This window comes from Oncorhynchus keta, chromosome 31, assembly GCF_023373465.1.
Source record: "Oncorhynchus keta strain PuntledgeMale-10-30-2019 chromosome 31, Oket_V2, whole genome shotgun sequence".
NCBI lineage: Eukaryota > Metazoa > Chordata > Actinopteri > Salmoniformes > Salmonidae > Oncorhynchus > Oncorhynchus keta.
Window position 1 is genome coordinate 22160075 of NC_068451.1, and position 121417 is coordinate 22281491.

At 42.4% G+C, this 121417-nt stretch overlaps 5 protein-coding genes and 1 long non-coding RNA gene across 19 annotated transcripts; 1 reads left to right on the top strand and 5 right to left on the bottom strand.

Moving 5' to 3' along the window:
- Nucleotides 1–484: 484 nt before the first annotated feature.
- Nucleotides 485–2745, bottom strand: LOC118373821 (urokinase plasminogen activator surface receptor-like). The gene is made up of 5 exons (XM_035760071.2): nucleotides 2599–2745; nucleotides 2030–2140; nucleotides 1777–1923; nucleotides 1318–1428; nucleotides 485–727 (listed from the first exon to the last, which is right to left on the bottom strand). Exons 1-5 carry the CDS (start codon nucleotides 2711–2713, stop codon nucleotides 525–527), a joined length of 687 nt encoding a protein of 228 aa, XP_035615964.2. The 5' UTR covers nucleotides 2714–2745; the 3' UTR covers nucleotides 485–524.
- Nucleotides 2746–18557: 15812 nt separating this feature from the next.
- On the bottom strand, nucleotides 18558–26468 carry LOC118373835 (nonsense-mediated mRNA decay factor SMG9). Of its 2 annotated transcripts, none has more exons than XM_035760100.2 (14): nucleotides 26301–26468; nucleotides 25291–25452; nucleotides 25126–25200; nucleotides 24779–25013; nucleotides 24593–24690; nucleotides 21370–21482; nucleotides 21105–21216; nucleotides 20878–20973; nucleotides 20563–20648; nucleotides 20132–20238; nucleotides 19938–20045; nucleotides 19606–19731; nucleotides 19341–19485; nucleotides 18558–19216 (listed from the first exon to the last, which is right to left on the bottom strand). In XM_035760100.2, exons 2-14 carry the CDS (start codon nucleotides 25432–25434, stop codon nucleotides 19138–19140), a joined length of 1524 nt encoding a protein of 507 aa, XP_035615993.1. In that variant the 5' UTR covers nucleotides 25435–25452; nucleotides 26301–26468; the 3' UTR covers nucleotides 18558–19137. The 2 variants fall into 2 exon arrangements, with proteins under 2 accessions (XP_035615993.1, XP_035615992.1); XM_035760099.2 differs by having other exon boundaries at nucleotides 26167–26307.
- Nucleotides 25495–35462, top strand: LOC118373833 (uncharacterized). 11 transcript variants are annotated; one of them, XM_035760088.2, is made up of 4 exons: nucleotides 25495–26091; nucleotides 28762–28880; nucleotides 29408–29458; nucleotides 31473–35462. In XM_035760088.2, the coding sequence occupies exons 2-4, from the start codon at nucleotides 28773–28775 to the stop codon at nucleotides 35193–35195; spliced, it is 3882 nt and encodes a 1293-aa protein (XP_035615981.2). In that variant the 5' UTR covers nucleotides 25495–26091; nucleotides 28762–28772; the 3' UTR covers nucleotides 35196–35462. The 11 variants fall into 11 exon arrangements, with proteins under 11 accessions (XP_035615981.2, XP_035615985.2, XP_035615984.2 ...); XM_035760092.2 differs by having other exon boundaries at nucleotides 25495–26052; XM_035760091.2 differs by having other exon boundaries at nucleotides 25495–26044.
- Nucleotides 35463–35601: 139 nt separating this feature from the next.
- Nucleotides 35602–85943, bottom strand: LOC118373820 (intermediate conductance calcium-activated potassium channel protein 4-like). Of its 2 annotated transcripts, XM_052489966.1 has the most exons (9): nucleotides 85308–85937; nucleotides 79667–79762; nucleotides 70993–71456; nucleotides 69098–69233; nucleotides 60026–60136; nucleotides 54529–54650; nucleotides 49395–49464; nucleotides 46850–47016; nucleotides 35602–37641 (listed from the first exon to the last, which is right to left on the bottom strand). In XM_052489966.1, the coding sequence occupies exons 1-9, from the start codon at nucleotides 85587–85589 to the stop codon at nucleotides 37638–37640; spliced, it is 1452 nt and encodes a 483-aa protein (XP_052345926.1). In that variant the 5' UTR covers nucleotides 85590–85937; the 3' UTR covers nucleotides 35602–37637. The 2 variants fall into 2 exon arrangements, with proteins under 2 accessions (XP_052345926.1, XP_052345927.1); XM_052489967.1 differs by lacking the exon at nucleotides 35602–37641 and having other exon boundaries at nucleotides 46867–47016; nucleotides 69079–69233; nucleotides 85308–85943.
- On the bottom strand, nucleotides 71463–79660 carry LOC127914328 (uncharacterized). Its single transcript, XR_008088028.1, has 3 exons — nucleotides 75989–79660; nucleotides 75665–75718; nucleotides 71463–75610 (listed from the first exon to the last, which is right to left on the bottom strand). It is a non-coding gene; the product is annotated as an uncharacterized LOC127914328 (long non-coding RNA).
- Nucleotides 85944–96085: 10142 nt separating the features above from the next.
- On the bottom strand, nucleotides 96086–107702 carry LOC118373818 (maternal B9.15 protein-like). Of its 2 annotated transcripts, none has more exons than XM_035760068.2 (5): nucleotides 107538–107702; nucleotides 100537–100714; nucleotides 100258–100395; nucleotides 99281–99596; nucleotides 96086–98071 (listed from the first exon to the last, which is right to left on the bottom strand). In XM_035760068.2, the coding sequence occupies exons 2-5, from the start codon at nucleotides 100707–100709 to the stop codon at nucleotides 97868–97870; spliced, it is 831 nt and encodes a 276-aa protein (XP_035615961.1). In that variant the 5' UTR covers nucleotides 100710–100714; nucleotides 107538–107702; the 3' UTR covers nucleotides 96086–97867. The 2 variants fall into 2 exon arrangements, with proteins under 2 accessions (XP_035615961.1, XP_052345930.1); XM_052489970.1 differs by having other exon boundaries at nucleotides 107504–107691.
- Between the last annotated feature and the right edge of the window lie 13715 nt (nucleotides 107703–121417).

The following is a 121417-nucleotide window of genomic DNA, read 5'->3' on the forward strand; positions in this document are numbered from 1 at the left end:
CCTTTTTATGTTGTACAGAATGTTAAAATAATGTGAAAGCTAACAATGCTAATGATTTGAAGCAATGTACAACACTTGCTTAGATTGGCAGATGCCTCACCAAACATCCATGTCTCACTGACACAGGGCCTTGAAGAGAGAAGAGGGTGGGTATGTGTAGGGATTATGGGATGGGTGTTGGTTGTGGGTGTGTTTTTTTAATGAGAGCTGTCCCTAAAATAAAATGGCTATAGTGCATTCCACAGGTGGCTGCAGCATTACGCTAGTGGGGGTGGAGGGGTTGGGTTAAACCTACACAATGTGAAGCCCCAAGGGAGTGTCTAACGAAAGGGGCTATTCCAACAAATCCATTATTAATACACACAACAGGTAGTTGTGGAGACTGGGGAGATGGGGGGGGTGGGGGGTGGACAATGACAGGGAGGCTCCTGTTACGATGGAACTACTAAATAGAATGAGGCAATGCCCAGAAGAGGAAAGGGGGGGAGAGAAGGGGAGGCAAGGAGGTGAAGGGACGGTGTCTCTCAGTGGAACAGGACCACAGAGACCATGGATGTCACCAGGAGCAGGAGGCTCAGTCCGATGCTCTGGGCGTTATTACACAGGTTTCCCTCGCAGCACTTCATGTCAATGCCCATGGTGGGTCCCAGCGCTCCTGACATGTCTCCCACACAGATGCTCTTGGAGGCACATCCCTTCATTGTCATCTTCTCGCCACCCATGTTCACTAGCAGCACACATAAGACAATGTTACTGATATTCTCAAGACTCAATGCTTCAAAGGTGTGTACATTGGATAAAACTTTCAGCCCATTCCGTTATGGAATACACCAGGAGGTGCCGATTCTGTAGGTACCAGATTACATTTGGACCTGGGAAATATGAAGCTATACAGTCCACTAGGGGCAAAGTGAGTGCCTACTACCATCTAGCACTAGGGGTTAGGGTTAGGAGTTAGGGCAAAGGTTATCTAAAAGGATTAGGGGAAGGGTTAGTTAACATGCTAAGTAGTTGCTAACTAGCTAAAATGCTAAAGTTGTCAGTGATGAGATACAAACACCCTTTGGGTTGCTAGATGTTCGCATTATATGCCCACCCATCCACTCTGACCAACCACCCTCCTTACGTGTTTGCCTTAAGTAACATTCTATCTGATGTAATTATACCAAACATATCATATTATCCTAATTATGGGTGTCCCGGATTTACGTTTACTATGTTATGTCTAGTCTATGAGATCAGTCAGAGACTAAAGGAAGAGGTTTAGGAATGTAAAGAATGTGCTGATAACGGCGCGCCATTAATCTGACACACTACCTATTGTTGAGATACAGCGGTCCTCGTCTCCCTCACAGCTCAGCGCGCTCGTGCAGTCCGTTCCGGTACAGGTGAAGCACTTCTTGCCATTAGGGGTGGTTTTAGTAGATTCTACAGGATAGGTGATTCCACGTTTTACTCCCAGCTCACCACAAACCAAAATAGCTTCATTCTATTCCTTATAACAGCCTAATTCAATTATTCCTCTATGTTGAAAACACTTGGCAGCTGTTAAATCATTTCGCTAAATAAATCGTTTGCTTGTATTTCATTTTTAGGTAGACATGTCAATTTAAGAATTGAGTTAAAGTCTAATTCAGAAACTCAAACTTTCCTCATAGAACTGTCAATTAAAACAATTAATTTCAACTCAACCTTTCAACATGCTATCAAATCGAATGTTTTAATAGTAGCATTTACTGACGCTACCAGACAATAGATTCTCATTGAGATAGTTACCAGGGATGCTTTTGGAGTTGCAGAGGTCTGTATTGCAGCATGTGCTGGCTATCATAGTGCGCATCATTCCAAAATTCACCGATGCAGTGAGACACTGTGCAGGCACTGAGCAAGACTTCAGGTTCACATCGGATAATGTTGTACCACCTGGAAATAGAAAGAATAGGTCGGGACAAGCAAATACAGGTAAAAAAAAAAAAGTTTTGTCGTCAGGCTAAAACTTGTGAGCTAAATGAACCTGCCTTTAATTTACCCATATAGGATGTAATCCGCGTGTTTCCACATTGGGTTGGACAGTCAGTCTCCTTGTCCGTGCATGCTCCCGATTCTCCTGGTGTGCACTCAAAGCACTTGAGTGAATATGCTGAGAAGGTGAAAAGTTACAGCATCCCATTACTTGAAATTCCGTTCATAAATGACCAGGGATATAATAGACTAAAATGTGGACACTGTTCTTTGGCTGAAATGCATTTGTCATTCAAAAGGTAAGTTGATCAATGCTGTTGAAGTTAAATATATTACAGCTTCATTATAGTTCCAAACTGTTGGCTATAAGGCTAAACTGAAATTGCAAAAACGTATAATAATTGCTGAACTTGATCTTCAAAGCAGTAATAAGTAATAAAAAAAGATATGGGTTATAGCTATATATATATATATATATATATATATATATATATATATATATATATATATATATATATATATATAGATAGATAGATAGATAGATAGATAGATAGATAGATAGATAGATAGATAGATAGATAGATAGATAGATAGATAGATATTTAAAATAAATGATCATCAACATGCAATTCTTACCTTTGGGGAGTATCAAGCTCACAAGGATGGGTACAATAAGGTACATTTTGACTTGGAGCTGAAGGAGGTGAAATGATTTAGTGTGTGCCAAGTTACCGCATTTATCTGTTATCATTTAGAGGTGTGGTATATGTTTGTCGAGATGCATCCACACTCAGAGCTATCGAAATCCAATGTGTTCAATAATTGAGCTTTAAATACAGTATTCTGTTGCAAAACATACCATTTGTACAATGTGGCAATGTTTTGAATTTTCACATTTAGTTTTCTGTGTTTTTACAGCCTGGAATTAAACCGCATTCCCTTTTTACTTTTTTCACTGCTCAGAGCTCTGTAAAAACCTTCACAATTTCAAAATAAAAAATACATGTAAAAAAATATAATTTTATTTTTGGATAGGCCTCCACCAACTTTGCACACATCTTTCAAAGTTTCTCAAAGTCAATCAAGTTGTTTTGCAGATCATTGCAGTCAAAAATATGACAGCACCATTGTGAATATGATTTTATTCCCTTTTATTTATGCTGTTGTGTTTACTGTTGTTAAATCTATCTTTTGTCATTTGCAATGAGAAAACACTGATTTAATAACAGTAAATAAAACAAGTTAAATTATAGTCACAATGGCGTTATAGGTGACTCAGGTGTTTCCACTGTCTTGTCTGGGTAAGAGACAGTTTTCTTTCAATAAGAAAGTGTGGTTTTGGACTTGTGTTTTGTGTTATAGTCCTGCTAAAAGGAGAAAGTCTCTCCCAGTGTCAGGTCTCAAGCAGACTGGATCAGGCCTAAAGGCGTCAGCATGCTTCAGGTTGTCTGGCGGCTAGCCAAAGTCGGCTAGGTGAACCAAATGAGTGTGCTTGCATACTCCAAGACCTTCACTTGAAAAAACAAGAAAAATCAATCAATCAATCAATCAAATCAGCTGATGACATCAGCTGATGTCACAAAGTGCTGTACAGAAACCCAGCCTAAATCCCCAAGCAGCAAGCAATGCAGGTGTAAAAGCACAGTTGCTAGGAAAAACTCCCTAGAAAGGCCAGAACCTAGGAAGAAACCTAGAGAGTAACCAGGCTATGAGGGGTGGCCAGTCCTCTTCTGGCTGTGCTGGGTGGAGATTGTAACAGAACATGGTCAAGATGTTCAAATGTTCATAGATGACCAGCAGGGTCAAATAATAATAATCACAGTGGTTGTAGAGGGTACAACAGGTCAGCACCTCAGGAGTAAATGTCAGTTGGCTTTTCATAGCCGATCATTCAGAGTATCTCTACCGGTCCTGCTGTCTCTAGAGATTTGAAAACAGCAAGCCTGGGATAGGTAGCACGTCCAGTGAACAGGTCAGGGTTCCATAGCCGCAGGCAGAAGAGTTGATACTGGAGCAGCAGCACGACCAGGTGGACAGGGGACAGAAAAGAGTCATCAGGCCAGCTAGTCTTGAGGCATGGTCCTAGGGCTCAGGTCCTCCGAGAGAGAGAGAAAAAAGAAAGAAAGAAAGAAAGAAGGAGAGAAAGAGAGAAAGAAAGAAAGAGAAAGAGAGAGAAAAACAGAGACTTGAGAGAGCATACTTAAATTCACACAGGACACCGGATAAGACAGGAGAAATACTCCAGATATAACAGACTGACCCTAGCCCCCCGACACATAAACTATTGCAGCATAAATAATGGAGGTTGAGACAGGAGGGGTCGGGAGACACTGTGGCCCGCCCGACAATACCCCCGGACAGGGCCAAACATGCAGGATATAACCCCACCCACTTTGCCAAAGCACAGCCCCCACACCACTAGAGGGATATCTTCAACCACCAACTAACCATCCTGAGACAAGGCAGAGTATAGCCCATGAAGATCTCCCCCACGGCACAAACCCAAGGGGGGACGCCAACCCAGACAGGGATACCACGTCAGTGACTCAACCCACTCAAGTGACGCACCCCTTAGGGAAGGCATGGAAGAGCACCAGTAAGCCAGTGACTTAGCCCCTGTAATAGGGTTTGAGGCAGAGAATCCCAGTGGAGACCGTAGCGTACGTGTAGGTATGTACGGCAGGACCAAATCGGAAAGATAAGTAGGAGGAAGGCCATGTAATGCTTAGCAGTAAAACCTTGAAATCAGCCCTTGCCTTGACAGGAAGCCAGTGTAGAGAGGCTAGCACTGGAGTAATATGATCAAATATTTTGGTTCTAGTCAAGATTCTAGCTGCCGGGGCCTCCCGGGTGGCGCAGTGGTCTAAGGCTGAGTTCAAGCTCAGGCTCTGTCGCAGCTGGCCGTGACCGGGAGGTACATGGGGCAGCGCACAATTGGGAGGGTTTGGCTGGCAGGGATATCCTTGTCTCATCGCGCACTAGCGACTCCTGTGGCGGGCCGGGCACAGTGCGCGCTGACCAGGTCACTAGGTGTACGGTGTTCCCTCTGACACATTGGTGCGGCTGGCTTCCGGGTTGGATGCGCGCTGTGTTAAGAAGCAGTGCGGCTTAGTGGGGTTGTGTTTCGGAGGACGCATGGCTCTCGACCTTCGCCTCTCCCGAGTCCGTACGGGAGTTGTAGCGATGAGACAAGATAGTAACTACTAATAATTGGATGCCACAAAATTGGGGAGAAAAAAAGGGGGTCAAAATATATTTTTTTTTCTTTGAAAAAAAGATTCTAGCTGCCGTGTTTAGCACTAACTGAAGTATATTTAGTGCTTTACCCGGGTAGCCGGAAAGTAGAGCATTGGAGTAGTCTAACCTAGAAGTGACAAAAGCATGGATACATTTTTTGCAAAAAAGGGGCAATAGTACCGTTTGTCCATTTTGAAACGCCGTAGTCAGAATTAATCTAACATAACTCAAGAAATCTGTCATTAAGGTAAATTATTTCAGAAACTAGGTGTATGTCACACATCACTACTTCACATGAGAGGCATTTGAAGTAAAAAAAATTTAAAAAAATCATCAAAATGCATTTTTTGGAAGAAATGCCTTCTGGAACATCATACACAAACATGTATGCCATCTGTATATACAAGTTAAATTACGAGCGTAGTTGGTTTAGCCATGGGAAAAGACAGGAACCTTCCCACTAGCCATGATTGGCTGAAATAATGGATGGGCTGGACATGCCAAGAGATGAGTTCAGATTGGTCTAAAGCGAAAGAGAACACTGTTGTATAAAACACATGTCTGGATTACATCTTCAAATTAAGGGCAACCATGGCATCTGTGACAGAGAGGGAGAAGTGTTCATCCATGTAACGTTATATGGGTAAGACAGTCTAACTAGCTACATTTTGAGATATTATACATTTCCAATTTTGTCAGAAAGTTGTTTTCATTGCAAATTAAAGAGTACCATTAGCTAGCTAGCTATCATTAGCTGGGAGGCCTGCTTACTAGCTAAAGTTATGTGCATGATCTGTGTAGTAATGGTATTCGCATTGCTATGTATTTGCATTGCTAGTTATAGCCTAATGTTAGCTAGCTAACTAACATTGAACCATTGGCATTATGGTTAATTGTTTAGCTAGCTATCTGCATGTCTAAACAAAAGACTATGCAATAAACCATTTCACTGTACCGTTTACACCTTCTAACAAGCTAGAAACTAACCAAAACATTGTTTAGAAAGTTGCTTTTAGTTGCCTGGTTTGCTAGATTGACATACACTGAATTCATTTTTAAATGGATGGATGTATTCGTGTTTGCACCAGTTATTCTATTTTAGACCCCCAGGCTGCTGATGTCATGCAGCCTGTCAATTTTGTAATTATACAATAATTACAACGACAAGTTTGATGTTGGACGACAATAGAATGTTCATGATGTCTCTGTGATAACTGTATACAGACATGTTGATAGAAGTAGTACAAACCATTCTTGATATTAAAATCTTTGGTTGTACACTAACATACTCACTGTTTGGTGCAGTATTTCTCAATAAAAAAAATAGCATGAAAAGTGTTGTGTTGGCTTTGCCCCAAATGTAACACTTTGTATTTTGGCTTTTTTGCAGTACTAAGTGCCTTGCTGCAAACATGATTTGGAATGGGTTTCTCAGCACAGGCTTTCACTCTGTCATACAGGCCAGTGTGAAGCGACTGCGATATTGTTGATTCATCCAAATGCAGTTTGACGTTTTTTGTCACGAATCCTGTTCTGGAGACAGCTCTGCAGAGTGGTCACTTGCTGGCACCCTAACATTAACCCTAACCACACAACTAACCCTAATGCCTAACCACATGTATTACCTCGACTAACCCGTACCCCCACACATTGACTCGGCACAGGTGCTGTCACAGGATTCTTCTGTTGAAGGAGAGGTGGACCAAAATGCAGCGTGGTTATTGTGATACATCTTTAATGAAGATGATAAATTAATAATATACTAAACAAGAAATGTGTGTGTGTGTGTGTGTGTGTGTGTGTGTGTGTGTGTGTGTGTGTGTGTGTGTGTGTGTGTGTGTGTGTGTGTGTGTGTGTGTGTGTGTGTGTGTGTGTGTGTGTGTGTGTGTGTGTGGGGGGGGTGGGGGGGGACAGCCCTATCTGGTGTAACAAAGACAGGAACAATCACCCACAAAACCCAACACCAAACAGGCTACCTAAATATGGCTCCCAATCAGAGACAATGACTACCACCTGCCTCTGATTGAGAACCATATCAGGCCCAAACACAGAAACAGACAAACAAGACATCCAACATAGAATGCCCACTCAGATCACACCCTGACCAAACAAAACATAGAACATACAAAGCAAACTATGGTCAGGGTGTGACAGGTGCCCATTGTATATATAGCCTCGTTATTGTTATTTTTATTGTTTTACTTTTTTTTGTACCTCAGTTTATTTAGTAAATATTTTCTTAACTCTTATTTTTCTTAAAAATGCATTGTTGGTTTAAGGGCTTGTAGGTAAGCATTTCACGGTAAGGTCTACCTGTTGTATTCAGCGCATGTGACAAACAGCATTTGATTTGACTACTAACTACTACTAAATTAAGACCAACAAGCAAGTTATTTACAATATAAGACATTTTGACAGAACACAGACTTGAATTGTATGAATATGCATGGCATGAGACTGATGGATTTGTTTACTGTGTTCTACTGTTTTCTTAGTTATTTGCTTCTGGATACACAGTCTCTGATAAGAGAGACATTTGGACAGGAGTTCATGTTGACCTTACGAGCAATTAGGAGGATGGCCTGCAAAACGGCAAACCAGTGTGGCTTTGTCAAGAAATACAGAGCTGCTCATAGAGGGACCATAGCTAATTGGCGAGCCACACCACACAGAGCATGTCTGGGGACTTTTCGTCAAGGCAACATAGATCCCATGGGCCCCTCCACACTATAGCAGCCCTTTAACCCTAATTGAGATTTGCCATGGGCAAAGCTGGATGACTCATGTCATCTCTCCCCCTTAACCCATTTATGCAGGTAAGAACCACATTCAAAGATTAATTAAAGTATTTTTTTTTTAAAACAAGCAGAGTACATGCAGGAGTCATCCAGCTTGGCCCAGGTTGCCTCCATGGGGGTTACTTTAGTTTCAGGCCCTGCTTAGACTAAATTAAACCACATTTTTTTATACCTTGGAATGTTTACTTAAGCCCTTGACCAACAATGCAGTTCAAGAAATAGAGTTAAGAAAATATTTACTAAATAAACAAGTCATTTTTTCACTAAAAAGTAACACAATAAAATAACATGTAGGTAGGGGTAAAGTTTTTTATATTTTTATTTATTTATTTAACTAGGCAAGTCAGTTAAGAACAAATTCTTATTTTCAATGACGGCCTAGGAACAGTGGGTTAACTGCCTGTTCAGGGGCAGAACGACAGATTTGTACCTTGTCAGCTTGGGGTTTTGAACTTGCAACCTTCCGGTTACTAGTCCAATGCTCTAAAAACAAAAGGGGGGTGTCAATGTCAATAGGCCGGGTGACCATTTGATTCATTGTTCAGCAGTCTTATGGCTTGGGGGTAGAAGCTGTTAAGGAGCCTTTTGGACTTAGACGTGGCGCTCCGGTACCGCTTGCCGTGCGGTAGCAGAAAGAACTGTCTATGACTTGGGTGACTGGAGTCTTTGACTATTTTTTGGGTCTTCCTCTGACACCGCCTAGTATATAGGCCCTGGACGGCAGGAAGCTCGGCCCCAGTGATGTACTGGGCCGTACTACCGTCTGTAGCACCTTGTGGTCGGATGCCATACCAAAATTGAATCAAATTTTATTGGTTAGCAGATGTTAATGAGAGTGTAGCGAAATGCTTGTGCTTCTAGTTCCGACAGTGCAGTAATATTGTTGAAGAAAAGGCAATATTTTTACATCCGTTCTCAGAACATTTTAAAAACTGAACGGTCAGGAAACATATGGCTTCATTCCCAGAACCAATTGGAAACAAAAAACGTACATCCCCACAACTTCCAAGGAACCAAATGTGCTAGCTGGGAAGTGCCTGGCCGCAAACAGCATGCATGCTTTAGAATGGGTTTTTCAGTACATGCTTTCACTGTTTTCACTCTGTCTTACAGGCCAGTGTGAAGCAACTTAAAGTTAAAGTTGCTGATCCATCCCAACGCAGGAAAGCGTTTTCCGTCATGAATCTTGTTCTCGAGGCATCCCCTCGCTCCCTCCTTCCCTCTCTCCCCTCCCTCCCTCCCTCTCTCCCTCCCTCCCCCTTCCCTCTCTCCCCTCCCTATTGGTCACTTGCTGGCACCCCAACTTTAACCCTAACCACACTACTAACCCTAATGCCTTAACCTTAAATTAAGGCCAAAAAGCACATTTTGGTTTTCATGAATGTTTACAATACAGCCAATTTTTTTTTTAACCAATTTTGTGGTATCCAATTGTTTTTAGTAGCTACTATCTTGTCTCATCGCTACAACTCCCGTACGGGCTCAGGAGAGACGAAGGTTGAATGTCATGTGTCCTCTGATACACAACCCAACCAAGCCGCACTGCTTCTTAACACAGCGCGCATCTAACCCGGAAGCCAGCCGCACCAATGTGTCGGAGAAAACACTGTGCACCTGGCAACCTTGGTTAGCGCACACTGCGCCCGGCAACAGGAGTTGCTGGTGCACGATGAGACAAGGATTTCCCTACCGGCCAAACCCTCCCTAACGACGCTAGGCCAATCGTGCATCGCCCCACGGACCTCCCAGTCGTGGCCAGTTACGGCAGAGCCTGGGCGCGAACCCAGAGTCTCTGGTGGCGCAGCTGGCGCTGCAGTACAGCGCTCTTAACCACTGCGCCGCCCGGGAGGCACTCAATATAGCCAATTTTGACTGTGTAGCTTGCCCATGTTGCCAAAATAGCTCAGTTCTGCCTCAAGGAGAAGACTCATGATATAAAATACAGTATATACCTGCTATCCAGACACAGTTTAGTTTCTCCAACCTCAGCCATAGTAGCTGTGACAAAATGAGCATATGTGTTTAATTACATCTTTTTAGATGATACTGTACTAGAAAGCCAAAGAATGGGTTTGAGAAGGAAATGATCAGGGCTGGATACAACCCAAAATAATTATTGAATGTCAATCTTATGGAGGAAGTCAGTAAGGCTGTTGAGAATGCAAGAGTTGCAGCAAGCAAAGCAACATGAAATGAGGGGCTTCCTAATGAGGCACTAGTTTCCTAATTTACTGACAGTTCTGTTGTCAAAATGGTATCCCCATAATCACTGCTTTCGGTGTACGCACCCAAAATGTCCTCTCCCTCTACAGTGTATACATTCTCTTTCTCTACTTTGAGTGCTGACATCTTGTCTTTGTCTGGTGGCCAGGTGTGTGTTATTTCTGCCTCATATTGACCCAATCATAGCCATTTCCTTTGTCTCCATGCGTCAGACCTGCTGTTTACAGTATCTCTCGCTCTGGTTTGTGGTCTGCACATCTATGCCAACCTACATCTGGTTCTTGTAACTGTTTGTGCCCGTGGTCTGCATACCCGTCTCCCTGAGCATGAATAAGCCCATGTATGGACACCAAGCCCCCATAGGGTGTTTGCCTTGTGCCTAGAGGCTGACAGCTGTTCATCATCCAGACAGGAAACACAGTGGCAAGTCTAGTGATGACTGCAGAAGGAAATATGTCCAACAGATCAACAGTGACATTGAAACCAATGTAAATTGATATTTCAAAGTATTTAAAGGTCCAATGCAGCCATTTTCTCTCAATATCAAATCATTTCTGGATTGTTTACAATTAAAATGGTTAAAAATACATTTGTATTTATTTTAATTTTTTTATTTAACCTTTATTTAACCAGGCAGGCCAGTTGAGAACAAGTTCTTATTTATAACTGCGACCTGGCCAAGATAAAGCAAAGCAGTGCGACAAAAAACAACAACAGAGTTACACATGGGATTAACAAACATACAGTCAATAACACAATAGAAAATCTGTATACAGTGTGTGCAAATGAAGCAAGGAGGTAAGGCAATAAATAGGCCATAGTGGCGAAATAATTACAACTTAACAATTTACACTGGAGTGCTAGAAGTGCAGATGAGGATGTGCAAGTAGAAATACTGGTGCGCAAAAGAGCAGAAAAATAATAATAATAAAAAATATGGGGATGAGGTAGGTAGTTGGTTGGATGGACTATTTACATGCTTGAAGTTAGTGAGGGAGATATGAGTCTCCAACTTCAGTAATTTTTGCAATTCGTTCCAGCAATTGGCAGCAGAGAACTGGAATATACCTGCTGGAGCGTTTTCTATGGGTGGGTGTTGCTATGGTGACCAGTGAGCTGAGATAAGGTGGAGCTTTACCTAGCAAAGACTTATAGATGACCTGGAGCCAGTGGGTTTGGCGATGAATATGTGGTGAGGACCAGCCAATGAGTGCATACAGGTCGCAATGGTGGGTAGTATATGGGGCTTTGGTGACAAAACGGATGACACTGATAGTAGCGTAGAGAAGAGTGTTGGAGGCTATTTTCTAAATGACATTGCCGAAGTCAAGGATCGGCAGGATAGTCAGTTTTACGAGGGTATGTTTGGCAGCATGAGTGAAGGAGGCTTTGTTGCGAAATAGGAAGCTGAATCTAGATTTAATTTAGGAATGGAGATGCTTAATATGAGTCTGGAAGGAGAGTTTACAGTCTAATTAGACACCTAGGTATTTATAGTTGTCCACATATTCACAAGTCAGAACCGTCCAGAGTAGAACATAGCTTCTTAACAAAGATCAATTTCTTTCTTATTGGTCTATTACCACCTGGTGATGTCACCAGGCAAGCCAAAACTCAATCCCACCAAAGTAGGTGGGATCTTTTCAAACAGCTCTTACACAAAAAAACAGCAACATTGTTTCAACCTCACTGTGTGGAAATATATTTAAGACATAGAAAAAATACTGCACTGGGCCTTTAACATCTGCATCTGACTTAGGTTTGTTAGACGCAAAATAGTCATCTCTCCACTGTAGTAGCTGATGTGTGATGAGCTCCACATCCCCCTGTCATACAATGCAATATACACTGAGTCTACAAAACATTAAGATCACCTTCCTAATATTGTACAAAACATTAAAAACACCTTCCTAATATTCAGTTGTGCCCCCTTTTTCCGTCAGAAATGCCTCAATTTGTCAGGGAATGGAGTCTACAAGGTGTCAAGCGTTCCACAGGAAGGCTGGCCCATGTTGACTCAAGTGCGTCCCACAATTGTGTCAAGTTGGCTGGATGTCCTTTGGGTGGTGGACCATTCTTGATACACACAGGAAACTGTTGAGTGTGAAAAACCCAGCAGGATTGCAGTTCTTCACACACTCAAACCGGTGCACCTTGCACCTAATATCATACCCTGTTCAAAAGGCACTTAAATATTTTGTTTTGCCCATTCAACCTTTGAATGGCACATATACATAATCCATGTCTCAATTGTCTCAAGGCTTAAACCTCTTAAGGATCTGCCCCTTTTTTTAAATTTTCACCTAAAATGACATACCCAAATCTAACTGTCTGTAGCTCAGGACCTGAAGCAAGGATATGCATATTCTTGATACCATTTGAAAGGAAACAGAAAGGCCATAATGTGTTCTTCCAGCCCAGGAGCAATTTAGATTTTGGCCATTAGATGGCAGCAGTGTATGTGCAGTTTAAGACTGATCCAGTGAACCATTGAATTTCTGTTCAAAATGTTGTATCAAGACTGCCCAAATGTGCCTAATTGGTTTATTAATACATTTTCAACTTCATAGCTGTGCACTCACTTAAAAGAATAACATGGTATTATTTCACTGTAATAGCTACTGTAAATTGCATTTACATTTACATTTAAGTCATTTAGCAGACGCTCTTATCCAGAGCGACTTACAAATTGGTGCATTCACCTTATGACATCCAGTAGAACAGCCACTTTACAATAGTGCATCTAAATATTTTAAGGGGGGGGGGGGGTGAGAAGGATTACTTTATCCTATCCTAGGTATTCCTTAAAGAGGTGGGGTTTCAGGTGTCTCCGGAAGGTGGTGATTGACTCCGCTGTCCTGGCGTCGTGAGGGAGTTTGTTCCACCATTGGGGGGCCAGAGCAGCGAACAGTTTTGACTGGGCTGAGCGGGAACTTCCTCAGTGGTAGGGAGGCGAGCAGGCCAGAGGTGGATGAACGCAGTGCCCTTGTTTGGGTGTAGGGCCTGATCAGAGCCTGGAGGTACTGAGGTGCCGTTCCCCTCACAGCTCCGTAGGCAAGCACCATGGTCTTGTAGCGGATGCGAGCTTCAACTGGAAGCCAGTGGAGAGAGCGGAGGAGCGGGGTGACGTGAGAGAACTTGGGAAGGTTGAACACCAGACGGGCTGCGGCGTTCTGGATGAGTTGTAGGGGTTTAATGGCACAGGCAGGGAGCCCAGCCAACAGCGAGTTGCAGTAATCCAGACGGGAGATGACAAGTGCCTGGATTAGGACCTGCGCCGCTTCCTGTGTGAGGCAGGGTCGTACTCTGCGGATGTTGTAGAGCATGAACCTACAGGAACGGGCCACCGCCTTGATGTTAGTTGAGAACGACAGGGTGTTGTCCAGGATCACGCCAAGGTTCTTAGCGCTCTGGGAGGAGGACACAATGGAGTTGTCAACCGTGATGGCGAGATCATGGAACGGGCAAGTCCTTCCCCGGGAGGAAGAGCAGCTTCCAGGTGCGATTCGCCACCTGGTCATCAGAAGGGGGAAAGGAGAAGATTCATTGTGTGTCGTCTGCATAGCAATGATAGGAGAGACCATGTGAGGTTATGACAGAGCCAAGTGACTTGGTGTATAGCGAGAATAGGAGAGGGCCTAGAACAGAGCCCTGGGGGACACCAGTGGTGAGAGCGCGTGGTGAGGAGACAGATTCTCGCCACGCCACCTGGTAGGAACGACCTGTCAGGTAGGACGCAATCCAAGCGTGGGCCACGCCGGAGATGCCCAACTCGGAGAGGGTGGAGAGGAGGATCTGATGGTTCACAGTATCGAAGGCAGCCGATAGGTCTAGAAGGATGAGAGCAGAGGAGAGAGAGTTAGCTTTAGCAGTGCGGTTAGATTAACAAGAATTTAAGCTTTCTGCCAGTATCTGATATTTCTATGTCCTGGGAAATGTTCTTGTTACTTACAACCTCATGCTGATCACATTAGCCTATGTTAGCGCAACAGTCCCGCGGGGGACTCACCGATCCCAAAAATCCTTCTTTAACCTGTCTCCTCCACTTCATCTACACTGATTGAAGTGACATCAATAAGGGATCATATCTTTCACCATAGCTTTCATGGAAAGAGCAGGTGTTCCTAATGTTTTGTATACTCAGTGTCTATAATATGTAATTTAGCAGACACTTCTATTCAAAGTGACTAACAGTCATGCATGCATACATAAATGTCAAATATTTATTTAATCAAACCCATTATCCTGGCGTTGCAAGCACCATGCTCTACCAACAGAGGACCAAAATGCTTCAAGCACCTGGTGGAAAGGTGCTATATAAATCCAATCCAATGTTGTTATTATCAACTACCTGTTAGGGCACGTCAGGAATGTGTTGTTCCATGTTCTGATTGGGAGCTAATCCATGAGAAGATGCACCTGACAATCTCAATCCTCTCCCTCCACTTCAGCGAGCCTAAACCATGCCCTGTTTCAGAAGTATCAACGTGCGATGTCCGTTTATTTATCTTTATAAAAAGAAAGTCTGCTCATGTCATATTCTGCTCCCAAGTGCTTCAATTTGACCTGCACCTGGTACAAGATGCTCCTCCAGAACGTTAAGGACCTTCTTTCTCTATTCATATCATTTATTGTTTGCAACAGGGTGTGCCTATTGCTCACACTGACTTCTTGTATTGGTACATGACACATGATCCAATCCCTGCTGACTAACGGGTGCTGGTCTTTATACTTTTCAATAACTTACACTAAAAGTGTGGTCTCCATGTTCCTAAGACTTATAGCTAAAAGTATTGAACTTGTCTCAAATATATCTGTTCTGACACAAACCTGTCTTCTCTAATGTGGGAAGAGTTCTGCAGTTTCACAAACATTTGAGTTTTCCATTTTGTTCTTGATCCAACAAGGATCATTGAGGTTTAGAATATTCTAATAATATTTCTCCCAGAGATGGTATGAGGACTCAGGAAATCTGACGGCCCATGTAATCAAACAACAATAATGTTATTTGTCTGGACAAAAAGTGAAGTGAATTTAAACACTTAACCCTAGTTGTTCCTGTAAGTCACTCTGGATAAGAGTGTCAGCTAAATGACTGAAATATACATTTAATTTGTCCAATAGAACAGAATTGAACAGACTGATACAATGTTTTTCCTATGATTGCAACAATGTCATTGCACAGCCTTGCATCCTAATGAGTGATGAGGGGACAAAGAAATGGGCCAGGAAGCCAAATAACACAAAGAACACTTTGCCCTTGAACTGAAGCTAATATGTCAAATATTTACAAATGATTTACATTTGATTTGGTTGGTGATATTAGTTTGTCACACTCCTGTTTTTACTTTCATTTACTCTGCAAATGAGTTGTTAAGTTTCTATTCCTTCAGTTACATTTTCAGTCAACCTCAAACCTCATGTGATTGGCCCTACTTTTTGAATTGATAAACCCTGACCACTTTCCTTTCTTTCATTGTGTGGTCTATAACCCACATGTTATTAAGATTCGGTTTCTCTCAGTTATGTTTTGTGTCATGAGCCTGTTTCACAACTTCTCGCAAAAAAAAGCGGGCTTTGTCTGTGCTGCTCCTATTTGTTATTGTTTGAATCCGGGAAAACAATCTGGATCCCAGTCGGAGGAACTCACCGCCGATGCCTGAGGGCGTTTTACAGTTTTTTCCTCGTGTAATAGACACCTTAGGGAAATTGGCTGCTCTGTGGTTGCGTGAGAATGAAAAGCTTTTTCAAAGCCCATTACCCTGACAGTGCTAACTTCACCTTTTCAACTCTTCATAATCATTCCAAGTTCATTAACCCACATTTAATACTACCCTGTCGTTATTACAGCATATTTACATTTATCAAAAAAGAAGATAGACTAGGGATCTTGTTTTTGAATAGAAATTAAAGTAAAAAATATTGACTGAACAATAAATCAAATTAAATGTTATCGGTCACATACACGTGATTAGCAGATGTTAATGTGAGTGTAGCGTAATGCTTGTGCTTCTAGTTCCGACAGCGCAGTAATAGCTAACAAGCAATCTAACAATTCCACAACTACCACCTACTGTGATACACACAAATATAAGTATAGGGATGGAATAAGAATATATACATATAAATGTATGGATAAGCGATGACCGAGCAGCATATGCAATAGATGGTATTAAATACAGTATATACATATGAGATGAGTAATGCAAGATATGTAAAAATTATTAAAGTGGCATTATTAAAGTGACTAGTGAACCATTTATTAAAGTAGCCAATGATTTAAAGTCTGTATGAAGGCAGTAGCCTCTCTGTGTTAGTGATGGCTGTTTAACAGTCTGACGGCCCTGAGATAGATGTTAACAATACTGTTCTTAAGGTTAAAAATAACCACTGAAATGATTGGGGTCTTATGTCCATAGCCACAGTAAGTAGGGGTGCTGCTGCATCCCCTGAAAAATATTTTTTTCTGAAAAGTAGTGTACTGGGACTTTAGTAGTCCTGTATTAGCGGACCAATATAGCCGTCTGCAGCGCAGGCAACATTTCCAGAAAATTCAAATTAAAGGTACACTAAATTCAAATTGATGGCTTTAGATAAATGTACCAAAACTCTATTGAATGTAAACTCCATGAGCAACTCTGATGGCCAGCAAGTGGGAGGGTTTTCAGGTGTTTAATTACATTTATTCAGTACACACAAGGGAACCACACCTGCAAAGCTCATTATGCATAAAGTAAGTCTGAATACTAACTACTGAGAAGTGCGTAGGGCCGATTGAAGTGGATTTAACAAGTGACATCAATAAGGGATCATAGCTTTCACCTAGCTAGATTCACCTGGTCAGTCTGTCGGGGAAAGAGCAGATGTTCCCTACAGTGTATGTAGACACTGGTGTGGTGCTGTTATAGAATAAAGCCTAATGTTAAAAAGTATCTCTTTAAAGACAAAGAAAAATATATTTTTAGGGGTGATGTCATTATGTCCAGCTGTTTTCATCAAAACGATAGTTCAATGGAAACTCACCCTAGCAGACAATTGTCACATCTATTTTCAATGGAAACTCACCCTAGCAGACAATTGTCACATCTATTTTCAATGGAAACTCACCCTAGCAGACAATTGTCATCTATTTTCAATGGAAACTCACCCTAGCAGACAATTGTCACATCTATTTTCAATGGAAACTCACCCTAGCAGACAATTGTCACATCTATTTTCAATGGAAACTCACCCTAGCAGACAATTGTCACATCTATTTTCAATGGAAACTCACCCTAGCAGACAATTGTCACATCTATTTTCAATGCAAACTTTCTAAATGTCGACTCCAAAAAATAAATCACTGGACAAGTTAATGGAAACATAGTTACGGTTGTGGTTGTACATGTATTGATTTTATTTGTTTGAGTATCATGGTGTGGAGTCTCCTCAGGTGTTACTCATCTCCATTTACAGTACCTCGCTATGATTTCCCCAAGCTGGAGGAGACGATGGAGAAGAAACTTCCATTCCCAACATGAAAATCAACCAGAGGAAGAAAGAGGCTCTCCAAGCCAACATATGGAGATCAGCTCTTGTATCTGTTGCAGCAATACAGTACAAATTTCAGGTCTCTCCTTTAGTGTAGATATAACCATCTTGGTAAGGGAGATCAGAATGTATCATCAGGCTTTTGGTCTTAATAATGAGTCTCTGCAGAGCATTGCTGATGAGCATGTGTGCCAGTGGAGGAGCTGAAAGCAGTCCTGAAGTCCCCTCTGAACAAGGAGATAAGACAATACGCATCAAGATTCTGACCAAGGCATATGGGTCAACATCGATGGTGGATGAGTACTTCTTGAGTACCATTCCAGTCTTGGGCTCCATGAGGTATGTCTTATGGCACCACCTACTACATGCTGAAGATCTGTCTGAAGATGCACAAAATTTACTGAAGAAGGCTCTGAAGGCCGATGAGTGAGAATGTCAGAGACTGTTTTGATTGTGTTTATCAAGATCGAGGGATGTTTTTTCTTAAGTGCCATTTATTATATAAGGAAAATGTATATTGCCCAAAAATATACATGAAATTCCTTTTGCATATCCATACCAATTTAATCTCTATAACCTACAGCATGAAATCTATTCTTTTTAAAAAAGGATTCTATCACCACCATGACAGTCAGATGATTGCATAATCCCAAAATGTTTTTTTTTGCTTATGGATTTGAAAAGAATCCTAGTTAATACTTAATATTACTTACCTGAAATGTAAAGGAGGTGGTTTACAAAGGATTTATACTCTTTCAGAATGTTCTTACAATATTCATATGTTATTACATCAGAAGAAGGGAGAAATAACAGAGGATATCGGTTTAATGTTAATGATTACATCATATTTTTTATAAATTATTGTCAAGTTGCAGAAGTGTCTAGTCCTGAATCTCAGCTCCATCTTTACATAATAAACAAATCACAACATTTCAGGTGAACAGGTAACAAATACTTTAGACAATCACACATTTTGAAATAAAAATGAAGCACCGCTGTATGCTTCAAGTAAATATTACTTTCACCATTTGCATCATGTTTGTCAGAATGTATCTTTCAAAGTCAGTCATTTTCTGTACCATCTGAATCTTCTAACACTAAGCAGGGTTATTTACAGTCACATTGACACCTGAATCTTATCAGCTGTCCCCTTTTCTCCCTCTGTTACAAAGACACCAAAGTTGAACTATCTGTAACTCCATGAGATGAGATGGACCTCTCCTCAACATCAAGCACCTCATATCACCACTGACTGAACCTGTGAGCCCAATAGTACTGGCACTGTCCATCTCCAGACCCACCTCTCTCTCTGTCTCTTCTGGTCCTGATGTAGGACAGGGACATCCATTTTCTCCAGTATATTCACAACAACAGGTTGACATTGTTGCTAGGCCTGTAGACGGCTGTATTCAGACAGGGCTGAGGACTTCTTCACCCCGTCCCAGATGCGAGCTGCATAGTGAAACCTGTCACAACATAACAGTCAAACATATTTTCGAGTACAGTTTTGCCTAATTTCCAGCCAATCACAAAATGTATACAGTGAGTGACAGACACGCCAACACTTGTGTCCCTCTGTGCTTCCCTTACCAGTTCTTCTCTGTGAGGATGGTGTGTGACAGCTGACAGCGGGACATGGCCAGGATTTGGTTGCGGAGCTTGGAGACCTGAGAGGAGAAGGTAGGGTGTCCTCTGTAGCCCGGGAGGAGAGAGAAGAGAGGGGCGGACCCAGACCCTAGAACAAAACACCAAGACACAGACATGGGGAATCAGTATCACAAAGGAATGAGAGAGGAGAACATCCACAAATATAGACAGAAGTGTGTGAAAACTAAGACATGGTATTTGCTCTGACCTGCTTTGGTTAGAGCGTCCTCCCCCTCATTCTCCATGAGGGGCAGCAGGAACATGTTGACCTCTGTTTCCAGGTAGTCGCGGTCCAGGCCAGGGAAAATATTACAGTCCAGCATGGACAAAATGCCTGCATACAGAAATCAATACATGCTAACTAACCCCATGTCTGCACACTTTATGGGGCTTTTTAATGACATTTGTCACTGCTTTGCACTTCTCACCCGTCAAAAAGATGCACGTGCAGGAATCCTAATATAGAAACAACACAATAGTATAGTGTTTAAATATGTGAATGTTGTGATAAGCCTGTTGGTACATCCTCTCCAGTCTAACCTTTGTATTTCAGATGGGAGTGGGCCATTAGCTTGTCCACTGCCATATGCATCTTCTTCAGGTTTCTGGGACAGAACTCATCACGACTAGACTTGTTCTGCAGGAACACTAGACAACAGAACAACACATTATTGAGCGTTCAGTACACTGAGCCGGAACTAGAGTGTGTGTGCGTCTGTTTCTGCATCTGTCACCTATGTGAGGGTAGTACTCTGATCCTTCTTCGTTGCCAGAAGAACCAGTGCTGTCATGGCTGGCTGAGGGGGTGGAGGGCTTCAACATCTCTGCTGTCTGGAGGAACCTGGTCAGAGACAATATCATCATCACCACAGAGACACTTCGTACAACCTGGTCAGAATATTCACACAGCATAACAAACATGAATATGATATCAGAACATTCCCAATGGTGTGACAGTGGAATGGACGAGAGGTTGTAAAACATTTCCCCAAAAATATTTCCATGGTGATAAGTGGAAAAGGTAATGCCACAGCCAAAATACACTCAGACACGGAACAACACCCTCCAATAATGATCCTACCCGCCCTGATTTGAAAACCCCATGATAAGCATCAGTGAATCAGTGCGAATGGGCTCTTTTTTTCCAGACAGGTGGGGTGGTTACCTGTAGAGGTTGATGTCAGTGAACCAGTCTTGAATCACAATGACCACATGGCACACTGTGAACAGGAAGGCAGTGATCTGAAGAGACTGATTCAAAAAGAGCAGAGGTGAAAGAGTGAGTTTATTATATTATTATTATAACACCTTAAGAGAACAGTATAACTTACAAGCCAACTTCAATATACAGTATGGGAACACGTTATGCAAACAGACAGATGTTTTAAGACTCAATCCTAAAACTGGATCAGATAAGACAGGAAGTAGCTCTCCTTTAGAGCCTCTGTTGCCCAGTGCCCCCTGCTGGCCCCTCACTGACTTGCATCTCCACATAGGTGTGAGGGAGGTTGTACTCTGGAGGCAGCTTGCGGTCGTTGTTGATGAGGTGATCCAAAATGGAGGGGCTGAGAATGGGCTGGAGAAACACACAGGGAAGAGGAACACATTGGTATAGAAAATAATGTTGGAGCAAGAAGAATGGTACATGAATAAATACCAAATTAGAGATACATCAAATTGCCTTAACCGCTGATGCTTTAATCTGACCTGTGTGTCCAAGAAGATGACTCTTTCCTGGGTAATGTAGAAGTCAATACCAGTGCTCTGGTTCCCTCCTCTCTCTTTGATCTCCTGAGTCTGAGCCCTGAACACATAGCCCCTACACAAACACACAGATACAATACAACCATCTGTTACCGTTTACTTTCAAATTGAATTACATTCATTTAGACTATAACAATATACAACACAATATTCCCTGTCTTTATAGATGGAAAGAGCTCCATGTAAGGAGGTGCCAATAGAACAATACCTTTGGTCTTCTTCAGGTGCGTTGGCAGACAGGAGAGACATGATGGTGGATTTCCCTGTTCCCTGCAGGCCAATGACTCCCACTACCAACATGTCTGTCTGGTCCCTTAGGTACTGTAACACAGGACAACACAACATGTCTGTCTGGCTCAGTGTTCCTCTGGAAAAATGTGTAGCAGTGGGGAAAACGGTCGCAGTGGAGGGGGTTAAGAGGTGGGTCCGGATCTTCCCGGAAAATGTTTATGTTGAAGGACTGAGAAGCACGTGATTTTTTTTAAAGCCCATTCTTCTCCGAAATGAATGAAAATAACATTATGCTGACACCATCTAAATGATCATTTCCACCTTCAGAAGTGAGCCCAATAATATATTGGTAAAATTATTTTAATATATTGGACCATGCATGGTCAATATTATCAGGTATGGTATTAGCGATAAGCATTATCACCTGTAGCCCAACCAAAAAAAGGCATAGTGTCTAGAAATAAATTGGCTGAAGCATGGTGTCACGACCTGCATTTACCCTATTGAGCTAATCATTAGCTAGATCCCAAATGGGATCTTTTAATTAAAACTTCTTTAGGCTAGGGGGTGTTATTTTCACGTCCGGATGAAAAGCGCGCCCAAAGTAAACTACCTATACTCAGGCCCAGAAGCTAGGATATGCATATTATTAGTAGATTTGGATGGAAAACACTCTGAAGTTTCTAAAACTGATTTAATGATGTCTGTGAGTATAACATAACTTATTTGGCAGGCGAAACCCCAAGGACAAACCATCCAGGATTTTTTTTTTTTTTTAGGTCACTCTTTTCAATGGGTTTTCTATGGTGATCTGGATTTCTAAGGAACTTGCTTGCAGTTCCTATCGCTTCCACTGGATGTCAACAGTCTTTAGAAATTGGTTGATGTTTTTACTTTGTGTAATGAAGAAGTAAGGCAGTTCAGAATGAGGGTCAAATGAAGTGAACTGTTAGTGTACACTGTTTTTGTCCGGTATTGAACACAGTTTATCCAGTCTTAGATTTTATTGATTATTTACATAAGAAAATACCTAAAGTTGTATTAGGAAAGTTGTTTGAAATGTTTGGACAAAGATTACAGGTAACTTATGAGAGATTTTGTAGTCATTTTGCGCGACTTGGAACCGGTGTTTTTCTGGATCAAACGCGCCAAATAAATGGACATTTTGGATATATAACAACGGAATTAATCGAACAAAAGGACCATTTGTGATGTTTATGGGCCATATTGGAGTGCCAACAGAAGAAGCTCGTCAAAGGTAAGGCATTAATTATATCTTTATTTCTGAGTTTCGTGTCGTGCCTGGCGGGTTGAATTATGATTGTCTGTGTTTGTTTGGTGGGGTGCTATCCTCAGATAATCGCATGGTTTCCTTCGCCATAGAGCTCTTTTGAAATCTGACATGTTGGCTGGATTAACAAGTGTAGCTATAATTTGGTGTATTGCATGTGTGATTTCATTTAAGTTTAATATTTCTAATAATTTAATTTGAATTTGGCGCTCTGCCATTTCACCGGATGTTGTCAAATCGATCCCGTTAATGGGATTTGATCCCTAAGATAGTTAGCATCATATTCATGAATTTGTCCCAAAACAAACTGTGCATTATGAATTGATGTGCATTGACTGCTTGTCAGAATGGATGTTTACATCCTTAATGCACTTGCAACTTAGATCTTCCCTGAGAGGAATATTTCTCTCACATAGAAAGCACAACAACAAACCGATTAGGTAAACTGTTATACTATGGGGTTTTGAGGTCGGCCGATTATGATTTTTCAACGCCGATACCGATTATTGGAGGACCAAAAAAAGCTGATACCGATTAGTCGGACGATTTTTATTTATATATATTTGTAATAATGACAATTACAACAATACTGAATGAACACTTATTTTAACTTAATATAATGCATCAATAAAATCAATTTAGTCTCAAACAAAGTGTTGGAGAAGTAAAAGTGCAATAAGAAGTTAAGAAGGGTAAGAAGTTTTAGTTATAGGTCTATTTCTCTCTATAACATTTGTATTTCATATACCTTTGACTATTGGATGTTCTTATAGGCACTATAGTATTGCCAGCCTAATCTCGGGAGTTGATAGGCTTGAAGTAATAAACAGCGCAATGCTTGAAGCACAGTGAAGAGCTGCAGGCAAAAGTAGGAAAGTGCGTTTTGAATTAATGCTTATGAGCCTGCTGCTGCCTACCACCGCTCAGTCAGACTGCTCTGTCAAATCATAGACAATTAAAATAACACACAGAAATACAAGCCTTAGGTCATTAATATGATCAAATCCAGAAACGATCATTTCGAAAATGTTTATTCTTTCAGTGAAATACGGAACCGTTCAGTATTTTATCTAACGGATGGCATCCCTAAGTCTAAATATTGCTGTTACATTGCACAACCTTCAATGTCATGTCATAATTATGTACAATTCTGGCAAATTAATTACAGTCTTTGTTAGGAAGAAATGGTCTTCACAGAGTTCGAACGAGCCAGGCGGCCCAAACTGCTGCATATACCCTGACTCTGCTTACATAGAACGCAAGATAAGTGACACAATTTCCTTAGTTAAAATAATATAAATATTCTTATGCAGGTTTAAAAATATATACTTGTGTATTGATTTTAAAGAAAGGCATTGATGTTTATGGTTAGGTACACCTTGGTGCAACAACAGTGCTTTTTCGCGAATGGCTTGTTAAATCGTCACCCATTTGGCAAAGTAGTAAATTAACAGGCACCGCATCGATTATATGCAACGTTTTTTATAAGTTAAGTTTAATGCTAGCTAGCAACTTACCTTGGCTCCTTACTGCACTCGCGTAACAGGTAGTCAGCCTGCCATGCAGTCTCCTCGCGGAGTGCAATGTAATCGGCCATAATTGGTGTCCAAAAATGTTGATTACCAATTGTTATGAAAACTTGATATCGGCCATTCCGATTAATCGGTCGACCTCTAATGGTGTTGTCTGGTTTTTCTATTCATTTATTATGCAAAGGAAAAGTTCATGTGGACTGTCCTAGCATCTTCAAAGTGCCACAGCTAAATGACTGCAGCAGAAACACTGATCTGGTCCCTTAGATACTGTAATGCAGGACAATAAATCTGTTACACAACATGGAACATGTTGCCTGGCTACAGATCTGTTACACATGTGTATGGCATGACAACAATAATCGGAAGAGCTTTACCTCCATGGCGCTGTCACACCAGTTCATCTGATCGTCCACCAGCTTGATGCTGTGCTTCATCTTCTCAGGTGGGACGAGCTTGGTCTGGCCAATCACAGCTGTAAGTAATGTGCATGTGTTAGAGATTGTATTCACAATAAACACTTATGATGGCTAGGGTAATGCTGATGACCAGTATTGACTCACGGTCGACAGCACCGCTGGAAGCAGCTGCTCCCATGCCTCTGTTTTGGATCTGGTAGACAGGTTGGGTAGGGCGCTGGCCCTCCCTCTCTAGCTTTGAGGCCCCAGAGCCAGAGGCCGGAGAAGCCACCTCAGGAGGGGTCCCTGGTTTCCCCCCGTCCTCCCTGGACTTGATGAGCATGATGGGCTTCTCCAGGGCCTGGCCTCCACTGGTGGGTACACTCTGGGAAGGCTTGGACTGAAACAAAACAAGAGCCAATGCATTATACTTGTTGTATTTACTGCCAAGAACCATGCATCTGAATTCATCAGCTTACAGACAACAACCTTCAGTAAGAGCATCTGTTTACCCGTTCTCCAGGGGGTTTGGCCAGGATGATGGGGGTCTTCTGAAGGAGTGGTCCTGGTGGCTCCTCACTGCCATCCTTCATAGACCAGATGAGAACTACAATAAACTAAGGTAGCCCATATAGATCATTTTCCCACATAGGAAAGCCTTGCACTCTTGTCCTTACCCTGCGTTCTCTGGGGACATATTCCCGATCTCGACTGGGACCAGAGAGGTTTTGCCCCGGGGGACCCACATCCCTGTCTCGGCGTCGCCTTCTCCTCCTTCCCTGTCCGTACATGCCAGGTTGACTGTGGCCAGATTCTGACATGTTGCACACTGTGGTCAACTGTCAAAATAACACAGGAACAGATAGCTACAACATCAGTTCAAATGTAATGCATTCTGATCTAATGAAATGCAGTGGCTAGCTACAGTAACATATTTGGGTGGAATGGATCTGAGGAGTGGCTCTTTTCACACTTCAGGGTTCTTAAAAGCGGATGTAGCTGCAGGTGGGTAGGCGCACTTCCGGCAACAGAAATGCCAATGGCGGAATCGCGAAACATACGTTTTTGTAGTGTCCCGCAGTGCTCAAATTCCAAACACAAACAGACATATTTCCCCGAACAATGATGAACTGAAGTAGTAGTGTGGGCAGGAAATTAAGATACGTCGAGGAAGAACATACGGTATATTTGCAGCTTACATTTCAACCCTAGCGAATATCTTCCTACGTCAGACCGCAAGGGTCTGAAGCCGGGGGCTGTTCCTAGACATTTTCAATGGAAGGACTATCATCCCGCAACTACCTGAATATAAAAGTGCAAATGCTCGTCTTGGAGTTGATGTTCGAGAAACCGAGAACCAGGAGCCGGACACTTAACTGCTCTTGTGTTGCTGGCGACCACGACTTCGCGAAACCTCCTCCTCTTGTTAACGTTAAGTGGTGAATGTCTATTATTAGCTAGATCAACTCGCTGCCCAGGTAAAGTGTACGGGAACATTTAAAATATATATATATATATATATATATACTACATGAACAAACCATAGAAATTACCATAGTTTTAGCCGGGGAAATTGCAATGATTGAATGAACGCCACTAGTCTTTCCAGGCCAACGACGCATATATTTAAAACACGTTCACTCGTCTTTCATTTTACAATACATATAGCTATTTCGTTAACACTTACATTGTGCGATTAATTTGGTTTTCAAGAAGGATTAGCTAATTGCTTTCCAGATAGAATCCACAAAACGGAAACAAAATCAGATGGTAACGCTGAAGTACAGCTCTCAAATTCTTTCGTTGGGAAACGAAGCCAGCTGCATAGGTTCCGGGCAGTTCAACATGGGTTTGCTGCACGACAGGGGTCTTATTCATTACGCAAATTCTGTTGTAAAATGGAAAACGTTTTGCAACGAATACGATAGTTTTTATTTGATATATTCAAGTAGGTAAGTGCTAGGTCCCGCCCCGTTTCGTTTGCTCTGTTTTCTTCCCTTTGGGTTTCAAACGGTAAACGCTTTCCGTTGCAAGACGTAATGAATACACACACACCATAATTCCATGTTTTGTACACTAATTGGAGTTCCAATATTTTGTAAATGCAGTGTAAAATGTAGCACCGTTCATGTAGTTCAGGCATACTTTTAGCTAATCATGTTATATATATATATATATATAACAGACCTGGCATGCAGGAGAAACATGGTGTCACGATAATTTCAGATGGATTTTGAAATGTCCTCTAAATGAACCTAGAATTAATCGTGTGAATAGGCTTCAGTGCACATATTTCAAACCATACATGCATGTGTAATGAGCCAGTGCCATAAAAACATGTTATTTTGTTGTAAAGGGTTAATATACAATATTTAGTCTTATTTACATATACAATATTTAGTCTTATTTAAATATAAATATTTAGTCTTACACCCTGGTGAAAATATCAAAACTGTATTCCTCCGACTCGTCAGGGAAGCATGTAGTTTATTAGGCTACAGATTACATGAATTGTGATGAACTTCAGAGTGGTGAAGTGCATCTGTAAAGTTGAAAATTAGATGGAAACCCATTTAACTTTTATTTTTTTATTAAAAAAATTGGAATTTAACAGCAAATTGTATTTTTACGCACAGTATTTTATCTGCAACAAATCAATTTGGTGGGAAAATGCGCACATTGTATGATAATCTGTCACCAATTGGATGGAAACCTAGCTAGTGTTGCAAAACTGAAGAAATAATAATCAAATAGAACCACGTGCATTTTTGTAGGCCTATATGGTATGATATCATGATCTAGTGCAGGAAGGTTTTATGACTATGTTACTGTCATTAGATTGTGCCATTAGGTTGTAGAGAAGATAAGTGTCCTACGGTAATAGTCATTTAGCTACTTAACAACAATATCGTCCTATTGTTACTAATTTAAATTCCTCACTTAGCAAATTAAATAGTCCTAATAATATAATAAATTGAAATGGCATCACATTTAAATCCTCAATTATTGTATGCCCTTATGGACAGAGGTTACATTATGGTAAACAAAGGTACAGTGTGTAGTTTCTACAGCAGTCTTTCAACTTGCAATAGAAGTATGTGTAGCCTAATTATGAATGTGTTTGTTTATTTGTTCCACACATTTTATGTAACATTTTTTGTAAATGTGTGGAATTCGTTTAAATCAAATATGAATACTGGGAGTTGTAGTATAGCGTTGAGAAAGATGGCCACTGGTGCATACTGGGAGCTGTAGGCTTCACACTGACTCCACCCATTCCTGTTAAAACAGGAAATAGAGAATAAATGATGGAAGCCAAAGCAGGGATCATTAACGTTTTAAAAATGACTTAATAAAAGGTAATGTTTTTTTGAAATGTTGCTACAGTTATGTACAATTTGTAGTAGGTGTTAGCTAGGTAATTTAAGTAAAAAATGAATGAATCATTGTCAATTTCGCACGTGCACCAAACCAACGACATTATCGAATGGGGGAACGCGTTCTCTATTGATAACAACAACGTTGAGCGCGTCATTGCTTTGGAGAAAAATTGTTACGTCATCCTCACATTTGAGAATTAGCTTGTACGTTAGTGAGCGATGTAGCTACACACCTGTGTAGTTTAGAGTACATCATTGGAATAACTTCTTGTCTCATATCTTGTTATGGGTGTATTCTTGACGCTATTCTGTTGCAAAACGTTTCGTAAACGGAAGCAAACGAAACGGGTGGGACTTACCTGCATGTGTCCAATTTGCAATCGTTTGGACTAGTGATGACACCCTTGGTTGTCTGAATAAAAACATTTGATGATAACTTGTGAAGTAGCAATCTGCGTTGCCCAGCTAACGGTAACGTTAGTACCAGCAGATAGGAATAGGCGACAGTTCCAAGTAGCTAGTAACGTTAGTGGTTAGCTGTACAATATAATGGAAGTTAGCAACCCGCTTGGTCAATATTAGCAACGTTTTGCAGAAACTGACATTAGTACTAATATTTTGCCTTTGAGAGTTGAACTATCACAGTAATACCGAAGATACTGGTAACTAACCCTTCTATCTGTGATACAGTAGTAGCAAGTTATCCATGTCACTATATCATCTGTGTGTGGATTTCTCTTTGCTTACTTTGTGTCACTCAAAATGTAGGGAGCCAGTATATGGTTGCTATGGAGATGGCTGCTGAAGACATAGTGATTCAGGAGACCTTGGGGGCAGAGGTGGAGCTACTGGAGGATATGATCAAAGCCCACAAGCAGAGTCCATCGGTGAGTTGTTTTTTTATTTTATTTTTTTATTTACTGGTTTACTGGTTAAATTGACTACTAAATTTCTTATTTTCAATGACGGCCTGGGAACTGCCTGTTCAGGGGCAGAACGACAGATTTGTACCTTGTCAGCTCGGGGGTTTGAACTCGCAACCTTCCGGTTACTAGTCCAACGCTCTAACCACTAGGCTACGCTGCCGCCCTAAACAGAGTTGATACAGGCCAGAGACATTAGTTATCAATGATATCCTATCAGTGTTCACAGTGGTATGTCATCCATCCCAAATTATGTACAGTGGGAGAGTACATATAATTTTGATAGGTGTCAATTTAGATACTGATTAGTTGGATGAATTTTTCATTATTTACATTTTTAAACCAAATTCCCTTTTGGTCAATTCAGTCTGGCATGGAAATGGAATTGGCTCTGTATCCCTCTTGAATGTATCCCTATCTATACTTCTCTCTTTCCTCTCTCAATGCCCTCTCCATCAGCTGCCTTGTTATTTTTTCTTTCTCCTCTGCAGGACAGGGAACACTCTGAAAATCCCAACTTTATTTCTACTCCTGTACACTTGGTACTTTTGATATGTTTTTCTTTATGTAGACTATTAAAGGAGACGTTCACTCTTTTGAAATAAATCTGTATTTTGGATGTAAATGGCATGTTATTGAAGTACCCAGACATTTCTTTTTGCGATTTCACTTGTTTTTGGGAAGTGTACCCCAACAGCGATATACTTCCTCATACTCGTTTAGCAGTTACAAGGGCATTATAAAACGTCAACAAAGGCTCCAAAAACACTCAAGTACATATTTTTTATAAACAGCAACTCTATCAGTATAGTGATGCAGGTCTTTAGATATTGTACACATGAAATTGTGTGATCCAAACTTTATCCGCACCGTTATATTCCATTTTGTGTGACTCCAGTGATACTTCTCCGTGTAACCCATGATACTTTTCCATGTGTGTATGTGCAGGCTACATGGAGAAGTGGCACAGATGGATAGGGTAAACTGCTCGAGTCGCACGAAACGTTGGTAGCCATGAAGTGCTTTTAAAGGCTGGTCATGGCTCACATCAACATTATGCTCCCGGATACCCTAGACCCACTCCAATTTGCATAGCGCCCCAACAGATCCACAGATGACACAATCTCAATCACACTCCACACTGCCCTTTCTCACCTGGACAAAAGGAACATCTATGTGAGAATGCTGTTCATTGACTACAGCTCGGCGTTCAACACCATAGTGCCCACGAAGCTCATCACTAAGCTAAGGACCCTGGGACTAAACACCTTCCTCTGCAACTGGATCCTGGACTTCCTGACGGGCCGCCCCCAGGTGGTAAGGGTAGGCAACAACACATCTTCCACGCTGATCCTCAACACAGGGGACCCTCCGGTGTGTGTACTTAGTCCCCTCCTGTACTCCCTGTTCACCCACGACTGCGTGGCTCAACACAACTCCAACACCATCATTACATTTGCAGACGACAAAACAGTGGTAGGCCTGATCACCGACAATGATGAGACGGCCTATGGGGAGGAGGTCAGAGAACTGGCAGTGTGGTGCCAGGACAACAACCTCTCCCTCAGTGTGAGCAAGACAAAGGAGCTGATCATGGACTACATACAGGAAAAGCCGGGCCGAACATGCCCCCATTAACATCAACAAGGCTGTAGTGGAGTGGGTCAAGAGTTTCAAGTTCCTTGGTGGTGTCCACATCACCAACAAACTATAATGGTCCAAACATACCAAGACAATCATGAAGAGGGAACAACAAAACATTTCCCCTCAGGAGACTGAAAAGATTTGGCATCGGTCCCCAGATCTTCAAAAGGTTCAACAGCTGCACCATTGAGAGTATCTTGACTAGGTGCATCACCGCCTGGTATGGCAACTGCTCAACATCTGACCGTAAGGCGCTACAGAGGGTAGTGCGTAAGCCCCAGTACATCACTGGGGCCAAGCTTCCTGCCATCCAGGACCTATATAATCGGTGGTGTCAGAGGAAAGCCCATAAAATTGTCAGACTCCAGTCACCCAAGTTATAGACTGTTTTCACTGCTAACGCACGGCAAGCAGTGCCGGAGCGCCAAGTCTAGAACCAAAACGCTCCTCAACAGCTGCTACCCCCAAGCCATAAGACTGCTGAACAATTAATCAAATGGCCACCGGACTATTTACATTGTTGTGTTCAGCGATTGTGACAGATAAAGTTTGATTTGATAAAGGTGTGATTAAAGTTCGGAATGACAGAATATCATGTGTATTGCTGGTGGGGTACGTTTCTCCAAAACAAGTGAAATCTCAGTGTCTGCATACTTCAATAAAATGCCATTTACATCCAAAATACAGAACTTATCCTTTTAATAAAATGATTAAGAAAAACTACTCTGACTGTTAGGCTTTGAATATGCTGTTTCCAATGCTCTATTGACATTCACTAGTCCCTGCATCATATGTAAGCAATTGGCAAACAATAATATATTTGTGGTCAGTCAGTAGTCATCACTTTGTAAACTATTGATTGATTAATTTACTCACTTTGTCTCTAATAAGTAATTTTGCTGTGAATTGCAGGAGATCCCCAGGTTTTCTGTGCCACGTCCGTTTTCCATGCCAGAGGACTCGAGTGACGATGACTGTGACCTATCAGGGGACAGCATCTCTGCTTACGGCATGCATTCCATGGAGCTGGGGGGAAAGTGCTGGGAATGTGGTGTGCAATTCATGTCTGGCCAGGAGTTGATCGAACACTTTGAGAGCCACAGGTCCAAGGTCTCAACGTCCTGCAACATATGTCAGGTGACTTTCAGTCGCACAGTATCACTGGCTATGCACCTAGTCAACGCACACCCAAACTTAGTCCTCCATTGCAGTAACTGCCAGATGCATTTCAGCAACTTGTGGGATCTCAACAAGCACATTGGAATACACTTTTTGTTAAATACACCCCTTGAGGACATCTCAAATAAGGACTTGAATAGCAGTGAAGAGACTTTAAAGGGACAGTATACTCTACCTTCAGCCTTGGCCGTCAAACATGAGGACAACTCAAATGATGGCTTGAATGGCAGTGAGGAAACTTTAAAGGGACATTATACTGTACCTTCAGTGGTGGCTCTTGACCATGAGGACACCTCAAATGATGGCTTAAATGACAGTGAGGAGACTTTAAATGCACAGTGTACTCTACCTTCAGCAGTGACCCTAGACCATACGTATAGCATGGAAAGCAATGGGAGAATGACAAAGACCAGACATAGGCTGGAGGAGGAGGAAGATGTCAAACCAGACCCTTCCACTCTGACCCTAGGCCCCTCCATTTTGACTCCCTCACTGAGGATCCGTGTCAAACTGGAGAGAGGGGTTGAGGTTGATGGCGCCCCCCTCCAGTCGGATGAGGGTATCAGCGATGGAGAGGGGAGTGAACATAGCGAAGACACTGAGAGTGCAGGAGGAACAGACAACGACAGGTTAACAGAGAGCAGCGGAGAAACTGATATCGATGAGGAGGACATCATGCTGAGTGAAGAAGAGCAGGAGGAAGTTAAAAGCAAATGGGAGGATAGGAAGAATGACATCCAGAGCGAAAAAGAGGACGAGGATGCTGAGATGCTTATTGACCAAGAGGGTGAGCCCTCCTCGTCTGAGCGGGAGTCAGAATTTGACCCAGAAGAGTTATCAGATTCTGACTCGGGGTCCAGCAGCACTGGGGAATCCAGTGGGTCTTCTTACACTCCTGTACGCACACGGAAAGCCAAGACCCGGCCATCCCGGACTAAGCAGCCCCAGACCAAGTTGTCCCAGGTCAAGCCTTATTATTGCATCTATTGCACCAAAGGACCATATCATAATATGAACTTTCATGTGAAGACCTGCAAAATGAAGGACTTTCAATGCTCTTTATGCCAAGCCGTCTTCCCTACCGAGATGGCCATGTTGGACCATGAGGTTCGGACTCACTCTGAAGCCATATCGGGCCAAATGTACACCTGTGAGTTCTGCCATCAGGTCTTCCCCGATCTGGCCATCTACAAAAACCACAACTGTCCCAAAAAAACCACATCCCCCCCATATGTCCCTGATCCCACTACGTGTATCTATTGTGGAACAGGGCCATTCACTAATATGGACGTCCATTTGAGAGGCTGCAGTTGGAAAGGTCTTACATGCACTGAGTGCAGGGTACTCTTCCATAATAGGAAGGCCCTGCAGAACCATAACGTTTCAGTTCACGGACAGCTTTCCACTATGTGTGCTGTTTGCGGCAGAGGGCCATTCACTGATATGGACTTCCATTTGAGGAGCTGCTCTAGGGATTGGTCCTTCCAATGCTCTGAGTGCAAAGTCCAATTTCCTTCTGAGAAATCCCTGGTGGACCATAATCTTCAAAATCACAGTGCCACATCAAAGACCTCTGACCAAGGTGTCTGTGTTTATTGCGGCAGTGGACCATTCACTAGTCTGGACATCCACATGAGGACCTGCTCTAAGCAGAAGGGCTTAAAATGCTCTGTGTGCAAAGTTTTTTTTCCTACTGAATCGGTCCTGGCTGATCATATGGTTTGCTATCATAGCACCCCATACCATGTCCATAGCACCCCATACCAAGTCCAGAGCATCCCATACCAAGTCCATAGCATGGACTCCGAGACCGCTGAAGGTACCTGTCTCTATTGTGGCAGAGGTCCATTCACTAGTCTGGATATCCACTTGAGGACCTGCTCTGGGAAGAAGGGCTTCAAATGCTTTGTTTGCAACGTTTTCTTTCCTACAGAGACAGCCCTGGCCGACCATAAGGTTCTCTTTCACAGTATCCCATCAGAGACCCCTGACAAAGGTACCTGTGACCATTGTGGCAAAGGGCCATTCACTAATCTGGACAACCACATGAAGACCTGCTCTAAGAGGAAGTGCATCCAATGTTCTGTGTGCAAGTTTTTCTTTCCTAGTGATGTTCTGGCCAACCATATGATTTCCTATCACAGTACCAAATCCCGAGTTCAGAGCCCAGTCACAGAGACGCCTGACAAAGGTGCCTGTGTCCATTGCGGCAGAGGGCCCTTCACTAGTCTGGAACATCACATGAAGTACTGCAATAAGCAGAAGGGTATCCAATGCATTATGTGTAAAGCTTACTTTCTTACTGAGGGCAGTCTGGTGGACCATATTGTTTTAGCTCACGCTGACAAGCTGGTCACCCAAGCTGGTGGGTCCTCCGCTACGACTTTCTCCTTCGTACCCATGGCTATCTCTACCACCTCAGGCCGGCAGAGCCCCAGTAGCTCCACCCTGATGTGTTGCAGTAGTGGAAATAAGGAGCTGAAACGACTGGCCCCAGTCCCTGTGGCTGATCAGGGCCCCAATGCAGTTGGACCGCTAACAGCTGCTGGACAGTCTACTGTGTCTCTGCCTAGAGTAATGCTGTCTACCACCTCCTCTTTCCAGCCAGCTGTTCCTGTGGTGGCCACCTTGCTCTTTGACAACACTGGTGGTAGTCCAGCGAAAATGGCCAGGCTGGTCCCAGTGGCCCCACAGACCAACCCTCCCAAACCTCAGGTCACGACACCCACGCAGACTAACACAGCAAAGCCCCTTGGGCAGTTCTCTAACCTTCTGCAACAGACTGTCCATCAGGCAAAATCTGTCCAACAGCAGACACCCAGGCCCATTGCCCTAGCCATGGACCCTATCAGATCCCCCACCACCCCATCCCCTAGACCTGTCTCAGCCTCTGCCCCGGGGAAAATCACCATGATCCACCTCTCACCTGTCCACACCCCCCCTCTAGCGCAGTCTTCCCCCCTTACCCTTGCCTTTGCCCCAGCCCCTCTAAGCATCATGTGTATGTTTGTGAATAGAAGTAAGGAGCTGGCCCTGGAGAAACGCATGAAGATGAGCTGGCGCTCTAAGTGCACCTACACCTGCCGCCAGTGCGGCGCCGTCTCGCAGCAGCCCTCGCTCAGTGTGAAGCACCGCTACCTCCACCGGGGCTCCCGGCAGTACCGCTGCCACTGTGGTAGGACGTTCCTGCGGCGGTTGCACCTCCTGCGCCACTACCTCCAGCACGCCCAGGCCACCCGCTACATATGCACTGCCTGCGGGGAGACCTTCGACGGAGCAAAGTGCCTCGCACAGCACATGGTTGGAACTTCCAACACGACTCGATGTCTAGGTGACAGCATAACTTTGAAGCTGAGGAAAGAGTGCCGGATGCCCTTCTCCTGTCACTGTGGGCAGGTGTTTTGTAGGCCCGCTGCTTTTCTCTGGCACAAACTGAAAAACACCCAAAGGACTTAACACTGAAATGGACCCAAAGCAGGGCCCTATTCAAAGCAGTGGTTTTTCCATGGCTCACACAGACAGGCAAGCCTATCATTTACTATGCTTAGGGATAGAAGAGGACAATGCAGTTTGTGGACTTGTTTAACTTTTTTCACTGTGAATGAAAGATGATTCCTTATGAAATAATCTATGTATGTATTGGTTTAAAATGTGTTTTCACTTCCACTAAAACATTGTTTTTACCAAAAATACAATCATATTAAAATGATATATTTGACTTGAGTTGTCTTTAAGAGGTCATAGGTTATTTGTACATTAGAAGACTAAAGCATTATCATTAATTCGGTTCCATGAGATGGCAATATTATTATAAGTAGGTTATGATTTAGCTGGTGGAACAATACTCATTCAAAAACTTCCATTCACCAATGGCTTTTAATTGTCAGGAAGACCAGAAAATGTATTTACAATGCATGGTTTTATCATGGGCAAAAGAACCTATAAACGTTTCACTTCACATTGTTTTTGCAGAATCTTTAAAAAACTAAATATATATTTTTAAGAATTACATATCTTAAAACTCCAGTTTATGAAAATGCAGAAGTCCAGTTTAAATACAACCATGGGAATAGTTGTCCTCACAGGGTGCTTGATTTGGTAATGCCCCAGATTACCAGCCTTACCATTGGGGCTGGAGAACAAGTACAATTTGTGGATTCACAAAGTGAATAACATAAATTATGCAAATAAGACAATGCAGTGCCCCTGACCCATATTTCCCCATTCACACTTGAGTGTAACATTTATTGATAGCTGTGTTCTAAAAATGCACCCTCATTTAAAGACTGGCCACTTTTAATACTACCTGTGTAGTAAGTATAATTTGGCTGTTACTAGTCCAAAACAATCCATGTCACGCAAGTATTGTTTGGTAAAAGATTTCAAAAGTATTTAGACTGATGATGTATTACCCAAAGGCTGCCACAGAGACCCAAGAATATGATGTCGTTTGACATTCATTCATGTCTATGACTGGTGTGTGATTGTCATGCATGTACATATCCTCTGGGGGGAGCTGTCACATCAGAATTAGAATAACAGTGAGCAATGTCTCCATGTACTTTATGCAGGTTGACGTTTATTGTCGTGAGTCTTGCCCTGGAGGCAGAACTGAGCGATTTTCCGCTAGATGGGCCAGCTGCAAAGTCAAAATTGCTATATTGTAAAAATTCATGAAAACAAACATTTGGTTAGGCATTATGTTTAGCAGTGTGGTTAGGTTTCAAATCAGATGTTATGACTGTGGCTGTGCCAGATAGTGACCACTCTGCAGAGCTGCCTCCAGTACACGAGTCGTCCCAATAAATATCAGCCTGCGTACTTTATTAGGCTATGCCACTTGTCTCTTGATCTTTATGAGAACAGCTTAACTATGTAAACTGACTGCTTCCCCATACAATCATCCTTAAGACAACAATATATGTCAGGCCTTAACAGTCTAGATTAGTTCTTTATGCCAAAGAGTCTCTGTTAAATTCAGTCTACTTTGGTAACTCCACAGTACCTTAGGGAATGTTTGAATGTTGAGTCATGGCAACTGACTAGCAGTTTATCCCTCTGACTGAGGCCGTGTGAAGAGAAATTGTTTTATTTCCTAATCTAACAAAATGGAGAGGATTAGAACAGTTAGAGAACAGAGATGTGTATTTTATAAGAGACCAGCAGCTCTCTCTAGTAATAAGGCAGTTGTCTCATACACTGGTGCCTCTGAGGATGTCACCGCTTTATACTTCCTGTTAGGAAAAATGTGTGGAATAACCATTGTGTTTTACTTGTGGAAAAAGGTATAATTGAAAGATGCTTTGAGGGAGGCTGTCAATACTGAGTGGCATTCAAAGACATTTCCCTCACATTTAAAAACGCTGTTTAAACCTCTTGTTCCATAGGAACCAGTCATTATGTTTAGGAGCCTCCAATGTAACTTGTAACACTAATAGCAGGAGTTAGGGGACATACTTTACAGAGCCATCAGTGGGTGAACCCATAGAGCCCCTCCCTCTGAGATGATACAAGCTACAGAACCAGAGGCCGTGTTACTGGAGTTCTTGAGATTGTTAACGCAATACTTTGTACATTAAACACATCTGATAAAAATACACCACTCATCTATATCAGACCCCGCTGTAGTAAAATGAAGTCCTTTTTCTTTTTTGTCTTTACAAGTACGAGTCTTTGTGTAGGGTCCATTCAGCCGCTGGGTCAGAAGACGATGCCAGCCTTGGTCCTGGCAGTAGTCCAAGTGGTGCCGCAGGTCAAATGTTAAATGCAGCTTTGGGGGGGAAGAGGATTCCCAGAAGGCTGGTAAGCATCCATCTTACAGAAGGCTGGTAGCATCCATCTTTAGTCTTTGGCAAAGGCCTGCAGCGAGTGTGGTTCACCCAACCACACAGCCACGAGTCACCTGTAGAGAGAGAGAGAATAATTAGAATCTACAGTACAGGTTATTCTCAAGCATGTTCATATCAAGTTTTGTTGTGAAAGTTAAAGGTGCTAGACTTTTTTTTTTTGCATTGTAATGTCAGAAAATGTCCATGATATTTCTGTCACTAATAGTGAAATGATAGTGTTTCACACTATTACTTACCCACCAGTGTTGTGATTGGCAGGGATATTCGCCTATTGATTTCTACTGCCGGGGCAGCATCTGTTGTCACACTGTGAAAGCTGTTCTGACTTTGTGGATGTGTTATCGAGTTGACACTTCAGTTTATGTGAGAAAACAAGCACTGAATAGTGTAGAGAGTCATTGTACCATCTAAACGCTGTGAAATATTTTTTCAATAATAAAAAAAAAATCATTTTTATAGCTGTTTAAAGCTGGTGGACCAAAACCGAAAGTAACAGCTGTAAAAACAATCATTTTTTTGTTATTGAAAATATATTTCTCCGCGATTTCACAGCAATTTAGTACAATGATTCCTTACACTATTAAGTGCTTGTTTTCTCACATAAACGGAAAATGCAACCAGGAAATGACAGAGCGATTTCCACTAGATAACAGCCAGCCACAAAGTCAGAACAGCTTTGACAACAGATGCCGCTCTGGCTGGAGAAATCAATAGGTGAATATCACAGCCAATCACAACACTGGCGGATAAATAATACTGTGAAACTCTATCATTCCACAATTAGCGCCAGATACGGTATATTATGGACATTTTCAGAAATTACATTGGGAAAAATATATTTAAAAAAAAAACATGTGTTGCACCTTTAAGGCCTACTGTAAAAACTGCTTAGGCTGTGAAATGGTCTAATCTCAGGGTTGTGTTTGAATTGTGGTCGTCTTACCTATACCTGATATACAGTAACGGTTGTGTGAGCTGTAGCTGATAGGAGTTCTGTATTTGTATTTATTAAGGATCCCCATTACGCTTCTTGGGGTCCAAACAAGATTAATGCGATTACATCGGGAAAAAATAAAACAGTACATCATACAACACATTATTACACCACTACTCTACCACTACATACAGTATCTACAATACAAAATGTATAATACCACAATACAACAACATTACAATGTATGTGTGTCTGTGTGTGCATCTCTTTACAGTCCAGGTTGTTCCATAAGGTGTAGTTTTATCTGTTTTTCAAATCAGATTTTTACTGCTTACATGAGTTACTTGATGTGGAATAGAGTTCCATGTAGTCATGGCTTTATCGGTGTCTGTTCTGGACATGGGGACTGTGAAGAGACCACTAGTGGTATGTCTTGTGGGGTATGCATGGGTGTCTGAGCTGTGTGCTAGTCGTTTGAACAAACTGCTTGGCGCTTTCATCATGTCAATACCTCGCACAAAGACTAGTACTAGTGATGCACTCAATGTCTCCTCTACTTTGAGCCAGGAGAGATTGGCATGCATGGTATTGATGTTAGCTGTCTGTGTACATTTAAGGACCAGCCGTGCTGCTCTGTTCTGGGGAAACTAATTTGCCAATGTCCCTCTTTGTGGCACTTTACCATCTGACTGTGCAGTAATCCAGCTGCAACAAAACTAGGGCCTGTAGGACTTGTTTTGTTGGTAGCGATGTCAAGAAAGCCGAGCAGAGTGTTATTACGCACATACCTCTCCCCATTTTAGCTATCGTTGCATCAATATGTTTTTACTATGACAGTTTATAATCCAGGATTACACAAAGCAGTTTAGTCTCCTCAAAATGCTCAATTTCCACATTATTCATTACAATATTAAGTTGAAGTTCGGGTTTAGTGAATGGTTAGTCCCATATACAATGCTTTAAGTTTTTGAAATATTTACTAGCTTAATACTTGTCACCCATTCTAAAACTGACAGCAAGTCTTTGTTATGTGTTGCAGTGATTTCACTTGCTGTGGTAGCTGATTTGTATGATGTTGAGTCATCAGCACACATAGACACATAGGCTTTACTCAGGGCCAGTGGCAGGTCATTAGTAAAGATTGAAAAAAGCAAGGGGCCTAGACAGCTGCCCTGGGGAATGCCTGACTCTACCTGGATTATGTAGGAGAGGCTTCCATTAAAGAACACCCTCTGTGTTCTGCTAGACAAGTAATAGTAAATCCACAATATAGCAGAGAATGTAAAGCCATAACACATACATTTCAGCCACAGATTATGATTGATAATGTCAAAAGCTGCACTGAAGTCAAACAAAACAGCTCCCACAGTTGTCTTATTATCAGCCAATTGTCAGTCATTTGCTGTACATGCTAAATGCCCTTCCCCATAAGCGTGATGAAAGTCAGTTGTTAATATGTTTACTGTGAAATAGCATGTATCTGGTCAAACATCATTTTTTCCAAAAGTTTACTAAGGGTTGGTAGCAGGTTGACTGGTTGGCTGTTTGAACCAGTAAAGGGAGCTTTGCTATTCTTGGATATCATAATTACTTTTGCTTCCCTCCTGGCCTGAGGGCACACACTTTCCTGTAGGCTTAGATTGAAGAGATGGCAAATAGGAGTGGCAATATAGTCCGCCATCATCCTCAGTAATTTTTCATCCAAGTTTCAGTCCCAGGTGGTTTGTCATTGTTGATAGACAACAATACTTTTTTCACCTCATCCACACTCACTTTACATAATTCAAAATTAAATTGTTTGTCCTTCATAATTTAGTCAGTTATGCGTGGATGTGTAGAGGTGCAGAGTTTGTTGTTGGCATGTCATGCCTACAATTGCTAATCTTGCCATGAAAAATCCATTAAAGTAGTTGGCAATATCAGTGGGTTTTGTGATGAATTGATTCAATGAAGGATGGAGCTGAGTTCAGCTTTTTGCCCAAAATGTAATTTATGGTGCTCCAAAGCCTTTTACCATCATCCTTTATATCATTTATCTTTGTTTCATAGTACATTTTTTTGTGTTTTTGTTTCGTTAAGTATAATTTTGTATTTTATTTAATTAGGCAAGTCAGTTAAGAACAAATGACAGCCTCGCCAAAGGCCTCCTGCTGGGATGTAGGCTGGGATTAAAAATAAAAATATAGGACAAAACACACATCACGACAAGAGAGACAACACAACACCACATAAAGAGAGACCGAAGACAACAACACATCATGGCAGAAACACTGGACAACAACACTCAATTTACAGTAAGTTTGCCAATCGGCTGTGCAGCCAAACTTATTTGCCATTCCTTTTGCCTCATCCCTCTCAACCGGGGATTTAACAGTTTTTACATTAATTTTCCTAATGGGTGCATGCTTATTAGTACAGTGCCTTGCAAAAGTATTCATATTTTGTTGCATTACAACCTGTAAATTAAATTGATTTTTATTTGAATTTCATGTAATGGGCATACACAAAATAGTCCAAATTGGTGAAGTGAAATTTAAAAATGTACTTGTTTCAAAACGTTCTAAAAAATAAAAAACGGAAAAGTGGTGCGTGCATATGTATTCACCCCCTTTGCTATGAAGCCCATAAATATGATCTGGTGCAACCAATTACCTTCAGAAGTCACATAATTAGTTAAATAAAGTCCACCTATGTGCAATCTAAGTGTCACATGATCTGCCATATGATCTCAGTATATCTACACTTGTTCTGGAAAGGGGCACCACCAAGCAAGCGGCACCATGAAGCCCAGGGATCTCTCCAAACAGGTCAGGGACAAAGTTGTGACGTACAGATCAGGGTTGGGTTATAAAAAAATATCAGAAACTTTGAACATCCCACAGAGCACCATTAAATCCATTATTTAAAAAATGGAAAGAATATGGCACCACAACAAACCCTGCCAAGAGAGGGCCGCCCGCCAAAACTTCCAGACCAGGCAAGGAGGGCATTAATCAGAGAGGCAACAAAGATACCAAATATAACCCGGAAGGAGTTGCAAAACTCCACAGCAGAGATTGGAGTATCTGTCCATGGGACCACCTTAAGCCACACACTCCACAGAACTGGGCTTTACAGAAGAGTGGCCAGAAAAAGCCATTGCTTAAAAAAAAAATGGGTGTTCGCCAAAAGGCATGTGGGAGGCTCCCCAAACATATGGAAGAAGGTACTCTGGTCAGATGAGACTCAAATTGAGCTTTTTGGACATCAAGGAAAATGCTATGTCGGGCGCAAAACCAACACTTATCATCACCCCGAGAACCACATCCCCACAGGGAAGCATGGTGGTGGCAGCATCATGCAGTGGGGATGTTTTTCATCGGCAGGGAGTGGGAAATGATGGATGGTGCTAAATACAGGGAAATTCTTGAGGGAAACCTGTTTCAGTCTTCCAGAGATTTGAGACTGGGATGCAGGTTCACCTTCCAGCAGGACAATGACCCTAAGCATACTGCTAAAGCAACACTCGAGTGGTTTAAAGGGAAACATTTAAATGTCTTGGAATCACCTAGTCAAAGCCCAGACCTCAATCCAATTGAGAATCTGTGGTATGACTTAAAGTGCTCAAGTTTTCTGTTGTTTTTGTCTTATTTCTTGTTTGTTTCACGGTAAAAAATATTTTGCATCTTCAAAGATGTAGGCATGTTGTGTAAATCAAATGATACAAACCCCCCAAGAATACATTTTAATTCCAGGTTGTAAGGCAACTTGGCAATAGGAAAAATGCCAAGGGGGGGTGAAAACTTTCGCAAGCCACTGTAAGTGGAATAAGCAATTTCAGAAATTCATCAAGTGCAACATCAGGTTGCTCCTCATTGCACACGACAAACCAGCAAATATTATTTACATCTTCATCATAGGAGTCACTACAAAACCTTGGTATGATCTCTTATGCACTATATTAGGCCCAGCCTTTGGAATTTTGGTTTTCCTACATGTAGCTTCTATATTACGATCACTATATCTGATGGATGTGTAGATTTCTGCAGCATTAGTAAAGATGTGATCAATACATGTGGATAATATCATTCCTATGCTGTTTGTAAATACAGTGTTAGGTTGATTGATAACCTGAACCAGCTTGCATGCACTTGTTATAGTTTGAGGCTTTTTCTTGAGTGGACAGCTTGGTGAAAGCCTGTCAATATTTAGTTCAGCTAGAAAATATACCTCTCTGTTGATATCATATACAGTGCCTTGCGAAAGTATTCGGCCCCCTTGAACTTTGCGACCTTTTGCCACATTTCAGGCTTCAAACATAAAGATATAAAACTGTATTTTTTTGTTATGAATCAACAACAAGTGGGACACAATCATGAAGTGGAACGACATTTATTGGATATTTCAAACTTCTTTAACAAATCAAAAATTGGGCGTGCAAAATTATTCAGCCCCTTTACTTTCAGTGCAGCAAACTCTCTCCAGAAGTTCAGTGAGGATCTCTGAATGATCCAATGTTGACCTAAATGACTAATGATGATAAATACAATCCACCTGTGTGTAATCAAGTCTCCGTATAAATGCACCTGCACTGTGATACTCTCAGAGGTCCGTTAAAAGTGCAGACCTGAGCATCATGAAGAACAAGGAACACACCAGGCAGGTCCAGGAGATACTGTTGTGAAGATGTTTAAACCTGATTTGGATACAAAAGATTTCCCAAGCTTTAAACATCCCAGGGTTGGCACTGTGTTAGCGATAATATTGAAATGGAAGGAGTTATCAGACCACTGCAAATCTACCAAGACCTGGGCCCCTCTAAACTTTCAGCTCATACTGAAGGAGAAGACTGATCAGAGATGCAGCCAAGAGGCCCATGATCACTCTGGATGAACTGCAGAGATCTACAGCTGAGGTGGGAGACTCTGTCCATAGGACAACAATCTTGGGGTTATATTGCACAAACCTGGCCTTTATGGAAGAGTGGCAAGAAGAAAGGCATTTCTTAAAGATATCCATAAATCGTGTCGTTTAAAGTTTGCCACAAGCCACCTGGGAGACACAACAAACATGTGGAAGAAGGTGCTCTGGTCAGATGAAACCAAAATTGGGGTTTTTGGCAACAATGCAAAACGTTATGTTTGGCATAAAAGCAACACAGCTCATCACCCTGAACACACCATCCCCACTGTCAAACATGGTGGTGGCAGCATCATGGTTTGGGCATGCTTGTCTTCAGCAGGGATAGGGAAGATGGTTAAAATTGATGAGAAGATGGATGGAGCCAAATACCTGACCATTCTGGAAGAAAACCTGATGGAGTCTGCAAAAGACCTGAGACTGGGACGGAGATTTGTCCTCCAACAAGACAATGATCAAAACATAAAGCAAAATCTACAATATCTCAAGGTTGGGGTTGTGTTAGCTATTATGGGGTTTGAAGCCAGAAATGTGGCAAAAGGTCGCAAAGTTCAAGGGGGCCGAATACCTGATCGCAAGGCACTGTACATTATCAAGCATTTCACACATATTGTCCAGATACTGACTGTTAGCACTTGGTTAGATTGTGGTTGTGTTAACTGTACCTGATCTACAGTATGTGATGTGGTTGTGTTAGCTAAACCTGATCTCAGGGTTGGGGTTGTGTTAGCTATACCTGATCTCAGGGTTGGGGTTGTGTTAACTATACCTGATCTTGGGGTTGTGTTAGCTGTACCTTGTCTAAGGGTTGGGGTTATGTTAGCAGTACCTGATCACAGTGTTGGGTTGTGTTAGCTATACCTGATCTCAGGGTTGGGGTTGTGTTAGCTGTACCTGATCACAGTGTTGGGTTGTGTTAGCTATACCTGATCTCAGGGTTGGGGTTGTGTTATCTATACCTGATCTCAGGGTTGGGGTTGTGTTAGCTATACCCGATCTCAGGGTTGGGGTTGTGTTAACTATACCTGATCTTGGGGTTGTGTTAGCTGTACCTGATCTCAGGGTTGGGGTTGTGTTAGCTGTACCTGATCTCGGGGTTGGGGTTGTGTTAGCTGTACCTGATCTCAGGGTTTGGGTTGTGTTAGCTGTACCTGATCTCGGGGTTGGGGTTGTGTTAGCTGTACCTGATCTCAGGGTTGGGGTTGTGTTAGCTATACCTGATCTCAGGGTTGGGGTTGTGTTAACTATACCTGATCTTGGGGTTGTGTTAGCTATACCTGATCTCAGGGTTGGGGTTGTGTTAGCTATACCTGATCTCAGGGTTGGGGTTGTGTTAGCTATACCTGATCTCAGGGTTGGGGTTGTGTTAGCTATACCTGATCTCAGGGTTGGGGTTGTGTTAGCTATACCTGATCTCAGGGTTGGGGTTGTGTTAACTATACCTGATCTCAGGGTTGGGGTTGTGTTAGCTATACCTGATCTCAGGGTTGTGTTATCTGTACCTGATTTTGGGGTTGTGTTAGCTATACCTTTTCTCAGGGTTGGGGTTGTGTTAGCTATACCTGATCTCAGGGTTGAGGATGTGTTAGCTGTACCTGATCTCAGGGTTGTGGTTGTGTTAGCTATACCTGATCTTGGGGTTGTGTTATCTGTACCTGATCTCAGGGTTGTGGTTGTGTTAGCTGTACCTGATCTCAGGGTTGGGGTTGTGTTAGCTGTACCTGATCTTGGGGTTGTGTTATCTTTACCTGATCTCAGGGTTGGGGTTGTGCTAGCTGTACCTGATCTCAGGGTTAGGGTTGTGTTAGGTATACCTGATCTTGGGGTTGTGTTAGCTATACCTTTTCTCAGGGTTGGGGTTGTGTTAGCTATACCTGATCTCAGGGTTGGGGATGTGTTAGCTGTACCTGATCTCAGGGTTGTGGTTGTGTTAGCTGTACCTGATCTCAGGGTTGGGGTTGTGTTAGCTTTACCTGATATCAGGGTTGGGGTTGTGTTAGCTATACCTGATCTTGGGGTTGTGTTATCTGTACCTGATCTTGGGGTGGGGGTTGTGTTAGCTATACCTGATCTTGGGGTTGGGGATGTGTTAGCTGTACCTGATCTCAGGGTTGGGGTTGTGTTAGCTATACCTGATCTTGGGGTTGTGTTAGCTATACCTGATCTTGGGGTTGTGTTAGCTATACCTGATCTTGGGGTTTGTGTTACCTGATCTATACCTGATCTTGGGGTTGTGTTAGCTATACCTGATCTCAAGGTTGTGTTAGCTATACCTGATCTTGGGGTTGTGTTAGCTATACCTGATCTCAGGGTTGGGGTTGTGTTAGCTATACCTGATCTTGGGGTTGTGTTAGCTATACCTGATCTCAGGGTTGGGGTTGTGTTAGCAATACCTGATCTTGGGGTTGTGTTAGCTGTACCTGATCTCAGGGTTGGGGTTGTGTTAGCTATACCTGATCTCAGGGTTGGGGTTGTGTTAGCAATACCTGATCTTGGGGTTGTGTTAGCTGTACCTGATCTCAGGGTTGGGGTTGTGTTAGCTATACCTGATCTCAAGGTTGGGGTTGTGTTAGCTATACCTGATCTTGGGGTTGTGTTAGCTATACCTGATCTCAGGGTTGGGGTTGTGTTAGCAATACCTGATCTTGGGGTTGTGTTAGCTGTACCTGATCTCAGGGTTGGGGTTGTGTTAGCTATACCTGATCTCAAGGTTGGGGTTGTGTTAGCTATACCTGATCTTGGGGTTGTGTTAGCTATACCTGATCTCAGGGTTGGGGTTGTGTTAGCTATACCTGATCTTGGGGTTGTGTTAGCTATACCTGATCTCAGGGTTGGGGTTGTGTTAGCAATACCTGATCTTGGGGTTGTGTTAGCTGTACCTGATCTCAGGGTTGGGGTTGTGTTAGCTATACCTGATCTCAGGGTTGGGGTTGTGTTAGCTATACCTGATCTCAGGGTTGTGGTTGTGTTAGCTGTACCTGATCTCAGGGTTGGGGTTGTGTTAGCTATACCTGATCTCAGGGTTGGGGTTGTGTTAGCTGTACCTGATCTCAGGGTTGGGGTTGTGTTAGCTATACCTGATCTCAGGGTTGTGGTTGTGTTAGCTGTACCTGATCTCAGGGTTCGGGTTGTGTTAGCTATACCTGATCTTGGGGTTGTGTTATCTGTACCTGATCTCAGGGTTGGGGTTGTGCTAGCTGTACCTGATCTCAGGGTTAGGGTTGTGTTAGCTATACCTGATCTTGGGGTTGTGTTAGCTATACCTTTTCTCAGGGTTGGGGTTGTGTTAGCTATACCTGATCTCAGGGTTGGGGATGTGTTAGCTGTACCTGATCTCAGGGTTGTGGTTGTGTTAGCTGTACCTGATCTCAGGGTTGGGGTTGTGTTAGCTGTACCTGATCTCAGGGTTGGGGTTGTGTTAGCTGTACCTGATCTCAGGGTTGCGGTAGCGCAGGGCCTGTACCAGCAGCTCAGAGGTCTGTTGGAAGCAGTGGCCCAGCTCATCTAACTTCTGCTCCATGGAGATGATGCGCTGCTCCAGCTCCCGGTAAGAGTTGTTCCAGTTGGCACTCAAGTCGCACATAATCATCTGCATCTGTTCACCATCAATCAACCAACCAAACAAACAAACAAACATGATCATCTGCATCTGTTCACCATCAATTAACCAACCAACCAACCAAATAAACTAACATGATCATCTGCATCTGTTCACCATCAATCAACCAACCAACCAACCAACCAACCAAACAACCAGACATGATCATCTGCATCTGTTCACCATCAATCAACCAACCAAACAAACAAACATGATCATCTGCATCTGTTCACCATCAACCAAACAAACAACCAAACATGATCATCTGTTCACCATCAATCAACCAACCAAACAAACAACCAAACATGATCATCTGCATCTGTTCACCATCAATCAACCAACCAAACAAACAACCAAACATGATCATCTGCATATGTTCACCATCAATCAACCAAACAAACAAACAACCAAACATGATCATCTGCATATGTTCACCATCAATCAACCAAACAAACAAACAACCAGACATGATCATCTGCATCTGTTCACCATCAATCAACCAACCAAACAAACAAACATGATCATCTGCATCTGTTCACCATCAACCAAACATGATCATCTGTTCACCATCAATCAACCAACCAACCAAACAACCAGACATGATCATCTGCATCTGTTCACCATCAATCAACCAACCAAACAAACAAACATGATCATCTGCATCTGTTCACCATCAACCAAACAAACAAACAAACAACCAAACATGATCATCTGTTCACCATCAATCAACCAACCAAACAAACAACCAAACATGATCATCTGCATCTGTTCACCATCAATCAACCAACCAAACAAACAACCAAACATGATCATCTGCATCTGTTCACCATCAATCAACCAAACAAACAAACAACCAAACATGATCATCTGCATATGTTCACCATCAATCAACCAAACAAACAAACAACCAAACATGATCATCTGCATATGTTCACCATCAATCAACCAAACAAACAAACAACCAAACATGATCATCTGCATATGTTCACCATCAATCAACCAAACAAACAAACAACCAAACATGATCATCTGCATATGTTCACCATCAATCAACCAAACAAACAAACAACCAAACATGATCATCTGCATATGTTCACCATCAATCAACCAAACAAACAAACAACCAAACATGATCATCTGCATATGTTCACCATCAATCAACCAAACAAACAAACAACCAAACATGATCATCTGCATATGTTCACCATCAATCAACCAAACAAACAAACAACCAAACATGATCATCTGCATCTGTTCACCATCAATCAACCAAACAAACAAACAACCAAACATGATCATCTGCATATGTTCACCATCAATCAACCAAACAAACAAACAACCAAACATGATCATCTGCATATGTTCACCATCAATCAACCAAACAAACAAACAACCAAACATGATCATCTGCATATGTTCACCATCAATCAACCAAACAAACAAACAACCAAACATGATCATCTGCATCTGTTCACCATCAATCAACCAAACAAACAAACAACCAAACATGATCATCTGCATATGTTCACCATCAATCAACCAAACAAACAAACAACCAAACATGATCATCTGCATATGTTCACCATCAATCAACCAAACAAACAAACAACCAAACATGATCATCTGCATATGTTCACCATCAATCAACCAAACAAACAATCATACAGACAATTAATCAATTCATCCAATGCTTGTTGTTTTGTGCTTCTTATAGTTATTTGTCATGACAACACAAGCATGCCTAACAAAATCCAGACATGGAATTCAGATAAACCCAGACTTAACCCCGGATGAGCTGAGGGTGACTGTGGCAACTATCTTGGGGGAAACCACTCCCTAGGGTAGTTAAAACATTGAGGGGAACCACATACGTCACATGTACATATCTCCCTCCTAAAAACGGTCTCCTGTGCCCGTTTCTTTCTCATAAATTGGCTCCTGTGTTTGATATACATATGAGCTGGACTTGCACAAATATATCAATCAATTTCATTAATAAAAACGCTCACAACCCATTAACTACAGCCACTTTCTTTAATTGTGCGTTCTTTGCCAGGTATACTGCCCATTAGGTAAAAAGCTCTGTGTCTAGGATTACATCACAGAGTGACTTGAACCTTCTGCTGAACCTCATGGTCGTTTTATAGAGTTTTATGTGTCTTTTACAGACATTTTATGTGTCTCAACACCTATTAATAAATTACACAGCAACTTTAATATACTGGATAATAGTCTGTGTAAGAGTGTGGTTATTACCTGGATCTGGGTTATCCTGCGCGTGGTGTGTGTGTGTGTGTGTGCGTGTGTGTGTCAAACATGTCGACACAGCTCTGCCGTGAGTTGTTCTAGCCTACTGTATGGTGTGGTTGGTTTACCTTGGGCAGGTCGACCATCTCACTGGCGTAATCTCTCAGCTTCCTTTGTTTAAGGCGCAGGTGCCGGAATCTGTCCAAAACAGACAAAGGACATAGCAACATCTTAGTATGATAACAGTGTGATAGAGACCTTAAAAAATGCCTGGGCCTGAAGTAAAAAACAGTCTTCACTGCCACTAGTACACATTACAGTATGTATATATATCTGACTGGGTAGTGTGTGCACTGTAGAGGGTCCCCTTCACTGAACATACACAACACCCCTTACACTAACAATTACACAATCCCTTGGCTTTGAGAATAGCTGAGGTACATAATAAACAGTTGCTTCAGGCTTAAAGCGGCAATCAGCAATAGAAACAATAGCATAACATCCTCCCTGCCCCTGTTTCTGTAAAAAACTAAGGGATGGGGCTGGAGAAATGAAACCACTCACATTCATAGACAGAGCTATGGATGCAAGAACTGACCATCCATGCTATCAAAATTATAGTTTTAACTATGTTTTGAGGCTATATAGTGTTTGTTTACATTTACATTGTTTAAAAACATTGGAGTAGAACAAGCTTATATTTTGGGTTCTGATGAGGCACAACAGTTGAACTAAACTGATGAGTATTTCTAATTCATACTCTTCAAGAATCAATGGGTAGGGGAGACCAGGGTTGGTTGTCACACTTTGTACTCTTGTGTGTATTTCTCAGCACTAGTATATCTTACAAGATTATTGTTTAATGTTCAGAGAAAGACCAAGGTCTTCGGTTGAAATGGGGACCCTTTTTATCCTCATATTTATTCTAACATGGAGTTCTAAGCCATCAAACACACTCTGTCCACTTGTGACAACCAGCCCCATCGCGGGGTTGGATACAATGTTTGCTAGTAGTTTATTCATTTTCTAACAGGAAATTAAGCAGTATAGCATACAGTCTTACAAATAGCCTTTCCTTGATTGAACGATATTCCTGTCAAAATTCAGAATTTTATGTCGTGAGAATAACATATGACATTCTGAGTAAATGTGTACGTAAGTGTTTAGTTTAGTTCATTAGGATCCCCATTAGCTACTGCACATGCAGCAGCTACTCTTCCTGAGGTCCACATAAAACTTACAAATACATGACAAAGTACAGAACAGTTGCCCTCAGGACCACCTCAATTTGTCCGTGCATGGACTCTACAAGGTATCGAAAGCGTTCCACAGGGATTCTGGCCCATGTTGACTCCAGTACTTCCCACACTTGTGTCAAGTTGGCTGGATGTCCTTTGGGTGGTGGACCATTCTTGATACCCAAGGGAAACTGTTGAGCGTGAAAAACCCAGCAGCGCTGCAGTTCTTGACACAAACTGATGTGTCTGGCACCTACTACCATACCCTGTTCAAAGGCACTTAACCTTTTATCTTGCCCATTCACCTTCTGAATGGCACACATCCATGTCTTAATTCTATCAAGGTTAAAAATCCTTCTTTAACCTGTCTCCTCCCCTTCATCTATACTGATTGAAGTGGATTAAACAATTGACATCAATAAGGGATCATAGCTTTCAACTGGATTCACCTGGTCAGTCTATGCCATGGAAAGAGCAGGTGTTCTTAATGTTTGTATACTCAGTGTATATTCATATTCTTATATACAGTACAGTTAAATCAGATCTTTAGAAAGAGGAGAGGCGCTGTGACACAGTACTGTATGTTTATTATTAATGTTGGCAGAGCATTCCATGATGACATGGCGCTATACATAACTAAGCAACGCATAAAATCTGTTTTTGGTTTGGGTACCGTGAAGAAAACCCATAATGGCGTGTCTGGTGGGGAATGTGTCTTTTTTAAATGTATGCAAAGAGATTATACAAGTGGTTAGGCATATTGTAACACACACCTTTCTTTAAAAAACTTAAAGAGAAGTAGTCAATTTCCTGACCATATCACCGGACAGTAATCAAGACTGGACAAGATCAGAGCCTGAACAACTAGTACAGTTGATCTTTGTGTCAAAAACGCAGAACATCTTTTTATAACAACTTTGTCAATATGACTTGACCCTGATAACAGACCATCCAATGTTACTCCTAGGAGTTTAGCTTCTTCAACTTGTTCAATGGTCACATCCTTTACACACAAATCCATTTGAGGTTTAGGTCTAAGAGAATGTTTTAACCAAATATAATGCTTTTTGCTTTAGATGCATTTAAGGCCAGTTTATTATTAATGACCCATTCTGACTGTAACTCCTTGCTAAGAGTCTCAGTGAGCTCACTGGTTGTAGGTGTTGATGTGTAGAGTGTGCATTCTTGTAAACAATAGAGCATAGTAACGGCCCAAGGCAACTGCCATGATGGATACCGCACTGTACATATCTGATGTTAGAGAAGCTTCCATTAAAGAATACTCTCTGAGTTCTATTTGATTAGTAACTCTCCAACCATGTGATGGCAAGTGATGTAAACCCATAACACGTTTTTTCAATATGAATTATGATCAATAACATCAAAGGCTGCACTGAAATCTAACAATACAACTCCAACTATCATCTTACTATCCATTTATTTTAGCCAATCATCAGTCATCTTAGTCAGTGCAGTACAAATTGAGTGCCCTTCCCTATATGCACACTGAAAGTAGATAACTTGTTCTTTGAAAAATAGCATTGTATTTGTTTAAACAATTTTATCCACCCGTTTACTAAGAACGGGCATCAATCTGATTGGGTGGCTGTTACAGCCAGCAAAGGTAGCTTTACACATTTTTAGGAACTGGAATTACTTTTGCTTCCTTCCACGCCTGTGGACACACACTCATTTAGGCTTTGGTTAAAGACATGGCAAATAGGGGTGGCAATACAGTCTGAAACCATTTTCAATAGTTTCCCATCTAGGTTGTCTATACCTGGTGGCTTATCCTTTTTGATGGAAACCAGTAGTTGTTCCACCTCTTCCACACAAACTTGACCAAATTCAAAGCAATCATTCTCTTTCATAATTAGATCTTCAATACAATAATATGATGGTTCACTGTTCAATGTTGTCATTTCACTTCTCAGTTTGTCCACTTCACCAGTGAAATAGTCATTGAAATGATTGGCGATATCAAAAGGTTTTGTCAGAAATGACGCATGAACTTCAATGAAAATGTTTTTTCTGACCATAATATAATTTAAGGTACAAATACTTTTTCTGTGGGTGTGTGTTAGAAATGACAACGAAGGGAGAGAGACAACGAAGGGAGCTCTTTATATCACAAGCACAAAAGAGCTTGGGATTTTATAATAGAGCTGATAGTGACAACCTACTTAATATTCCATGTGACAACCATACCCAACAGTTATCACATGACTTGACCTAGGAACTCATAAATATGTTTGAAATATAGCTCTCCCTTTCCTATTTTCAACACGCATAATTGTTCATGGATACTCCCATAATTCAAGCATTTACAAAGAAAACACCTTTTATAAAAAACATTTTTTTTACTTTCACCTATGAAAAACACATAAATTCCCATCACCTCAATGTTTTGTCATGCTGACATAAATTGACCAGGTGGATGAGTTCTTTCAAAGAATTCACACATTTTAACTTTAAATATACAGTGTATTACACAGCACGATTGACATTGGGAATAATTAGCACTGTGACAACCAACCTGTGAGACAACCAACCCCAGTCTTCCCTACATATCATTCATTTATAAGTCCAAAAATGGATGTAGCAACTGCAGGTTGACCCTTTATGTTCACCATGTTTGGCTCTTAGATACGGTCAATAAGTCAACATCCAGGAGCCCTGCTTTGTGTTCGGGATGGGTAGATTAGAGAAATGTCTGTTGCTCCAACGTTATCAACGTTTACATTTTGATTCTAAGTTGGATGAAACCAGAACTGCCCCAGAAAAACAGAAACCAATATTACAGGGAACTTCCATCAAGCACTCATGTGCACTAAAATGTCCTAGTGGGGATGCCAGAGCCAAAGAACCAACGCATAAAAGCGTGAAAAAGTAAAAACAAAATTAGTCTCTAAATAGTCTCTTAACTGTTTGGCTCTGTCTCCATTCCAAGGTGCTGGAAGTTCCTCCTCATGCTTTCTTTCCACCATGTATTTATAGTGGGTCTGCTAACTGTACAACAGGAAATGTAACCCCTCCACCCTTACGGGCATACTCTCTCTCTCCCACACACATACACACACATGGACACACACACACTATTATGAAGTCCTGCTGCCTGATAATGACTCACACATTCACACGTCGAAGCTTCCTAGTTTCCTATTTATTAGGACCTCCTGTGAAAGAGGTCAGGCATCCCCACGCCTCACTCCACTTGTTATTAGCAGGAAGGCTAGAATACATATTGTCAAACAACATGGATGAACAACAATGAAAGTAGACATGAGGAAGCAGGCAGAGGATGTCAAAGTTCCCAAGTGCTATTATGGAGAAGGAGCTGTTGTGAATTGACTTCACGTTATGGAAGTTCCTTCCTCTGAATTCTGTGTTAAATACATGTTTCACTGTTTGTGAGATGACCATTGTCCAGTTCTTTTAGTCACGAGAGCTTTTGTGAGAGTGAGACTATGTTTTATCTTTACTCGATTCTAAATTCAAACTGTACTATTGTCAGTGTATCCATTTGATTGATGTCTAAAGTCGATTTTACATAGTGGCCTAATCTTTTACCAAGGGGGTGGAGTACCAAACTTGTTTTGCTGGACCGTAGCATCCAAACAAAATAGACTCAGCTATGGTGTTGACAACGAGTTAATGAACCATAAAACCAGCACAACACACACACGGACACACACACGGACACACACACGGACACACACACACACACACACACACACACACACACACACACACACACACACACACACACACACACACACACACACACACACACACACACACACACACACACACACACACACACACACACACACTTTAGACGGCTTAGTGTTCTGAACAGTCTCTAAATGTATTGCTATTCTTCTGTTCTCCAGTGTTTCTGCAGAACAAATCTAGTCTAGATGAGTTGTGTCCCAGAAACCTGAAGAAGATGCATATAGCAGTGGACAAACTGATGGCCCACTCCCATCTGAAATACAAAGGTTAGACTATGATGAGGACTTACACTCTGATGGCCTCCAGTAGGCACCTCTGGTGTCTGCGGTGCTCTCCACTGTTGCCCTTGGTCAGGTTGGTGCGGTGCAGCAGCCAACACTCCCTCAGCACGTTGGCAGCAGCATGGCGGATCTGGCACAGACAGAGCACCGACATCGAGACCCAGTCAATAAAACCTGCAGCCCTAACGTGTACGTGTGTGACACACACTCCTTTGTACAGCATGACTGTCCCAGCTGGAGATAAGAGTATATGGAACGGTGATGCATTAAGCTAACACTCATGTTTATAAAAGGATTAAGTTATAAAGAATTACAGCACTAACTGGAAGGATGACAGCATGACATAGCATGGTTTCATCATGGGGGCATGTTTATATCATGGTGCCATCTTGGGGACATGTTTATATCATGGTGTCATCTTGGGAGCATGTTTATATCATGGTGCCATCTTGGGAGCATGTTTATATCATGGTGTCATCTTGGGAGCATGTTTAGATCATGGTGCCATCTTGGGAGCATGTTTATATCATGGTGCCATCTTGGGAGCATGTTTATATCATGGTGCCATCATGGGAGCATGTTTATATCATGGTGCCATCATGGGAGCATGTTTATATCATGGTGCCATCATGGGAGCATGTTTATATCATGGTGCCATCTTGGGAGCATGTGTATATAATGGTGCCATCTTGGGAGCATGTTTATATCATGGTGTCATCTTGAGAGCATGTTTATATCATGGTGCCATCATGGGAGCATGTTTATATCATGGTGCCATCATGGGAGCATGTTTATATCATGGTGCCATCATGGGAGCATGTTTATATCATGGTGCCATCATGGGAGCATGTTTATATCATGGTGCCATCATGGGAGCATGTTTATATCATGGTGCCATCTTGGGAGCATGTTTAGATCATGGTGCCATCTTGGGAGCATGTGTATATAATGGTGCCATCTTGGGAGCATGTTTATATCATGGTGTCATCTTGAGAGCATGTTTATATCATGGTGCCATCATGGGAGCATGTTTATATCATGGTGCCATCATGGGAGCATGTTTATATCATGGTGCCATCATGGGAGCATGTTTATGTCATGGTGCCATCTTGGGAGCATGTTTATGTCATGGTGCCATCTTGAGAGCATGTTTATGTCATGGTGCCATCATGGGAGCATGTTTATGTCATGGTGCCATCTTGAGAGCATGTTTATATCATGGTGCCATCATGGGAGCATGTTTATATCATGGTGCCATCATGGGAGCATGTTTATATCATGGTGCCATCATGGGAGCATGTTTATGTCATGGTGCCATCTTGGGAGCATGTTTAGATCATGGTGCCATCATGGGAGCATGTTTATATCATGGTGCCATCATGGGAGCATGTTTATATCATGGTGTCATCTTGGGGGCATGTTTATATCATGGTGTCATCTTGGGGGCATGTTTATATCATGGTGTCATCTTGAGAGCATGTTTATATCATGGTGTCATCTTGAGAGCATGTTTATATCATGGTGTCATCTTGAGAGCATGTTTATATCATGGTGCCATCATGGGAGCATGTTTATATCATGGTGCCATCATGGGAGCATGTTTATATCATGGTGCCATCTTGGGGGCATGTTTATATCATGGTGTCATCTTGAGAGCATGTTTATATCATGGTGTCATCTTGAGAGCATGTTTATATCATGGTGTCATCTTGAGAGCATGTTTATATCATGGTGCCATCATGGGAGCATGTTTATATCATGGTGCCATCATGGGAGCATGTTTATATCATGGTGCCATCATGGGAGCATGTTTATGTCATGGTGCCATCTTGGGAGCATGTTTAGATCATGGTGCCATCATGGGAGCATGTTTATATCATGGTGCCATCATGGGAGCATGTTTATGTCATGGTGCCATCTTGGGAGCATGTTTAGATCATGGTGCCATCTTGGGAGCATGTGTATATAATGGTGCCATCTTGGGAGCATGTTTAGATCATGGTGCCATCTTGGGAGCATGTTTAGATCATGGTGCCATCATGGGAGCATGTTTATATCATGGTGCCATCATGGGAGCATGTTTATGTCATGGTGCCATCTTGGGAGCATGTTTAGATCATGGTGCCATCTTGGGAGCATGTGTATATAATGGTGCCATCTTGGGAGCATGTTTATATCATGGTTCCATCTTGGGAGCATGTGTATATCATGGTGCCATCTTGGGAGCATGTTTATATCATGGTGCCATCTTGGGGACATGTTTATATCATGGTGTCATCTTGAGAGCATGTTTATATCATGGTGTCATCTTGAGAGCATGTTTATATCATGGTGCCATCATGGGAGCATGTTTATATCATGGTGCCATCATGGGAGCATGTTTATATCATGGTGCCATCATGGGAGCATGTTTATGTCATGGTGCCATCTTGGGAGCATGTTTATGTCATGGTGCCATCTTGAGAGCATGTTTATGTCATGGTGCCATCATGGGAGCATGTTTATGTCATGGTGCCATCTTGAGAGCATGTTTATATCATGGTGCCATCATGGGAGCATGTTTATATCATGGTGCCATCATGGGAGCATGTTTATATCATGGTGCCATCATGGGAGCATGTTTATGTCATGGTGCCATCTTGGGAGCATGTTTAGATCATGGTGCCATCATGGGAGCATGTTTATATCATGGTGCCATCATGGGAGCATGTTTATATCATGGTGTCATCTTGGGGGCATGTTTATATCATGGTGTCATCTTGGGGGCATGTTTATATCATGGTGTCATCTTGAGAGCATGTTTATATCATGGTGTCATCTTGAGAGCATGTTTATATCATGGTGTCATCTTGAGAGCATGTTTATATCATGGTGCCATCATGGGAGCATGTTTATATCATGGTGCCATCATGGGAGCATGTTTATATCATGGTGCCATCTTGGGGGCATGTTTATATCATGGTGTCATCTTGAGAGCATGTTTATATCATGGTGTCATCTTGAGAGCATGTTTATATCATGGTGTCATCTTGAGAGCATGTTTATATCATGGTGCCATCATGGGAGCATGTTTATATCATGGTGCCATCATGGGAGCATGTTTATATCATGGTGCCATCATGGGAGCATGTTTATGTCATGGTGCCATCTTGGGAGCATGTTTAGATCATGGTGCCATCATGGGAGCATGTTTATATCATGGTGCCATCATGGGAGCATGTTTATGTCATGGTGCCATCTTGGGAGCATGTTTAGATCATGGTGCCATCTTGGGAGCATGTGTATATAATGGTGCCATCTTGGGAGCATGTTTAGATCATGGTGCCATCTTGGGAGCATGTTTAGATCATGGTGCCATCATGGGAGCATGTTTATATCATGGTGCCATCATGGGAGCATGTTTATGTCATGGTGCCATCTTGGGAGCATGTTTAGATCATGGTGCCATCTTGGGAGCATGTGTATATAATGGTGCCATCTTGGGAGCATGTTTATATCATGGTGCCATCTTGGGAGCATGTGTATATCATGGTGCCATCTTGGGAGCATGTTTATATAATGGTGCCATCTTGGGAGCATGTGTATATAATGGTGCCATCTTGGGAGCATATTTATTTGCTCATTAAACTGCTGTTATGAAGTGAGAGGTAGTCAGTCCATGGTTAACGTTGATGAAAACCATGTTGCCTTGTGCAGAACTGGGTCAGGCGGGATGGGCTGTACACTAATGTTTGCTACACGCAGTGTTTGCTAAACACCTAAACGGATGGACATGTACCCGTCATACAGGGAATCATGTTTGAGGATGTGAATAGGCATCAGTGGGCCATATGTCGGTTACGGAAACATATTCCTCTTGTTTCTCTGTGATTCTATTTGTGTCTGCTGTTCTTCCTGACGAGGACACTGCCTATCTGAGCCTGGTGAAGTCACTCCAGCCAGGCCTTGTCTTGTGTTGTCCTGTGTGTGGGGTTGTTATTAGGGGCCGTCAGGGGCCGTGCCCAGATGTCTTTCCTTATTCTTCCTGTCAACGTAAATCAGGGCAATGACGAACAGCTCCGCAGGGACGCACACACACACACCAAACAACTATAAACAGACGTAAGGATGCACCCAGTGAGAGGATGTGTTCAGTGCCAGGGAGGAAGCAGTTACATCCTCAGCAGACCTATAACCTCACATCCTCACACTGACAACACACTGCAGCCTGTAGCCAGGTGTAGCCTACACCCTACACTGCCAACCTAGCGCTCAGCTAATGCTCAATCAGGTCAGTGGATTTCAAAGAATCCTGCCATACACTACTTACATATTAGAGAATTATGAATATTGGGAAATGGATATGGAAATCAGGCTAGCATCTTCCGTTGTGCTCGTTTATTTTCAGGTTGTTGATTTTCCTTCCCGGCGATAAGCAAGCAGATGGATCCTGTCTGAGGCTTCAACATGAAGTAACCCCTCAACAACATACACTCGCTCACTGTGTCCTCAGTTACGGCAGTGAGTATATACACATACACAACACACACATCATCTTATCCAGTTTCCTGTCGGTACGAGCACCCCGTCCTGGACTGACACAAGTCCCTTTCCTGACAGGGACACTATTGTTTCCTCTTTTTGACGCCTTTTGGAGGCTATTAAGAGATTGGCGGGCCCCACCTCACAAGCCCCCCAGTCCTTTTCCCACACTATCCTGTCCTCTGGAATGCCCTATTTAAGGAAACAAATTATATTATAAAAAGACTCCAAAATCATATGCAGAAAATATCTCTGCATCCACCCAGGAGGCCTCATCTGTTGTGTCAAGGGTTTTGTTTTTCTTGTGAGACCGAGGGAAGCTTTGAAGGGAGCTGGCTGCTTCCGGTTATCAATGCAGGACAGTGGTTTGGATCTTCACAGTATGTTTTTCTTGTGAGACCGAGGGAAGCTTTGAAGGGAGCTGGCTGCTTCCGGTTATCAATGCAGGACAGTGGTTTGGATCTTCACAGTATGTTTTTCTTGTGAGACCGAGGGAAGCTTTGAAGGGAGCTGGCTGCTTCCGGTTATCAATGCAGGACAGTGGTTTGGATCTTTACAGTATGTTTTTCTTGTGAGACCGAGGGAAGCTTTGAAGGGAGCTGGCTGCTTCCGGTTATCAATGCAGGACAGTGGTTTGGATCTTCACAGTATGTTTTTCTTGTGAGACCGAGGGAAGCTTTGAAGGGAGCTGGCTGCTTCCGGTTATCAATGCAGGACAGTGGTTTGGATCTTCACAGTATGTTTTTCTTATCATTCAGTTATTGGAAATATGGGGATAAATGACTCCTTGAACTAAGAGACACCCACAACATGTTTGTTCATTATTGTCATTATAGAGCCAGGTATTTCTACTGACCCTGTGACCACCTGACCAGGAAAAACTCCCAACCCTTGTAAAGGTTAGAATTAGGGCCCAGAGTTTTCCTGACTAGTTGGACACATGGGTAAGGAAAAACTCTGGTGCAGTCGTTCTCCTCGTCTCACCCGTTTGGAGATCTGGATGTCCATCATGAAGAAGTGCACGTGTTTCTCTCCTTTGTTCAGCGCCAGCTTCTTGGTCATGACGGCCACCAGCATGGCGGTACAGGCCACACCCTGAGGACAGACATACAGACAGCCGTCACCATGGTTACCACCACCGCTGTTTGTCATCCTCCTCGTGTCCCTTTGTGACCCGTAAGAGCGGGAGTCAGAGTAGGAATTCACAAAATGATCATGTCAACATTCAAAATTAGCCCTATAGCTTCAGGTCTGCTTGGCTAACATCAAGATAGACACCGCAATTCCTTTTCAAGAGGTTATTAAATAGTTGTGACTTGCTATAACTTCAAATATGGTGGGCCTATTGTGCCTATTTCGCCAAATAATACACTGAATTGACCGTATGTTTATGTGAGAGTGAAATTGTTAATCATATGCCACTGTGCCACTGATATAGTAGTATGGTTTACTCTGAGAATAGCATTGTGCTATTGCTGGATAGGGAACAACTAAATGCTGACGAATGCTCAGGAACCGCACAGGGTGAATCAGAGTGACTTGGCACTAAAAGTGACTATATTTCAGTGTGGTACAATAGTCTCAACACACTAATTCTTACTTTGAAATCTTAGACTACACTTCTAACCTATGGGGGAGACATAACATACAGTTGAAGTCGGAGGTTTACATAAGCCTTAGACAAATACAATTAAACTAAGTTTTTCACAATTCCTGACATTTAATCCATGTAAAAATTCCCTGTCTTAGGTCAGTTGGGATAACCACTTTCTTTTAAGAATTGGAAATGTTATTTAATTATTTATTTCAGCTTTTATTTCTTTCATCACATTCCCAGTAGGTCAGAAGTTTACATACACACAATTAGTACTTGGTAGCATTGCCTTTAAATTGTTTAACTTGGGTCAAATGTTTCGGGTAGCCTTCCACAAGCTTCCCACAATAAGTTGGGTGAATTTTGGCCCATTCCTCCTGACAGAGCTGGTGTAACTGAGTCAGGTTTTTAGGCCTCCTTGCTCACACACGCTTTTTCAGTTCTGCCCACACATTTTCAATTGGATTGAGGTCACGGCTTTGTGATGGCCACTCCAATACTTTGACTTGTTGTCCTTAAGCCATTTTGCCACAACTTTGGAAGTATGCTTGGGGTCATTGTCCATTTGTGACCAAGCTTTAACTTCCTGACTGATGTCTTGAGATGGTGCTACAATATATCCACATCATTTTCAATTCCTCATGATGTCATCTATTTTGTGAAGTGCACCAGTCCCTCCTGCAGCAAAGCACCCCCACAACATGATGCTGCCACCCCTTTGCTTCACGGTTGGGATGGTGTTCTACAGCTTGCAAGCGTCCCCCTTTTTCCTCCAAACATAACAATGGTCATTATGGCCAAACAGTTCTATTTTTGTTTCATCAGACCAGAGGACATTTCCAAAAAGTACGATCTTTGTCCCCATGTGCAGTTGCAAACCGTAGTCTGGCTTTTTTATGGCGGTTTTGGAGCAGTGGCTTCTTCCTTGCTGAGTGGCCTTTTAGGTTATGTCGATATAGGACTCGTTTTACTGTGGATATAGATACTTTTGTACCCGTTTCCTCCAGCATCATCACAAGGTCCTTTGCTGTTGTTCTGGGATTGATTTGCGGAACACGTCTCCTTCCTGAGCGGTATGACGGCTGCGTTATCCCATGGTTTATACTTGCGTACTATTGTTTGTACAGATGAACCTGATACCTTCAGGCATTTGGAAATTGTTCCTAAGGATGAACAACACTTGTGGAAGTCTACCATTTTTGGTTGGCTGATTTCTTTTAATTTTCCCATGATGTTAAGCAAAGGGAGTTTGAAGGTAGGCCTTGAAATACATCCACAGGTACACCTCCAATTGACTCAAATGATGTCAATTAGCCTATCAGAAGCTTCTAAAGCCATGACATCATTTTCTGTAATTTTCCAAGCTTTTTAAAGGCACAGTCAACTTAGTGTATGTAAACTTCTGACCCATTGGAATTGTGATACTGTGAATTATAAGTGAAATAATCTGTCTGTAAACAATTGTTGGAAAAATGACTTGTGTCATGCACAATGTAGATGTCCTAACCAACTTGCCAAAACTATAGTTTGTTAACAAGAAATTTGTGGAGTGCTTGAAAAAATACTTTTAATGACTCCAACCTAAGTGTATGTAAACTTCCGACTTCAACTGTAGTTAATTTACCATTGAGTGCAATTTTTTATCAATATGTTCTGTAATTGCACAAAGCTCACAGTTGTACCAATGTGTATCTACCTACACTGTAATTGCATTGTACCTGCCAGTGTAATTACTGTGAAAATACAGTATATGGTTTTAGAGGCATAGTGTAATAGTATAATTTAAAGATTAGACTGGTTTGAAAATGAAAACGGATTTTTACCTGTTTTCCTTCCCTTGTTTGCATTAGTAAAAGAGAGAGAGAGAGATAAAAGTCTGATAAAGAAGAACAATCATATTAGCATGCACGCATAGGCTCACAATGAAACACAGGTTACAGTCTGGACACAGAGATAATGCTAAGAGTCATTCAGATGGATGAATCACAAATCCTGCACTAGTCCCCTGTCCTCTCCTAAGAGCTTCCTAACATCAACCAACCCACTCACTGGTACTGGGAAGGACATGGGCATGACTAGAACCAAAGATTCCGTGTGAATCTGTCCGAGTGTAATCTGGGAATTTTGAGAAACACAACATCCTTCCCAGGGATCCATTCACACCCCACTGATAGGATGTGTGGTGAGCACGCTGCTCTGCTCACCTCCCCAACACAGCTGGGGCACTACCAGAGAGGCAGGCTAGCCCAGGATAGATGTGTTGAGCCTAGGGGTCCTTGACAGCCAAGCGCTACAGGTGTGAGTACTGCTTCACTCATTGGCCTAGAGAGCTGCCCTGTTGGGAGTAGGAACATTTTTTCTTCCAAGTCATGGGCACAGGTTGGCACGCCCTCCTGTTCCAGTGGTGCCAAAGGCTATAAACTATCTAAAAATGGAAATGGTGGAAAGTTTCCCCTTAAAAAAAGGGGAAAGCTTATATAAACAAGGGGAGAGGGAGAGAAAGAGGAGTGAAGGATAATTTTCCACTGTGTCAGGGAGGTGTCTCAGCCTGGCTCGCGCCCCTCTGTCGGTCTTGTGACTCTCCGTCGCTTATCTGTTCGGATCGGAAACGGGCAGAGCTGAGGTGAGGAAGAGAGCCAAGTCTTTACAGCCCAACAAGCAGAAAACACCCAGATACCTCCCTCCCTCTCCCTCTCTCCCTGTACTAGTCACATGGCCCTAAACCCTTCGAAGTGCAAGAAACACACACACACACACACACACACACACACACACACACACACACACACACACACACACACACACACACACACACACACACACACACACACACACAGATTATTGATTGAACTCAGACAAAACTAAAACTTTATTGTGCATGTGCAGCATCTCCACGACCCCACACATGACTCAAATTCACAGACAAAATAAATTGAAAAAATCAGACAAAATAAACAAAATTTCAGTCAAAATAAATATTTCTTGAAAACATTGTTTACTAATGGGGAATACAGTCAGAGGCAATAAAGGTGCTGCAGTTGACAGTCCCCCCAGTTCTCTCTTTGCTGAAGCAATGACTGCACATTTCAGTGCCCAACAGGTCGTAGATCAGATTTTTTCAGATGTCCAGGAGGAACAAGAGAACAAAGATTTAGAAGAGGAGGAGGTATCTGAAGAAGAAGATGAGGAAGAATACAACCCAGAGCACGGTGCATCATCTTCAGATGAAGAAGAAATCCCCTAAACTGAGAAACATTTTTGTCAAAGAACAGCAAAATAACATGGTTCTCGTCACCACATGACAACCAGGGCAGGATGGCAGCACAAAATGTCATAAGGATGACCACAGGGCCCACAAGACATGCAGTTTCTCATGCCCAGGGCATCGCCTCAACATTCTACATGTTCATCACACCAGCTATCGAAAAAAAATCATCCTGGAGATGACACATTTGGAGGGATGAGATTGACCTGTATTCCTACATAGGGCTGGTAATATCAGCGGGTGTGTATAGATCCCGAGGCGAGGCTACATGTAGTCTCTGGGATACAGAGAGTGGAAAGGCGATTTTCCGTGCCATAATGCCACTGAAAGTCTTTCACACTTTCTCAAGAATGCTACGATTTGATAACCATGAGTCAAGACCTGCAAGACGTGTGAGAGACAATCTGGTGGCCATAAGAGAGGTCTTTGAGAAGTGGGTGGAGCGTCTGCCATACCTCTACAACCCTGGACCAGTGGATGAGTAACACCGAAGTAACAGTGGATGAGTAACACCGAAGTAACAGTGGATGAGCAACTGATTCCATTCAGAGGTAAACTTGTATTTTCATATCTGTAATGTAAGTGATTTTCACTGTTCATGTTATTATGTATTGCTGTAATATCATTGATTTATGTGATTGTCTTATGTGACACTGATTCTAATTACTGATAGTGATCTCTTTTGTCAAAAGGTCGCTGCCCTTTCCGGGAGTATATGCCCAGCAAGCCAGCAAAGTATGGCATCAAGATATGGGTGGCCTGTGACGCACAATCCAGCTACGCTTGGAAGATGCAAGTCTACACAGAGAAGCCGACCAGTGGAGACTCGGAGAAGAACCAGGGGATGCTCGGAGAAGAACCAGGGGATGCTCGGAGAAGAACCAATGGAGGCTCGGAGAAGAACCAGTGGAGGCTCGGAGAAGAACCAGGGGATGCTCGGAGAAGAACCAGTGGAGGCTCGGAGAAGAACCAGTGGAGGCTCGGAGAAGAACCAGTGGAGGCTCGGAGAAGAACCAGGGGATGCTCGGAGAAGAACCAGTGGAGGCTCGGAGAAGAACCAGTGGAGGCTCGGAGAAGAACCAGTGGAGGCTCGGAGAAGAACCAGTGGATGCTCGGAGAAGAACCAGTGGAGGCTCGGAGAAGAACCAGTGGAGGCTCGGAGAAGAACCAGGGGATGCTCGGAGAAGAACCAGGGGAGGCTCGGAGAAGAACCAGGGGAGGCTCGGAGAAGAACCAGGGGAGGCTCGGAGAAGAACCAGGGGATGTGGTTGATGTGACAGACATACTGAGGCGGCACAATCTCAAGTGTGACAATTTCTTCACCTCTTATGAACTCAGCCAGCAGCTCCTGAAGAGGAAGATCACTATGGTTGGCATAGTTAGAAAGAACAAGACTGAGCTCCCCCCTGCACTCCTCACCACAAGGGGGAGAGAGGCCTTCTCATCAAAGTTTGCCTTCAACCCCACCACCACTCTAGTTTCTTACCTCCCAAAGAGGAACAAGAATGTGGTCTTCCTGAGCATACTGCACAAAACAGCTGAGATCAGTGATAGTGAGGACAGGAAGCCAGCCATCATCCTGGACTACAACCACAACAAAGGAGGCTTGGACAACCTGGACAAGGTGATTGGAACTTAAAACTGCAGGAGGATGACAGCCCGCTGGCCCCTGGTCATCTTCCATAACATCATTGATGTGTCCTCATACAATGCCTTTGTGATATGGAACAAGATCAACCCTACCTGGATGCCTGATAAGCGGAACAAGAGGAGGGTGTTCCTGGAGCAGCAAGGAAAGGCACTTGTAACCCCACACATTCAAAGAAGGGAACGCTTCCCCTGCACAGCAGCCTCTGCAGTGCTTGTGAAAGCTGTTCAGGGGGCTGAATCTTGTCCTAATCCAGCTGAGGCTGCAGCTGGACCAGGCAAGAGGAGGAGATGCCAATTCTGCCCCCAAAGAAGCACAAATACTATGTGCTGCACATGTGAGAAATCCATCTGCAAAGTCCATGCACACACACTTGCATACTGTCCTACATGTGCTAACTAGAGTTGATTGATTTATGTACTTCACGTTTTTGTTTTATATTTGTTATTTTATTCTTATTTATTGTTGTTGTTTATACACCTCATGGGTGGGGGCAATGGTTCAAAAAATGGGAGAAGACTAGTATTTTGTAGTTGAATTCCACATTGTACAGTATACACAAATATATCACTATGTTGCCAAAAAAAATGTCAAGGCTGTTATTGTTTCCCTTCAGTAAAATGCATTCAAACTACTTTCTGCACATCTGCTACTTTCTTAGGCTTTACAAGTGCTATCTCTTGCAAAACAAATAGTTTACACCTATACAGTACCTTTAGCAATAATAATAATAATAATAACAAACCTCTACTTTAATAAAGAAAACAATTATGACAGGTGTGTTGTAATAAAAATAATAAATAAAAATGTGTGGTGTCCACTGATTAAATGCAGTCTTTCTGCATTGTGAAGAGAGAAAACCCCGATATTTACAAGGTTTGTGATGAATGACAGGTTGTTTCTTCATGCAAAATAGATTTGGGATTTAAAATTCAATTACGCTGCTTCATTTTAGGGGTAATTTGTTACTCTTAGGACAAGTGGAGTATACAAACAAATCAAAACATATTATATTATTCAAAGTAGCCAGCCTTTGCCTTGATGACAGCTTTGCACACTCTTGGCATTCTCTCAACCAGCTTAATGAGATAGTCACATGGAATGCATTTCAATTAACAGGTGTGCCTTAACAGGGGTGGTATACAGAAGATAGCCCTATTTGGTAAAAGACCAAGAACAGCTCAAATAAGCAAAGAGAAACAACAGTCCATCATTACTTTAAGACATGAAGGTCAGTCAATGCGGAACATTTTAAGAACTTTGAAAGTTTCTTCAAGTGCAGTAGCAAAAACCATCAAGCACTATGATGATACTTGCTCTCATGAGGACCGATATGCCATCCCATCTGCTTAGTAGTACTATCATTTATTTTTCAACAGGACAACAATGACCCAAAACACACATCCAGGCTGTGTAAGGGCTATTTGGCCAAGAAGGAAAGTGATGGAGTGCTTCATCATATGACCTGGCCTCCACAATCACCTGACCTCAACCCAATTGAGATGGTTTGGGATGAGTTGGACCACAGACTTAAGGAAAAACCGCCAACAAGTGCTCAGCATATGTGGGAACTCCTTCAAGACGGTTGGAAAAGCAATCCAGCTGAAGCTGGTTGAGAGAATGCCAAACGTGTGCAAACTTGTCATCAAGGCAAAGGGTGGCTACTTTGAAGAATCTCAAATATAACATTTATTTAGATTTGTTTTAACACTTTTTTGGTTACTACATGATTCCATGTGTTATTTCATAGTTTGGATGTGTTCACTATTATTCTACAATGCAGAAAATAGTACAAATAAAGAAACCCTGGAATGAGTAGGTGTGTCCAAACTTGCCTGGTACTGTAGAAAATAGTAAGAATAAATACAAATATTCTTCCATTGTAAAAACATATCAACTCTTTGTACTCAGCATCAACCTACTTAATTGAGATATTGGCCTATATTCTTACTGGTGAGGGTCCATTGTTTTGTGAACAATGGCAGTTGAATATGACAATATATCATATTGAAACTCCTTTGTTCTTTTCTATGACAGAAGAAGATCTGAAGTGTATTATTTAATGTCATTTCCATGGCATATAGACTGCTTGAACATAAGAGTCGCAGCACTTTCACAAATTTCAAATATGCTTACAGTGTTTCAAATTAGCTTTTTTTCTACTGCGTGTACCTTTCTTACCAGTGGGTGTAACCAAAGTGTTTGAGTCACAGACATAACAATACGTGAGTCAATGACCACACTGCTTTCATCGTTGGACAAGAGAAAGGTCATATGTTATCATGTAGAGCACATTGGGGCTGCATTCTGTAAGAAACGTGCTATGAAAATAAAGTTCAATATTATCAGTGCCTGTACTCTTTGAGTTCACCCATAAAACCAGTAAACTCACTGTAACCTTTCACATCTCCCCCTCCCCTCTGCTCAGTGCCAAGACATATACTCCAATGTGTGTGTGTGTGTGTGTGTGTGTGTGTGTGTGTGTGTGTGTGTGTGTGTGTGTGTGTGTGTGTGTGTGTGTGTGTGTGTGTCACTTCTCTGACCCATTACTCAACACCCCTTATCTCAGAGGTGTGTGAACAACCAAGACATTGTCAGGTATTCTTCCCTGAACATGTCATATACAAGCTGATAGTGGGGGAAACAATCATAAAAATACTATTACAGTGGTACAGTAGTGTTAAATTCATTTTCAGAATAGAATAGAAAAGCTTCAATATGAAAACTACAGCTACTGTACTTTAAGACATCATAGCATGCACTGGCAACACACAGGGGGCACATGCTGTAATGTAGGACATTGTAAGAATGCCATAATGGAAAATAATATAGAAAGAGGCCAAGACAAGAGAGATCGATGGGAGTAGCGACAGGCAAACAATGAGTCAGCAGCAACAGTACTGTACATGGCGTTCTCTCTGCATGTACCCAGCAACTAACCGCCAGCATCGAAGTCAATATCGGGACTGGGTGGCACCAAGGACCACTGTGTTTCTACTGTAAGTAAGTCACTTTCTGCAGCCACTTCAACGTAATGGGTACTTACACAACAACCAACTAGAGAGCACTGACTAGTGTTTCAATTTCCCTCTATTCTTCTTCATTTGATCACCCTGTTGCAAAATAACTTTCCTGAAATGCAGTTTATTTGAGGTTTAAAAAGGCTTCTGAAGTTTGTCATTTCCACCTTGACATTCCAGACATGATTTTCCCTTAGAAAAAATATATCAACCCCTACAAAAATATCCATTAACTAAAATCCATTTCGTAATTCACATTTCCTGTTGCTGCAGGATTATTGCCCTGCTGTAGCAAACTGGCTTAAATTTTGATCATACATCTGTACACCTGCAGAGACATGAAGCCATGTACAGTACATGTATATTATTTAGCCTGTCTACTTTACAGTAATGTTCTGCTTTAAAAAGCCATTGTAACCTTTAAGATACAAGCTTTATCATGCTTTGACACTCACAGGCTAGAAACTTTATTTTCCCTATCTCTCCATTCTCCCCTCCCCATATAGTTACCATGACTCCATATAGTTACCATGACTCCGGTGAAGAGGCACACCACTTTTCCACAGCTGGTTTTGGGGGACACGTCCCCGTATCCCACTGTGAGGAAGGTGATGGCAATGAGCCAGAGAGCCGTGTCCATACGACCAGTCTGCTCCTGTGTCTGCCTGTAGAGGGCCACACACCCTGGGGTCACTCACTACATACACAGATACATATGTCTTACATGAAGATATTCATAGATTTTATCGATATTATATAGACATTACATTACTAACAAGATCAGACCAATAGGTAAGACAAAAACAGAGATATATTAAGTTGGCAAATCTGATTGTCAAGAACTCCAGTCATTTTATTGTGTAACTATTTTTTCTTTTTTTTTTTACTTTTGTTTATTTAGTAAATATTTTCTTGACTCTATTTCCTTAAAACGTCATTGTTGGTTAAGGGCAAGGAAGGATTTCACGGTAAGGTTGTATTCGACGCAGGTGACAAATAAAATTTGCTTCAATTTGTTTTGAGATTTAGAATCTTTATGGGCATCCAAAGATCAAAGTGTTGTAGTTACAGTTCGACTGTGATCATCTGTTTATCTGTCAGTGGCTGTGGAGTCAAGGAAGGACCTGTTTCAATTCCAGAAAATAGAAAATGGAAGTTGAATTGTCTGGACAGATGGTATAATAGACTCAAAAATGGATGACTTTTGTAAGTTGTTGTTTTGTCAGAATCTATTTCAAAACCATTCCAATTCAGTTTTCATCTTAAGTCTTCTATTGCCTACAGGGAAGTTATAACGCATTATACCTGTCGGGTGTTACTCAGAAGTCTTACAATCTGTCAATCATCAGATCGTATAACCAAAATGTCCGTTTGTTTAACATGCAGCTTGATTAACTAACACGTTTGATTTTCTCTATGTAACTGAGATCTAAGAATCCCATCCCATTGTAGGTTCAGCCTTAACAAATGACCTCACGTTGGCCACAAGCAGACTTCAGAGGCCTAGGACGGTATGTGTTGGCTCGCAATGAAGAGTAATTTTTCTGTTGAGTAACTCAACAGAAAACGATCAACTTGAATCTGTTATTAGACATCCTTTCTGAATGGGAACTCAAATTGACCATCAATATTTGAAGTAGAGTGAGCAATTGATTGCCCCAGTCTGTTTGTAATAAACTGTGTAGGGATGTGTGTGTGCATGTGCGTGTTTCTGTGCTGGCAGTAGTAATGTGTAAACTCACTGTAACCTTTCACATCTCCCCCTCCCCTCTGCTCAGTGCCAAGACATCTACTCCAATGTGTGTGTGTGTGTGTGTGTGTGTGTGTGTGTGTGTGTGTGTGTGTGTGTGTGTGTGTGTGTGTGTGTGTGTGTGTGTGTGTGTGTGTGTGTGTGTGTGTGTGTGTGTGTGTGTGTGTGTGTGTGTGTGTGTGTGTGTGTGTGTGTGTGTGTGTGTGTGTGTGTGTGTCACTTCTCTGACCCATTACTCAACACCCCTTATCTCAGAGGTGTGTGAACAACCAAGACATTGTCAGGTATTCTTCCCTGAACATGTCATATACAAGCTGATAGTGGGGAAAACAATCATAAAAATACTATTACAGTGGTACAGTAGTGTTAAATTCATTTTCAGAATAGAATAGAAAAGCTTCAATATGAAAACTACAGCTACTGCATCCCATTGTAATAACTACTGGCAGTAGTAATGTGTTATATTTAGATTTTTAGCAAACTATTTTCATCTCTCACAGTGTGTCCTCTTTTTTTGTTCTGTCTATCACACAGACGTCTGTCTGTGCCTGTGTATCTCAAACAGGAGATTGTGTGCGAGTCATGCAGTGTGTGTGTGCATGCATGTGCATGTGAGTGTGAGCATGTGTGTGAGTATGAGTGTGTGCCTGCGTGTGTGCGCCCCTCCACCCTACCTCTCACAAAGTGTGAGCATCCAGGAAGCGATGAGCCAAAACAAGAAGATGAACACCATCAGAGTGCGCGCCGGGTACTTGTTCATCAGCACCTTGAGCACGAAGCGGAACGTGAAGTTGATGTTGTTGAGCGAGCCGATACTCCTATAGGAGGCACTGAGCAGCACCTTGCTGTGCAGTAGGATCGTCCTGTGGACCAGGTACAGCCTGAGGAACATCAGCGCCGATAGTAGCAGCTCTGTGTCCAACAGTGCCTCCCCGTGGCGGGAGGACACACACAGAGGCGCCGAGTTGGAGGAGTTGACCTCTACCCCCTCCCTGGCGATGGGCGCAGGGACACCCACCTCCCAGTAGGTGCCCACAGGATGGATGGCACAGACCAGCAGCTCCAGGGCGATGCCCAGCACCCTGCGGCTTGTCATGGCGATGCGCCAGTCCACCTGGTTGTGGTCAATGATGAAGAGCTGGAGAAAAAGTGAGCGGTCGGAACAGGGGCGACAGGGGAGATAGAAGGGGATGAGGGCGATTGGAAGATCCAGAGGGAGAAGGAGAGTTAGAGGGAGAGAGGGGGAAAGAGAGTGAAAGATAAATAAAAAAGCGAAAGAGAGAGAGAAATTGCAAGAGGGAAAGGGATTGAGTGGGAGAGAGAGAGAGAAGTAGGAAAAGAAGGATGTCAATGGAAAATTGTTCATTTGATTTTGAAGCATTAAGTAAATGCTGATGATTAACTAAATGTGGGAATAGGAAGAACAGCAACGACAGAAACATGATGCCAAGGCAAACAAAGTCCCACCCAAGCAGATACGGAGGCAGTGAAAGTCAAGATTGTGGGGGTTGTAGGCGACACAAGCCCTCTCTGACTCACAAGTCTCTTAGATTCTAAATATAATCCTGTCTGATCCTAGTCTGACATGACACAACTCCAAGAAATCACTTTATTATATCACTAAAGAAAATGAAAACCAAATCCCGCGCTGCAATTCCTGTTGTTTTGAGGTTTCTTCGTAACTCTTGATATTTGGAACTGCCGTAAGCATATTAGAACACTCAGTTCGTAGTCTTGTTGCCCTTGACTGACTTTCCCATTGCCCAATCACCACCCAGTTCCTGGAGCAGAGGGGGAACTTCAGTCACACTCTTCCCCTTGATATTGCCACACCGTTCCCTTGATATTGTCACACCCTTCCCTTGATATTGCCACACCCTTCCCTTGACATTGTCACACCCTTCCCTTGATATTGCCACACCCTTCCCTTGATATTGCCACACCCTTCCCTTAATATTGCCACACCCTTCCCTTGATATTGCCACACCTTCCCTTGATATTGCCACACCCTTCCCTTAATATTGCCACACCTTCCCTTGATATTGCCACACCCTTCCCAAGATATTGCCACACCCTTCCCTTGATATTGCCACACCCTTCCCTTGATATTGCCACACCTTCCCTTAAAATTTTCCCACCTGAAGCTTGTTGGTGTAACTTAATTTCCTTACCTTTCACCTGTGTTTATAGAAATTCAACTGTACCTCCATCTCCTGTGTTCTTGTAGACCAACCTCAAAATACAGTCCTTGACCAACCCTAACCAGTTTTTATATCCTTCGGGCCTGATCGGGCTATCGTGGTGGAAAGGACAAAAATGGAGTATAGATTCCCAGCTGACTGAGGGCTCATCGTCAGATAGAGAATAAGGGAGATACACATCAAATCAGGTGGATGGAAACAAAGAAACCATCCATCCCAGTCGAACTCCAAGCCTCATTTCAGAAATGGATTGGTCCAAAACACTACAATTACCTATTCATATGAGCTCAAGCCTAAACTCCAGTTCCTTGTGCTCTACCTTCATCCCCAGCATCAACTGCATTACCCTTTCAGTCTACAACTCCATCTCCACTGCCGTACCCTTTTAGATTCCACCTCCATTTCCACTGCATTACCCTTTCAGACTACAACTCCATCTCCACTGCATTACCCTTTCAGACTACAACTCCCATCTCCACTACAGTACCCTTTCAGACTACAACTCCATCTCCATTGCAGTACCCTTTTAGATTCCACCTCCATTTCCACTGCAGTACCCTTTCAGACTACAACTCCCATCTCCACTGCAGTACCCTTTCAGACTACAATTCCATCTCCACTGCAGTACCCTTTCAGACTACAACTCCCATCTCCATTGCAGTACCCTTTCAGACTACAACTCCCATCTCCACTGCAGTACCCTTTCAGACTACAACTCCCATCTCCATTGCAGTACCCTTTCAGACTACAACTCCCATCTCCATTGCAGTACCCTTTCAGACTACAACTCCCATCTCCATTGCAGTACCCTTTCAGACTACAACTCCCATCTCCATTGCAGTACCCTTTCAGACTACAACTCCCATCTCCATTGCAGTACCCTTTCAGACTACATCTCCCATCTCCATTGCAGTACCCTTTCAGACTACAACTCCCATCTCCACTGCAGTACCCTTTCAGACTACAACTCCCATCTCCATTGCAGTACCCTTTCAGACTACAATTCCCATCTCCATTGCAGTACCCTTTCAGACTACAACTCCCATCTCCACTGCAGTACCCTTTTAGACTCCACCTCCATTTCCACTACAGTACCCTTTCAGTCTACAACTCCATCTCCATTGCCGTACCCTTTTAGATTCCACCTCCATTTCCACTGCATTACCCTTTCAGACTACAACTCCATCTCCACTGCATTACCCTTTCAGACTACAACTCCCATCTCCACTACAGTACCCTTTCAGACTACAACTCCATCTCCATTACAGTACCCTTTTAGATTCCACCTCCATTTCCACTGCAGTACCCTTTCAGACTACAACTCCCATCTCCACTGCAGTACCCTTTCAGACTACAATTCCATCTCCACTGCAGTACCCTTTCAGACTACAACTCCCATCTCCACTACAGTACCCTTTAAGACTACAACTCCATCTCCATTGCCGTACCCTTTTAGATTCCACCTCCATTTCCACTGCATTACCCTTTCAGACTACAACTCCATCTCCACTGCATTACCCTTTCAGACTACAACTCCCATCTCCACTACAGTACCCTTTCAGACTACAACTCCATCTCCATTACAGTACCCTTTTAGATTCCACCTCCATTTCCACTGCAGTACCCTTTCAGACTACAACTCCCATCTCCACTGCAGTACCCTTTCAGACTACAATTCCATCTCCACTGCAGTACCCTTTCAGACTACAACTCCCATCTCCATTGCAGTACCCTTTTAGACTCCACCTCCCTTTCCACTACAGTACCCTTTCAGACTACAACTCCCATCTCCATTGCAGTACCCTTTCAGACTACAACTCCCATCTCCACTGCAGTACCCTTTCAGACTACAACTCCCATCTCCATTGCAGTACCCTTTCAGACTACAACTCCCATCTCCATTGCAGTACACTTTCAGACTACAACTCCCATCTCCATTGCAGTACCCTTTCAGACTACAACTCCCATCTCCATTGCAGTACACTTTCAGACTACAACTCCCATCTCCACTGCAGTACACTTTCAGACTACAACTCCCATCTCCACTGCAGTACCCTTTCAGACTACAACTCCCATCTCCATTGCAGTACCCTTTCAGACTACAACTCCCATCTCCATTGCAGTACCCTTTCAGACTACATCTCCCATCTCCATTGCAGTACCCTTTCAGACTACAACTCCCATCTCCACTGCAGTACCCTTTCAGACTACAACTCCCATCTCCATTGCAGTACCCTTTCAGACTACAACTCCCATCTCCACTGCAGTACCCTTTTAGACTCCACCTCCATTTCCAATACAGTGCCCTTTCAGACTATAACTCCCATCTCCATTGCAGTACCCTTTTAGACTCCACCTCCATTTCCACTACAGTACCCTTTCAGACTACAACTCCCATCTCCACTGCAGTACACTTTCAGACTACAACTCCCATCTCCACTGCAGTACCCTTTCAGACTACAACTCCCATCTCCATTGCAGTACCCTTTCAGACTACAACTCCCATCTCCATTGCAGTACCCTTTCAGACTACAACTCCCATCTCCATTGCAGTACCCTTTCAGACTACAACTCCCATCTCCATTGCAGTACCCTTTCAGACTACAACTCCATTTCCACTATAGTACCCTTTCAGACTACAACTCCCATCTCCATTGCAGTACCTTGTGCAGTCCCATATCTAGCTTACTAATGGTAAGTTTATCAGGTCTGCAGTAGTCAATGGAGTCACCCTAGCTCCAGTCCCAGGGGCCAGCCAGGCTCCCGTGTAAGGTTACCCTGTGTCCCCTAACACAGAAGACCCAGTACCTCCAGTGATCAGTGGGTCAGTACCTAAAGAGGCAAGCTGACCTCACACTGTGGCTGGTGGCCCATTCCAGTTCCTGTGGACAATGGCCAACACCTCCACCAGTGGCCATCAAGCAAACACCTCCACCAGTGGCCATCAAACAAACACCTCCACCAGTGGCCATCAAGCAAACACCTCCACCAGTGGCCATCAAACAAACACCTCCACCAGTGGCCATCAAACAAACACCTCCACCAGTGGCCATCAAGCAAACACCTCCACCAGTGGCCATCAAGCAAACACCTCCACCAGTGGCCATCAAGCAAACACCTCCACCAGTGGCCATCAAACAAACACCTCCACCAGTGGCCATCAAGCAAACACCTCCACCAGTGGCCATCAAGCAAACACCTCCACCAGTGGCCATCAAACAAACACCTCCACCAGTGGCCATCAAGCAAACACCTCCGCCAGTGGCCATCAAGCAAACACCTCCACCAGTGGCCATCAAACAAACACCTCCACCAGTGGCCATCAAACAAACACCTCCACCAGTGGCCATCAAACAAACACCTCCACCAGTGGCCATCAAACAAACACCTCCACCAGTGGCCATCAAACAAACACCTCCACCAGTGGCCATCAAACAAACCTCTCCACCAGTGGCCATCAAGCAAACACCTCCACCAGTGGCCATCAAACAAACACCTCCACCAGTGGCCATCAAGCAAACACCTCCACCAGTGGCCATCAAGCAAACACCTCCGCCAGTGGCCATCGAATCAACACCACTAATGGCCATTGAGTCAACAACACCACCAGTGGCCATCGAGTCAACACCTCCACCTGTGGCAATTGAGTCAACACCTCCACCTGTGGCCATCGAGTCAACGCCTGCATTTGCCATCATTTAGTTTTAGCGAATCACACGACTGCAAGGCATGGCTCTGTGCTTGTGATGTGCTAGTGTGTAGGGGAGGGTTAGGGGGAAGTTGTTGTGGGAGATTATTGGTTGGTAGATTAAGACAATTAAGCCATTGCCTATACACCGGGAGTTTATTTTTATTGGCTAATGCGTTGGTCTACCATACTCTTCGCTAATTTGGGCAGAAGTGTTTGGACATTTGATTAATCTGTGGCTAATCCGTGTGTCATTCTGACAAACATTACAGTTCATTTCAGTTCTTTGTTGGTACAAGTTATTTTCCTTGTCTTTTATCTTTGGAAACGTTTATAGAAATTCAACTGTATCTCCATCTCATATGTTCTCATAGACACACCACCTGGGTAGCCCACACCCAAACCACCAGCAAGCCAACGTAAAAATACTGTCAATGGTGTGCGTACTGGAAGCGGAGTCAGTTGTAGGAGAGCAGAGCGTTGTGAACAGGCGAACACTTTATTTAGGCAGGAGAAACCAACAGAAGGACACCACTGCGTGGAAACCTCCATCGAATATGCCAAAGTGCAAAAATGCACAAACACTCACAATAATAATGTACAAACATACCTCGTGAATAATATATATCACGGAAAACGCACACCAGAAACAGCGCGTCAAAAATGACACGTAACACGAAACAATCACACACAAAGACATGAGGGGGAACAGAGGAATAAATACATGCAGTGTGATTGGGGAATGAAAACCAGATGTGCAGGGAACAAGACAAAACTAATGGTTAAATGAAAAATGGAGTGTCGATGGCTAAAAAGCCGGTGACGACGACCGCCGAACAAGGAGAGGGGCTGACTTCGGTGGAAGTCGTGACAAATACAGTCTATTACCAACCAATCTTAACCCTACATTTTTACAATTAGAAAGTCTTGTTCTTATTTGTACATTGTTGTTATACAGTATTTACCGGTAAGCAAATACAATTGCCTTGAACGTATTGGAGATTTACAAAGAATTATACATTTTCAATTCCTGTGTGTAAACACTACGCACCTGTGAGACTTATTAAAAGTATATCGCACACAGCAGAATGAAAAGAGGCCCCACGGTAATGCAAATGATCTGCCACCAATGAAGAGGGCTCTTTATATGTAACTGAAAGGGGAGGGAGTAAGTGCTACTCATACTGGAATTTATCCAAGCCAGAAGCTGGGCCTGTCACTCTACAAGCAGGGCCCTCGGAACCCAATGGGAATGGGAGCTGGTAAGAGGCTTAGGGTTGGAGATCATGTAGAGACAGGTGATGATATTGACAGCCCATACCCATGGAAACATGTGTTTAGATACTCACTAGCGCCTGGGGACCCCAGCCACATATCGCTCTCTCCGCCTGCATAGCGTCCTGAACGCTGCTCACATGATGATTAAGAGGGGGATGTCCATTTTCCTCTTCCTATTTTTTCTTTCTATGCTTCATTTCTCTGATAATGTCCTTCTCTTTTCTGTGTTTTTTTGAGAGTGAGAAAGGTTAACGCTAGGTTGTGCTGCCCGGCATTTTTTGTTTTCAGCCTAAATTGGGCTGCCCAATAGACAGCCCAAAAACGATAACCTCCACCCATGCTTGAAACCTCACCTCCCTTATCTCCCCACAGCACTTGCGCAGAGCACCCCCTCCTCTTCAGATAGGCCTACACATGGATGTCAACCTAAGAGGTGTTTTAAAGACCGGGTAGTGTGCCCTGAAAAACCTTCTGGCTGCCTACCCTTTTGTCTTAAAACGTAATCATATACTGCACTAAGTAGTACATAAAATATATCTACTTCTGCACAGTCTTCACACTTGCACTAAACCTGTTTATCATATAGCACCCTGTTGACTTCTATACTGAGCAGTAAGGACATGGAATGACTGTCTTAACATATTGAATTTCAGTGTCTTCACCAAAGTCCTGGCACCTAGTGTATTGACAAGGTATTACAGAGCAAGGATGAAAATAAGACGACCACAGAGAACTGTACAAATCTCCGTGGATTCGAGTTTCATCAGGGGGAACGTGCATGTGAGTGTGTGTAAGCCACCGCATGGTTATTTACTAAGAAGTCCTGCTGACAGTATGTGTGTGTACTCAAGATATCATCAAGTTGCATCAGAGTTTTTCGTCACCAATCGATGAACGAACCAACGGCTGAATTTTGGCCGGACCGCCACACAATTTGAGCAATTCACTTCCAGATCAAACAAGAAGTATCAAAACAAAAAACACCTTGCCACCCTGCCACCATAGGCAAGACCAAAAAATACAGCCCCCCACAAAACTAGAATAGTCCCAGTAAGCAAAATGACGTTTAAAATACACATTTTCCAGGACGTTGAAATCAGGTTCATTTTCGGTTCTGAATGAAAGTTGAAAAAAAGAATTTACCAAAACCAATGTCCGTGGATGTGGAAATTAAGGCCGGTCCGGAACTGCACCAAAAAATGCTACTTGCACGGCCGGCCCGCTCATTAGGCAGGACTACTGCACCAAAATAAGACGTCCACAAGGCTAATTAATTTGGCTATTTAAGCTCTGAATATCAGCTACCCAACTTCATCAGGAGCTCGAGACGATTTGCAATGTGTTTACACAGCAGGAAATGCAGAAGTATTTTATTTTTTGCTATGGATCAGCTTGTCAAAAAATGACTGATACAAACTTGAAACCACTGATCACGACAATGAGGTGAAACTCCTGGACAACAGTTGTGATTGTCCGTTCCATATTGTCCATTTAACTTTGACCTGTCCTGTTTTTAGGACATGTTGTTTGTTAACATGACAGCGCATTTTTTATTTGATTGAGCGCCATTTAGGTTAGGCTATTTAATGGGAGAAACCTGTATGATGTAAAATGTGTCTCTCTTTACATTATCATACATTGTATCTCTAGCCTGTAGACTACAGCAAAGGTCATACTCTTTTTACCGTAACCTATATCTGCTACATGATTTCTGTTAGATTTTTGACCAAATGTTGGTGGAGCGCTGCAGCGATGTGTCTCTCCAACAGCACCCTGGAGAGGCACGCTGGGAATAGACAAGCAAGATGTTTCGCATCCCTGCCTTTGACAAAGTGAGCACTGCTTATCAAAGGGAGGCATCATCCCTCACCTAAAAAGCCCATATGCCACTGATTGAGAGAAATTGTAATTGTTTTTAGGCAGAATTATGTGAGGTTTTATGTGTTGTTGTTGGAGGTGCGTCTTAGTCAGTTTAGCTCAGAAAATGCCGCCCTCGTCAATCATTAGGCAGGATCAGTCCCGTGCAAGTAGCATTCATAAAGGAGAGAAGCACCTTTAACAGTATGTGATTTAATGTAAGCCCTTTCTTCAACTCCTCCGTCCAAAGAGTAACTAACACAGTTCCCTCCAGGGCTGCACAGTCAGTAATGGGGTCTGAGGTCTGAGAGAACATACACTCACCCTGATGTCCTTATAATGGAAGGCTACGATGAGAATCAGAAGACACCCAGTGGACATGCTGATGGAGCAGTTGATGATAAAGGCATAGCGGGAGCCCTGGGGAGGAAGAGGAGGACAGACAAGATAAAGACATTAAAGGGAGGTTTAAAAGTTATTCCAACAGTGCTTCTGTTTTCGATTATTTTCCATGTAGCGTTTTCCAGTAGCAGTGTGTTAGTGTTAGTGGAATGCTTTGACCTTCAGCCTCCGCTGGACACACACACTGATTTGGTGACAACTTTATAATGTGTGAGATACACATGCACCCTCACGAACACACGCACACACTTGAACGGCATATGATAAAGTCGGCCTATTGACCTGGAAGTGGACCACCAGGTCGCGCAACCAAATAAGATGAGTGTAGACCTACAAAGCTCTTAGCTGATGCATTAAAACAATCTTTATAAACTAGCAGAGCCGGCCCTAGCCACTAAGCGACATAAGCGAACGCTTAGGGCCCCGCGCCTGCTAGGGTGCCCCGACCCCCAAAAAGTATTGTTTTTTTGTATAGTGGTTATTTTAGAAACTCAGTCAGGGTCTCAACTTACTGTTGAGAGCTAGAATAGTAGAATACACAAGGTGCAATTTCAAAATTTGGTTGTGCATAAGTAGTTTTTGTAGTTCTTGTTATGTCATTCACAATTAGAACATCACCTAACTTTTGGCATATTGGTCTAGCCAGCTATATAAACTAGTAATTGTGTAATCATGGTTGAATTACCCAGGGGCCCTGATTTCGAGGGGGCTCCCATTGATTTTGTTATTCGCTCTCACTCAGATATCATATTAACATGGCATAAGTCAGTGAAAGAAAATGCAAATATTTATCTCCTCCCTATAGCAAAATGAGTACAATTGCATGAAATCTGTTTTAAAATGGCAAAATCTTCTCTCCACCCCATGGCAAAATGAGTAGGATTGCATGAAATTAGTTATAAAATTGCTAAATATTCTCTCCGCCCTATGGCGAAATGCCACTTAGGGCCCCAAAATGGCTAGGGCCGGCTCTGTAAGCCAGTTACTAACCAAGTGCGAGGTGACATGCTATCCAAGGGGCCTAAATCAGTTTATCAACTTTATCAAAACCTAAAGATCATGGTATATTTAGTTAGATGAAAGAAAAAGAAACAGGATTTGGCTTCTGTAGCTATGAGCATAGCCGCTGTAAGTGGAGGTGCTGAGGGTGTTGCAGCACCCCCTGAAAAATCAGAATAAAAAAATAAAATATGAATACAAATAAAAAATAAAATTTGAAAACTTAAAAACATATTTTCACAAAAGTAGTGTACTGGGCCTTTACTACTATTAGCGAACCGATATTGACATCTGTAGCAATGGGCATACATTTTTTTTGTCAGTATCTCCACTTTGGGGGGAAAAAAGGTAGTTGTATGATTGAGAACAGTATCTTGTTGGATTCAATAGTTGCAATTGTAAGAGTTGTGGCCTTGTCTTTTTCTCTGCGATTGTCATTCTAATAGAATCCAAATGTCATCAAACATTTCCATCACCATGAAGAAAATCAATGTGCAATACAGTAATTTAGTACATACAGACATCAAGAGGTTTATGATGATGTGATGTGATGATGGTGCTTTGTTGGTAGAACATAGCGCTTGTAACGCTTGGGTTGTGAGTTCAATTCCCACAGGAGACCAGTACGAAAATGTATGCACTCACTACAGTAAATTGCTCTGGTTAACATCGTCTACTGAAATATAAAATGAATTAATAGGCCGTTTCAATTTACACATAGAAATAAGTTGCATTTGCAGAGTATTTCAAGAAACTGGAAAACATATATCAACAAGTATTTTTATATTCCACAAGTACAATATTATCAGATTAACTGTTTTGTACAGATAATTATCAGACTAAAGTTACAAATGCTGGTAAACACTCAAATACAAATAGATTTAGTTTAAATATTTTCACAAAAGTAGTGAACTGGGCCTTTACTAGTCCTGTATTAGCAGACCTTCAGCGCGGGCATGCTACTTCCCGCAAATTATGCAATGATATGTCAACCCATCTGATAAGTAGGCTATGAGTGTCTTCATAATTGACTCTGTGAATAACTATCACTTGACTTCACTGTACTTGAAACGATCGTCTCGACAATAGGCTAAGTGATAAAAGGTGTGCTGTTTATTGCGATGACGTCCACGCAGGCAACTGATGTAACCTCGATGAAAGTTTTAACGGGGAGTTAATTTAATGATGGGTGGTTGGAGTTTACAGTCTAAAAGATATAATTGCAATTTTCAGACAACGTTAGGGAAACTTCAACGCAGAAAGGTGGTATGGTGTGACGTGCGTTGGCAACGTTGATTGTTTTCCACAATTTCACTTGTAGCATCTGCATCATGTCTAATTTTATCCCAAGCCTAATTGGACTCCATTATTAGACCTCTATCACATGGAGACCACAGCACGTTGCTTGCTTCCAGTGTCTAAATTTGTTTTGTAATATTTTCCCTTTGGAAACAGAGTAATTTCAAGCCTTTTTGAAACGACCTAATTTGTAGTAACTGTAACAGTTGTTTATCCAGGCCTTGGACATACAGAAAGGCCACCCAAGACCAATGCAGGCCAGAATCCATCCCAACAGCCTTTAGACAGACGCTGTGAGTAGATTATGTGAGTAGAGCCAGAAACATTCATCATAATTCTGAATTAATTATTAAAAGAAAGAAAACCCTGCTGTTGATCACTTTTGATAAGGTCTAGTTGATTTGCAACAATATCCTTGGTGTGCTGTGTACCGTGACAATGGCACACCCAAACAGCTGTTAGGCAGGTCGTTTGTTTTGTTTTTACAGTCACAACATGATGATGTTGTATTTGCTTTACTATAGAAACGCATCCTCTTGGCACACAGTCAAACCTGACGCCATATAACTCGGGAAAACACCGAGCAGATTAGCGGATGTAACTAACTAGATGGTCACACTCCAAGATCCCTTTCTGCCTTATCAGTCTGGCTTGATGACCCAAATACCTTGACAATCAGCCCAGCCTCAGCCCAGCCCCCCTTCTCCAGGAGAGGTGAAACTCTTGCATTATTCAAACACTCTAATGAAACACAAATGATGTGGAAAGATCCAAAATGACCGTGGGCAACCTGAGAAACACTAGCTGTGAAGGGAAACAAATGTGGAAAAAGTACCACAAATAGCACATTTTCCTCATCCTGCATAACCTGGTTTCCAAGGGAAAGTATCCTTAAATACACTGTCATGCAGAGAGGGTATACCAGGCATCTGAGCATCCAGTTATCTCACTCATTATGTAGCCATGCATTTACAAAAATAATAGTTTGGCAAACTCAATTGGTTTTCAAAATCAAGATAATGTTTAGGGGAAAATGCATGGAAATGCCTGCCTGGGTAATTGCCAGATTCATCAGCATTGCGTGTCAGCCTAGTTGGCAATCAATATTTGATCAATCATGACAATCATATTAATCAAACAACAGATTGGATCTCCTTTCCCTGAAATCAGCCTGATTTAAACAGCCTGCCTGCTGCACTCAGCAGTTTTCACTTCATTTGCCTTGGGATCATTACATGGAGGATTTAGGTCAGCTGGACATGGGCTAGAGCTTGCTCATCTAGCTGTAATTACCTCTAAGTATAGGGACCTCAGATTGGATCTCCTTTCACTGAACGACCAGGCAGGTATAACCAGCCTGAATGATTGTTTCACTCTATTGTTTTCGCCTCACTTGATAAGAGAAAGTGAATTGAAAAAATGGCGAGTGGAGTGGTCAGGCTGGTTACACCAGGGTAGGAAACACCTACCTTATAGTGTTAAGGTGGTCTGACATTTGGTTGCATCATGGGTGAGTTGCTGAGCGTCTCTTTTCTACTTATGGACCTGGCACGTATATTCTAGAACTTCAGTGGGACAGAGTTAAAAACTGCTTGATTGTGTGGACTGCTTTTGTTATCCACCCTAATCTGTATGTTGATGTGAAGAGACGGCAGTACCAAGCTGTGGTTCTGGAAATCGGCTCATAATCAGAAGGCCACCGGGTTTAAATCCCAGGTATAGGTTATGCTATTGTTCTGTGATGCAAGTCATGCTTGTTTAACGGGTCTGTTAATCAAGGAAATGGTTACTACAACAATTAGACACGCCGTTCCGTTCTCTTCCTATGAATGGACTGGATATAGTATTTCTGTACATAGATTAATCCAAGGCCTTTGTGGTAGAGCTACAGGGCACATGTAGGTTGATAATAGCATTCATGATCTTTATGTTGTATCAACAGCACCTGTTTTCTGTCCGTCTGACTGACCACATCATGTCAAATCACTTAAAGATTTTGGCAATGAGACCCTTTATATTTCCCCAGAGCATGCTAGCAGTTACCCACAGACTTCCAGTCATTGCGCTACTGCTAGTTAGCATTGGCTCGTGAAACTACATCCAACTTCCTTCATACTAGACACAAATGGCATCCAAAAGTTCATCTGACTGTGGGGAAGTAGAGAACAGGCCTCATTGCCAAAATCCCAAAGTATCTCTTTAACATGTTAATTATCCATGCAGAGGTTGATATTCATTCTCCACAAAAGGGGGGTGACATTCCCTCATAAAAAAAGCACAAATAGTGGTCAGTAGGTCTGTGACCTATTCTTAGATAGACTCTTTTTCTTGAGCAGCCTAGTCAGAGTACTAGGGGTATACACAGGATATCTGGTTCCCTGAGATAGTTGCTACTATTCAATGAATTTCTGTGGTGGCCTGGCCAGCAGTAGGTCAGTTGATTCCTACAGGTTTCAGTTGTATTACATGCTGCTGTTGAGGCCTGCGTTGCTGGTCATTTTATCCCTGGTCAGGTGGGGACAAGTTATTGAACCCTAAAGAGGTCTGTAGAGCACCAAACCAACATGGTCCCTGTGCCATCCCTGTGGTGTCAAACAGGTGTAGTTAACGATTAGGTAGAGAATCCATCTAATTTATTTTACTTATTACAAGGACAACCTTGGTGTTCTCATCACTAGCCTAATCAACAGTAATTTGCTAATCATGATGGTATTTGCTGTTCTAAGGGAATCATATATATTGTGAGCTTTCCAAATACAATGCACCACTGACTTTACTCTCTCTCTCTCTGGCACGTGTCAATGACAGGTCAACAGGTGTCTTAGACTAAATCGCTTTTTTTGCACATGATAACTTGTCTCTTCATTAATCAAAATATGTGAGCTGAGAAATGATGAATCTGTTAAATATCCACAATGGCCTGTGCAAAGTGGCAATAGTGGCATATGTATGACATCTGTCTTTGATCCACTGAATGGTATCTTTCTGAGGGAAGCCTTGTACTTCAAGTTCACTGTCTGATCTTAACATTTTTAAATAGAAACAGCTCTTTCAGTTCCTCTTGAGTGTTCACACTCAACTTGAGTGTTGAAAGACTATTGTGTAGGTCCACTTTATTTCACTGAAACTGAAAACCAACAGCAAACAACTTTAATTGCCAGGGATTTGTTATCCTTTCCTTTGATAAGTTAGTTAGCATGATTATATTTTAACAGTCTTGTTGAAAGTGAATTTTACGGAATGTGACTTGACCAAAATGACTTACTGGTTGGTAAATCAACGGGCACAGCTCCGCGTGCAGTATCATGAGCAGTGTCCCAAGCAGCGCGGTGCCCAGAGCCCAAGCGCACAGACGCTTTTTGTCCTCCAATAAAACCTTTCTATCTCGCAATCTATAAAGGTTGCCCCCCTCGATTTGAGGCATACGCTTCCCAGAGTGGGACAGCGGTACAGATATCTCAGTCATGTCAACGCCGTTTCTGTTGATCACTCCATCGCAATTGTCAACTTTGGAGTTGAGGTGCAAATTGCGGGTTGTCATCTCCATGTCGCGTTGGCGTCGGCTGTGTCCGCTCTCCGTGTTTTCGTCCTCTGATGCCTCGTCCTCTCCCTGTCAAGCCTCCCGTCCGTCCGTGCTCTTCCCCGGATTGCGGGAAGGTATACCACGATGGGCCAACTGTGTCCCAGGTCCTCCTCCTCTCTGTGGCTCATGAAAATAGCGGAAGAAGGACTGTAAAACTAACTGTAGGCGCTCACCTGAACACGAATAGCGAACACCTCCACTAGCGGCATGGGATAAGCGCACCAATCATAGTAGACTGTTGCGCTGTTCTTATTTGCAAGGGTTATGAGGTGAGAGGGCGCCATAAAAAGCATATATCTCTCTCTCTCTCTTTCTCTCGCTCTCGCTCTCTCTCTCTCTCTGCGTGTGTGTATGTGTGTGTGTGCGCGGTGGTGGAAAAAGTACCCAATTGGCGTACTTGAGTAAAAATATAGATACCTTGATATAAAGTTACTCAAGTAAGTGAGTCACCCAGTAAAATACTACTTGAGTAAAAGTCTAAAAGTATTTGGTTCTAAATATACTTAAGTATCAAAAGTAAATGTAATTGCTAAAATATAATTAAGTATCAAAAGTAAAAGTAGAAGTATAAATAATTTCAAATTCCTTCTTTTAAGCAAAGCAGATGGCACCATTTTCTTGTTTTTAAAATATATGGATAGCCAGGGACACAGTCCAACACTCAGACATAATTGACAAAATATGCATTTGTGTTTAGTGAGTCTGCCAGATCAGAGGCAGTAGGGATTTTCCTGTCCTGCTAAGAATTCAAAATGTAACGAGTACTTTTGGGTGTCAGGTAAAATGTATGGAGTAAAAGTACATTATTTTCTTGTGAAGTAAAAGTTGTAAAAAAGATACATAGTAAAGTACAGATACTACATAAGTAGTACTTTAAAGTATTTTTACTTAAGTACTTTACACCACTATGTGGTTGGGTGTGTGGCTCGTCTCGCATATGTAGGCTAGCCTACTCGTTGGATAATTATAGAGGTTGGTAATTGCATAAGATACAGGATGTAAGGGTTTTATGACAGGATGATCAAATATGATCATTTCAGATGGTGAGGGTCAATCACCAATTCAGTTGGATAACTATTTTAGCGTGTCGCTCTCTTTTAAATCCCATTTTGATGGGCTTTTCACTGATGTGTCCCATTTAATTACAATATTGATAAAAACATATATTTAAACAAATCCAGCAATCCCTGTCAAAACAAATTGGTTTAACAATACCACAATACTGTGTGCTCCCAAAATGCTATTCTATAGCCTTCTAGAATGAATTAATACATTTTGGCATTATCAATTGCAAATAAGCTATCACATAGGCCACCAATAACAAGCACATTATAGACTAGTACTGTTGTTATTTACCTGTGTATTGACATGGTGAGCCTATTCTCAAACGACACTTTCACAGCTCCAGGGTGACCTCTGGTGGATAAAGGAGTAGGGTGTTTATTGAGATAAAGGGACAATGTTATACATTATGTAGCCAACTATTTATTGTCAGACCCACATTTATATGAGAGGGATTTTCAGTCTCTCTTGAATAAAACTGCATTGTTATTATTTTACTGTTAATAAACGTCCCGTGGAATGTAGACGTCACCTCGTAATTGTTTTATTTTGTTTTGTACTGTTCTCAGATGTCTCAACCACTAAACTCTAGAGATCTTTATCTCTCCCCAACAAACTGATGCAATAAGTGACATTTAGATAACTACCCCCCTCCTTCACCAGACATTTAAATAACATTCCACAAAATGCCTTGAGCTATAGTGTAGAAAGTGCCCCACCTCCATACACACTCAATCCCCATCACCCCCACACAACCTCTCACCCCATTTCCTAGGTTCTGTGCCTGGGAGGAACAGCGTCATGACCTTGGGCCATGTGACGCACCCCACACGGATCCTTCCGACAGGGTATCCTGTGCTGGGCTGCTGCTGACAACAGTGTCACTTCTCTCACAGCTCTAAGTGACTGGTTGACCGCCTCAGAGTGGCTTTCTGCTGGACCTGACCTGGTCTCTGTATCAGGACCAGACCTGGTATCTGTAACAGGACCTGACCTGGTCTCTGTATCAGTATCCAGGAGAGGTTGTGAAAATAAGGTTATGGTTAATTGGTGGAGACTGATTTGATAAATACTGGGCCCAAGGCCAACATAGTACACCATACATACAAAAGTATGTGGACACCCTTTCAAAAATGTGTGGATTCAGCAATTTTAGCCACACCCGTGGCTGACAGGTGTATACAATTGAGCACACCGCCATGCAATCTCCATAGACAAACATTATTGCAAAGGTAGCGAAATGCTTGTGTTCCAAGCTCCAACAGTGCAGTAATATCTAATAATACCCCAAAAACTACAATAATGGAATTAAGAAATCTTAAGTTGAGCAATGTTGGAGTCCGGAGTACACTATATATACAAAGGTACAGTACCAGTCAAAAGTTTGGACACACCTACTCATTCAAGGGTTTTTCTTTATTTTGACTATTTTCTACATTGTAAAATAACAGTGAAGACATCAAAATGATTAAATAACACATATGGAATCATGTAGTAACCAAAAAAGTGTAAAACAAATCTAAATATATTTGCGATTCTTCAAAGTAGCCACTCTTTGCCTTGATGACAGCTTTGCTGGAATTTCTTTCCTTAACGTGTTTGAGATCAGTTGTGTTGTGACAAGGTAGGGGTGGTATACAGAAGATAGCCCTATTTGGTAAAAGACCAAGTCCATATTATGGCAAGAACAGCTCAAATAAGCAAAGAGAAATTACAGTCCACCATTATTTTAAGACATGAAGGTCAGTCAATCTGTAACATTTCAAGAACTTTGAAAGTTTCTTCAAGTGCAATCCCAGAAACCATCAAGCGCTATGATGAAGCCGGCTCTCATGAGGATCGCCACAGGCAAGGATGACCCAGAGTTACCTCTGCTGCAGAAGATAAGTTCATTAGAGTTACGTGTAAAAACCGTCTGTCCTTGATTGCAACACTCACTACAGAGTTACAAACTGCCTCTGGAAGCAACTTCAGCATAAGAACTGTTCGTCGGGAGCGTCTTGAAATGGGTTTCTGTGGCTGAGCAGCCGCACACAAGCCTAAGTTCACCATGCGTAATGCCAAGCTTCGGCTGGAGTGGTGTAAAGCTCACCGCCATTGGACTCTGGAACAGTGGAAACGTATGCTCTTGAGTGATGAATCATGCTTCACCATCTGGCAGTCCGACTGACAAATCTGGGTTTGGCGGATGCCAGGAGAACGCTGCCTGCCCCAATGCTAGTGCCAACTATACAGTTTGCTGGAGGAGGAATAATGGACTGGGACTGTTTTTCATGGTTCCGGCTAGGCCTCTAAGTTCCAGTGAAGGAAAACCTTAACGCTATAGCGTACAATGAAATTCTTCCAACTTTGTGGCGACAGATTGGGAAAGGCCTTTTCCTGTTTCAGCATGACAATGTCGGTGTGGATGAACTTTGAAGAGATGGCTCTGGAGGGGATGGCTGCCGTTTTATTGGCTCTTAACCAACCATGCTATTTTTTTTCACATTGTTACTTATTTTGTACATAATGTTGCTGCTAGTGGCCGGGGACTTTAATATAGGGAAACTTAAATCGGTTTTAACTAATCAGCATGTTAAATGTGCAACCAGGGGGGAAGAAAAGTCTAGAACACCTTTACTCCACACACAGAGACGCGTACAAAGCGCTCCCTCGCTCTCCATTTGGCAAATCTGACCATAATTCTATCCTCCTGATTCCTGCTTACAAGCTAAAATTAAAGCAGGAAGCACCAGTGACTCGGTCTATAAAAAAGTGGTCAGATGAAGCAGATGCTAAACTACAGGACTGTTTTGCTATCACAGACCGGAATATGTTCCGGGATTCTTCCGATGGCATTGAGGAGTACAGTAAGGAGTACAGTAAGTGCATCGAGGACGTCTGGTTGGGGTACGTACATACCCCAACCAGAAGCCATGAACTACAGGTAACATTCGCACTGAGCAAAGGGTAGTGCTGCCGCTTTCAAGGAGCGGGACTCTAACCCGGAAGCTTACAAGAAATTCCGCTATGCCCTCCGACAAACCATCAAACAGACAAAGTGTCAAAACAGGACTAAGATCGAGTCGTACTACACCGGCTCTGAAGCTCGTCGGATGTGGCAGGGCTTGCACACTATAACAGACTATAAAGGGAAGCACAGCCCAGTGACACAAATTTACCAGACGAGCTAAATAACTTCTATGCTCGCTTTGAGGCAAGTAACACTGAAACATGCATGAGAGCATCAGCTGTTCTGGTCGACTGTGTGATCACACTCTCCACAGCCGATGTAAGACCTTTAAACAGGTCAACATTCGCAAGGCCGTAGGGCCAGACGGATTCCCAGGACCTGTACTCCGAGCATGCGTTGACCAACTGGCAAGTGTCTTCACTGACATTTTCAACCTCTCCCTGTCTGAGTCTGTAATACAAACATGTTTCAAGCAGACCACCATAGTCCCTGTGCCAAAGCACACTAAGGTAACCTGCCTAAATGACTACCGACCCCGTATCACTCAGGTCTGTAGCCATGAAATGCTTTGAAAGGCTGGTCATGGCTCACATCAACACCATTATCCCAGAAACCCTAGACCCACTCCAATTTGCATGCCGCAGCAACAGATCCACAGATGATGCAATCTCTATTGCACTCCACACTGCCCTTTCACACCTGGACAAAAGGAACACCTATGTGAGAATGTTATTAATTGACTACAGCTCAGCTTTCAAAACCATAGAGCCCTCAAAGCTCATCAGTAAGCACCTACCTCTGCAACTGGATCCTGGACTTCCTGACGGGCCGCCCCCAGGTGGTAAGGGTAGGTATCAACACATCCGCCACGCTGATCCTCAGGGGGCCCCTCAGGGGTGCGTGCTCAGTCCCCTCCTCTACTCCCTGTTCACTCATGACTGCACGGCCAGGCACGGCCAGGTTCCATTCTGGGTTGGAGCCCATTTTGCCATTCACTCCCATCTTGCCATACACTGCCTAAAGGCGGCACAGCCATCTCCGAAACATCTGTCTCCAGGATTAAGTACGGCCTCGGATCTCTGCCGGCACGTATCATGACCTCCTAGAGGTTTTCAGCAAGGCTCGCGCTACCTCCCTTCCTCCACATCGTCCCTACGATTGTGCTATTGACCTACTCCCGGGCATCATACCGCCTCGAGGTCAGCTATATTCCCTGTCCGGACCTGAGACCAAGGCCATGGAGGAGTACATCGAGGACTCACTGGCTTTTGGGAGCATTCACCCTTCTGCCTCTCCTGCCGGCGCCGGATTCATCTTTGTGGGGAAAAAGGACAAGAACCTGCGCCCATGTATTGACTACTGCGGTTTCAATGATAATACGATAAAAAATCTGTACCCTATACCACTCCTCTCCTCAGCTTTCGAACCTCTCCAGGGGGCTACTATCTTCACCAAACTGGACCTTCGGAATGCCTACCATCTTGTGCAGATACGTGAAGGAGACGAGTGGAAGACAGCTTTCAACACTGCCAGTGGACATCATGAGTACCTGGTTATGCCGTTTGGACTCCAGGCTCTGGTCAACAATGTGCTCCGGGACATATTGAATCGTTTTTTTTTTGTCAAACATCGACGACATCCTGGTTTTCTCTCATTCTGCCCAGGAACACATTCTACATGTTCGACAGGTTCTTCAGCGCCTCTTGGGGAATCAGTTGTTTGTAAAGGCTGAGAAGTGTGAGTTCCACCGCTCCACTATGTCCTTTCTAGGATACATTATTGCTGAGGGGAATGTACAGATGAATCCAGAGAAGGTGAGAGTAGTGGTGGATTGGCCCCAGTCCACATCCAGGGTGCAGCTCCAACGGTTTCTGGGTTTTGCTCATTTCTACCGCTGTTTCATTCGGAGCTATGGCAACATGGCGGCTCCCCTCTCTGCACTCACCTCTCCCAAGGTACTGTTCACATGGTCTCCAGCAGCGGACAAGGCTTTTGGGGATCTTAAGCAGCGATTCACTACTGCTCCTATCCTCATCCATCCAGCCCCAACTCGTCAGTTTCTGGTGGAGGTTGATGCTTCCGGTGTGGGAGTAGGGGCCGTTTTTTCCCTGCAATCTGTGCAGGACCAAAAGCTTAATCCCTGTGCCTTCAACTCTGCGGAGAGGAACTATGATGTTGGGAACCGGGAACTCCTAGCTGTGAAGATGGCTCTGGAAGGGGCAGAACATCCATTCCTGGTATGGACGGATCATACAAATGTAGAATACCTCCGTACTGCCAACCCAAGGCAAGCTCATTGGGCTCTGTTATTTACCCTGTTCAATTTCACCATCTTCTACCGACCAAGGTCAAAGAAGGTGAAGCCGGACTGTCACGCCCTGATCTGTAAGGCGCTACAGAGGGTAGTGTGTACGGCCCAGTACACCACCGGGGCCAACCTTCCAGCCATTCAGGACCTCTATACCAGGCAGTGTCAGAGGAGGACCCTAAAAATTGTCAAAGACTCCAGCCACCCTAGTCATAGACTGTTCTCTCTGCTACCGCACGGCAAGCAATACTGGAGCACCAAGTCTAGGTCCAAGAAGCTTCTAAACAGCTTCTACCCCCAAGCCATGAGACTCCTGAACAACTAATCAAATGGCTACCCAGACTATTTGCATTATCCCCCCCCCTCCCCCCCTCTTCTACGGTGCTGCTACTCTCTGTTATTATCTATGCATAGTCACTTTAATAATTCTACCTACACGTACATATTACCTCAATTACCTCGACACCGGTACCCCCTGTATATAGCCCCACTATTGTTATTTACTGCTGCTCTTTAATTATTTGTTATTCTTATCTTGACTTTTTGGGGGGTATTTTCTTCAAACTGCATTGTTGGTTAAGGGCTTGTAAGTAAGCATTTCACTGTAAGGTCTACTACACCTGTTGTATTTGGCGCATGTGACAAATAAAATTTGATTTGACTTCACTAATGCTCTTGTGGCTGAATGGAAGCAAGTCCTCTCAGCAATGTTCCAACATCTACTGGAAAGCCTTCCCAGGAGAGTGGATGTTGTTATAGCTGCAAAGGGGGGACCAACTCCATATTAATGTCCATGATTTCGAAATGAGATGTTCGACGAGCTGTTGTCCACATACTTTTGGTCATGTAGTGTATGTTGCTATACAATATAGTTGCAAGTGATTCTGGCCTGAGGTAGCCTATAGACTGCTCTTGCGCAAATAAATATATACAGTGGCAAGAAAAAGTATGTGAACCCTTTGGAATTACCTGGATTTCTGCATAAATTGGTCATCAAGTCACAGCAATAGACAAACAACTAATAACACAGAAATGATTGTCTTTTTCTTGTCTATATTGAATACATCATTTAAACATTCACAGTGTAGGTTGGAAAAAGTATGTGAAGCCCTCAGCTAATGACTTCTCCAACAGCTAATTGGAGTCAGGAGTCAGCTAACCTGGAGTCCAATCAATGAGACAAGATTGGAGATGTTGGTTAGAGATGCCTTACCCCATATAAAACACTCACAAATTTTGAGTTCGCTATTCACAAGAAACATTTCCTGATGTGAACCATGCCTCGAACAAAAGAGATCTCAGAAGACCTAAGATTAAGAATTGTTGACTTGCATAAAGCTGGAAAGGGTTACAAAAGTATCTCTAAAAGCCTTGATGCCCATCAATCAACGGTAAGACAAGTTGTCTATAAATTGAGAAATTTCAGCACTGTTGCTACTTTCCCTAGGAGTGGCCATCCTGCAAAGATGACTGCAAGAGCACAGCACAGAATGCTCAATGAGGTTAAGAAGAATCCTAGAGTGTCAGCTAAAGACTTACAGAAATCTCCGGAACACGCTAACATCTCTGTTGACGAGTCTACGATATGTAAAACACTAAACAAGAATGGTGTTCATGGGAGGACACCACGGAAGAAGCCACTGCTGTCCAAAAAAAACATTGCTGCAAGACTTATATTTGAAGTCGAAGTTTATACACCTCAGCCAAATACATTTAAACTCCATTTTTCACAATTCTGACATTTAATCAGAGTAAAAATTCCCTGTCTTAGGTCGGTTAGGATCACCACTTTATTTTAAGAATGTGAAATGTCAGGATAATAGTAGAAATAATGATTTATTTCAGCTTTTATTTCTTTCATCACATTCCCAGTGGGTCAGAAGTTTACATACATTCATTAATATTTGGTAGCATTGCCTTTAAATTGTTAACGTTTTGGGTAACCTTCCACAAGCTTCCAACAATGAGTTGGGTGAATTTAGTCCCATTCCCCCTGACAGAGTTGGTGTAACTGAGTCAGGTTTGTAGGCCTCCTTGCTCGCACATGCTTTTTCAGATCTGCCCACAAATTTTCTATAGGATTGAGGTCAGGGCTTTGTGATGGCCACTCCAATACGTTGACTTTGTTGTCCTTAAGCCATTTTGCAACAACTTTTGAAGTATGCTTGGGGTCAATGTCCACTTGGAAGACCCATTTGCGACCAAGCTTTAACTTCCTGACTGATGCCTTGAGATGTTGCTTCAATATATCCACATAATTTTCAATTCTTCATGATGCCATCTATTTTGTGAAGTGCACCAGTCCCTCCTGCAGCAAAGCACCCTCCACAACATGATGCTGCCACCCCGTGCTTCACGGTTGGGATGGTGTTCTACAGCTTGCAAGCGTCCCCCTTTTTCATCCAAACAGAACAATGGTCATTATGGCCAAACAGTTCTATTTTTGTTTCATCAGACCAGAGGACCAGAGGATTCTCCAAAAAGTGCGATTTTTGTCCCCATGTGCAGTTGCAAACCGTAGTCTGGCTTTTTTATAGCGGTTTTGGAGCAGTGGCTTCTTCCTTGCTGAGCGGCCTTTCAGGGTATGTTGATATAGAACTCGTTTTACTGTGGATATAGATACTTGTGTACCTATTTCCTCTAGCATCTTCACAAGGTCCTTTGTTGTTGTTCTGGGATTTATTTGCACTTTTCGCACCAAAGTACGTTAATCTCTAGGAGACAGAGCCCATCTCCTTCATGAGCGGTATGACGGCTGCGTGGTCCCATGGTGTTTATACTGTTCAGATGAACGTGGTACCTTCAGGTGTTTGGAAATTGCTCCCAAGGATGAACCAGACTTGTGGAGGTCTACAATTGTTTTTTGAGGTCTTGGCTGATTTCTTTTGATTTTCCCATGATGTCAAGCAAAGAGGCACTGAGTTTGAAGGTAGGCCTTGAAATGTATCTACAGGTACACCTTCAATTGACTCAAATTATGTCAATTAGCCTATCAGAAGCTTCTATAGCCATGACATAATTTTCTGGAATTTTCCAAGCTGTTTAAAGGCACAGTCAACTTTGTGTATGTAAACTTCTGACCCACTGAAATTGTGATACAGTGAATTATAAGTGAAATAATCTGTCTGTAAACAATTGTGGGAAATATTACTTGTCGTGCACAAAGTAGATGTCCTAACCGACTTGCCAAAACTATAGTTTGTTAAAAATAAATTTGTGGAGTGGTTGTAAAACGAGTTTTAATGACTCCAACCTAAGTGTATGTAAACTTCCGACTTCAACTGTAAGTTTGCAAAAGTGCATCTGGATGTTCCACAGCACTACTGGCTAAATATTCTGTGGACAGATGAAACTACAGTTGAGTTGTTTGGAAGGAACACACAACACTGTGTGGAGGAAAAATGGCACATCACACCAACATCAAAACCTCATTCCAAATGTAAAGTATGGTGGAGGGAGCATCATGGTTTGGGGCTGCTTTGCTGCCTCAGGACCTGGACAGCTTGCTATCATCAATGGAAAAATGAATTCCCAAGTTCATCAAGACATTTTGCAGGAGAATGTAAGGCTATCTGTCTGCCAATTGAAGCTCAACAGAAGTTGGGTGATGCAACAGGACAACGACCCAAAACACAGAAGTAAATCATCAACAGAATGGCGTCAACAGAAGAATATATGCCTTCTGGAGTGGCCCAGTCCTGACCTCAACCCCATTTAAATGCATGACCTCAAGAGAGCAGTTCACACCAGATATCCCAAGAATATTGCTGAACTGAAACAGTTTTGTAAAGAGAAATGGTCCCAAAATTCCTCCCGACCTTTGTGCAGGTCTGATCCGCAACTACAGAAAATGTTTGGTTGAGGTTATTGCAGCCAAAGGAGGGTCAACCAGTTATTAAATCCAAGGGTGAACCCTGCACTGTGAGTGTTTACACGGTCTGTTCAATACATGAACACGTATAATTGTTTGTTATTAGTTTATTGTTGTGACCTAGATGAATTTCAGATCAAATTTTATGACCAATTTATGCAGGAATCCAGGTAATTCCAAAGGTTTCACATACTTTTTTCTTACCACTGTACATATTCTCTCAATATTCTACAGTATACACAAGATAACAGATTGCAAAAACACAGTTTGATTTTAGAAATCGGTTGATTTAATGTTATGTGCTGACCAGACAGAGAGATAAGTATAAAAACTGACACAGCTTAACATAAACATTAGCATGGCCAATTGTCTATCAGATACAGTAATAATCGTGTGAACAGAGTACTGCTCTGCACTCAGAACAAGGGAAAAGGCAGTTCATAACATTGAATAAATATGCATCCAAAGCAGATCAATGGGCCAATAAAAGTTAGTATAAAAATAGAGAATATAAGTATTAAGTTATGAAAACACCTATTCATATTAAAGCTAAACATTTGGATCATCCAAGCATTTTTCATTTCCAGTATATAAAACTATTTACAGTAAATCCATGAAAGACTGATTACACAGGAGTGAATACAGTTCAGTCCAGACCCATTTTATCCCAGCAATCACTCAATCACATTTATTTATAAAGCCCTTTTTACATCAGCAAATGTCACAAAGTGCTATACAGAAATGCAGCCTAAAACCCCTAACAGCAATCAATGCAGCACGGTGCCTAGGAAAAACTCCCTAGAACAGCAGGAACCCAGGAAGAAACCTAGAGAGGAACCAGGCTCTGAGGGTTGGCCAGTCCTCGTCTGGCTGTGCCGGGTGGAGATTATAAGAGTACATCGCCATTAAGGACAGATTGTTCTTCAATCTGGCCTAAAGCAGACTAAAGATTTCTAAAAAAGGAAATTATAAACAAATAACTATTAAAATTATACATGCACCAACACTACAAACTTTATCAAGATATATAAAATAGAGAATATACATAAATATGCGTGGAATTTGACTTTACAACAATGTTTTGGTACCACCCACAGGTGGAAAAATAAATTACAACAAATAAAAAAAACAAATGTGGTTGATAATTACTATTTGTTAACAGGTTACAGTATGTACAAAAAGCTTCTGGTTGGTCTATCAATTATTATAAAATAGAGAGAGGTCTGTACTTGACAGATAACAATCACAGTCCAATTAACTTACAGGTAGAAACAAAAACCAGATGTGTTTTAGGCCCACCATGACCATGATTGGGCAGCTCTGGTCTATATCCTACAGTGCACATTCACCAATTTGATGCTTCATAGAGGTGACATATGAAAAGGTAGTCTATAATATTCAGAAAAATATATAAAATCATCAAAAAAGCTTAGGCTTTCAGCTTATTGCTGAGGATTCCTGAGATGTTATGAGCACCCAATGAAGGAATACCCCTCTAATCAGGCACTGATTTAAACCTAGTTCACCAGGTGGGTGTAATTCATTATCAGGTAGAAAAGAAAGCCAGCAGGCTCCGGACCTCGCGGGGTAAGAGTTGAATACCACTGGAATACAGTATCACACTAAACTAGTCAATGTGCAACAGACTGTCTAGCAGGCCTATTCTAGACACTTCAGCAATATGAATAGACTACTTTTAATCAGCGGATTACCCTAAACCAAAACACACTGGCAACCTTTAGGGAAGTGCCTGTAGCAACATTTGCTAAATGCCTGTTTTAGTATATTCCTTGTTTACTTCAGTGGCAATTCTACCTAAGAAAGTTACATAGAGGAAATCCCCAAAACTGATTTTCACCAAAAATAAGAAAAAGAAGTGTACAGCAATTAAAAAATGATAATGAAACAAGATGTGCTCCCCGCTAACCCTTCAAATATTTTGTCAAACTATCTTAACTGCGCCTCACCCACAAAAACCTGCATCGACCCATCGTGATTGGCTCATAGGTAAAAGGGCAGTTTTACCTCTCCCTCTCCAACCAGTTGGTTTAGCTCTTCACAGCCCCCCATGGCTGCAGAGTGGCATAAGGCATGATGAACTGCGGGGGTGGCTGGGGCAGGACGTAGTAGCCGAACGCTGGGGGAGGCGGAGGCGCGTATATTGCGGTGAGGAACACAGGACCCTTCTTCTTGTACGTTGTGGGCCACACAGGGGCAGGGTGGTAGTAGTACTGCTGAGAGGTGGGCTGGAGCTGGAGAGAGAGCGAACAGAGGGAGAGAAAGATCTTAGATAGGATTCTGATTATAATTCATCTTCATATCAATAATCAGATAGTACTTAGAGAGCACTTCTTCTGTATGTGTAGGATCTGGTGCTACGTGAATCCACGTGTCCACAGTGCTACATTGCGGATGTCAGAGAGTGAGATGTGGTACCACATTAACCTCTCTGGTGTAGGGGGCAGTATCTTGACATCCGGATGAAAAGCATGCCCAATGTAAATTGCCTGTTACTCAGGCCCGGAAGCTAGGATATGCATATAATTGGTAAATTTGGATAGAAAACATTCTAAAGTTTCTAAAACTGTTAAAGTAATGTCTATGAGTATAACAGAACTGATATGGCATGCGAAACCCAGAGGACAAACCATCCTAAAACAACAATGTTCAGCTTACCACCATTTTCAATGGTTAGTATTTTAATAATAAGGCCAAATCCTCCCAGGTTGCAGTTTCTAGGGCTTCCACTAGACTAGTCTTAGAAAGAGTTTCAGGCTGGTTTTTAGAGAAAAAAATGTAGTTTTTCTAGGTGGCTCCCATTTTGGCTGTAGTGTTTCCAAGCTCGTGGAGGAAAGGGCGTTCTTTCTTATTTATCTCCGGTAATGAACATACTATTCTCCGTCTTAAATTGTATCGTTTATTTGCGTATTAGGATACCTAAGGTTTGATTATAAACGTTCTTTGACTTGTTTGGAAAAGTTTATTAGTAAAGTTTGGGATTCATTTTGTATGCATTTTGATGGAGGGAAACTGAGTGGATTATTGACTGAAGCGCGCCAGCTAAACTGAGTTTTTATGGATATAAAGAAGGACATTATCGAACAAAAGGACCATTTGTGATGTATCTGGGACCTTTTGAAGTGCCAACAGAAGAAAATCATCAAAGGTAAGGCATTTTTTATATCGCTATTTCTGACTTTTGTGTCGCACCTGCCTGGTTGAAATATGTTTTTCATGCTTCTGTATGCGGGGCTCTGTCTTCAGATAATCGCATGGTTTGCTTTCGTCGTAAACCCTTTTTGAAATCCGACACAGCGGCTGGATTAACAAGAAGTTAAGCTTTACTTTGATGTATAAAACATATATTTTCAAGAATGTTGCGCTCTGCAATTTCAGGGACGCTACTGTCCCACGTACCCTAGAGAGGTTAAGGTAATGTAGATTAACAGAAAAGTTCTTACCAGTGTTTTGGTGACCTTCCGTTGAGCATGCTCCACCTTGAACCTGTCCCGAACCCTGGGCATCATGGCAATCACACAAGGTATGCCCTCCACCTTCTCTTTCTTTCCCTCCTTCTCTTCCTCATCTTTTCTTCCCACCGTCTCTCCATCCTTCCCCTCGTCCTCTGTGTCTGTGTCGCTGGAGATAGTAGAGCCACAGTCAGACGAGGTGGCGGAGTGGTAGTCGGACGTATCCAGGTCGACATCTTTGTCTCCTTTCACATCTTCCTCTTCTTTGAAACGAGCTACTGTGAAGTACCTGCAGTTCTCCCCTGACCTGTGAGAGAGGAAAGAGAGTACATTAGTTTCTGTAACAAAACCTATAGACAACCCTGTAGCCCTTTCCTGCAGTCAAATGTCCTAGTGACTTCATGGGTGGAATGTTATTAATATTTTTCTGCCAAAAATTGGGTGTTTAAAAAAAAAAAATCAGTCTTCTGTGATGTATATAAAGTGTAATATTGGGATGCAAACTCTAAATTGAATACATTTCAACTCTATATCTGATATGGAACACGTCTTATTTTTTAAGCCCATAACCATATGTGTGAGGTGTATACTTTTGTTTCACAATAGATTTGTTTAAGATTACCAAGAAACACTCTGTGTGACCCTGATTTAGCCCACTGAAGTAAAAGGTTGAAGGGTGTAACAGTTTCACTTGTATCAACCCATCTCACTCGGGATCATTTCCTCACTGTAGTTGGTCTCACCCTCCTCCTACCGTAACTTGATGAGTCATCACATAGTGGGCAGGTTCGTACAACACATGCATCATGATGATAAATATGGTACCTCCAGAGAGCTGACTGTATGACTGTACAATGAATGATGAATGAAAGCCTTCTTCCTCTGCCTTCTGTCTCTGAGACTGAGTATGTCACTGTCTCACTGTGTGTGTACGCCTGTGCACGTGTGAGTAACATAGTGTGACCCACCGTGCGCACACCTCCAGTGGGTCGATCCACAGCGCAATCTCACATGGGAGGCCCAGCTCGCTGAGTTTGAGCTTGCTCTCCTCACACGCCTTCAGCACCTCCTCATCACACGGCACCCCCTCGCTTACCCTGATGCACCTAAGAGGGGTCAAAGGGCAGAGAGCTGTTCACCTGTACCAGTAAACTTATCCTCATATTTTTGTCTTCTCAGAGACATCCACATGACATAACAACCCAGTTACTTCCCTTCTTTAATATTTCACTTCCCTTGTTGTTTACCTGAATGCCTGTCCTTTGTTGGGGTTGTCGGGGTACCAGTGGTCTTTGAATTTGTTGACCAGAAGTTGCTGCAGCTTTCCAGCAAAAGCGTCAGCTTTGGTGCCATCCAAGCCACCCCGCTCCACGGCTAGATGTCTCAGGAAATTCACCCCGGCGTTGACCTCTCTCTTCATTGTTTCTGTGAGGAAATAGGTGCAGAAAACATGAGTCTATCCTGTAAAGCTACTCAACTAATTTAGAAGATTTGAACCAACTGTATATAGCATGGGAAAAATATTCCAAAACTACAGCGTGTGTACAATTCACAAGCCACCACCACTATCAACAAAATTATTTTCTCAGTTTCTCAAACCCTAGAATAGCCCTATTTCACAGTCTATCTTTCAATCTAATGTAGGGCAGGAGGAAGTCAGCTCCTCGGATAAGACCACTTCCTAGAGTATTTAGCCACTGTGTGTTTTCTATTATCATTACCTTCAGACCACACTAGAGGTATATGTTCAATGTACGCAAGTCAGACTGGCCTTCTGTTGTTGAAACAAACTGGGAGCCAAAGGTCGTAATTTGTATACATGCAAACAAGATGCAAATAGACTCATAGGCCATGTTGGCATATGAATATGTCACATGCTTAAAACGTGTCAGATTCAGGTACAGACCAAAGGTACAGTATGTGCCTTCTGATCAATTCAGTCTGTTTCTTCTCAATAGTGCCAGACAGTGTCAGATTGACACAGGGGAGAAGGTACAGTACAACCCCTGCCTACAGTACAGGTCAAAGAAGTGTAATGTTTGCCAGCTTAGCAGAAACGCTGAGCCAGTGTAGCTGATTAGCCATCAGTAAACTACGTATGTGAGGAGTGCAAGTGTGTTGACGTCCTGCTCTGGTTTAGTCGAGGTGCGAGGGTTAATTGGTGTTGTTAGTTTAGACCTGACATACAGAGAGAGTCAGGGAGAATCTGGAGAGAAAAAAACACTGGTTGCATCAGCTTGAGGAAGGCGTGACAATTATATTCCACCTTAAGCATCTTCCCGGAGGTGACAGACTTTGTCTGGTGACACAACTATGTACTAATGGCATTACGTAAACTGTTGAGCAATTATACAGAAACAATTTGTTTCTATAGGTCACAAGTGAAGAAGTAAGTTAATATCCCTTAAGACCAACATAACAAATAGCTTTCCTGTACAGTCCCACCAGGCACAGATGTCAGTTCAACATCTAGTTTTGATTTACATTTGGTTGAGTTTCAACTAATGTGAATTCAATGTGAAATCTGAAGAGAAAAAAAATCACATCATTGGATTTAGGTTAAAAGTTTGGTGAAATGAAAGACAAAATGCTCTTACGTTGACGACTTTATGCAAATCCAATTAGTTTCCCACGTGATGACGTTGAATAAACATTGATTTTGGTCGTTGAGATGATTAGGAAACAACTGATTCAACCAGTATTGTCCCAGTGGGGTAGGTTCAGTGAGCTTATACAGTTTGTAACCACATTGTAACTTATATTCATTACATTATTACTTCACAATATTGCTTTCAGATGCTTTTGATGATCACATAGTACTGTGATTGTATCTTAGTGAATAACAGAATGCAGTTTTCATTAGGACTCTACCAGTACACGGTCACAAGTCCTTGAAGAACTGTGTGCCTCAGGATGTTATGTCAACTCTCCCTCTATTTCTCTTTCACATAAACACACGCAGACAGACACAGATACACACTACAAACAGTACCCTCAGTCTGAAGACAACTCTCTACACCCAGCTGATGATGGTTTTTCAGCTAGGATTTCCTGTTTCAGATAGCTGGCATAACTGAAAAGCATTTGCAGGTGGTGCCTCTAGTCTGCACTCCTAAACTGTCTCGTCCCACCGCCGGTGGAAAGAAAGAATGTTAGATAGGCAACAGGATATTTACAGGGGGGGGACAGAATGGTATTCCTTTTTACCTTAGGGGTGTAGAGAAGAAGGGTAGACTATTTGGTTATACATGTGATCCCGTCTAAAAATGTGACATGGACCAATTTCAATGGACTGAAAAACCCCAAAACCCAATAGGAATGTCAGTGAGACGTGGCTGATGTAATGACCTTAATTTGAGCGAGTTTGGGAAAATCAAGTCTGAAATTTAAAGTGGAAACTATAAACTTCAGAAGCCTTTTTAAACCTCAAACACTAAGTTTAAAATGTCCTGTAGTGCAGAACAGTTCTCCTGCAACAGGGTGACCAAATGAAACACAGTAACAGACTGTTACAGACACAGACTATTGACTCATCACATTGTTCTGACTGATTCTCTAACTTCACAGACACATAATGTCTTTCAGTCTAATAATATCAACCACAAGTATCACCACATGTTTGTTATTTTTCAGACTGCACAGCAACATATAGATGTATGATCTTAATTTGGCCTGTATTGTCACAGCAAGATAATCCTGCAGCGACTGGATTGGAACGTTTAGTCCATAATGTTCGATTGGTGGTTAGGTTATTAGCTGACCGAAGGTAGGCTACATGAAAAGTATAATATTGTTAATATAACTGTGTGTTAGTGTGCTCCTCTGTATTTCCTGCGGTGCATTTCAGCAACAACAGAGTGATCAAATTAAGATTCTACAACGGTAGAGCCAATTCTCAAAAGTGTAACTAGCAGACACATATTTTGTCCACTGCTGTACATCACTGAGGACATTGAGAGGCAAATTGAGAGACATGAAAATCTCTGAACTTAGTAATGTGGTTCTTGTGCAGTATCTAGGCCAGGGCATGTAATGGTGAGGGTTATCAGGTCAACAGGTGGTGAGAAGTTTAATTCTGTGCTACGCTCCACTCTGCAGTCTAGTGTGAAACCTCTTACAGCTTAGAGAGCTGACCTCATGTTAGATGATGGCCCAGCCATTTACTGGTTGCCTCATCTGTCATCATAAACTTTGCATATTAAAGTGCCATTATCGCTGTCATGACTAAATCATTCACTACCTTATTTAGACTGGATTGATGTGGATGTTGCTCATGATTAGATTAGAATATGTTAGGACCACTGAGACCAGAATTAAACATCTTCCTGTCTATAAATGAAATTTTCTCAGTTAAAAAATGTAATGGCATGAACAAATCTGCATTCTGCTAAGACCCTCATCTATGTCCTAGATCTGTATGTCCTAGATCGGTGGTTCCCAAACTTTTTATAGTCCCGTACCCCTTCAAACATTCAACCTCCAGCTTAGTACCCCCTCTAGTCAGCGCACTCTCAAATGTTGTTTTTTGCCATAATTGTAAGCCTGCCACACACACACACTCTACGATACAGTCATTAAACATAAGAATGACTAAGTTTTTGTCACAACCCGGATCGTGGGAAGTGACAAAGAGCTCTCATAGGACCAGGGCACAAATAATAACATGATAATAATCTACAATTTGGCTCTTTATTTAACCATCTTACATATAAAACCTTATTTGTTCATCGAAAATGGTGAGTAACTCACCACAGGTTAATGAGAAGTGTGTGCTTGAAAGGATGCACATAACTCTGCAATGTTGGGTTGTATTGGAGAGAGTCTCAGTCTCAAATCATTTTCCACACACAGTCTGTGCCATTATTTAGTTTTCATGCTAGTGATGGCCGAGAATCCACTTTCACATAGATACAAGTTAAGAAATAAATCCAGTAATGTACACGCCAATGGTGGCACTTTGACTGGGGAGGGCAGGCTCATAGTAATTGCTGGAACAGAATTAATGGAATTTTTGACACCATTCCATTCACTCCATTCGTTATTATGAGCCGTCCTCCCCTCACCAACCTGCACTGTTACACACACTTAAGGTTAAAATAATAAATTTTGAGAAAAGAAAAACTTAAAGGAGTTGGTCTGATTGTGACGTTATTGGCATCCTCTCTTGCTAGCGGGAAAAAAGAGGACAATAGAGGACATCAACCACCCGAGCCACGACCTGTTCACCCTGCTATCATCCAGAAGGCAAGGTCAGTACAGGTGCAGCAAATGTGGGACCGAGAGACTGAAAAACAGCTTCTATCTCAAGGCCATCAGACTGTTAAATATAATGTTAAAATGTTAAAATATAAATATAAAATGTTGACAAGAGGCATGTGGCAGGGTCTACAGTCAATCACGGACTACAAGATGAAATCCAGCCCAGTCACGGACCAGGATGTCTTGCTCCCAGGCAGACTAAATAACTTTTTTGCCCGCTTTGAGGACAATACAGTGCCACTGACACGGCCTGCAACGGAAACATGCGGTCTCTCCTTCACTGCAGCCGAGGTGAGTAAGACATTTAAAGACAGGCTGCAGGCCCAACCACTAGTCACTTTCAGAATACCATGGAATCAACTACCAGTCTGCTGTTCCCACATGCTTCAAGAGGGCCAATGTTCCCAAGAAAGCTAAGGTAACTGAGTAAACGACCACCGCCCGTAGCACTCATTTCATCATGAAGTGCTTTGAGAGACTAGTCAGTATTCTCCACCCTACCTGACACCCTAGACCCACTATTTGCTTCAAATAGGTCCACAGACGATGCAATCTCAACCACACTGCACACTGCCCTAACCCACCTGGACAAGAGGAATTTATATATTTTTCAACACCATAGTACCCTCCATCAGTCGAGACCCTTTACTTTTGCAACTGGGTACTTGACGGGTGCCCCCAGGTGGTGAGGGTAGGCAACAAACTGATTCAACACGGGGCCCCACAATAGCCCTCTCCTGTACAGTTCACTGTTGGAGCTCCAACTCAATCATCAAGTTTGCGGACGACACAACAGTGGTAGGCTTGATTACCAACAACGACGAGACGGCCTACAGGGAGGAGGTGAGGGCCCGGAGTGTGGTGTCAGGAAAATAACCTCACACTCAACGTCAACAAAACTAAGGAGATGATTGTGACTTCAGGAAACAGCAGAGGGAAAATATCGATGGAACAGTAGTGGAGAGGGTAGAGTTTTAATATACATTGAATTATTTTAAGATGAAAGCCAGCGCCTATTCAACCTCACTTGTTTGATACAGATCAATCGAGAGCATCCTGGCGGGCTGACATACCGCCTGGCAACTGCTCCGCCCCTTATTCCAGAGGGATGAGGACTGCACAACGCATCACCGGGGTAATAAAACACCTGCCCTCCAGGACATAAACCAGGTTACAGGAAGGCCATAAAGATCATCAAGGACATCAACCACCCGAACCACTGCCTGTTCTCATCCAGAAGGCGAGGTCAGTACAGTGCATCAAAGCTGGGAGAGACTGAAAACAGCTTCTATCTCAAGGCCATCAGACTGTTAACCATAACAGTGAGTTTGCCAACAACTGTCAGACTGACCCAACTCCAGCCATTTTAATAATGGGAATTGATGGGAATTATGTAAATATATCACTAGCCACTTTAAACAATGTCTTATATATGTTACTTACCCTACATTATTCATCTCATATGCATATGTATATACACTGACTGCATCCTTATGTAACCATGTATTGCCACTTTAACTATGCCACTTTGTTTACTTTGTCTACACACATCTCATATGTATATACTGTAGATACCATCTACTGTATGCTGCTCTATACCATCACTCATTCATATATCCTTATGTACATATTGATTATAAAGACACTGTGTATAAGACAGTAGTTTTGGAATTGTTAGTTAGATTACTTGTTGGTTATCACTGCATTGTCGGAACTAGAAGCACAAGCATTTCGCTACACTTGCATTTAACATCTGCTAACCATGTGTATGTGACAAATAAAATTTGATTTGATTTGATGTTGTGCAAGGCTGAGAAAGTTGACATGGTGTCCCAATAATCTGAACCAGTCCACCTAGCCTAACACAGTTCCATAACTTATATAATAAAATGAGTGAACACTGGCAGTGAGAAGCTTCTGTGTTATACATGCTGTCTGTATTTCTTTGAGACCAGTTAATTAATATCTGTTGTTGAGTAATATGGCTGCTTGGAAGATTATGGTTATAGCACAGTAATGTTATAGCAGCATATACAATACATTAGGTTGTTGTTTCAGTATGATATGTTAGATAAAGGAATAACGACAGACACCAATGTCAGGTTCAATAGCCTTGTTTGTGCATTGTACGAATGGCAACAACTGGAGTCCCGGGGAACAGTCCGGCTAGTCGATTACCTATCAACTAGACTCCGTAACAGTTGTTGGCCCATGCCATGTGGTGGGTCTTGTTGATAGCAAGTTCATGTAAATTGCAACAAAACAGCTGAAACTTCAGATCTAAAAGAGTGGATTTGAGTGTCCTATAGCCCGGCCACGTGCTCATTGAGCCCATGGAAAGAGTCCATACTGCAGAGATTGGATACATTGTAACACTTGAACTCAAGTGATTGCTATAATGTAACTTGTGAAGAACATTAAATGGTTATCATTTAAAGATCACACATCCTATAGGCTACACGTCAAACAGATTTCAGATTGGGTTTTCCGTTCAGCCGTGTTTTTTAAATAATTTTCCGCGCTGTGGTGGCGACTTTGTTTTTACTTCGTTCGAAAACATTGAACAGGGGAGTGGGTTCTCAACGCGGAAATTCCCTCATGTAATTGGAAATTCAAAAAGTTTACTTGAATAGATTTTGCGTTTATCCTAAAGAATAAGTTTACATTGTTTAAAATATACAAACTTCAATAATATTCCGATTTGGGAATAAAAAAGCTAACAACAATTAAACTAGGCTACAATTAAATTATTACATGCTACAAGGATTGACTTGGTGAGTAGGTTGTTTTAATTGCTATAATTTCTAGTCATTAAGCAACATTTTCCCAAAATAATAAATACATTTACAACGTTTGTAATAACCAAACAATAACCAAGTTATTTAAATCACACGTGAAAAGATCCTACATTTGTTTACATAATTATTTTTCAATCACATCAAAAGGTTGACTTACCAATATGGTAAACTTCTCAATATTTCTCCCTTACCTGTATAATAACAGCAGTATTTTAAATATCCAGTACACTGACAATTGTCTCTATTTCCTCTCAATATTGCTGTGATCAGACTACTTGTATAGTTATCGGCACATGTTGCTTCCTTGTTCTCTTTAGTACAGTCAAAGCGATCCACGTTCCTGGTTCTGCGTTGGTCTTTGGGAATATCTCAATTGCTTACTCCTCGCGTCCTCTCTCTCTCGTCTTTTCTCAAAACCCATTGGATGAAAAAGCAAGAGGTCCCGCCCCTCTGACCCTCTCCTCCAATGGGTTTTGATAAAGAAACGAGGAGAGAGGACGCGAGGTATCTGCAATTGAGGTTTTCCATCTGTTGCGTAGGAGGATCTGGTGCAAGCGAGAAGTAACACCGTCAATATGACTCACTTCCTGGTTCAGTGCTATGAGCAATATGCTGACTCCCTTTTACTACACCTTGAGACTTCCACTACAGACCAAATATGGTAAGCCCGGGTGAACTGAGGGTCTTCTACTGTCATAGGCTATCATTCAAAAACATGTAGGGATGAAATGTAATTCTCACCATGTTATAACCTTATTATAGTACTAACCAATTATTATTTATATTGATGAATAGTAGGCCTAACAACATTTGGCTTGTAAGACTACTACAACAACAGCCCCTCAATGTAAAATGTCAGTCTACTCAACTTGAAATCCATCTGTGATAAGCTTCCATGTTCATTTCAAAGTTATTTTGACCCTATGTAAGTGTGATTGTAGTGACTTCCTAGGCCTGCATGTTGGTACCATCAGTCGTCTCTGACAACCAGATGACCCTATGATCACTCGGCTACACAGCTGATGCCTCCCGGACTCTTCACTAACACGACTAGAAACCACTACTTCGTCGGATTCTTGCCGTAAGCTCTGGACCTTTGCATCGAATCATTGCAACTAGCTAGCTGCTACTGAGTGGCTATAGTGGCTAACGCCCTTGTCCCGAAGCTAGCACCAGTTAGCCTTGAGCCAGGCGCATCTCCCGGCTAGCAAACAAAATTACTCCAGCTACCTCTTTTGCCAATTGGCCTGGACCCTTTGTCGACACAGAGCCCCGCAGATCCATCACGACTGGTCTGCCGATGTAATTCCATCCGATGTGCCCTCAACCTGCCTTTGTCGAACGTCGATGAAGACGCTTCTGCTAGCCACGGCCTGCTCACTTTATGATTGCTGTGTCTCCCGGTTGCTGGCGTAGTAACGACTTCCCTGTTTCATCTATTGCTGTTCACCTGGCTACATAGCTGATGCCTGCTGGACTGTTCAATAATCACGGTACACCATTTTGCTTGCTTTGTTTATCTGTCGGCCCCAGCCTCGAACTCAGGCCCTGTGTGTAGTTAACTGACCCTCTCTGCCCATTCATCGCCATTTTACCTGTTGTTGTTGTCTAAGACAGCTGGGGCTGTCTTACCCGTTGTCTTAGGTAGCTCCCAATCAACACCTGTGATTGCTTTATGCCTCGCTTTATGTCTCTCTCTAATGTCAATATGCTTTGTATACTGTTGTTTAGGGTAGGTATCATTGTTTCATTTTGCTGCCCCTAGCCCCACTCAACATGCCTCAGATACCTCTTTTGTCCCACCTCCCACACATGGGGTGACCTCATCTAGCATAAATAATGCATAAATAAATGCCTCCAATAATGCCTCCAGAGATGCAACCTCTCTTATCATCACTCAATGCCTAGGTTTCTCTCCACTGTACCCACACCATAGCCCTGTCTGTACATTATGCCCTGAATTTATTCTACCATGCCCAGAAATCTTCTCCTTCTATTATCTGTCCCCAACGCACTAGGCATCCAGTTTTGATATCCTTTAGCTGTAGCCTCATCCTACTCCTCCTCTGTTCCTCTGGGTGATGTAGAGGTTAACCCAAGCCCTGTGTGTCCCCAGGCACTCTCATTTGTTCACTTCTGTAATCGTAAAAGCCTTGATTTCATGCATGTTAACATCAGAAGCCTCCTCCCTAAGTTTGTTTTACTCACTGCTTTAGCAAACTCCGCCAACCCTAATGTCCTTGCCATGTCTGAATCCTGGATTAGGAAGGCCAACAAAAATTCTGAGATTTCCATCCCCAGCTACAATATTTTCCGTCAAGATAGGACTGCCAAAGGGGGAGGAGTTAGCCTGCAAAGTTCTGTCACACTTTCCAGGTCTATGCCCAAACATTTCAGGCTTGTAATTTAAAAAAAGTGTATCTCTCCAGAAATAAGTATTTCACTCTTGCCAACTGTTATACACCACCCTCAGCTCCCAGCTGTGTACTGAACACCATACAGTTGAAGTTGGAAGTTTACATAGATCTTAGACAAATACATTTAAACTCAGTTTTTCACAATTCCTGACATTTAATCCTAGTAAACATTCCCTATCTTAGGTCAGTTAGGATCACCACTTTATTTTAAGAATGTGAAATATCAGAATAATAGTAAAGATAATTATTTATTTCAGCTTTTATTTCTTTCATCACATTCCCAGTGGGTCAGAAGTTTACATACACTCAATTAGTATTTGGTAACATTGCCTTTAAATTGTTTAACTTGGGTCAAATGTTTCGGGTAGCCTTTTACAAGCTTCCCACAATAATTTGGGTTAATTTTGGCCCATTCCTCCTGACAGAGCTGGTGTAACTGAGTCAAGTTTTTAGGCCTCCTTGCTCACACACGCTTTTTCAGTTCTGACCACACATTTTCTATTGGATTGAGGTCACGGCTTTGTGATGGCCACTCCAATACTTTGACTTGTTGTCCTTAAGCCATTTTGCCACAACTTTGGAAGTATGCTTGGGGTCATTGTCCATTTGTGACCAAGCTTTAACTTCCTGACTGATGTCTTGAGATGTTGCTTCAATATATCCACATCATTTTCAATTCTTCATGATGCCATCTATTTTGTGAAGTGCACCAGTCCCTCCTGCAACAAAGCACCCCAACAACATGATGCTGCCACCCCCATGCTTCATGGTTGGGATGGTGCTCTTCATCTTGCAAGCCACCCCATTTTTCCTCCAAACAGAACGGTGGTCATTATGGCTGAACAGTTCTATTTTTGTTTCAGCAGACCAGAGGACATTTCTCCAAAAAGTACGATCTTTGTCACCATGTGCAGTTGCAAACCGTAGTCTGGCTTTCTTATGGCGGTTTTGGAGCAGTGGCTTCTTCCTTGGTGAGCGGCCTTTCAGGTTATGTCGATATAGGACTTGTTTCTCTTCAAAGGGGGAGACACTCTAGACCCAAACTGTTACAGACCTATATCCATCCTGCCCTGCCTTTCTAAAGTCTTCGAAAGCCAAGTGAACAAACAAATCACTGACCATTTCGAATCCCACCGTACCTTCTCCGCTGTGCAATCCGCTTTCCAAGCTGATTACGGGTGCATCTCAGCCACGCTCAAGGTCCTTAACGATATCATAACCACCATCGATAAAAGACAGTACTGTGTAGCTGTCTTCATCGACCTGGCAGACTCAACAGACCAACTACTTCTCAGATAGAGTTCAGTGTGTCAAATCGGAGGGCCTGTTGTCCGGACCTCTGGCAGTCTCTATGTGGGTACCACAGGGTTCAATTCTCGGGCCGACTCTTTTCTCTGTATATATCAATGATGTCGCTCTTGCTGCGAGTGATTCCTTGATCCACTCCTACGCAGACGACACCATTCTGTATACATCTGGCCCTTCTTTGGACACTGTGTTAACAAACCTCCAAATGAGCTTCAATGCCATACAACACTCCTTCCGTGGCCTCCAACTGGTCTTAAATGCTAGTAAAACTAAATGCATGCTCTTCAACCGATCGCTGCCCGCACCCGCCCGCCCGACTAGCATCACTACTCTGGACGGTTCTGACTTAGAATATGTGTACAACTACAAATTCCTAGACTGTAAACTCTCCTTCCAGACTCATATTAAGCATCTCCAATCCAAAATTAAATCTAGAATTGACTTCCTATTTTGCAACAAAGCATCCTTCACTCACGCTGCCAAGCATACCCTCGTAAAACTGACTATCCTACCGATCCTCATCTTCAGCGATGTCATTTACAAAATAGCCTCCAACACTCTACTTAGCAAATTGGATGCAGTCTATCACAGTGCCATCCGGTTTGTCACCAAAGCCCCATATACCGCCCACCACTGCGACCTGTATGCTCTCGTCGGCTGGCCCTCGCTACATATTCGTCGCCAGACCCACTGGTTCCAGGTCGTCTATAAGTCTTTGCTAGGTAACGCTCCACCTTATCTCAGCTCACTGGTCACCATATTGTTATTTTGTTCAAGGATTTTGACAATAAATCATGAACACTTACCATGCTGCGCTTTGGTCTACTGCTTCCACCGACGACAAGAGTCGTGACAATCTCACTGGTCATCCTCAAAGCCAACACCCCCTTTGGCCGCCTTTACTTCCACTTCTCTGCTGCCAATGACTGGAACAAATTGCAAAAATCACTGACGTTGGAGACTTATATCCCCCTCACTAACTTTAAGCATCAGCTATCTGAGCAGGTTACCGATCGCTGCAGCTGTACATAGCCCATCTGTAAATAGCCCACCCAACTACCTACCTCATCACCATATTGATTTTATTAACTTTTTTGCTCTTTTGCCCACCAGTATTTCTACTTGCACATCATCTGCACATCTATCAATTCAGTGTTAATTTGCTAACTTGTAATTACTTCACTACTATGGCCTATTTATTGCATTACCTCCTTACTCCATTTTCACACACTGTATGTAGATTTTTCTACTGTGTTATTGATTGTACTTTTGTTTTTCCTATGTAACTGTCACGTCCTGACCTTAGTTCCTTTTTTATGTCTCTGTTTTAGTTTGGTCAGGGCGTGAGTTAGAATGCCCACCCTATGTTGTGTATTCTAGGTTTTGTATTTCTGTGTTTGGCCTGGTATGGTTCTCAATTGGGGACATCTGTCTATCGTTGTCTCTGATTGAGAACCATACTTAGGCAGCCTGTTTTCCCACTGTCTGTGTTTTACCATGCAGAACTGTTTCGGTTTTCATTTATTTCTCTTGTTCTTTTGTATTCAGTGTTCGGTTATATTTCATTAAAATATGGACACTTGCTGCGCATTGGTCTGATCTTTCCTACTCCTCCTCAGAAGAGGAGGAAAACCGTTACAGTAACTCTGTGTTGTTTTTTTGTCGCACTGCTTTGCTTTATCTTGGCCAGGTTGCAGTTATAAATGAGAACTTGTTCTCAACTGGCCTACCTGGTTTAATAAAGGTGAAATAAATAAATAAAAATGGAGAGGAACCGGACACAGACTGTTGAGATCCATCCACAGTGCTCTCAAGCAGGTGAATGTGGATGCAAGATTTTTATAAAGGTAAATTACTGTGATATGAAGCATATATTATAAATAATAGTAATAATTTATTAAACTTCTATAGCGCTTTTCATAACAGAAAGACATCTCAAAGTGCTTCGAAAGCAAAAAAACAATCAATACATCATCATGAGTAACCTAGCTATAGCTAGCTTTGTCAAGCAATACATCATCATGAGTAACCTAGCTATAGCTAGCTTTGTCAAGCAATACATCATCATGAGTAACATAGCTATAGCTAGCTTTGTCAAGCAATACATCATCATGAGTAACCTAGCTATAGCTAGCTAGATCAAGCAATACATCATTATGAGTAGCCTAGCTAGACCTAGCTAGGTTAAGCAATACATCATCATGTGTAACCTAGCTAGCTAAGTCAACCAATAGAGGTCAAGTCTTTGAGCGCATGCATCCTCCAAAAATGTAGTTGGTCAATTCATGGCTTGATCAGATTAATGTGGTTAGGGAGATGTTTGTTGAGATGGAGTCTGATGATGATCTTGTAGAGGGCTACTCTGGGAACCAGCCTGAGTCATGGAGCCACTGGACTTCTCCTCCTTCACAATGTGTGGCAACCACTTGGGTGATGCCTTAGCAGCTCTAGGCTCCAGAAAGTTTACCGCATTTCCTTTTCCTCTCAAGCTTCAGGTGACTCCTCAATTGATGTTTTGCATTTCAACACTGGAAATCAAGTCATTGCTATAATGTAACTTGTGAAGAACATTGAGGTATTCAATGAAATGGTTATCATTTAGAGATCGCACATCCTGAAGTCTACATGTCAAACAGATTTCAGATTGGGTTTTCCTTTCAGCTCGTGATGTTGTCACTTTCTCATATACCTCAAGCATTATTGACTCCTCAATTTATGTTTTCAAAAGATCAGGCACCAGCGGCCAGGTGAAACAAAAAAATCTGGTACAATGTCCAGATGCATCATTCAAAGAAAAGCATTATTAGTCAGCTAGCTACCTAGCCTAGACAAAAAAGTTGACTTGTAAGTCTCTCTGCAAATCAGTAAGTATTTTGGTAAAAACCACCAGATACAGTGGGGCAAAAAAAGTATTTAGTCAGGGGTTGACTAAATACCTTTTTGACCCACTGTATATGCAAAATATGTTGATAAATATATATGTTGATCAAATTAAAAAACAACATAAAACAAAATATACTGTACCTGTCAAAGGTTTGGACACAACTACACATTCAAGGGTTTTTTATTTATTTTTACTATTTTCTACAATGTATAATAATAGTGAAGACATTCAAACTATGAAATAACACATATGGAATCATGTAGTAACCAAAAAAGTGTTAAACAAATCTAAATTTATTTTTTGATTTTAGATTCTTCAAAGTAGCCACCCTTTGCCTTGATGATAGCTTTGCACACACTTGGCATCTCATCCAGCTTCACCTGGAATGCTTTTCCAACAGTCATGAAGGAGTTCCCACAGGCCAGGTTATATGATGCAACACTCCATCACTCTCCTTCTTGGTCAAATAGTCCTTACACAATCTGGAGGTGAGTTGGGTCATTGTCCTGTTGAAAAACAAATGATAGTCCCACTAAGCCCAAACCAGATGGGATGGCGTATCGCTGCAGAATGCTGTGGTAGCCATGCTGGTTAAGTGTGCCTTGAATTCTAAATAAATCACAGACAGTGTCACCGGAAAAGCATCCCCACACCATCACACCTCCTCCTCCATGCTTCACGGTGGTACCCACGCATGCAGAGATCATCCTTTCACCTACTCTATGTCTCACAGAGGAACCAAAAATCTCAAATTTGGACCCATCAGACCAAAGGACAGATTTCCAACGGTCTATTGTCCATTGCTTGTGTTTCTTGGCCCAAGCAAGTCTCTACTTATTATTGGTGTCCTTTAATAGTTGTTTCTTGGCAGCTATTTGACCTTGAAGGCCTGATTCATGCAGTCTCCTCTGAACACTTGATGTTGAGATGTGTCTGTGAAGCATTTATTTGGGCTGCAATTCCAGAGGTTGGTAACTCTAATGAACTTATCCTCTGCATCAGTGGTAACTCTGGGTCTTCCTTTCCTGTGGCGGTCCTCATAAGAGCCAGTTTCATCATAGCGCTTGATGGTTTTTGCGACTGCACTTGAAGAAACTCTCAAAGTTTTTGAAATGTTCCTTATGGACTGACCTTCATGTCTTAAAGTAATGATGGACTGTTGTTTCTCTTTGCTTAATTGAGCTTTTCTTACCATAATATGGACTTGGTATTTTACCGAAAAGGGGCTATCTTCTGTGTACCACCCCTACCTTGTCACAACAAAACTGATTGTCTCAAACGCATTAAGAAGGAAAGAACTTTTAACTTTTAACAAGGCACACCTGTTAATTGAAATGCATTCCATCTCATTAAGCTGGTTGAGAGAATGCCAAGAGTGTGCAAAGCTGTCATCTAGGCAAAGGCTGGCTACTTTGAATAATATAATAAGTTTTGATTTCTATAACACTTTTTTGGTTCCTACATGATTCCATGTGCTATTTAATAGTGTTGATGTCTTCACCATTATTCTGCAATATAGAAAATAGTAAAAATAAAGAAAAACCCTTGAATGAGTAGGTGCATCCAAACTTTTGACTGGTACTGTACGTACAAATGTACAGGAACTCTGTGCTTAGGCTGCTGCTAGTGCGCCATGGCGACTAATGAGCTGCTGCGATCTATTGGTCCTAACTGCTGGAGCTGTGGGTCTGATTTCTGATTGAAGAAATACAGGCTACAAACTCTAACTTTCTCTTTGACCAGCAGAGGGCAGGCTGGTCTGTTTCTCATGTTCCATTCTCTCTCTCTCCGTCTCTATTTCTCTCTCTCTCTCTTCATCTCTCTCTCGTATCTAATTCCTATCACCCAGACCTTGTATTCTGCGCCCCCCCCCCCACACACACACACACACACACACACACACACACACACACACACACACACACACACACACACGCACACGCACACGCACACACTTAATCTCTTCACATTCAAATTCTAGGGTGGCTCAGCGGCTAAGAAGGTGACGTCACCTTAGCAGGAGCTGGCCAGAGAACAGTGTGTTAGATTGCTGTCTGGTCTCTCCTTCACTCTCCCACCCCCCTGCTTCCCTCCCTCCATTGGATCATAGTCCCTGTTCCAGATGCCAAGTCAAGTGGAAATGATCGCAGAGAGAGAGAGATGGTGAGATGGGAGAATGAGAAAGAGAGAGGATAAAGATATTGTAGGGTCACTGTGGTCTGTTGAGAGTGTATCTGCTGGAATATTAATTTACAACAAAAGGAATATTTAACAAAGTCTCTCACTCTCTCTCCTTCTCCCCTCTGCTATATTCCCTCTGCTCTCTGCATCTCTGTTTCTCTCTCTCCTTCTCCCCTCTGCTATATTCCCTCTGCTCTCTGCTCTCTGCATCTCTGTTTCTCTCCCCATATATTTTCTTAGCCTACGTCTCAGTGGGCCATTCCGGTCATTGACGGCAAGACTGATTGCATTTTTTTCTCAATGCTTATAAACAAGCAATTCATTTGACCAAAGAGCCACGGGTCGTTTGGCTTCCTGCTCCAATCAGGACTGACAGAGAGTGTTGAAAGCCAAGACTGGTCTGGCTCCTTTAGAGCTCTTCGAGTAAGGCCCTCCACTTACCTAGAAGGAGAGGTGGGGATTCAAGAGAGACAAAGTAAGGTGAAGTTCACTCAACTAAGTTTAGGCATCTCATACATTGTTATACAGTTGACACATGGTACCAGGGGTGTAGGAACGGGTGGGCCTGGGTATTCACACGCATGTTTATATATATATAAATAAAAATAAAAAATAAAAAATGTATGCTCTACTTGTCATTGTTCCAAACAGGACATCATTTTTTTTTTTACCCAAGCACTGTACTTGAGTTGGGCAGGAGCTCACCAGAACTGGGTACCGGCATCTTCTCTTCTGCTTGAGTTCCTGCACCTCCTATAGAATATTATCTCAAAAGTATTGAGGATTTCCTGCACTTAATTATAAATGGTACCGGCACCTATTTCAGTCCAAGTCAAGCACTGGCCTAATCATGCATACACCATCAAAAAAACATATTTTTGTCTCATACACACATTTAGCAGATGTTATTGCAGGTGTAGCAAAATGCTTTTGTTCCTAGCTCCAACAGTGCAGTAATGTCTAACAATACACTGAAATCTAAAAAGTAAAAGAATGGAATTAAGAAATATAGAAATATTAGGACAGACAATGTCGGAGTCCGGAGTATAAATATATATGTATGTGTATGTAATGGGATGTATAGACAATATGGACAGTATATGGATAGAATATGTCGTACAGGCCGTGACCGGGAGGTCCGTGGGGCGACGCACAATTGGCCTAGCGTCCTCCGGGTTAGGGAGGGTTTGGCCGGTAGGGATATCCTTGTCTCATCGCGCACCAGCGACTCTTGTGGCGGGCCGGGCTAACCAAAGTTGCCAGGTGCACGGTGTTTCCTCCGACACATTGGTGCGGCTGGCTTCCGGGTTGGATGCGCGCTGTGTTGAGAAGCAGTGCGGCTTGGTTGGGTTGTCTATCGGAGAACGCATGACTTTCAACCTTCGTCTCTCCCGAGGCCGTACGGGAGTTGTAGCGATGAGACAAGATAGTAGCTACTAACAATTGGATACCACGAAATTGGGGAGAAAAAGGGGTAAAAAAGAAAAGAAAAAGAATATGTAGTACAGTATATCTGAAGAATAGTATATGTACAGCAATAGTTAAATAGGATGGGAATTGACTAGAATGCAGTAAATGCATATGAAGTGGGTAAAACAGTATGTAAACATTATAAAAGTGACCAGTGTTCCATGGCTATGTACATAGGGCAGCAGTCTCTAAGATGCATGCTAAAGTAACCGGACGGGGGCTGGCTAGTGGTGACTATTTACCAGTCTGATGGCCTTGATGGCCTTGATGGCTCTTTCCTGAAGTCCACGATCAACTTTATTTGGCGTTGAAGGAGACGTTATTTTCCTTGCAAGACTCTGCCAGGTCCCTCACCTTCTCCCTGTAGGCTACTCGTCATTGTTGGCAATCAGGCCTACCACTGTTATGTCATCTGCAAACTTGATGATTGAGTTGGAGGCGTGCATGGCCACGCGGTCATGGGTGAACAGGGAGTACAGGAAGGTGCTGAGTATGCACCCTTGTTGGGTCCCTGTGTTGAGGATCAGCGTAGTTGAAGTGTTGTTGCCTACCTTCACCACCTGGAGGCAACCTGTTGGAAAAGCATTCCAGGTGACTACCTCATGAAGCTGGTTGAGAGAATGCCAAGGGTGTGCAAAGCAAAGGGTGGCTGCTGAGAAGACTAAAATATAAAATATATTTTGATTTCTTTAACACTTTTTTGGTTACTACATGATTCCATATGTGTTATTTCATAGTTTTGATGTCTTCACTATTATTCTACAATGTAGAAAATAAAGAAACGTTTGACTGTTACCATATATTACTGTGCTTTGAGTGTTGCTAGTGCATGCATGTAATAGCAGTCATTCACACACAAATAGAATAGTTGAATCTGCTCTTTTTGATACAGTACTATGTAGACATCAACATGTCTTACCTGCTTGTGACTCTGTAGGAGAATTAGCATAAGTCACTTTCTGGCACTCCTTTTTTGGCTTTCCGTTTCACCTCCCTGTCAATTCCAAGCTGAGCTGTTCATTCTTCATATACAATTTAACAATTGATAATATTCTCACCAATCAGACTATTGTCATTTTAATCTTGTCTTTTAACTAACTACATTATCATATGTGTGAAATTAGTTTCGATACAGTTTAGGTGTAGTTTAGATGGGCCATCATCAGCTGCATATGCCTGACGAGTAGGGGGAAAAAATGACACATTCTGTTTGTGATATTAAGATCTAACAACAACAGTGTGTTTGTTAGACTTCTGTAGTTCTAGTCTCATAGTCTATTAATTATAGGCCTATGGTTTATTATGTGTAGTTCTATGTTAGTCGAATGTTAAATGCAAGAGTCATGGATTTAGTCATGGTACAATATAATTTGACGAGACAAGGTCTTCCTCAGGTTTCCTCATACTGTAGGACTCTTTGGGTTATCATATCAATTACTTGTGGTTCTCTTCTGTATTTGGTATTTCTCCGGCGAGTAACCCTGTCTTTGTTTCATTACAATGAAGGAATACAAAACATGTATAGCATCTCCCTGTGCATTTCTCACCGGATCACAGATCCTTGATCTGGTACTTCTAAAACAACTGCTGGGAATTTGGAGACCTGACCTCAAATTCATATCGTTTATCTGCCATAGTTTGGGCATCAGCCACTCTATGAATCTGCCTGGTATCAATGAAGCCCACGCGCACACGGCCACATGCAACCTGCTTCGCCTTTAAAAACATATTGATTTCTCCAATTCGCAGAGAGCTTTAACGCGATCGATAGCCCTGGCCTTCCAAGATCAGCGGCTGTATAAGCATCCCTTCCCCTAACACACACGCCCGTCTCTCTTCCCCTCAGGTAATGATTGTCCTTGGGCAGGAGAATAGTTTGTCTGCATTAGGAGTGAAGTGTTTCTAATGGAATTGGGTCTCTCTCCTCCCCCACCTCACCCCTCTTCTGGGTCTGTAGTAATGTGGTTATGTTCAGTGAATATATATCGGTGCTTTAACAAAGGTGAGAGAGATTGCGGCACACCTCTCCTTTGACCTTTAACATCCACTTGGTTTTCCATGCATCCCTCCCTCCCCCAGCCTCGTTACGACTCTCCGTCAGTATGGATCGATAACAGTTTGTATTTGCAATGCATTAGAGGCCTGCCTACCCCCGTGCTACATTGAAAAAGGAGGCTGCCTGCTCATTTTGGTGCTGTGCGGTCAAATCACACCACCCAGATTGAATAGGTGATGTGTGTTCCAGACGTTGTTCTCAATGATCGTATTATGTATTATGTTTCATAATGTTCACACCTAGTTTATATTATAGCTCCTCCACTGTTCCTATCCATCCTGTTGTTATCGTATTTCCTCCTCCAGCCTTGTTCCCTGTTCCTCTGACCCAGTCTTATCCCTTAATGGTCAGTATGGGAAGGAAAGGTGGGAAAGGGCAACATGTATTAATGAACATTGGAACCACTAAGAGATATATGCTGGTCTTTTCTATTGCTGTTTTTAGTAGAGTGTAGTTGGCCATGAACAGGCAGTGTTCTGTGCTTTTCCTCAACAACTGTTTTTTCGCACCAATCCACACACTCTATAATGTACCTGTGTGGAGCACCCTTCAACCAATCAGAATGAAGTATGCAACAAAGCCGTAGTTAGAGCCTATCATCATTGGCTGATTTTACAGGCTGATTTTATATGCATGTTTATCAAAACACATGAATGTAAAAGTACATACCTAGTGCCCCTGAGATGAACCCTTTACATAAAAAGCAGTTGTTACCATGGTGATCAAGTGCTGTTTCACAAGTTAAGGATAGCTTTTCTGTACAGTGTATGATTCCATTTAGTAGTTTTAAACCAACAAATAGACATAGCATATTGTATTTTTTCCCACCAGAAACATTATTATGTCAACACTAAATTCATGTACTCTCACACACACCTGTGCACGCACACGCACACGTACACACACACACACACACACACACACACACACACACACACACACACACACACACACACACACACACACACACACACACACACACACACACACACACACACACACACACAGTCATAGACCAGAGTTTTGTTCAGTTCGGCCTTCTGAGCAAAATCACAAAATTAAATACAGAAAAATGGATATGAATAAGAAAATGTACTACTTGTGAACTTAAACTTGGGTCTTGAGTTGTATTTTTGTCCTAAATTGCACTTTGTTTTTGAAGTTCAAGTTTTTATTAAATAAATAAGCGATACTTCAATGTTGTAGAGGGACATCCTAACAACATGACGATCCAAGTTAGTGACATTTCCTGAGTAGTTGACCTGGTCTCAGCCATAACCTTGAATTCATTTTGACAAACTTTTCCCCTCCCCCTATCTGTGGTTCTCTCAGTCCATTTTTGCCCCTCCGTCCCTTTCTCTCTTTCTCGGCCCCTTTCTCTATCTCTGTTTCTCGCTCTCTCTGTTTCTCTCTCTCATTATCTCTATTTTTCTCCTTCTCTCTCACTCTTGCTCTCTCCTCTCTCTGTGCCTCTCACTAGCTCACCCCCAGCCTGCTGGCTGTGTCTGCTGACTGTGTATGCTGATTGTGTCTGCTGACTGTGTATGCTGATTGTGTCTGCTGACTGTGTATGCTGACTGTGTATGCTGACTGTGTCTGCTGACTGTGTATACTGACTGTGTCTGCTGACTGTGTCTGCTGGCTGTGTCTTAGAGTGTGCTGGGGGGCCAGCAAAGGGGAAATCAACTGAGGAAAGCTTTCAGAGTTCAAGTGCATGACCAGAGAAACGTTTCTGAGTTGGACAAAGGGAGAGAG

Excerpts from the sequence above, each read along its gene's own strand:
- LOC118373818 (XM_035760068.2), bottom strand. The coding sequence starts at position 100,709 with ATGAAGAGAGAGGTCAACGCCGGGGTGAATTTCCTGAGACATCTAGCC. Across the intron at positions 99,597-100,257 it reads CCACTGGAGGTGTGCGCACG|GTCAGGGGAGAACTGCAGGT; the intron begins GTGGGTCACACT and ends CCTCTCTCACAG. Across the intron at positions 98,072-99,280 it reads GGAAGGTCACCAAAACACTG|CTCCAGCCCACCTCTCAGCA; the intron begins GTAAGAACTTTT and ends CTCTCTCTCCAG.
- LOC118373833 (XM_035760088.2), top strand. The coding sequence starts at position 28,773 with ATGGTTGCTATGGAGATGGCTGCTGAAGACATAGTGATTCAGGAGACC. Across the intron at positions 28,881-29,407 it reads CCCACAAGCAGAGTCCATCG|GACAGGGAACACTCTGAAAA; the intron begins GTGAGTTGTTTT and ends TCTCCTCTGCAG. Across the intron at positions 29,459-31,472 it reads TTTCTACTCCTGTACACTTG|GAGATCCCCAGGTTTTCTGT; the intron begins GTACTTTTGATA and ends TGTGAATTGCAG.
- LOC118373835 (XM_035760099.2), bottom strand. The coding sequence starts at position 26,235 with ATGCGTCGTTGGCCTGGAAAGACTAGTGGCGTTCATTCAATCATTGCA. Across the intron at positions 21,483-24,592 it reads GGTGTGACAGCGCCATGGAG|TACCTAAGGGACCAGACAGA; the intron begins GTAAAGCTCTTC and ends CCTGTGTTACAG. Across the intron at positions 19,217-19,340 it reads ATCCTCACAGAGAAGAACTG|GTTTCACTATGCAGCTCGCA; the intron begins GTAAGGGAAGCA and ends ATGTTGTGACAG.
- LOC118373821 (XM_035760071.2), bottom strand. The coding sequence starts at position 2,713 with ATGATAACAGATAAATGCGGTAACTTGGCACACACTAAATCATTTCAC. Across the intron at positions 1,429-1,776 it reads CAACTCCAAAAGCATCCCTG|AATCTACTAAAACCACCCCT; the intron begins GTAACTATCTCA and ends CCTATCCTGTAG. Across the intron at positions 728-1,317 it reads CCGCTGTATCTCAACAATAG|TGAACATGGGTGGCGAGAAG; the intron begins GTAGTGTGTCAG and ends GTGTGCTGCTAG.
- LOC118373820 (XM_052489966.1), bottom strand. The coding sequence starts at position 85,589 with ATGGAGATGACAACCCGCAATTTGCACCTCAACTCCAAAGTTGACAAT. Across the intron at positions 54,651-60,025 it reads ACATCCAGATCTCCAAACGG|ATCCGCCATGCTGCTGCCAA; the intron begins GTGAGACGAGGA and ends TGTCTGTGCCAG. Across the intron at positions 47,017-49,394 it reads AGATGGTCGACCTGCCCAAG|ATGCAGATGATTATGTGCGA; the intron begins GTAAACCAACCA and ends GATGGTGAACAG.